This window comes from Simochromis diagramma, unplaced genomic scaffold, assembly GCF_900408965.1.
Source record: "Simochromis diagramma unplaced genomic scaffold, fSimDia1.1 OVJJ01000387.1, whole genome shotgun sequence".
Classification (NCBI taxonomy): domain Eukaryota; kingdom Metazoa; phylum Chordata; class Actinopteri; order Cichliformes; family Cichlidae; genus Simochromis; species Simochromis diagramma.
The window spans coordinates 7659902-7802719 of NW_024387152.1; the positions used below are offsets into that span (position 1 = coordinate 7659902).

General features: G+C 39.0%; 1 protein-coding gene across 1 annotated transcript; it reads right to left on the reverse strand.

Annotated features, from left to right (window-relative positions):
• Positions 1 to 3735: 3735 nt before the first annotated feature.
• On the reverse strand, positions 3736 to 57704 carry sema3b (sema domain, immunoglobulin domain (Ig), short basic domain, secreted, (semaphorin) 3B). Its single transcript, XM_040047609.1, is given in 19 exon segments — positions 3736 to 7297; positions 7514 to 7653; positions 8397 to 8452; positions 8558 to 8715; positions 9087 to 9128; positions 9520 to 9611; positions 9706 to 9925; positions 11242 to 11386; positions 11507 to 11576; positions 14019 to 14133; positions 14225 to 14367; positions 14486 to 14605; positions 14738 to 14831; positions 15165 to 15191; positions 15193 to 15285; positions 21293 to 21355; positions 22497 to 22654; positions 24693 to 25203; positions 31990 to 57704. Coding segments are annotated over 18 exon segments (2409 nt in total). The 5' UTR covers positions 24874 to 25203; positions 31990 to 57704; the 3' UTR covers positions 3736 to 6805.
• Positions 57705 to 142818: the final 85114 nt, after the last annotated feature.

Below are 142818 nucleotides of genomic sequence, written 5' to 3' on the forward strand. Positions count from 1 at the left end.
AGATGCTCTGCTGCATATCTCTGACCATTTTCATTAAAAACTGACATACTCAGATCTGACCGTCTGACCTGCCAGATTCAGCTCTGAACTTCAGCAGGTTATCTTGGACATGTTTACATAACCAGATGCGTTGAGTTGTCGCCATGTGACTGACTGACAACAACCAGCTGAACTGGTGTACCTAACAAAGTGGCTGGTGAGCATACTGTTTGTTTTTTGTTTTTGTTTACCTTACCTGTATATCCTTGAAGTTGAAGTTCTGTTTATCCTCAGATTTCCAAAGAGTTATGTTTATATTAACTCAATTTTTTTGATATTTTTTCTAAAGGTAATTTGTTTTTTTAAATTTACAAATAAAAATTTTAATGGAGGAATCTCGGCAGCACACATCCTAACAAAAAGAGATTTTATTAGTAGCACACAACTCTGTGTCTCTCTTTGGTTGTGAAAGTATGAAAGGCTTAAAGTAAAAGGTTATCCAGGTTTACAATTAATTATGTACTCAATATTCTAAACTAAGTTTGATGTTTTTTAATATAAAGATTTTAGTGATACAACATGATTTTACTGCTGCATTTAATGTAAACTATATTAAAGCCTTCAACAGAACCAGACACAGTGATCACATGATCGTAATAATGTTAATGTATTAATAAAGATTATCTTAACATTATACTTCTGAAGGGTGTAAAGTTTTGCAGCACGGTGGTGCAGTGATAAGCACTGATTCCTCACAGCAAGAAGGTTCCTAGTTCAAGTCTGCTACCAGGCTGGGGTCTTTCTCCAGATACTCTAGCTTCCACCCATAGGCTGAAGACATGCAGTTAGTGGGGTTAGGTTAATTGCTGATTTTTAATTGTCCGTGAGTGAGAGTATGAATGGCGACAGACTGGTGAACCTTCCAGAGTTTACCCTGCCTCTCGCCCTAAGACAGCTCCAGACCCTCCCCGACTAACTCTGAAATGGATAACAGAGTGGAGGATCTAAGGAAGCAAAGTTGATACACTAATAAGCTTAAAAGAAAATGTAATTTTTTGCATGGTGGGAAGTTTCTGAAATTTTGTTGATGCAAGCTATTGATTATGTCTCTGGATGTTTCTCAGTACTGGAGTGCAGTGTCTTTGTGTATGCTCTCCTCTCTCAATACAAGCTGCCATGGATATATCCATTTGCTACACTGTTGCAAGTCCAAAAACTTTCCAATATATTTAAATATTTCTCCATCAACACTACAGAGTTGTGTCTTATATCCACTGCCTTACTTTTAGATCAAAATATGGGTTTTTTTTATTGTTATTTAAAATATGTTATGAGATCACTAATGTACAGGATTCAACTCTTTTTAGTATTGGTGGGGCAAATTGAATGAAAACAGTGAATATAGGGGGCATTAGTTTGCGTGTGTAGGAGTCTCAGTGATATCATGTTTCCTGTAGGTCACTGTGTGCCAGCTTCCATTCATTCCATCATGATGCTCTCTGTATAGCTATATATGAAAATACAGTTCTGTGTGAAAGTACTGATTCACCCCTTCTTTTAGATTTTTCTGGGAAAATGGGAAACAGGTGCAGCGATTTACTGAATCATGAAAATATAAATGGAATAATAGTATATGAGTAAAAAACAGAGCTTGGATAGCTCTAACAAGCTTGAAAGTTAATATTTGATATATAGCTTTCTTGTAATTTCTTTAATTAGTCTTCAGGAATAGTTTTTCAGGCGTCTCAAAGGACATTCAAAGCTCTTCTTTGGATCTTTCCTCCTTTTGTTCTGTTCTCTGTTGAGCTGATCCCAAACTGCTTCAATAATGTTGAGGTCCAATCCATGACTGATAGTGTTCAATTGTGTGTTTTTTGCATCTAGGTATGCTTTTACTGCATTGGCAGTGCATTTGGGATCATTGCCATGATAAAATATGAAGCTGTTTCCAATCAAACAGTTTCCAGATGGTATGCACCGTGTTGCACGGTGGATCAAAATCTGACGGCACTTTTCTTCAATTTTGACAAGATCTCCAACACCACTGGCTGAACTGCGGCCCCGAACCGCAGAGCCACAGTGCCTCCACCGCATTTTACGGACGACTGTCTGGATCTGGAGTACTTAAGCAGAAATTCTGTATTTAAGTAGCACAGATACTTACATTTAAAAATACTCCAAAAGCTGAAGTACTGATTAAACTTCTTTACGCAAGTACAAGTGAAAAAGTAAAGGCTCTGAAATGTACTCAAAGTAAGAAAGTAAAGGACAATTCTACTAACCATTTTCTTCTGCACAAGTTGTGTTCATTATTATTGCACCCTACAATGGTTCCTCAGTTTAAGAAGACAGGTAACTGTGTGTATGTTTAATCCACGTTCTTATCATTAAACCCCTGTTGCTTCATTAGTGAACCAACAATTGACTTCTTTTCTTTCAAAATAACCTCACTCTTTAATCTCAACCCTGACTCAACATACGACTCAGGGAACACATAAATAGGAACAGAGTGGTAAATAGTAACCAGTAAAATCAGTATACCTCAATTATAACTCCACAGAGCACAGCAGACCCATTTTAACACTTGCAGAATAATGCAGCTCATTGAGAGCACTGGGGAACTAATGGGTTGCCAGTTTGAGTAATATGGACCAAATTTGCCTTCCTATGTGTTTATCACTGGTGACCGCATACTCCATTTGTGTGTGTAAGCGTCTGAAAACTTGAACATATGTGAATGTTTTTCATGCGTAAAGGAATGGTCGTGGTCTTGCTCATTTCTTTGTGTGCGCTGTGTTGTAAGTCCCAGTGTGCATGTGTGTTCATGTTCCCATTGCTAAGCGGCCTGCCGTGACGATTTCAGGATGAAGAATGTGGGTCCACATGTCAAAGATGTAGATGCAGTTAAACAGTTAAATAGGGGGAGCTACAAAAAGAGAGGTCAACCATCCAAAGCAGCTGTCTGCTGCTTTCTCTATTCGACATGTCTGTGCTAAATGTGTATTTGTGTTTGTTTGCACTAACACCACTGATTATCTGAACAAGTAACAATTTTCATCAGCAATAACAGGACAGTCAGTGGGCTTAATAGTAGTAAGACAACAATTAGCAGCTTGTTGTTGGTGTGTTTTTATTGAGTGCTATAGTTCACTTTTTGGCAGCTGGAAATCCAAATGATGTGTTTCTGCTTCCGATTTCTAGGAATGATTAACACTGTTAATGTTACACATCTATCAGTTTTACTATATAAAACATCACCATTCAGCCTTTCCAATGTCCAGCCCTGTATGTGGAGTCTCAGTTTTATAGCAGCGTAGTCATAGCGACTAGAACAAAAATGATCGTTCTTACACTGCCACCATGTGGTCAAAACACAGATGACACTCCAGTCCTGGTAAATTAAAAGTTGAAATAAACTAAATTTAATAAAAGATTGATCTAAATGTATCTCTCTGTAAAACATATAAAACAAGTAAGTCACTTAAAAATGTAATATTTACACTTCTTTAACCTGCAAGGAGACTAAAAATCAGTGTTTGAAATTTAGTTGTTTCCTTTTTTCTGTTCTTTAAAATTGTCATCATTGTTATTGGACCATCATTCTGAGGTACTGAGAACCTGTAGTTGAATGTTTTTGTAGTGTGAAGTGCATTTAGTTACTATTTTATGTGCAGCTAACTTCCTGTTTTTTCATATTTATGTAACTTCATGAAATCAGTTCATTCTGATAGTTGAACAGGAGAGATTACAAGCAAATCTGGAAGTAACTGCATATTTTTATTGTGTTAATGAAAAAAAACATGACAAGACATTTCACAAATAACTGGGAGTATTACAGTGCACCACGTTACTTTGGCCTTCGACCTTTGAACTTTCATCTACAGACCACTCTACACACAGCTGTTCCTTTGCCATTATATACAGAGCTTTGCTTTCCCCCCCGAGACTCACACACGGACACACACGCATAAAACAGAAGCATACAATTCACCCACCCTCACACACACACACACACACACACACAAACACACACATACAAGCTTCTCCTTGTGAGCTGTTGAACAGGGGTGCGTCACATGACATGGAATCCAACAGGACTATTTGATTGGAGGACTGTGTGCACATCAAAGACTCTAAGTGGACACTGTCTTTAAGGAAGAGCTTCTCCATTGGCTGTAATGTACAAAATTGTTGGGGATGAGTAATTTTAAGCAAAACACAAACAACACAGATGTAAATCTACATGTATAGGAAAAATAAAAATCCACCACAACATATCAGCTTATCTTTGCACATAAATACATACGAATAATAATAATAATATTCAACATTGTGCTTTCTTTCTCTCCATCTCTTTCTTGCCACCACACCTTTGTCAAATGCATTAGCCACTAACATTGGTCATGCAATTTCAAGCACAAAACAACAGCTGGGTTAAAAGGAATACTCAGGCAGTTTGACATCACTACCAGTGTAAAAAAAATGCAGTTTTGTAAGAAGGAAAACCCCTATAGAGTTAATATTAGCACAACTTAAGTAGTTCTGTGAATAAAAAGCAGGCGTTGGCACATGCAGAGACTAGCAGCATGCTCCTGCAATGAAAATCAGTTTACTTATTTTAATGCAGTAACCCCTCTCTACCTGGACGTGGTGTCAAAATGCAAAGTGTCCCTTTTACAGGCGTCAGTCGGTTCAGTTCAGTTTAACGAGTTAATTACATCTCTATAAAGAAGGTATATAAATAACAGCAACAATGAATCCAAACATCAAAAGTCAACTCACAGGTCTAGTTTATGCCATGAAACATAAACAGACCACATATTCATCATGAAAAACAGACTGAACGCAAATAAAAAGCATGTTTTATTTTACAAGGCCAGCCAGTTTCACTTTCTTTCATGTGGATAGACTATGATACATTAAAGTATGGTACCACAGGTAGGCTTCACCTAAGCCTGTACACACAATGGACACTAGGGGCAGGGCTACACACACAATGTTAGCACAGACAACCAACAAACAAAGACTTCTATACAGACAGTACACAGCGAGAGATTAGACTAAGACATGAGAAGGAAGACCTTATAGTACTAATTGTCCATTATGTAGGGATGACATCATTAAGCAGCAGAAATCAGTAATACTAATGACCGGAACACCAAACCGAGAAGTGATTACAACAGTGTATGAAGTCAGATAGAGTTGTTTTTCTTTTCTGTTGCAGTGAAAATGCGTTGTGGTTTTTATAACCGTGCTAGACGAAGAATCTGTGACTCGCTTAATTTAAATCTTTGCATAACTATTTAAAAACAAACAATATATGCAAGAACAGTGTAAAACAAAAGAAGTACCGCTTCGAATACCAAAAAAAAAAAAAAAAAAAATTAAAATTAAAATTATAGACTCACTCATAAATATCATGCTAATATATATACCGCAACGTAGCCCAGAAACACAGGTTGTCATACTTGGAGTCCACCAATATCTTTCCTTTTCCTCTTCATCCTGCTTGCCATATTAATGCTCCTCACCCAAAAAACACCCGTCATCATTTCATCTTAATGTTTACGCACAAAATGTTGAAATCAGCTAATTTTTAATCTTTGGAGTGAGGTTTTGGATTATGTCAGAGCTCTTCCTACTGTATTTCTTGTATTTTTACACATAACAGATACCAGGTTAGTTTTAGACATACTTATTTAGGTTATTATTTGCTTTCAAACTGATTTCTTTGTGCTCCATCTGTGTCTTTGTACTGTAAACATCTTTTTGTCATTTCATGGAATTCCGAGTAGATTTTCCTCTACTCTTTCTACAGTGGTTCGAGCCAGTATGTAAAACAATATATGTAATCACATCAGGCCAAATATGCCTGCTCTCTAACTATGACCACCTGCTTTGCATTGTTTAATTTAGTTTGCTGTGACATGCCTTAAATTGCCCGAGGAAACTGCAAAATATATTTTTTTAAACAGCAAAATATAACATAACCAGTTATTTGCTGTGATGATCTGCTCCACAGGATGCCAGCTCTTTCTTTTGTGACAGCTTTATGTAATATGCACAAAACCATGGAAAGGTGACATTATTATGAATGCACTTGCTGTGTACAACACCACAGGAAGTTGTTCATTTCTATGAACAAGTTTCAAATGTTACTTTTTTTTTTAACTGCCTGTGCAATTGAACTTAAATAGTAATGTGTTTCCAGTTACTTTTTTGTACGTTCCAGTTGCTCCGTTCGGTCCCATTGTGCATAAAACAAGAGTCCACACTTTTGCTACGCTGGCAGGAAATCTTCAGGGCAGAAAAGCCGTTTGGAGTTAATCCAAAACTTTTGGGCTTACATTTGTTTCTGTGGTTCAGTCCTTTAAAACAGTGTGCACACTGTGACGCACTAACTACACGCAATGTGTAATTGGATTTTTTGAGATGTGGAAATCCTTTGCTATGAACCCATGACAGGTAAGTGAGTTTATTGCTCACACATAAAGGTGTGTTTACTCCCATGTATCTGCTAGTAAACTCACTAATCTAGTGGAACTATAAAGGGATCGTGCAGAATCAGTTAGAGCAGCACATGCAGGGACTGGCCAGTGGGATGAGGACTCGGGGATTGGACTACCATATAGTGGGGGCATCCATAGATAAATATACACAATAGAGGAGGTGCTGTGTGTGTCCGTGTGTGTAAGTGTGTGCGTATGTGGGTGTATCTGTATGCGTGAACACCTCCAGGAGTTCTTGGTTTCTCAGTCTCTGTCGTTCTCCTGCTTTCTTCTTGTTTCAGTCATTCTTTTCTCCCTCCATTTCTTTCTCCACATCGTTACTCCCCTGCACTGCGTGGCGCACGCGGGTTTGGTTTCCCATCGTGGGTCCGACGGTTTCTCCCCTTCCTTATCTCCTGAAGATGCTTCCATTTCTTATTAGGTGGGCGGACAGCAGGACGCAGAGGTGCGATGTCCTTACCCACCTGGTCACCACCGGTGTTCCTGCGTGCCCAAACCTGCTCGCAAATCTGGTCAACCGTGTTTAGGTTCGGATGGTCCACCAGCTGCATGAAGTCCCGGTACCAAAGCTTTTGATTGGTCATTGTTGGTCCGCCTCCGCTGCGGGGGTCTAATCGAACAGGGGCATCGGAGGGTAGATTGGAGACAAATGAAGGTGTGGAAGGTACGAGTTCTAAGGTGATGCCTAGTAAAGTTTGGGTGAAGCCATGCTCCATTGCATGGCACTGGTAGATGCCAATATCTCTTTTCAGGACACGGCGAATCAGAAGACCTCTGTCTGTCTGGAGTATGCGATCGTCTAGACGGACCTATAAGCAAGAAAAAATCAACTTAAATCATGAAAAGAAATAAGCTCTAAAGCTGCAAAGCTGTTGTTTGCTAAATTATAAACGAAAGAATTTGATTTCTGATCTGATCTGATGATGCAAACACACACAAAACATTTTCATGACCTATAAATGCCACAGTATACTTGAATGACTTCTCGGTCATCATCTCTGGCCAGTGTCAGCCATTCCTCTCACCTCTTCTCGTCGATTCTGTGGATGTTTCTGGAAGGTCCAGGTGATTCTGGCCTGAAGGGATTTGGGGACGCACTCTAAGAAAGTGCTACTTCCCTCTACACCATACAGCTTCTTCTCTGCAATACGATGCTTATGATGATCTGCAGGGGGCAGCAGAGACAAACACAAAATGAGTCGATGTAGAGCAGCACATGTGCTCGCTAATAACAAAACATTTCCAGGTTAGAATAAGACAGAGGAACCTGGAAGGATAGGATGGTGAATCCAGAAATGTTACTAGAAAAAACAGACAGGCAGACATATCGTTTTCTAAAATGAGTGATATGACCCTAAATCTTAACCACAGCCATAAAATTGCACAAAAGTACTCAAAGACCTAAAAGTCAGCCTACATCAAGGCCAGAGGTGGGGAGAGGATTACACAGATTACTGGTGAAACAATGGTCTACAAACTGCCAAACAGACTCCTGATCAGCATTTTATGGTACTTTGGGGTAGTGCCGATCTCATCACAGACAATTACTCTGACCTTCATTAGTTTTACACAACACAGCTTGCATGCCAAATGATGTAATCGCATTACTCAGGAGCTCCTTCAGTTTGAGCGATTAGCCTGATTCAGTTTTGTGGCAGCAAGACAGCAACAAAATGCTGGTATTGTGGCCTGAGCGGACAGAGGTCACCAGGGGTGAAAGCGGGGGATATTTTAGATTATTTGGCATAAGGACTGTAAGATTTCAGATGGCAAGCTTCTCAGTGAGTCCAACAAGCATCAGACTACAGCTTGCATAGTTTAGTCTTAACAAATAGGATTAACACCAGTTTTCCTAACATGTCTACAAAAATCATTGTTGTAGATATGGAAATGATGAAAGAATTGTACCTCCTGAGCACAGAGTGTTAGGGTCTCCATTTCTTACATCCTGGCGGCGAAAACGTCTGTAACAAGTTTGACATTTTAGTTTAAGAAAAGGAATGTTTTATTGCACGACAGTATTTGCAAATTCACTTTTTTCTTTTATAGGTCATGTTAATGTCAAAGACCTCTTTGTGTTTGGCAGGTAGCGAGTACAGGAAGTTCCATCCCAGGCACAGTACGGGTCTCTGGCCAGGCAACACTCAGCGCAGGCTTTCCCGTATACACTGCAGCGGTGAAGTGGAATCTGGGCAAGGCCTGTGTCAGAGCCGACATACAGCTGTTGCTATGAAAACAAAGCAAGCAAAGAGAAGCATTTAAAACATGCTTTATTCTGAAACAGCACAACAGCTTATGTGCCAGAAATACCATCCATGTGTCCATTATGGCAATTTATGTTGGCTCTCTTTGGTTATATTGTGCATTATCCATCATCACCATTCTGATTTAGTACAGCCTCAGATACTATATTGCTCTTTCGGGGCATATAAATATATTGCTGTGCAGATAAACAGGTCGATTAATTTCTAAGTCTAGATATGTCAACCATTTCCACTGTGAAGAGGAAATAATTGACTAAAGATAATACAGTGCTGCACTGTTTGACATACTCTTAAAAACATGATTTTGGGGCTTTTAAGAATTAAACAAGCATACCCGTTTTGAGGAGATCTGCATGTTGATGATAGATGAGGCGTCCTGGGAAGGAGAAGAGATGTACCAAACTAAATAACATACTTTTTAGATTTGACCAAAATTATCGGTATGTAGTTAAATTTTATTTATATAGCACCAAATCAAAACTTCAAGGTGCTTTATATCGTAAGGTAAATATACTACAATAATACAATATACAATGGATGCATACATGCATATGTAAACAATGTTCTTTCAAACTATCCTTTGTTTTCCTCTTTAGGTCGTGTCCAGGGAGTACAGTACAGTTACTAAAAGGCATGCAAGTTTGAATGATCCATTCATTTCAACACTTCATTGAGATTTAATGCTTGTAAGAATACAACATGTCATGATGACTAAATGTACTAAATACATGTACTTTCATGTATTGTTGTTAGCACAGTTTTCTTACTTTGAAAACTTCCAACTCCTCCAGTAAAAGTTCCTCCATGTTGTTCCAGCTCTCCTTGGGGACACTGATCACCTTTAGTACTGTCCCTTTATCTGAAATTTCACACACACACAACCGATTAATAACTAATTTCATCATTTTCCTGTTTTTTAACCCTAGAGTTAGAAATGACCACTGCTCATTCACCTGTGCCAATGAACATGACATCGTACTGTCCATCAGCAGCATTGACTCTGTCCACAGCGATCTGTGTAAAGCTGTAGTCCACATTGGTCCTGATGAAGATGGGCCTTCGGCTCATAGGGTAGACCGGGTTGTACATTAGAGGGTGGTGACGCGCGAACTGAATCACATCATCTGGGAAACCCTTTGTTGACTCAAAGCTGCCGAATGTCTTGCTGGGGCACTAAAGAAGGGCAGAAAAAATCGAATTAGTATTTTGGGAACTTAAAAAGTTTACATTGAGGTTAGTGCACTTTACTGAACATCAGTGGGGATACAAATAAAAAGAGGATTTTAAAAAACTACTACTACAGTGAAACTACTGTGAGTACACATTTTCTCTCAGGACCTGAATGCGTGAACGTGCATGCATGCAGCTGCTGTAAAGCTCTGCAAAAAACAGCTGACTCTGAGTCAGTGCTCTCCTATTTACTATGTTTGGACTCGGTCATTGCACAATGACTGATATTTGATGAGTAAACTTGTTTTGTCTTTCTGGATGTAAACTGAAATTAAATGCCGAACTTCTCAGCACTTTAGCTGACCTGAAGTACACAAAGCACAGTTCAACAGAGAGGTGATTATGGTGTGATGGGTCTCAAAGACTTAAAAGAGATTTACACCAGGTCAGAGTCCAGCCACTCTCTTTAATTAAAATTCCAGTCCTGGATTTTCTAAATGCTGAAAACTCAATTTAGCATCATGCAGCATCTATTCTCATACAATTCCATGTTTTTCTTTTTACTAATTTGCACTTTATTGAGCCACACTGTTTGGTTGGTTTTTTTTTTTGTGGGTTATGCATTTTAAATCAGAATGTGCATTATGTGCACTTTTTGCATAAATGTACTTGTAAGCATGATCGCGTTCTTAAAATCTGATTTGTTCTGCTAATTTTACAATCCAGCGAGGTAATGATGGCGTGAGGGAGGGTTTCTGTAGGCCAAATACAATTAGTATTCTGCATTCATACAATAGGGATTGTTCTCCAGCAGCAGTAACAGCTGAAGCTCTGCATAACAAATCCTGCTGATGCTACACTTGTGTGCTTAGCTGAATGTAAAGGCCCATAATGAGCACATATTGATTGAAAGGAAAGGGGGGTTTGGAAGAAAACAATATTTAATATTGAATACTGCCATTTTTTTTTTTTTTTACAACTTTTTTGTTTTGTTTTGAGTTTTAGTTTGAGGCAACAAATTCAACACTGAAGACATACTAAAGAATATTCCACTGTATGTGATGGTCTAGCATTATTAATTTATTGGGTCATTATATCTATGGCAATGTGTTATATATTATAGGATGCATATATGTTTTGTACTTAAAATCAGATTTTAAGTAATAACTAAACATTAACGTAATCTAAAATATACACTTCCAAGTAAAAGTTTCTCACAATTACGCAAATATGTGTACATTTACTTGATCAGCCAACACTGCACTGCTGGAAACTCTAGATACTGTGACGCTGATGCGCTTTTATGATTACTGACATACCATTCCGGGGCGGGGATAGGGCACTTTTCCCTGGAAGGGGACCCACTGGTAGTTGGGCCCCTCTTTGTGAGCAAATGGCCCCAGGAAGGCCCTCCGGATGTCATTCATGGAGTAGAGACACACAGCTGAGCCTTTAAATACACTGCTGCTGGTGGACAGAGGGAGTTGGGTTAGATGCAACAAAAACACGCAAAATACACAAAAACGTCTCTCCTCACACACAGACATGCACAAACACACACACGTAATATGAACAGATTCTGACCTGGAAGTGGAGAAGACAGTGTAAACCAGAGGGTTCTTTCTGTCCCTCGTCTGCAGCAGGAAAACATCGCCTAAGGGTGGACAGCCATGCGCACACACACACACACACACACACACACACACTGGTCAGGTGGCAGTAGACTAACGGTCAAAGGTTGAGTGAAAGATAAACAAAACCCTTTGGCCATGTCTAAGAACCTTAACGAGACATGTTACTGATAACTGAGGGTCATGACATGGAACAAAATCCACCACAGGTTCATGCAGCTCATAAAAATCTTTTAAACAAACTGAGTTTCATTAAGTTTTTGCTTCACTTGTCAGGTTTGAGATCTCCATAATAAACAAGAGCGTATTTCTTAGTCTTGAGCCACAAAATGTGTTTCCATGTACTTTAATGAAATTCCTGCTTCTAAAGACATAACATGGTGCACATACTTTAATAGAACAAAAACTTCAGATTAACAATTATTTATTTTTACATGGATATAGTTGGAAAAAATCAAGGTCAAGACAAGAGACTGAAAGTTCATGAGGGAATGTGATGGACAGATGTGGCCAAAGGGTAATTTAGACTTTAGCCTAAACCACTTACTTTTCCTTTCACTATGTCATGAGATAAGCACAAAGACAGATCATATTATAGCCCACAGATACAGCCTAGAAAGCTCTATCGGAAACATCTTGAGAGCTGAAACTCGTGCAGCTGCTCAGCAAACCACATGACTGCAGGTTCGGGGAGACGTTGCATAACAACAAATAGCTCCTTCTTTTAAAAATATATTCCAATAATAATTTTAGTAATACATATAAGTAATTTCTCATTTTGGTAAAAGTAAATCCTGAATTCCAGATAGAGTGAAACAAACCAAAATCCACTTGTTTTTTATTTGAAAGAAATCTCTGGTCATCTCAGGTATAGTTAGCTAAATAACTGGCCTGCATGTCTTTTTATTACACCCTAACTGACTCATTATAAAGGTGAAAACCCCATAAAAAGGTTCCTAAATGCTTTATTGTTTATATTTTAAAGCACTATTGCTGATTTTAAAAATTACAACAGAAAAATTCTGAATGTCGACTGTAAATCATGTTTGAATGTCAGGTCTCTGATAAAAACTCTGACTTTGTGCTAAAGTGATACTGAGCTCTTCTGATCTTCATGACAGACTCACTGTTAGTGTCTATTCTCTGATGGAATAACTTCCACAATTAGTTTTTGCACTGTGGGTTAATGCTAAATTTATTATAAACAGGACTATTTCAGTTTATAAAAAAAAAAAAAAACAAGATGAGGAGTGCCAAACTACCAAACATCACAGCTATGTCCATTTTGTATTCACAGATAGCTTTAAAAGGCAAAAAATGTGCCTAACATTGCTCTTAGGATACTCATCAGCTTGACTTGCATTTTATAACTTCTTATGGGTATGGGTCAGTACTGGACACTGCTCTGAGGATGGGTTCAAAAAAGGGTCATTTTTTCCAGAGGAACAAACATGATTTACATTTGTCCTCTAAGTCCAAGGATCCCTCATAGAATCACACTATATTTCACCAGACATTCATTTTATTACAACTGCAAAATGTGGTTAGAAATTGGCGTCTATGCTCCAAACTCATAAATATCATCCTGGAGCCAAAGGATAGGGGTTGAAAGACCAGGCAGCAATGCAGGGTAACAGTGGCACCGTCATGTCAGAGGAAGATATGGAAGGTTTTGGAGCTTAAACAGACCAAAAAACTGGGAATGTGTGCTTGGTGTGCAAGGTGTACAGGACAGTCTTTAGAAAATGCTTTTAAAAATATACACATACATACATATATATATATAATGAAAAGTATAACTTCTCGGTGGAAATTCATATAGGTTTACAGGAAAATTGTGGTTTCTTTGTCATTTGATATGCTTTATAAATTTACTCTCACTTCTGGGTTTCATCTCCTGAAAACACATTAGAGGTTTTTGTCATATGAAGAGTTACCAGAGACGAGCCTCTAACTTTCTCTAAACCCACAACAAAAACATTGGCTTTCGATCAGGCCAGAATCTATTACCAATTAATCTGTCACTCATGCTTGCTCCAAGTCTGCAGGAATGTTAGACTGAATGGTAATCTACAATTGAGGTCAGAAATCCTTTTTTTTTTTTTTATTATGCGTTCCAGGACCTTTTCTCCATTTGCCCGCAGAATGTCCTTCTGGATAAAAATCCAAAAAGGAAAATCAGCACTTTTTTTTTTTGTTTTTCTGTTCTCTGTCTACTGAAAAGTGAGACTACCAGATTATAATGCACAATATCTTAGAAGCGGTGACAGGAAAAACAAAACGTTAGTAATGACCAAAGTCTTTTGGTGAAAGTGGCAAACAACCTAACAGGAGGAGGATGTCGAGTGAAAGCTTTGTTTACTTCATTTATGTTATATCATATTTTTACTCAGCACAATTTTCATCTTAAAATAGTTCACACAGTACATACTTGTACTTCTGACAGTTTGCACAGCTGTACTTACGCAGCTCATCGAAGTACGTGTCGCTGCCATCAGCTCCTGGTACCGAGCAGATCAGACGGGTCTTCAGAAATGTTGTCCACTTGTTCACCAGGCTTCGCTGACCGCCCATATCATTCTGATTGGAGAAAAAATAGCCAAGATAAATTTAAGAGGATATTTTATTTATATTTGTCAACAATCCAGCTGGAATTGCTGCTGGACTTTACCCTGCACAGCTGTCCGATTCTGGAGTAGGTAGATTTTCCCAACCCTTGAGCCTCAACCGCTGTCTCCCGGAAGAAGAAAAAGACCTTATCGTCATCTGGGTTCTCACTTTCAGGGACCCAAAAGGACCCAACAAACTTTGGTTCTGGTAAAGAAAATCAAAGAAAAAAATTAGTCAAAAATAGCCTTTCCTATCAACACAGTGTAATTCTTCATGTGAGTCGTCTCAACACATAATCTGATAAATAAAGACAAAAGTGCACCATTAAGCCATCTTGAATCATGCTGTTCAGTGCGGATAGAGGGGCGTTTCCCCAGGCTTCTGAAGATGGTGAAGTCCCTTCCCATTAAATCTGTGGCCACGCCTGCATACAGCTCATCACCTAGGAGACAGAATTAGTCAACGACTGTTTGGATAATATATTTGTAGTACGTCAAATCAGCCCAATTTCAAGACCCATTAAATGAACGTTCTTATTCAGTCATCTCATATTAGTTTGCATGGGTTCAATTACCGACGAGCACAGATGCAGCGTTGTGTCGAGGATCATACGGACTCTTTCCTTTCCCGTCCTCCACTTCAGAGGGGTCAATCCTGAACACGTGGTCCTGATGGACACAGGAGGGAAGGGATTTTACAGCGTGATTATATTTGCATAGTCCTTCTATAAATTGGGGGTTTAATTTTATTTTTGAGATTTGTTGTAAACTAGATGTAAATGCCAAATTCTTTATACACTTAAGACCATATTTTAAGGGTCTGTCGACAGGTACACTGAATAGAGACTAAATTGGTTGGCAGAGGACTGGAGTTTCTGTGTTTGAAACATCTTATTTTCAGCAGATGAGAACAGATAAAGACATTGTATAATATTTTTAGACTTTCTTGTTACACTGTTGCATAGTGAGTGTCGTGTAGGTTGTGTTTTGTACATTCCTCACCTCCATCCTGTGTCCCACCTCGACAAAAGGCACAGGTGGGGTGGAAAGCACCCGTTCCACAGGCGTATAAGTGGGTGCGGTTATAGTGGTGTACAATCTTCACGTAGTTCACACAGTCAGACTGAAAGACACACACACATATAGTACTTATTATTAACTTAAAGGCTGATCTTTAGGAAGCTTTAGGAAGGAAAATGTTTATGATTGGCACTCTACAAATTCTGAGACAGAGTGTTAGGTACACTACTGAAACACAATTCTTGCATGAAATACATTGCCCTTTTTTCCAAGCCTGACATAGTGGTAGTGTTTACCTTTAAATACAGTAAATAGCTGTCTGCCATTTAGTCTATGATGTCCCCAGATCCACCTCCTACTCACAGGTTTGACATCATGTGTGTCCTGGTTAATACGACTGACTAACAATCAAATGGTCAAATGAATATCCACACATAATTTAACCATGTTTCCTAAACTGCTAAAATATCACCAATCTCTATAATAACCTTGCTGTCAAGTTTCTTTGACTTATGTTTATACATTTATAGAAAAGAATGCAGAATAGTTACATAAAGAAATAAGATAAACTTATATTTCATTATCCATTTTATTTTTGCCAGATTTATATCTTTTCAAACCATTTTAATCTTTGTTCTATGTCTTCTTATTTCCATTATCCTGGCTTCTTTCTAATAACAAGCGAGCATGTTATTGATTCATAGACACATCTGTTCATCTCAGAATCAGGTTACACTGAGATGGATCTCAAGAGAGTGCTGGAAAAAAAGATTTACTGTATACTAAGATAATGGATGGTACATTTTTCTTCCTGTCTTCAAACACCACGCTTTGAGGTGATTAGCCCATAAAGAGATGATACTATATGTGGACTGCTGTGGATACTACAATTATTGCCATTATCATGAGAATCTCACACCACAGATTTATATTGAATATGAATTTTTATAAATGATTTTCTGTATTGTGATTACGAAAGTGTTCAAAACAACATGTCATCAGTACATTGTATATTTCTTATATATTCACACACTGTAGCACACATTTAAGCTTTTATCTTTCCATTTTGCGCTTGTCTACTTCTCCCCAGACAGGTCACTGTAACATCTGTCTGTCGATTGTTGTGAGTATTGGTGGATCTAAAGGTTTGGAAAGACATGAATCTCACTGTCAACAGCAGACAGTCATAATGCAAACAGCTCAGAGCCTGGATCATTTGGACAATTAAAAGACAAATTAATCATTTTTGGAGTAAATATGCAGAATATCAGTTTCTGTGTAAGCGTTCATAGAAAGTGAATTGTTTGGCCTGCTGTTTTCCAGGTCTCCTGCACGGCAACAGTTTAGTCAGCCAATCGATTGGTTAAACACCTTTATGTGTGCGTGTATACACTACAACAAGTAAACTTGTGTATTCACACAACAACTCCATCTCTAATCCCCTGGTAGGTTTTAAAGGCTGAATGGCAAGCCTTTGTTCTAAACCACTGAAGGTTATAGATATGTGTGTGTGTGTCTCAGGGGGCAGAGAAAGGTGAGGCACTCAGCAGAGCAGGAGGCTGACAGAGAAAAGTCTTTGATGTGACAAAGGAGAGAGATCAGGAGGGTAGGGAAAAGATGCATGAGCGACCCTGAAAAGATACAAAAAGAATGAGGTGAAATGATGACAGCAATCACTTTTTCTCATTGTCTGATCAGTGTGTGTGTGTGTGCATACATACAGAAGGGTTTGGGTGTGTGTGTGTGTGGGGGGGGGGGTTAACGGGTTCCCTGGACAACCTTTGACATGCCACTGACTCATTAGTTGAAACAGTGAGCAAAATGAGGGCTGTGACCTCACAGCAGCTTGAGCTCTAAGTCTTGCCTTCACGTTTTATAATGCTGCATTGTTCTGCTGTAGATGCCTTTTTCTCTGTTTCTCTTTGTTCCTTCTGTTGATGATTAACCTGATCTACAGCATTAATGTAGTATTTTAGCCACTATCTGTGCTCTGTTTATGGTATTTGGCTCCATATCGATTGCTATCATATAAACTATGCTTCTTTGAGCATTTTATGTGAAGTGTAACGTGTTCTGGTTCAGTGGCTATTTTTGTGTTTGTCAGGTGCATAAAGTTAAATCTACCATGTCCTTGAATTAAATCAGATTTTGTCATTTGTCCTCGACATCTGAAACACTTCGTGTAAGGATTACTTAAATATATATACAGGGTAGTTTGCTTTTGAAATACAAAGAAAATCCATAATATGATCAGAGAGATCAGGAAGAGTGTGGAAGTAGAGACATCACTGACTTTTCACTGAGACTGGAGTGTTGACTGTGAGACCATTTTTATGTTTTGCTTTCACTTGTTGTTTGGTTAGGCTGAGGCACCAAAGCTATTTGGCTAGCTCGTTCCACTGGCTAAGTTACCAGGGTGCCTAGATGCACTCCATCTAAGACATGACATGGTTTCTGGAGGTCACTTAACTTTAAAAAACAACTAGGCTGTTATAAAAGCTGCTGGAAGCTTGTATTTTCCGTTTGGTTAAAACCAGAACAAACTGTTTGAATGTGTGTAAAAGCAAAGATTCCAAGAGATGCAGGAAGCTTTAATAAAGTTAATGGCAGAGAGGGTTTGACTTGATGGGAATGGTGATGTTCATTAGATACACAACATATCACAGTGTAATAACATAGGAATGCCTTTGATCATCTCTGTTAAACGGGACAATGCAGTAGCAGGGGATACTGGCAGGCCACGTTTCTCCTAAAAATGGACTGATTTCTGGAATCCAACTCTCTAAATGATATACATAAGAGGGTGCCTTCTTTCCATTTGTTTCCAATTCTTTTCACCATTGTTTGTGTGTGAATTCCTGCACACTGATCGTCTACACAATGCTGGAAAAGAAAATGTTCTTTGGTGGTTTCAGACATATTTGGTGGTCACTGAGCTTCTTCTCTCAGTAGTTAAAGATTAACACAATTCAGTTTGTGTCTTCCAGAAATACTAACATGAGTATTTGGAAGAGTTCTCCTTTTTAAATGAATTCTTCCCACTGAGCTATTGGACTTCATTCATAATCTAATTCATAATGTCCCAGAACTCATTGTGCAACATGCAGCTTCTCAGATACCTTTAAAAAAATCTATTTTGATTTACAATTGTGATTAATGCATCTTCCACAGAGCATTTTACATAAGAAACTGCTTTGAATGATATACTTATGAAATAAAGAAAAGGATTTTTATTATTAATTCCTACGCATTGATTTATTAATGGGTCTTGGAAGGCACTGAAAGTTACCAAGTGGGTACTGAAATGACAGCATAAACACACAATCTATCACTTCTGCGGTTCTGAATATGACTCCGGTTTTACAGTGACGCCTCAGAGTGCTGAGTCAGACCAAGTGTCTGGGTAAACTGTCAACTGTTTACTGCCCCGCTCTAATTCTGTTTATCTGCATGTGTCTGTGTTTGTCTTAGTGTGCTGGCACATGCAAGGTGGTTTTACTGTTTGAAGGACTGGAGGGTTGTAAATAACAATATTAGATGAGGACAGGGAATATGAAGAAAGGACCAAACATGGAAAATGAGTGGAGGGAAGAGATCAAGTGGCAGGGAGAGCTTTTGACCTCTTCCTATAGAAAACACATTTCTCTGTAATTAGGGTCAATAGTGCGTGGTGGAGGTTTGGGTGAGTTTTCACACAGAAAAGGATAAAAGAGGATAAAAATAACATTTCAAAGGATAGAAATGTGAGTAAAAAACTACTTTAATGCTAAATCTGTCATTTTCTTTGAACTTTTGTCTTATCACTTTCTTTCTCCCACAATAACTCATTATCTTCTTCATTACATTAATTCTCTTCATCACTCACAGTCTCCACAGTTACTCGCACTTTCGAACAGGACATATGCATACAGAAAACTGAACACACTCATGCACAGACAGACACACACACACACAGACTCCTGGTCAGGTGAAATTAGAGCCTGGATTTTTGTATGAATGGAGCCCGTTGTCTGTCTGCTACAGCTGTATAATCACACTGATGACGGGTTTGTTTTACACACACATAAAGACACATTCACAGACATTAGACACACACACTGGAAACTTACACATACAGGGATAAATGTACACACAGACACTGTCAAACACTTGAGTATAAATACACTATAAATAGACACATTTATGGTATATCTGCATAAGCAGATGTGATGTTACTGTTTTAAACAGTTAAAGCCACGAAGTACCTACACACACACTGACCTGTACAGTTATCTAATTGTAATCTTGGGTGGTCTATAGGTTCTTGGTGGCCTCTACATGTTGGTCAGTGAAGCCAAGCCCCCCCTGCCCACACTACATCCACATGCAGAACATTACACAGAAAATCTTTTTTTGGCACTTAAATAATAAGTCAAGGGAACTTGATGGTGGCGTATCTTTTGGAAAACTCTGCTGTGAGCTCTGCGGCAGGTCATGAGTTCAGTCGTGGAGACTTTGTGCATGCAGTCATCCCAGAACGGAATCAGAATCAGATCAAATCATCCAAATAGAAACACTTTAATAATCGGGGTTTTGCTTCATTTCCTGTTAATCTGCATCTTATTGCTACTGCTGCAGGTCATGTCCAAGATGCTCTTTATTAACCTCACTCAGTCCGTCCATCCTCATATAGATAATAAACATCCAATTCAACCTAATGTAACGAGCCACATTTTTACAAGCAACGGGTCAATATTTAGATTTCTGTGACCTCACTGCATTGCATCATATCGTCAAAGCGAAGGTATGTAACTGTTATTTTCTGCTGCACATATTCTTCCAGTGAGGAAAAACCCAGTGAGTTGCTCTCATAGTGAATATATCAAAGATCTTCAGCAAGAACTGTGTTTCCAACTGAGTTTCTCTGATTCCCTAACCCAGTGCAATACAAAGTTTAATATTTAAGTGACATTTAAAAAATGAAATGTTTGCATTGATCCCAAACCTGTCTGGTTAGACAGTGTGTGTGTAAACACTGAGTGTGAGCTCTACATCAGACTGTGCGGATATCATTCAAATAGGGCTCAAAGAAACAAATTTGGAAGGAAGTAATCTCACCACATGGCAGGTCCAAAAGTAGGAGTGCTGCACCTATTATTACATGTTATCTGTTTAAATGTGGTGTTTCTGTCTTGTGATGACTCCCATGACTCGAGTGGATTAAAAGGTAGCATTGTGTTAGGCTGGGTAGGAGTGGACGCTTAAATTCTGCACTTGGAGCTCAGTAGCAATGCTTACTGAACTGTATGTAAAATGGGACATGGTTAAAGTGGATGTTATGATGCATTATGTCTCATAAAAACTCAGTTTAGCTAACAGGTTGTAGTTAAATATTCCTTGAGTAATAATAATAATAATAATAATGATAATAATAATAATAATAATAATAATAATAATAATAATAATAATAATGCAGTGTGTATTATTGCATAGGATGATGACAACACACTTCTAAAAACTTTCAGGTTCCACATCTGAACTGTATCAGCTGTAAACTTTTATAAATCAAAGCAGAGATCACAGACAAGATAAAACACAGGCGTAGCTGTGGGGTCGGTCCAATAAAGCCAACACCTGGTGTTCTTAAAAACTTTCTATCGTTCTATCTGAGGCTTCTGGATGGTGATAGCTGTGGTTGCAAAAGGACTTCAAGCCCCATTGAAGCCTATCTGGAAACAGCTCTCTGTCTTTACCTCTGTAAACAATTTCCTGCCTTGTTTATGTTCCCGGTCACTTGTTTTGTGTTATACTGAATAAAAAATTAAGTCTACCTTGCAAATCTCAGTCATTCTATGCTTCAGAATTATGGATTATCTTTGGTATGAAACTACAAGCTCATTGGTTAACTAGCTGTCAATCACAAGTCATTAGTGAATGAGCGCGTGGTTTCACAGTCAGACCCGCCCTTCCTTTTTTCAACCAAGCTGGTGACAGCAAAAACATTTATTGGAAGGCTTGAAAACAGGGCTTTACCAGGTGATATCACAGTACCCACATCAATTTTTATTTCTCTGGTAAAAATGAAAACATGAAATCACAGGGCTAAGGTGACGTGTGGTGTGATCACTTACAGTGATGTCTTTGCCAGCCCAGTTACACTCCTCCCTCCAGTCAACAGGGGCAGGCCAATAGATCTGAAACAGGCAGACAAAGATCAGTCCATCTTGTAAATTTACTCTGGATTTTTAATTTGGCTAAATTAGATTATTTAGAGTGTACCAGAGATGCATTTCCTCATAATATCAGGACTTAAACCATCAAGTGTAAGAACAGTCTGATCCATCTCTTTCTTTCTAACCTATTTTATCCTGCAGCCACTCAGCAACATTGCAAAAAACACCCACAAAAAACAAGGAGAGCTACAGTGAATCTGCACACCCAGCTCATAAATCAAACTCCCTCATCTACCTAAAACCAACAGGGGTTTCATATCTGACAGATAGAAACTTGCAATTTACTCCAAGCAGCTGTGGACAGATGTTTTTTGTGGGCTTTTTTTGTGTGTAACTCTAGTGTCTATACATTTCAGTTCTTTTGCCAGTGTGTGTACTGTATACTCAAGTCTTTTTGCAGCTCTGATTATACTCCAAAGGCAAAGGCCTCAAAAAGTGTACGTTTTTGATATGAATCATAACCTCTTTTGCATAAATGTTTTTTTTTTCTTATCTCCGTCCAGCTCTTTGATTTTCTACCTTCCTCTATGGCTACAACACTTCTCTTTTCCCCTCAGGTCAGACACTTAAGTAGACTCATATGTGCACGGATGTTATTTTCTAAAGGGTGTGTTTGTAAAAATGTTTCCACACTTCTGAATATTTCCTTCAGGAATGCAAGAATACAAACCACAGGTGACTAACTTTGTGAGTCAAAATAATAAATGATTCTTAGAAAGTAAACAATGTTGCAGTGGTTGTAAGAATGACTCACTTTCATCTGCTGCCAGTATAATCACTTAAGATAGTTAACAAAAGGTCACAAAATATTTTCATGGCAAATGTATTTGGAGTTGTTCAGATTTATGTCTTCTGGTAATGGTTTGTGTATTACCAGGGAAAATGCTGTGTTTATAAAACAGTTCCTTATTTTATGGATAACTTTTTAAAAAGCCTTGTGCACATGAGAATCTAAAATTAAATCTACTCATAACCGTTAAAACACAGAGTTGAAAATGTTGAAATCTCAGCAGCAGTAACTTGGTTTTGATCAACAGACCGCTCACACTCCCACATGTTTTACAGCTGTACAAGTTTGGTTTTGGGGTTGTTTCTGGCCAACCTTGTGTTCTTGTTTGGCGATGTTGTCCAACGACAGAGACAGCAGGAAGTTCTTGGCTCCCACAAACAGTCGACCCCTCTCTTCATCCAACAGCAGGGCGCTAAAGCAGCAGGAACGCTCCAGCTCAAACCGTCGCACTCCGTGGAACTGCTGCAACTCTGAAAATGTAGATTTACAGGGTGGACCTCAGTCAAACACTGATATGAGTCGATGATTTCCACATAACTTAAGGATAAAGATATTAAGTATGGGAGAACCCGCCTATGCATTTGTGTTAGTGTGTAGGTGCCAATGTGTTTGCCTGTATTTATGGAGAAATGTTCTTATGTGTTGACATACAGAAATGAGATAACTCGGATAACTTTGCAGGGGCTTTAGTTTTGGACCAGTCTTTTATTCTTTACTTGTCTTTTTTGTTGTATAGTGAAGTAAACTTTTTTATTAATTATGTTCTTCAGAAAGTAAGTAAAGAATCATAAAATCTTTGCGTTCAAAGCTGTCATCAGCGTCTTCAGATCCACATCAGTTAGTTGGCTACAGGGCTTCCACAAGCCACGCTGCTAAAAAAAAAAACCCTCAACATCTTATGTATTTCAGTATATTTCTGAGCTGTGTCCTAAGGCCAGTGACTTGTGAAACGAGCAGGATGAAATCCTCTGACAGTAATGACACTATATTAGTTTCAGTGGAAAAACTGAATGTCTTTACCATTTCCAAACTGGCAAGAAAAAGTTCTAGAGGAACAGTGCCCAGGAAAATTTAGCTTGTATTTGTAAATTTAAACTATAATAGTCACCCCAAGCTTAATGGAAAAAAAAGAATTAAAAACTGTGTTCTTGGCTTGAGGAAACTAAGAAATAAAGGGACTACATCCTCCCCTACGTGCTCAGCTCAAACTGGGAGCTTAAGAAAACAAGACCAAAGCCCTCCTCACTTCGGCATTAAAATGTTTTTTATTAGTCTGCCATTGTTCTAATGTGAATTTATAACTTTAATTAAGTCTTTGACGCCACCCAATAGCCGCCAGCATGACATCAGGGACTTTTATTCAGCCCCACCATACTGTGGTGGCAATAACCCTGGGCTTGAGGACATAGTGTGTTAAAAACATGCGTATGATACCTGCCTTCTGCTAAATGCAGTTACTTTTACTTTAAGATCCAAGTGTATTGGTGTTTAATATTTTACTGCTCCTTTCTTGAGCGCTGGTACAGAATATCTGTCAAGAAAATATTATTTGACAGCCCAAATCTACTTTAAGTAGTTGAGTTAAATAATGGTTACTTCATCCTTTAAACAAGTAATAATGCTTTCTACTCAATAAAAAGCAGCAGTCAAAAATGCCATTTAATGCTACATTGCTAACTAAAAACAAAAAATGTAGTATTAATTAATATACTCTCAGATAGATCAGCTGTACAGCATGTCATTGTGAAACGCTTGTTTTTAATGTTTAACATATTATGTTTATGTTAGCTAAAATCCTAACAACAGCAACATTACCAAACACACAGAAAGGCATCAGCAATTTAGCTTCATCGCTAAAGTGGCTAAAATTGTTTATAGGACTCTACTTTTATGTCAAAGTAGTATTTTAATAACCGCCTACAGCCTAATTAGGAACCAAGAAACTCTCACTTTTGACACTCATTTGTCATTTGTGTTTCAAATAAAACTAGAATAGTCTTAAGTCTTCTCATAATAAATGCTTCAAGTTACCTTCAGCCCAAATTCAGGCGGGTACATGTCTCAGCTGTGCAAACGGTCTGCAGTCAGCTTCATGGCCTTGGCCAGTTCATTCAGGCTGTAATTACCAGCTTGGTTTATGTGGCTGTGTTGGGCATTGAGCTGCCTTCTTCTAACATACAATACCCAAGATGAAACACAAAACCGTGCTACTGCGTGTTTAAGTTGTGTGTGTGTGTGTGTGTTTAAGTTGTGTGTGTGTTAGTGTGTGTGTGTCTATGGCTGTGAATCACAGCAGCCACAAATTACAGTTGGCTACTGTTCAGCTGCATATACTTTCAAAAGGATAAAGCTGAATATTACATGAAACAGAGAAAGTGGGGTGTGTGTGTGCGTGTGGTTTGTGTAGATACTTTTCTAACTATTATGGGCAGTGGAAGAGAGAAATTGCCTTTTTTTTTTTTTTTTAGAAAGAACCAGAACTTTTATCCTCAAAGCTTTTGTTCTTACCTTTATATGATAACTTCATGCGCGGTGAGGTGGATGATGAAGAGGAGGAGGAAGAAGAAGAAGCTGAAGAGGAGGTGCGGGTCACGGTGCTGGAGGATGCATGGGCAGCGGCCAGCCCCAGCAGGAACAGAGAGCTGCAGGTGACCATCGTGGCCACCACCATCATCATCATAGTCATCATCTTGGCAAACGTAAAGCAAACTCCTTTCTTTCAAAAGCAGAGTCTGTCAATTTATTTATTTAAGTTTTAATTTATTAATAGAAGCTATAGTTGTGTCCTGGTTCTGATTCAGTCTTCAGAATCTGTGTGACAGAAGCAGGGACCGGCCTTTTAAGGATTTATTGGAAGGATCCTTGAAAAAGTGTTGGCTTCTATTTTTTTTCTCTTCCAGTCTTCTTTTTAGAGTCTCAATAGTCAGCGTAACGTCGTTCTCTTGGGACTCTGAAGGATGATCAAGCTGAACTCTCACATCAAAGATGGGCCATAAACATTAAACATGGACACATAGACCTGAAAATAAAGACAGAGAAGTAACAAATTTAGAAATGTGCACTGCTAGCACACGTGTGCTTATGCCAGGGATGCCCCCATGCACAAACACACACACACACACAACACACACACACACACACACACACACACACACACACACACACACACACACACACACACACACACACTGCTGTCTGAGGTATTTTTAGTCAGACTCAGATTGATGCTCCTGCCAGGCTATGTTAATGCCAGCCTCCATTATGGCAACACTATAATCTCTTCACATTACAGCAAGACTCAGGGACAGTATCCAAAGCGCGCACGCACACACAAACACACACACACACATAATCTCTGACCTTGTGTGATGAATACTGTGTGTGCGAGATAGAGATATGCTTTGCGCACTGCCAAGCCAAGCGCAAACTCTCCATGTCTGTGGCACTGCCAGCACACACACACATATACGCATCCAGCACTCACACACTCGCTTGCTTGCTCACACTCTTCCTCGCTCCCTCCACACTGGCAGACAGTGTCACTGAATGAGATCTCTTCATTGTGAGGGACTAATGAGCCGACAGTGATGAAGATGGATGAATGGATGAGCACATCAGTTCTTACAACAGTGTCACTTGTGAGCGAATCCAGCCTCACAAAATGAGCGATTGTTGGCTTCTGGTATCAATATTGACTTACACAGTAATAGATAAATGAAATTACAAGTTATTTAGAGATTTACACTGTTGCTTTTTCCCCAATCTGGTTTAAACATGGCTTCTATAATGTGTTTTTTTTCTCGGTCTCCTGATGTATTGGATTTGCGGAAATTAATGAGACAGACTTGCTATTGTTTCAGAAAATTCCCCAATAACATCTTATGGCACTGTCAATGCCAAAGCATGAGGGAGGTCAGTGGCTTGTAGTCCTACATCTATATGAATGTTGTGCTGCAAAAAAAAAAAAAGGGAAAAAAAGTGCGCAGTGAACACACACCTCTCTTTCAGTACTTTGGACTCTGCAGGCAGCAGGAACAATAAAGCCTTTCAGTAGAAACAGTCTCCTTTATTATATTGCACCTCACAGTTGGCACTCAGTAACAGGCAGACAGTTGGCTTTTCCCCTCTTTTCATTTTCAATCTTTACTTATTTTCCTCCTTCTAACAATTACCTCTATCACTTCCCTTCATCTGTCACCCTCTATAAAAACCCCTCTTGTGTCTTGGCAATAAAATCAGCTGTTCAATAATAATCTGCTCTTTACTGCAGACTAGATCTCCCCGTCTTGACTGGGGCGATATTAGACGTAAAATAACAGTGTCTTTCTTTGCTTGGGATACTTTAAATGAGGGGTAAGGCCAAAAAAGATTTGTGGATATATTTAAACTGCAGTCTATTGCTAGCCATATGTTTTCAACTAGAGCCAAATCAGCTGACTTTGTAATGCACTATAAATGAATACAACATTTGTTTTCCACTAATAACTACAAAAGATGATCCAAGAGAGAAAAAGATATCAGTCAGAGCAACTAAGAAAAAGAAGAAGCAGTATTTCTCCCTGGAGTAATTTAGATTTGGCAGCATGGCGCTGTACACAGCCCGCACCTTTCTACGACTACAGAAACAATAAGGTGGGAAGAATAGACTAGGCATCTGCAACAACAGACATGATACTGATTGTCAGACACATATGGGTTGATTTTGGATTGTAAAGTGGCTTGCAGATGCAGGCAGAAGTTTAATATCAAAATCTGAGATTTGTCAGCCATTAGTTGTAGTGGGATGCCACTGACCTCAGTGTACGTAGAGGTGTTGTGTCTACGTTCCGCGAGGATGACTGTGTGAACAGAGTGAGGCCTGTCATCACCAACATCATCTCAGCCATATTTAAAGCATGCCAAGCTTTCAAATACTCACTTTGCTCTAAGCTGGAACAACTTTCTCATTAATTTCAAATTCCTGGTTATCACTGAAAACTAAAGAATCACTTTAAAGCACAATATACATAAGATGAGAAAACACACATACATTATACAGACATAGACCCGTCTGTGCTGTTGGCACAGAGTTTTATGAATAATGGAGCTATTGAAGCGTAGAGACAGGAGAGCTCTCATAAGCTCATGGCTCCCAGGCCACAACACAACAAGACAGAGCTTAACAGGAACATAAACTCTCACATACCCTCCAGTATCTAAACACACGCACATTTGTGAATGGACAAAAGCACACATGCAAGGCTATATCCCAGCACAGCCTGCTATCTGCTACTTTAACTCGCTGTTTTCGAATTGAAGAGGTCTTGGGTGATTTCACAGATGTTCGCTGAGTGCAAAGTTTCCCAGCTAGCATTAAAGAAGTGATCACAAGAGCACTAAACTGTGCTGAGGTCTGTGAAACAGAAAGGCCGAAGCACAAGGCTGCATGTCTATGCACGCTCAAGTTTCTGCACTGAACTGCAAAGATGCTGCAGTATTTCAAGGGGAAGGACGTCAGCACTCTCATCAGCTGCAGCTACGTGACACAAGAACAGAAGCGAGCACGCACACGCGCGCAATTCACGTCACACTCCCTGGAAGCGACAAGAGGAGCAGCGAAACCCTCACACTCCTGTTGGCTGCTATAAAAGGAACGACTGGTCCCATTGTTCCTCCGAGACACCCCGAGCTGTGTGTTGCAGTGTTTGTGTGCATCCTATAACTCTGGCTTCATGAGTTGAAGAGTCTATTATTGTTCCTCTTCATCACATCACATCACAGCCCTGTGAGCAGGCACACACACACACAAACGTTTGTATGTATTCATATACAAGGATGTAGGAGAATATATCCCCATCTAAAAAACTAGCCCTTCTCAGCACACACACACAAACACACACATGCATGCACATGCAGAGGCAAACACAAAGTCCTTGCATGTTCCATAATGGATCTTAATAATAAAAAAAAGCCATTGGGGCCGCTGACACTTGCATTCAGTTCAGCTTCAATAGACATGGAGCAGCAGCATGCCAAGAGGGAATGGATTAAAAGTAAAGAGAAAGACAGAGAGAGAGAGAGATTCTGGGTGGGGGGGTCTGGGGGGGGACCAGGCTGTCCTGTCAAAACCAGAGTAAATTGAGATGGGCAGACAAAGCGGCCCGCCTCCAGGGTGAAACAGCTTTGTCAGAGCGGGGTTAGAGTGCAACTTTACTGTATTGTATGCAGTAATGAATAAATGGATATCTGCAGTTTAACCTGTAGACCACCACTGCCACAGGTCACAGTGGAGATCAAGAGCAAGCCGAGCCAGAGGGGGAAACAATGAGGGTCAGATATATGAAGAGACAGGTAGGTGAAAGGGAAGCAAAGACAAATAAAAACATTACAGAGGGAAGAATGAAGAGATGACAAAATGATGTAGAGACAGAAGACAAGAAGTTGTTGAGAAGGCCGGTTAAGAGAGGGGAATCACAACAGGAGCAGAGCAAGGAAAACGTGTGAAAAGAGTTGAAAGATGAATTGTGGATGAAGCAGTAAGGCAATGTGAATGAAAGGGAGAGGAAAGGAGAATTAGAAGTCTAAAAGGAGGGAGAACGGGGAGGGGAGAATTGAAAAGGCAGGGAAAGACAACAAAAGAGAGAACGTGGAAAGGAGTGAACAAAACAACAGGATATAGACATTTCTGCACTTCAACCCTGCAGCCAGCCTGCATGCATGCAGTCTTACAAAAAAGGAGAATGCAGCAGAGGTAGGGAGGGAGGAATGGAGAAGAAAACAAGTGAGGCAGGAGGTGATGGAGAGAAAGGAGACAATTGTTTCTCCCCTAGGGGAAAAAAAAAGAGTTCCCTGGCCTGTGAGCAATAAGTCTAAGCCTCCCTGCAAGTGAGAAATGAAAAGCGGGAGGGATGGATGGATGATGATGAAGAATAAGTGGAGAGGGTGAGGAGGGGAGGGAGAGCTTTACAGAGCAAAATAGCTGTAACAGCAGGTAACTGGTGGCTTTTGCACCAGTTAATTTGCTAAGGGGGCGACAGATGGGACGAGCGACGGGGTGAAAGAGAATACAGTAAGATTTTTTTTAAAAAGTTCGTATGTAATTCAAAGCTCTCACTTGAATTCTCTGTCTCTTACAAAATGTGTTTTACATATGAATGAGGAATACGGCAGGAGAACAGCATAGGAGTTCCATGTATTTTTCCATAGTTCCATCTTATTTTATGATTTTTAGCTCCCCAACTCGGTCAGGTTTAAGAAAAGACTTGGCTCAGTGTGAAAGAGATGCTTGCTTATCATCAGTCTAGGGTACCACGGTGATGAGTCCTCCTCCCATCTATACTATCTAATTTGATTGGTTTTCTGTGGAGCACTGACTGCAGGAAAGCAGTCAGTGCTATGGAAAACATATGTTGGCACACAAAAGCCTTTATTAAAAGTCAGTCCAGAGAAAGATCTGCTTCTCTCCCATTATCACTGACAATGCAGCTCCTTTAATCTATGGCTATTTATAATTATGTGTACTGCTGAATTGTGAAATAGTGGAAGTAAATCAGAGGAAGGGAAGGAATGCAAGAGAGAATACAGTAGAGAAGAGTAAGGATGGACGCAAAGAGCGAGAAGAAGGTTAAGAAGAGGGCTGGTAAGGTGAACAGATAAGTCTGTTCTAAAGAAACCAAGATGTTTTTCCAGAAATACTATAAAGTCTATAGTTTTGAAATCATATGACCACATAAAAGAGTTAACTGCATTCTCATTGAAACATGTCATTTTGACATAATAAAACACATCTGAAAAGAATTGAAGCTGGAAGCACAAATGTTATGCCACCAGCTGTTTTCCTTCTGGTTATTTACTGCTGTTTTAATCAAATTCAGAAATTGTTTTGCAATAAATTTGACTCATGTATTGATGAAGTGATCATAATACGTGTCAGAACGCAAAGCACTAATAGTCTGTGTCACATTATTTTTCTCAGATTAAAAGAATAAATATTAACTAGTGACAGCTAAGTCACTAGTAAGGAAATGGTATTCAGGGTGTAAATGTGATGGTTAGAGTGAACCCATCCAGGGACCGAATCCATCTGTACAATATATAGTAGCATAGTATAGTGAGCATGTCAAATCGTGGACCTCCAATCTAAGTTACCACCTTGGCATTTAAAGAATACTTTTTAAAGCACAGTTGTGTTTTGATTCAGTTCTGACTGAAAAATTTTGGCTTGCCAGTTTTTGCCCCATTTCCAAGAATGAAAAGAAGCACGGAAGCAGAAAGTCTTAGATGTGTGAACGGGGCAGGTGATGCAGGGAGGCGTTGCTTAATGTAAATGCTGCAGACTTTAACAAACAAATTCTACAAGAGTCATGCAAAACTGTGACTTTAACCATGAATACAGCTGTGACAGCGCTTTGGTCTGAAGCATGACAGCGTTTTGCTTTTTCTGGGAAGGACAACGAGGTGCGCAGCGCTTCATTTCCCTTGATAACTATAAAAATAAACATTCATAAAGACAGACCACCTATAGTGAAAAAGCAGTAAGTTGAAATGATGGTTTTCTGCTATAATTATGATATAAATGGCCCATAAATGTAAAAAAATTACAACTAAAAGTTGAGTTGAAAAACTTTTCAAGTACATAGGAAAAAAGGGGAAAAGCCTGAGTCATATGAAGGCTACAAAAGAATTTAATAAGCATCTCAGAAGTTCATTCTTATTTGAAGTGTTTTAAGTCTTTGGGCAATGCTAGTCATAGAAGCAAAGTGAAGCTTCACACACACACACACTCAACAGAAACAAAGTAAGCCCTAGCTTTAAGCCAAAAGTGAGCACCGGTCTTTATGGGATTTAAGCTGAAACATATTGAGAAAGAAAAGCGAAACAGTCTGAAGCAGAGTCCTCGGGTCCCTTTAAAAGAGTGTAAGTGAATGAAGGAGCTGGAGATGCTGTGGCAGTCCGCTGGTCCTGAGCCATTTGGCCCAGCATCACAAATGGAAAACTTCCCAGTCTACAAACCCCATGGCTAGCATTTATTCAGTTTGACTATTCTTATTATTCAGAGTGTGAAGGGAAAAATAAATATTGAAACTGGAGTCACTAAAACTTGCTAATTGGGTGTTTGCTGTCGTCACTAATTATGCTCATGCTCATACCGGTCTCATTTGTGAGGATGGATAACTTTTCAGTCTTTCACCAGTTTTGCCTGTATCGCCGGGATGGGAAGAGGTGATTGGAGTGATACTACTGAAGAAAGAAATCTGCTTAATTACTGTGGGAAAATTGCCTTGCGGTCATGCAGCTTAAATCTCTCATCTCATGGAAGAAACTCTGAAATAAGAGATAATGAAGGAGTCACTAAGGCGAGGGCAGCCTGCTGGTCCCTGGTAGCTATCCATTTGGCTGTGTTAAGCCCTGAAGCAGCAGTAAGGCGAGACCTTACAGAGCAGCCTCTGGTCTCCTGACTGGATCTGCTCCAAACTGTTCCCAGAGGAAAGACAACTCAGTTGACTCTCTCAAATGAAACAACAGAACAGATTTCAAGTAAACACTCTGAGAGAAATCCCACATGTCATCAGCATGACTTTTAGAAAGATATTTTAGTTTGAAGTGGTGCGGGATTAGCAGTGCTGCACGTGGTCATGTCACAGGCACAGCAGGCTCAGGGAACCGGGAACTTAATGGCACAGCAGGAGTCATGATTTCATTATTACTTCATCTACAAGTTAAGTCCGTTTGTGGTTGGAAGTGTCTTCCACTAAACTGAACTAATTTTATTGACTTTACGGACTTAAATGGTGATCTTACTGGAACAGAGTCCAAATTAACTTACCTGCCTATCCGTTTCCAAGGGAACCAAATTCCACAGGAGTTCAGAACATTCCAGGTCGGGATCAGCATCCACCTGAGCCCAACATGCCTCTGGCAGCGCAGACAGTATCCATTGTTACCACACTGTTCTGTTTCATTTTACTTTCTCATAGTCTTTCCTCTACTTATATGCAGAAATCACTGAACACAAACCTTTTCAGTTTTTGTTGCATGCTTCCAAAAACCCATTCCCAAGATTTTTCATATCTAATTTAAGCAAGAAAGATAAGACAAGTTATGGAGTAATGAAAAAACAGTTACTGACCAGTCCAGAAAGTGAGAGCTGAGATCAGCTAAACAGGTGGAAATACCTGAAAAATTCTTTTATGAAATCTGATTTAAAAAATTGAAAAAAATCCTTTATTTCCAGTTATGGGAATGGTGCATGAAAAGAAAGAGAATAACAGCAGAGTTCCACTATGGTGCAAAATATGTCCAGTGAGTCTTCAAAAAGTCCAAAAAGTAAGTAAGTGAAGTTAAAAAGCAGCAAAGCGAGATCTGAGTATTCCCCCTGCCTGCAGTCAGCTCCACTGATGAACGGCTGCACTTCAGCTCTACTTACAAAAACACACAAGCCTGTACACACACATACACTCTTCTTAACACATGCATGTAAGGAGTTCACACATACACGGAGTTTTCGCAGCAGCTGAGCAGAGTAGACTTGCTCAGAGGCAGAGCGGGCTGGGATAATGGACTTAATTCAAGGGAGGGAGAGAGAGATAGAGGGAAAGCGTGAGAGAGAGAGAGAGAGGGAGGGGTTGAAAAAAAGGTGGGAGGTTAAAGGAGGGGCGTCAAAGGGGGCAGAGACACACACTGAGCTGTCCGTAGTGTGTGTGGATATGCTACTGTGTATCTGTGATGGGACCTGGCTGAAACGTTTTCTTTTTCAGAGTCCATCATTACCATTACCAACATTTTTTCCACTGTTTCAGGTTAAACTGCTTCCACTTATTCTACAGCTGTTCTAATGCAGCTGTTCTCAGTCTTTTTCTGACACGCAATGCTTCAGAAGCCAAAAGCCTCGCCACCCACCTGATAATTTACCAAAGTACCAAATAAAGGAATAGAACTGATGTTAAATTTTTTCTTAAATATAGTTGGCTAAACCAGTTTTCATACAAAAATACATACTTATTCAACTGAATTTTACCATTTTTTTTGCCTAGCCATCGACACCCAACCTGAATGGCTCTCTGCAACACCAGTGTGGCCCAGTCCACGGTTTGAGAGCTACAGGTCTAATGGTATGAGCCTTAAGAATTCATGCTACCAGCTGTTATCCCAATAAACCAGTCAGATTTTCTTCTTTTCACATTGCTTTTGCGTTGCATTGCATTTTCTGACATTCTATTAAAAACTGTTTGGTTTGGTTTGGTGTGTTCCTGGTGTTGTTACATGCACATAAACATGCAGATTATGTGAGAGCTCAGGTGAGCCTTGAAACACGGTTATATGTGCTGTGAGACGTGACTTGACACTTACAGTGAATGACTCATGGCTTGGTTTACTGATGCATTTAGATAAGAGATCAGTTAAAGTCACTATAAACACACAGAGAAATGGAGATTTCCAGATACATAAGAGTGACTCAGGCTGATGCGGAGAACACGTACGCTGAAGCTGGTAAGAGGGTAATTGGCACACATTTATAGAACATGAGGGTTTACATCATTCAGACACATATCAGAGTTGAAGCTTTGGTCAACCATTCATGATGCCCGGGCTTTTGAATACACAAATTCATAAATATGCTTCTTCTTTTCAAACAGCTTACAAGTGTTTTAGGTTTACAAATGGACCAAAAATGTATATTTTGCATAAAATCTTTAGTGACAGTCTTTGATGTGATGGGCCTTGTCTTCTCTCTCTTGCTCTCTGGGGTCAGTCTCTATATGGTAAGCTACAATGTATTCCTTTGATACATTTTCACAGGGAAAAAAGTATAAAAGCATCCATTCAACTGCAACTCCTCCAGGACGATGTTTTCGTCCGTCCATTCAAACAGAACGGTCAGTACATCCCAAATACTCCAAGGCAGGACCAGAGCGTTGTTGGAGTTTGGTCATTTCCAAAGGCTTTTTAATGTATTAAGCTAATCACAGAGCTTTCACAGCCTCCTTTCAAAAACCTGAAAGCTCACAGAGTTTCACTTCTGACAATTTGGATGTTTGATACCAATAAAAGATGTGAGTACGTAGTTAAATGTAGTTCCTGACATACAGGATTTTCAACAAGGACATACAAGACTTCAAGTTACTACTGGCTAGCTGGAAATACAGTGCACACTGACTGATTACAGTATATGACTTCTATCTGCATCAAATGTTTCCTTCAAGAAGCCACTGAAACTTCAAGTTTGGAATTCAATTCTAATTTAATTTATTTACTGCTGTTAAAGTCAATCTCAGTAAGAGTAGCTACACTTTAGAGCTGAGCTAATGGAAATTCTAATAAACAAATAAATAAATGAAAAGTTTTAACGAGAGAAGTTTTTACCAAGGCAGTCCAAACTGATGCCTTGCTAACTAGGTGGGCAGGACAGTCGCAGAGGGTGCCATTTATTTATTTAGTTATTTATTTTTTCAACTTCTAATGTAGGAGGTTTTTTGGCCCAACAGTAAGATGTTTCACTCATAAGATGTAAAGCACTCTGTAGGGCCTGTCTACTGAAAGTGTAGCACTCACAGTCACATTGTGTTGTGCATCTTCTTCTCTGTTGTCCCACTCCTTTAGTCTTCATTCCAGTCGCAGGTGGCATACTGTGCCTGGCAACCCTGACCCACACACACTCATACACTCTCTCACACACCTAGAAAACCCCTTTCACCAGGTCATGGGTCTCACATTAGGGGTTCACTGAAGTTTGTGTGTGTGTCTTGTCTCCCTGATTGCTTGCAGTTTTACAAACAATGCACACTTATCTTCAGCGCTTTAAAGACTTTCATGCACACTGCCATGAGTACAATTAAAGCTATATGTATGTTTTCAGCCCACCGCCCGCCCCCTGCTGACCCGTCTGTCATAAACTAGTCTGATGTCTCTACAGGCTGTGCAGTGAGCTCTGTGTCCCAACAAAGGCTTTTGTCCCAGCTGAAGCTTGTGAGCTATTGAAGATGAGGGCTCAGTTTCCTAATAGCGTCTTAGTGAATCTTTGTTTTATTACAAGTCACTGAACTGAAATGATTTTTAGATTGCCCAGGATCACCATCAGACAAGTGTCTCCCACGCAGGGGTCTTCATTGTGCTCTGCAGTGCTGTGAACAAGTATTTGGCCCATTTGGAGATCTACGTTTTTTTCCATATTTGTCACACTTAAACGTTCCAGATCAAAGAAGCTTTACTATTAGGCAAAGAAAACCAGATGAAATACAAAATGCAGCTTTTAAATTGTGAACAGTGGCACCAAGAGCAACATCTAAAGCACTGCAGGCCTCACTTGCCTCAGTTAGTGTAGTCTACGTGATTCAGTGATAAGAAAAAGACTGGGCTCAAAGGAGAAAAACCACTGCTGACCAAAAACAACACAAAGGTTAATGTCACATTTGCCAAAAAAAAACCTTCTTGATAATCCCCAAGACTTTTAGGAAAATATTCTGTGGGCTGACAAGACAAAAGTTGAACTTTTTAGAAGGTTTGAGTCCAGTTACATCTGGTGTAAAACACAGCATTTCATATAAACAACATCATAGCAGGGTGGTGGTAGTGTGATGGTCTGGGCTGCTTTGCTTCTTCAGGACCTCCTATAACTCGCTCTAATTGATCCAAACATGAACTCCTTACCAGTTATCTCAAATGCTCGACTGCAGTTCTGGCTTTGCAGGTTTTACACTTAATAAACGTAATCATCTAAAAAGTGTTTTGTATTTACTCAGGTTATCATTGTCTAATAGTAACATTTGTTTGATGATCTGAAACAAGTGTGACAAACTATGAAATCATAAATAATTAAAAAATGCTTCTTCATGACACGGTGCTTATTACTCGCAGTAAAATATAGATACAGGCAGTAATTTAGATTCAATAGTTTGTTACAAAAACAGGGTTTGCTGAGCTAAAGTGTGTTAACTGGATTGAGTTTCATAAGATGAGGGTGGGATTTGGTTGTGTTAGTTTCATGTTGTGTAATCAGAGAGTCTAAGACTTAATTCGGCTATTGTATGTATTTAAGACCATTTAAGCAGTGCACGTTATGTGGGCATGATTTCTAATTTGACTATAATGAAATAATTAATTATACTTTGACAGATGTTCCTTTCATACATAGTTATTCATAGAGCGACAGTTGCAGAAAAAGTCCTGATGACACATTATTTCTAATCCTCGCCCTCATGAAAGATTTCTTAATTTGATGAATCAGAAACATTTATAGTGTTTTTGAAATATGGTCAGTGCATATTTTATGACACAAAAATATTTATCTTTTTCTAAGATTACAGAAATGGATCCACAGACTCCTGGTTTCTTAGGATGATTAATTAACTTTACCATGTCTCTGTGTTATATAAAGCACCGTATTTATGATGGACGGCATGATAAACCATGACCACCAAAAGCTAACACTTTGAATTACATCAGTCCTGAGAAAATAAGAAGAAATTGCTTAAGGCTGCATATATATCACCTTTATATTGTAGAAGATTGTAGTTTGTAGATGTAGTTTCTTTATGGAAACATGTTACTCAGCTGTGAGAACAGCACTAATACTGATGTGGAACAACAGAAGCTGCCTAAAGCTCTGCTACCTACAACTTCTGGCCAGGCTAGAGTCTGGCTTCTTGTCTTCTGGCTTCTTGTCCTTAAGGCCAAACCCCAGACTAAGTCTGCAAGGTAGCCAGATTATTTAATGGCATGAGGCATCCACACTACTAATATTAATGTAGCGATGAAACATTTCTGAGGAAGGATTTCTGAAGGAAACTGTAAAGAAACCAGCCAAAAACAAAGAAAATCTGCCAGTGCTTCTACACTTCATTGAAGTTCATGACGCCATACTGACTTTAAAAGGTGCACCCATTAGCATGAGTGCTGAGGGAAGCAGTGGGTTGCTGTTGGAAGGAAATTACTTGGCCAAATATTGAACCTTGTGGTAATTTCAACAATCTTAACAATAAAATGCATACATGTTTTAATGCAGCAGTGAACTTCACTGGTCCTGGGCTTTACAGGGCATCTTATAGCTGTGTCCAGTTTGAGCAGCTTCCTGTTTCTCAAAAGAGAAGGCAAGCACTGGCAAGTAACTCATTTTAGTTCAGTCAGCTGGACATGGCTTTTGAAAAATCTTAATGCATCTGGTGAATTGTCACTAAATTGTCACACAGTTGCAATAAGGCCACGTGACCGGTTAACAGATGGTCGAGTGTTTATCTGAAATCGAGACTGGAGAATTGTTTCAGCAGAGGCTCCTTTCCTACTTATAGATGAAGATGGGTGAGGAACCCAGAATAAAACTTCCCGCACTTTTTGGCATTCACTGCGACCAGTGACCATACATCCATTCTCCTAAACAACTCTTTCAATTTATCTGGAAACTGAGACAAATATGCTCAAGTGCATTACACTGCTGCTGCACCCTGATGTGGAATGTTATGAAAATCCTTGAGGACAGATGCACGGTCCAATAGACTCTTCAAGAGTAACAGGAAACAATAGTTTCAATTGGCCTACATCCACAGTGGACCAACTGTACCCTGAAAACTGATCTGACACTAGAGTGACACCTGCTAGCAGCGTTGCATCATAAACATTTGCTCAACAGATGCATAAATATGAGGGCCGAGATGCCACGGCTGCAAAAGTAGAGCATAAAATAGCACTGATCCCAACCAAGAGCTTTGCTTTTTCTCTCTTTGTGTTTTGAAGGCTATGTGCGTGTCGCGCACTGACCCAACATAAAACAAATGCCAGGACTAAGTGCACTATTAGCATCATTACAACTGTCGAGTCCATTCTGCCAGTTGTATCGCCATACCGATCTTATCTATTTGCATGTGTGTGTTTGCGTATGTGTGAATTTATGTTTAAAAGCAGGAGTTGAACCATTTGTCTACTGTTCAGAAACACTTGTAGCCATATACAAGTGTTTCTAAACAGCAGCGAACTCCCATTCTTGCCGGGAATTATGGTTTTTACTACGACTTGAAATAAAACAAAGATGATAAAGAAAAAAAAATGAACAATAGAGCCTAGGGGAAAAAGAGATAATAAAAAAATGTAGTCATTTGGACCTGTCTTTATGTTCATGTTAGCTAACTATCTATAGAGCATTAGCTGTATTATATGTGCCCCAGTGGGTTATCCATGACACGGTCCCCTGACCTTCTGACACCGTAGGGATTACAGGGGCCCCACTGGGAAAGTGGCAGGAATGAAAGAGAGAGAGAACGAGAGCGAGAACGAGAGAGAGTTACAGTTAGAGAGATGCTAGCTTCCTTTGGGGCACAAACCTGTAATCCTCCCTTTTTTGCTTTGATGTGATCACACCCAACTGAAAGGATGAAGGAGGGCGGGAAGTGGGGTGTGTGGTGTTGGAGGACTGGTGGGTGTGGGGACTGACTGGAGTGCCAGGAGGCTCAGAGGTGGGACACACACACACACACACACATACACACACTCTCACAGGCATGCAGTCACACACCATCTGGTTCAGAGGGTCATCGGGTGGATAAGACCACCATCAAACATAAGCAAGGCTCTGGTGACACATTTTCACACACACACATTCACATAGCGAGCAGGCTCTGGAGGTCACCGAGTGGATTACAGCACCTTGCATGACCAAGGCTTTGTCTTTTTCACACAAATATAGTTTTACACACACACACAGCTTGACAGCACATCAACTACCTCTCAGTGGAATTCACATTTCTGCACTAGTTCCCACCACTATCAAATCTCAATGACTAATCGGGAGATAATGAAGGTCTAGTTCAACTAGTTTTGGACAAAAAGATAAAAAAAAAAAATATTAAAATCATTTTCAGTCAACATTGATTGTGACAGTTGCTATTCTGCACTGAGGGCACATGTCTCCGTTGATGTATTATTTTTTTAATGTAATTATAAGTTTTGGGTTGTGCGCTCTGTTATTGGATTGTCACTCTGACAGTTGAAATACTGTATTATGATGAATCAGCATACTCACTAAGACATCGGTGCACAAAATCGGACTAAAGGTACTAGTTTTTTTTATTAAATACAGACGAATGTTACAGAACAGTGTCATATTTACAGGCACAGGGTGCTTCTGAGCCAGATGTTCTACAAAGGGCCCTGTAATTCTGAGCTCCACTTTAATCAAAGTGGTGCTGTCGGTGCACTGTTAGTATTTCGGAGGAAAATTCTACAGATCACAGTGAAGATTGGATAAAAGACAAAAAATGGGGAAATCACCTACTTAAAGACAGCCTTGAAACTTCAGCCCGCACGCAGACAGTCAAACACACATTTTTTAGAAGCCCGCACATGTATCAGTGCCTGCATGCTATAAAATGATGCCACAAGTTATTTTTATTTACACAGAAGCTTTGAAATTCTGCCTTTAATATTTTGAATATATTTCTCATATCATGCCTGTCGCATGGTCCATTCATATACATCTCATACACATACCTCCTCCTTTTGTAATTCAACTCAACCTGTTCCTCGAGTCTGATGTGAATCTCTGTGATAAAAATGAGGATTCAGACTTTTTCTAGTACAGAAAATGTTGCACATTTCACATAGTGCCAAATATGTTAGTGGATGTTACATGTATATATTAGGATTAAAAGCAAATCTGTAGGCCAGCAGTTGCTCATTAAAATGAAGAATATTTTCTCTGATAACTGTAGTGATTAAATGCACCAGTGCTTGCAGCAGATCTGGAATCTGTAATATCGTCCCACAGACATGTCTTTTTATTACAAAAGTTTTCCAATTGACAAGCTGTCGTTGACACAAATTGAGACTTAGAGGGACTTGGATTGCAGAGACAGTTTTGCTGACATACAGGCTGAAGGAAATGTGGCACGCAGATACTACTGCAGTACTGCTGTGCTGCCTCGTTAGGACCTGAGCCGTGATAGCAGTGAGCAGATCCAGTGAAGTGATTCCTGATCCTGATGGGCACTGATCCACCCAGACAGGCCACTCTCAGCATCTTCGAGGATTTATCACACACTCACATAAACGCAGCCGTATGAAAAGACACACTTTCTTGAGGGGATGTGGAAACACTAGAATGTGCAGTTATTAGTGTGACAGTGTGCACATTTGCCCCGCCCCAGGGAAAATCTAACAAGCTTAGTAATGAACAGATTTAATGGCACCAGCTGACAAAGGTGCTCAATTTAATATGTATAAGTGGAACAAAGTACTGTATGAATGCCATTTTCAATGGGTGAATATAACTTGCAATAAAAAGTATTTATTCAGTCACACTACAGTGAAAATAGGACAGAAACCTGAATCACTGGACAGACAGTACTCATCCACTGATTGAATCATATTTATCTGCATTCTGCAAATTGATTCGAGTAGACGGGCAACCAGCTGGTTCCAACAGCGTCTTGGTGATCACTTTTAATCATGATTGAAGTCCCTCAGTTTGTCAGTCACAGACAAATTGTCAAAGGTCCGCAAATAACTCCATTATAAATGCAGACATATAATGCAGAGTTACTCTGCACTGATGGGCAAGACTCATCTCTGACTTAAACTGGTTTATTCTGATTATTTCTGCATAAAAGAAAGGTTGCTAAGCACCTGCATCATTTTTATGTTAAGTCTGTTTCCATCGGTGGGGAAATTTCTGGATTTTTGTTTTAAATCTATGAAGTTTTGCCTGAATTCTGAATAAAAGTGGTCTATGCAGATTTCTCTTTCTTATAGACTGCAACAGATTTGCATTTTTCTTGATTTATCACAATTATTTGCCATATTATTAGAAACAGGATTCATGTAACTGACCCTATTCAATCATAAACTGATAGCAGACTTACTCAGTCTTACTGTAGTTTTACTGCTGTCTCAATCGCAATAATTCTGGTCATCCCACAAATTTTAATAATGTGTATTAGTCCTATTTTTGCTACTGTGTGACAGTTTTGCTTTTCAGAATTTTTATTAAAGCTGTGAACAAACCCTTGACTTTCACAAAACTTGACATGCCAGACGCAGAGGGCCAGAGGGCAACATTGAAGGGCTTCAGCTTTTCATAATCAAAATTTCACTTTTCTGTAAATTAGGCAGTCAAAACAGCTGCTCACAAAACAAACAATTAGACAAAAACACGCATATACACTTATTTCTCAGGTGCACTGACAGCTGTCTGTGTCTGTAAGGGAAGAGAAGAGAAATCCCCACCATCAACCAGTAATTGAGGATAGTTAGAGGGGGAGAAAAAAAGTGTGTTGAATGAATAAAGGAGTGGGTGGGAGATGCAGGAATGGATGAGTGGAAGGTTAAATGAAATGTAATAGTTATACAATTATTATTAAGGCCACCCATAACGTATGTGGAAATATAAAGACAAATACATGATAATCATTCATCAAATTGAAAAATTAAGAAAGTATGTAAATAAAATAAAAAAGGAGAGACTTGCTGCAGACTTGTGCGCCTGTTGTGTTACATTTTAAAATGTCCACCTCTCCCGCACTGCAGGGCTTTTCACTGCTGAAGGTGGAAACATGTCATGACACACGAGTTTCCTTGGTGATATCCATCCTAGAGCGAACACAACTCTGTAGGTCGACCACTAATGCACTGACAAGGGCATGATCTTGCACCAGACCGCCACCCATTAACACAGGCAGCTGTTTGTTCAAATGCACAGCCAAGGCGCAGTTTATGCTGCAGGCAATCGAAGGATATTTCTCTGTGATGTTGAATACAAACTTTACTTGTACAGCAGAGCTCTTAATCTTCAAACCTAAAACATTTCAGTTTCAGACTATTTTATTTCATGGTAATGTAAGTAATATCATGTGAACATTTCAAAGCAGTTAATTACTGTCTTACTGCAGGTCAGAATGGTTACAGAAAAATACGCAGCAGTAATTTGAGACAGTTTTTGAGACCAAGTTCTAATTCAGGAAGACAGCAGTTAACATCTGCAAAGGAAAACATGTATCTACTAAAATAAATAACTTCAAATCCAAAAATGTACTTAGTAAACATAGCACTGCCAGAAAGCTTCCCTGGCAGCACAAGAGAAACTGCAGTTATATTGCTAACCTCATACATACATGTTATGGGTTACAATCTGACACACAAAGTATCTAGTAGTGCATTAAATATGGGCACCAAACAAACTTGCATAACACCAAGCAGGTGTTACCATGTTACCATGCTAAGAAACTTTCTTTTGAAGCGGTGAACACAACGCTCTGCCTCACAATATTTTTTAGCTGCTCTTTAATGTATGCAGATGATACAGTTCTTTTCTACTCTACAGAAATTCCATCAGCAAGTCTACAGTAAGCCAACAGGATCATGGTTTAATTCGTCCCTAAACTCCCCTCATGCTCTTTGTGCTATTTCATAAGAGAAGATCTTCAGCAAATAATTGGTACTAATAACATCTGACAGCAATAGAGTTAAAGTATTTGCAGTGATTTTTAAATCTGTGTGTCAACCTCACTTGCGCCACTTGGCATTAATGTTCCTTTAGAGTGCAGCATGTTGTCTTTGCCCAAACTGCTTTCTCATGCATGAATTTGATTTACAAATTATTATCCCTCTGCTCCCTTAAGCAGACACTTGCTCTTTTATAGTAGAAGCTTTTGGTTTTTGAATCCCACTCACTGCAGCTGCTTAAACGCCAAAGGACACTTTGTTTGTCGCCAGCATTTGGCACGCTAGGAATAGAATGGGGTGGACACACTTGATGTCTGATTGTAGAGAAATAAAGTAAAAAAAAAAAAAAAGTAAGTAACCTTTTCTTCTTTATTATGTTCAGCACACCATCTTTTTATTCTGTTGACTGGCAATGACAACTTCTCACACAACCAAGAATTTAACAAAGTCATAATGAGAACTTGCAAAAAATTTTCCACATGTTTAGGATTTGAATGCCCCTCAAATTTTAAGACCGTGTACAGATCCTGAACAGAGAACAAAAGATTTTTATCATCGTGCAGCTGAGTGGCAAGGCTGTTAAAGGAACTATTGAGTCCATATTTATTCCAGACACGAAGCAGGGCAAATAGAAGTCTGTCAACCAGTTTGACAAACACACAGACACACTGTACAGCAGTAGAGGACATAAGGTGAGATTTTGGGTTACCGGGGGAACAGGAAATCACTTCATTATTGCAGGGGTAACAGCTGTCATTAACATAAACGCTCCCCCCCCCCAAAAAAGAACCACATGATCACCCACTGATGTCTAAACACACCGAAAATCTGGAATCCATATATTCTAGAAAAAAGTGTTTACCAACTTTCATTTTCATCTTATGCCAAACTTAGATAAAGATAGAAAAACATGTTCTGCGTTGGACAAGCATATCACTTCAAGCTGTCCGGCCACAGCTGGCTAACAGGAGGCTTTACTGAAGCATCACATAGCAACTCTGAGTTCAGGAAAGTTACAAATGTGGTGCTTCTGCTCGTGTCTGTAATCTTGTCATCTTTGTGTTCCTTTGATTATAAAATAAGTCAAATATTTCCTGCCTCATTCATGTGTCCCAGCTATTTTAAGACTAAAATTTATGGAAATACCCTTGCTGTTTCTATTTCAAGCAGAACCTGCTAGTTTATTCTATTTATGGTGCTAAAGTGGGTTAAATATACAAGTATATAATGAAATTATTTCTACACCACAGCATCTGTCTGCAGGCTCCCTCCATGCCTCCTGTTTGAGGTTCCAGGTAGCCAGCCAAGTGGAGGAAGATTAGTGTGTTCTAAGTAATAGGCTGCCCTAACCAAACAAACTGTCATTTCTCTCTGTCTTGGCTGAAAATCTTCTCTTTCCTCCCCTTCTTTTTGTCCCTCCTGCCACTCCTCCCCTCTTTTCAGAGCCAACGTGTCAAGGAGAAAAAAAAACAAAGCTGTTTAAACTTGGAGCAGGGAAGGAGGAGAGGAGAAAGGTACAGAGGGAGGCAATGCTTAAATCCTATAAAAATAATATTTCTTCCAGCAAAATGGTTAATCCTCTGTAGAGTCATCTTGCTGCAAAAATAGGTAAGCATAACGTTTCGCCAATGATGTGTCCTACCTTTACACATGTCATACACATGTCATAACTTTTCATAACTAGAAGTCCTCTGGTTCAGACTACAGACTAATCCTCACTGTTTAATTCACTTTTCCTGACATCTTTTCAACACAAGAAACACATCTTAATAGTAAAGTAATGACACCAAATGACCTTTAAGAATCAATGCTAGAAATAAAGTGGATGTGGGATGATTTAGAGTTGGCATCCTGAATATAAGTGTTAGTGGCAAGAACAGCACAAACCATCTCAATTATTGCACAGAACACAGCAGTCAATCATAAGATTTAAGAGCTGTATTACTTCATAATTTTCCACAAACATGCCAGTATGGCAACATTACACCCTGCCTAATCTGCTGCACGATCTCGTTTTGACTATTTCTATTTCCCTCTTGCATTTCTCAACAAGTGAGTGAAGTCAATATAAACACGTGCATTGAACGTGAGTGTTTTTTTTAAGTCAGTCAAAATCTTGGATTTAAACGTGAATCTGTATGGCAAATATAAAAGAAATGGAAATGCAAAAATCTGCAGACCAGAGGGAAAAACATGACAGAAACCATCAAAATCTAGGTCTGGTCTCAATGTGGTGTTACGACCACACTGGGACAGGACACACTGACTCTTCAAGTCAGCAAACAGCTTTACTGTCACCGTCAGGATGGGTCACACGTAATAAACATCTGACAAACACACACACAGTCCTTTATTTTAGCTTTTAAATAGACGAATTTCACATTTCTTTTGAAATAATCAGTTCAGTCAGGTTGGAAGTAAACATAAAACTTGGAAGACACTCCCTCAGAACCTATACAGAGACTTCGTTTCATCCAGCAGCTGCAGGGTCTCTGGAGGCCATCTGTCTCTGATTTAGTGCCATCCTTTCATAGTGTCAGTATTCTATCAAAGTTGAGTTCTGTGTGCAGCTCTCGCTGAATTTTGTTGAGTGGATCATTTATGGAACACCCAGATGTTAGCAGTTTTTAAAGGTTTCAGTGAAATAATTTTATCAAAAAAAAGGATTTTTTATTTGGGAGGAAACGCAAGTAAGGACACCTGGACACGACACAAGACCTTTCAGTAGTGCCTCACATGGTACGTTATCCCCTTTTCTGTATAAATGAAACCACAAAGCCATTTTCACCAACACACTGCAGCCAACTTGGCTGAAGCGACTACTCCCGAGCACATTAAATACACAGCCTGCAACCTCCCTCCTGCGACCGCAGCACACCCACTCCCATAAAAAACATAACAGTACATCTTCGCCTCATGTGCTTTTGCTTAAATATGAGTTTCCATGTTGGCTACAATTTGTTGGCTATATCTCTCTTCCAATACGATGCACACAATCTGAATTAAACACATAAGAGATAGAGCAGATGAAGTGGATAAAGAGGAATGTGTGTCTGCGTGTATGGGAGATGGGTTGTTTTTAGTGTCAAGATCATTTTCAAACTTGTGGGGACAGCATTGGAAAGTGATGTTGAGCTTTGCTTGTAGGTTTAAGTAAAGTTAGCGGCTACATCCACACTTTTAAAATCACATGTTTGAAGAAAAATGACCTCTATCTTGCATCGCGGTTTCAGAAATAATTTTCAAACTTACAAAGAAGATCAAAGATCAATTTTAAATCATTAATCATGTATGACTGGCTGCAAACAAGAAGCAGAAGGCTGTTTACTTGGTTACAGAGTGGTGTGACCTAAGACCCAATCAGGAAGCGAAGGTTTGGTGGTCACTTCACTGAGTTCAAAAGCGTCAGTTTCTTCATGTCTACACATGAACAAAGTCAACACAGTTTCCAAATAGCTTCATGCTTCAAGCTGTTTTTCTGCAAGCTCAGTTTTCAGTTTCCTTAAAAAAGTGTCTACCTTTAAAAATAGACAAAGTTTTGTTTTTAAAAAAGTCTGATGGACATGTGGGCAGGTCTTAAGGTTACAGATGAGTGCTACGGTTCATTATTTACATTGTGGGGATAGATTTTTATCCACCTCGGACCGTTTTCATTGTTGCTACTATTTCTGGATCTCTCAGTGGAAGTCCCTTGCACTCCAGCTGTGTCATAACTGTGATGCCTGAAATCCATTTTTACTTTTACAGCATGGATGACGTTGCAGAGACACAAATGTGATGAGTGGTCCAGGAGGTGAGCAAAAATTGCATTAAATAAATAAAAAAAACCTCTGTGGCCTCTAAACCAGCTCAAAATGATATACTGGCAACGCCACAGTTCAGATCCTATCCTCCTCATGTTCTTCGTCAAACACCTCAGCAGAGCACCGTGATGACGGTCTCGATATAGGAAATCCAATGAGGATGCTCCTAGTCTCAGGCCTCATTTGACACACTTCATTTGGCTTGATAGTGTGGACCCTTTGGCAAGTTGGTTGCCAGAGGTTGAGCGTGAAGCACGCCTTGCATTCCCAAGTGCACAGGTCATCTGGTAGGAGTATAAATAATCACAGTCTGACTCAAACAGTTTGCAAATATTGCTGTCTAATTTCTGAACACAGGTTACCAAAACATTACAATCAAAATAAGTCTGCAAATCTTTCTTTTTGCATAAGGGACTCAAGACAGCTGGTTGCCCACTATACTGTATTCAGGCTATTTAGCTTTATAAGAGGAAGGTTGACGAGCAGTTGTCATTTTTGCAGTTTAATTGCCATCCTGCAGCAACTTTGTCACTTTTGTGGAGATACTTATGAATTTCTCTTTCAGTTACAAGTCTCCGGTTGGGCTCTGGCTGTACATAGTTAATTTTGATACTTACAGATTTCTAATTATCATTTATATATATAACAGATTGTATGTAATTGGCATGTTAATAGACCCCATTCAGCTGCTTCTGGCATCAGACTGACAGCAGACTGACTCAGTCTTATTGCTCCTTTAATGCTGTGTTGATGCACAAAAATTGGCAACAAACTGCAGGCAGTTGCAGACCTCTTCCTTGTCTTCAAATGCAACAAGATCTTAAGTTCAGTGCAGAACTTTTTGCTGTGCCATGTTCTCCAACAAATGGTTTCTCTAGTGTGATTGCAGCAGGAGTGGGCTGTGTGTGTCATCTCAAACATCTGTTCTTCATTAGTGGGATTCTCCCTCTGATATTTTCTCTGTCCTGCTTTCTTTCTTGCTGCACGCTCCTCTGTTTGCTTCAGTATTTTCTACACTACACTCACTTTCCCCTTTGGCATCTGTGCTTTGACCATTTATCATATTCCGAGCTTCTGTTCTCTCCAAAACCACAATCTGATGTGATGAATTTTAGGAGTGATTTAAATTAAAGTGATTAGGATAAACTTCCCCAAAGAAAATATTTAATGTAACATATAATATTCAACACAGGTTCCTAAAAGACTCTGTGCTGACAACCAGTAACTAGGGGGTTACGATCTCAAAGCCGCTTGACGTAGGTAAGCTTACAGAGGATGAAATGCGATGCACAATATGTTACATTAATTTCCCTTTTCAGATTTTTCCACATGATAGATAACTGGCACGAGCCCAGAAGTGGTAAATTTCAATTTTCCACTCAGGCTTTTAGACGATGTTATGACAGTATGTGTTCCTTCTGCGTGTGTGTGTGTTGGATGCAACCTCACATAACCCTTGCATATGCTGAGTGTTTTAGGATATTGAAAGAACATTGCCTGTGGTTTACCAAGGCTTGGTCAAAGCCCATGAAATAAAAATTGTGAATTTTCAAGATAGAAATAATGAGCCAACATATACATTCTTTCTTTTACCGCAAACTTTTTCATGTAATGCAGCGCTGTGCGATTGTGTGATTAGCTTGCTTGCTAGGGTCTGTCTCATTTGTAAATGTTTTTTAGTGGCTTTAGTCTTTATTTCTATTTTTAAAGATGTAAAACAGTTACATATAAGCGGTTTGGCTCATTGAGTATCCAATAAACAAGAAAGTTTTCAAGCATGCTAGCATGTTCATGTTTTCCCCGCCCTTTTGTGCATCTCACGAGTGTAACTTTAGCAAAACCGTCACATGGTGGGCTTATTCTAAATCTAAGACTAATTCATAAAAGGAGATGCCCCATGAGTGATGTCCCACGTGTCAAGGCCACCACAGCGAACTGATAGCGAGCACGTTGGTCAGCACAGCAATTTGCCCGCAAATTGCTTCTCCACCATTATGTTTAAGGAAAGATTGTAAAATAGGTGGTGCCTTTCAAAACTGTAAATATGTGGTCAGGACTTGTCCAATAATGGTTAGAGGAAAAAATGAAGGAGCAAAGTTGTGAATAAGTTGTACAGTGGGTAGGAAAACCACACACAGACACATGCAGAGTCTGGCAACGGTCCACTACCACAAGAGCATGATGCCATCTAGAGAAGATCAGAGTAGGTTTGACTCCCCTTTTCCTTTTTCTTGAATCTCTTACGTGTCCTCTAAAATGTCCTGAACCTCTGCGTCTTCCTCTTCTTCACAAATCATTTCATTTTTTCCCCTCCTTGTCATTCTCATTTTTTCCTTCTTCTTGCACTCCCTCTTAATCTTCCTCTGCCTGCTTCTCCTCCGCCCCGAAAGATCAACTTTCCATCGTCGGTGACTTTTTTTTATCTTCTCCCTTTCCTGTCTTTTCCACTAAAAGAGTTCGTACAATAAAATGAAATGAAATAAGTAGAAATTAAACTAACTGCAAATGCAGCCCGTATCCACTGTGGTTAATTATTTCTGCCTTTCATATTGCCACGGATTTCCCTGCGTGCAGCTTCTGGCCAGCGGATCCGCTCACTCCCTCAGATGGAGAATGCATCAGACACCATAAGATCTGCGGAAACTGACAACCACTCGGATCTGCGCTCTGTCCAAAGCCAGATAAACACACCACACCTGCAACAAAGATTTGTTAAAGATAGAAGGTTTTCAGAGCTTAGAAGTAATTTAGTTAAAATATCCATCTTGAATAACAAAAGGCTGTAGACGTGAAACACGGGCCGCACTGCTTTTATGCCCCTTCTACTTCATAAGAGACTGAACTGAATCCATATGGACAGAATTCAAGGAAAAGAGGAAGCAAGATCTTCCAGTTAACTCTGTTATTTTCTGATCTGAATGGATATAAATATCACTTTAAAAGTCAATCTGAAGTCTTACTTTATGTCAGTCTGTTGTTATCTTTGAAAAGACTACTGAGGCAAAAGTTTTAAAAAATAGTATCTTTAAATCTGAAACAACCTGTTAGTCCCCAAACTTACGGCAAACTGGTGCAATTAATCAATTCCTCGAAATGAAGGCCAGATAGCATTACATAAAGACAATCCTTATTATGAATGATTATTTCCTCTGCATGGAAACTTGTCAGAAAAACAGATTATTCCTCTTATCTGTAATTTAATTTCCCATGCCCTTTTTTGCAGTGGCTGACGGGTGATATAATGGAACTACTATCTATGCTCACCAGAGAGTATGTGTGGCTAAAGGCCACACATAGTTAATTAGGTTAGCCAAACAACACACTCTCTATAAACAGAGGTGGGCTCTGACGACAACATGCAGGAATGAGAGGAGAGGACTGGATGATAAAAACAGTAGAAAAACTTTGAGAAAGAGAAAACAGCTGGCAAGAGGAAATACGGGAGACTCCGAGGAATAACCAGGGAAAGAATAATAGTGCCGGCTCATAAATCATTTTATTTCTCCACTTTCTGCCCTCCTGACTACACATCTCACTCCTCTTCAATCGTGGCGCTCTCAGGCTGCCAAATATCAGAGTCCCACTTGGAGCACCACATAACTACATCAGTTAAGGTAACAGTCTGTGACATGTTACTGTATATTGTGAATGTCTGGATTCCTACTTTATTTCACCAGCTGCTATATAAGGTAATATAATCGATTCCCAGTTCATGCTTTCCTGCTTTACTGCTGTGTTTGAGAGTTTATTGCCTTTGTTGTTGACGAGTGAAAATCGCACAGTATCAAAAACACTTGTAGTGCACTTGTGATACATTGATAAACGACTACTGCAGTGGTCTGAAAGTGTGCTGCTGGTTTTATATGTTAAAAAGCACTTTTGCTTTCTTTTGAATGAAACGATTGGCCAGGATTGGCTGACAGATGACACCTGCGACTGAAACTCCACAGCGTGAACTCATTTTATTCTTTGTGTTAAAAATACTGCTGTACTTTGCAAACCCTTTTTTGTGTGTGTGCCCCAATGACAGTAATGCCAGTGCAGTGTTTATTCCAAACACTGAGTGCCAAGCACTGAAATAATAAACCCCAGCATAACCTGGTATGGCTGAATAATTATGTCAACCACGCCATCTTTAAACTAATGAGCTAAAAAAAAAAGACACAAAGAGGTCAGAGCAGAGCAGAGGAATTTCTCTCAGGTTTTAATATAAGTAGTTCACAAAGAGATTCACAGAGCAGAAACCTCCCTCTGATCCCCTCTACTGGACCATTAAATAGTTTTTACTGCACACTTACAAAACCTTGTGTCTCTTAATTTAATTTAATTTCAGTTTTATAATTTGATTTTGTGGGTTTATTTGTTGAAAAAGTGAAATTTTAGTCACTCTGTTCAATAACCATTACAGTTCAGATCATCTGACCGAGCAGTTTGTCGCTGCAACTATACTTTGTAGTGGTAACTGGTCTCCAACAGCAAAAAATTAAATGCAACCACCGGGCAATGACCAATTTTTCCTAGTCGTCAGAAAGTTGCTGTCTTGTTCCTACTCCAGCGCGGCTGAGTCATCCCTGATTACTGCAATCATGCATGCACAGTGACACTTAAAGGCTTCATACTTACAAACTTCAGTTCACTTCCCTGTTGCAAACATAGCAATACCCCATTTGCCGAATCTTCTTCAAATAAGCACCTACTGAAAAATTGGTGCAGGAGCTCTTGCTCTAGCTTGAAGGGAGCCATGCCTCCCTGCGTATCATTCGGTGAGCCATACAAAAACATAATTTAACTTTTAACGATCTAAATATATTTAGATCATTCTCCAACTGTCATATAATTACAATTCAGATGAAAACACAAAGATAAGCTTACAAAAAAACTACAAGTAGTGCTAATTTCCCTCAGTGAATGTGGCTCTTAAGACTCACATCTGAGCAGCAAAGCAAATATTTTGTATTATAATCTGCACATTGTACCGAGTACACACAAATCTAAAAGCTGCACATGCATACACAGAAGCCTCAGCAGTGTCTGCTTCACAGGGAGATACTTAAGAAATAAAATGTGTGATTACTCGGTCCTCACTGCTCCCCTCATTCACCCTGCCTAATTCATTAACACACTTAACAGTTTCATACATAACGAGTTCATTACGAACACTGGCACTAATTGGCCATGCCAAACTGCATGTGTCCCATGTTAATTGGCTCTTTGATTGGGGCTTCATGGAGTTAATTAGCCAATTAACCATCTCGGTCTGCCAGCTAAGCCTCGCTGTGGCTTATGCTCCTGATTTTGGGTGGATCAGACAACAGTGAGGAGAGACTCCAAAATAATTCACTTTGACTCTGGAGCAAAACATGGAACACCAGTATCACAAGTTTTACTCATTTTCTGAAAAGCGTCATGTGAGCTTAATAATATATGGGAAGGAGATGGAGAGTAAAGGAAAGGAATGGGTCAAAAGGTTAGCGGTGCAGTTTCAATTTCTGAGTTAGCAATTTAAATCCTGAGACCAGAAGGAAACCTCTGTCAGAGGAACATGAAACTGTTTCCCTTTGATTTCACATTTTCTGTAAACATGATCAAGAAGGCTAATTGAAACATGAAGGGGCAGATAGAGGCTTTTCCTTTGTTGCCCTCACTTTTAATATTCCTTTAGAAGAATATCACAGTGAGGTAGGCTAACTGAAGGTCCACCGTGCTTGTGGCCATTTTGGAGAAATGAGTCTGAAACACATTGAACACATCCACCGATTGTATCTCATCAACTGCAAATGCAACTGACTTCACACTGAATTAAAATATCCTGTTTCATATTTGACCAAGAAGTGAGAGTGAAATAAATACTGCATACTGGGCAGTATTTGTGGTGTATTCATTACTGCAGTGTCCACAGACAGTGACAACAGAGAAAATGGAGAGTATGAATTATAAAATCTTCAAAATGTTCCTTTGTAATAAATAAATAAATGAATGACTAAATAAAAGAACATAACTGCAGCCATATGTAACAATCACATTCACGTGTTGCATCCTTACCAGTATGTCAGTATTTGCACACTTTTCAAGACGTTTTATGACATTTAATTGGTTAATAAACCACAAAATATCCTCTGGCAGTGAAACCAAACAGGTGCAGCACTTGTTAAGAAGCTACTTTGAAGATGCTGTACATCCACTACTGTCAAAACACTAGCGATAAAATCCTAAAAATGTAATTGCTTTAGTAAGGATGAACAGCCTTGGATTTGAAAATGCTTAAAAGGGATGGCAGATGGGATTTGTAACAAATCCAAAGCAGCTCTGGCTCATTTCATTTCCTATAGTGACAACGTGAAGTATAGTCGTCTGCAAAGAAGCTCCAATATGTCAGACCTGACTCAGGAGGGTGAAGAATTAAAGGTTAACGGGCAGAAGAAGATTTTTTGCATTGTTGTTGTTTTTGTTTTTTTTGCTTTAACTAAAAAGTCTTTACGAGAGTAAATAAATATCAGAAAATAAAGTTTAGGAATAAATTAATTGAAGAGCTCTTGTGATTTACAGATTCGTTTCCAAAGAACCAGGAATGGTGTGGAAATTTTAGAATTGCGATTGTAAAACCAGTCAACAGTAACACATTTCAGCAATTCATCCCAACAGCTGTTCACATATCTTTTCACGGCACTCTTGGGAATATAGCCATTCCAATGATAGTTTTCTCAATATAAGCAGTAAAAAGTGAAACCTGTGAACGGCCTCTGTCACATTCCTGCTCATTATCCTCTCAGAGGTACTAGTATATAATCCGTCACTGCAAGCTGGGATTCGAGACCACTTAGAAAGATGACAGATGGGATGGGACGGAAATCCCCTTATCTTCAGCTCACTTCATTTCCATAAGTGTCAACATGTCTGAAATCTTGCAGAAAAAGAAAAAGTTACAGCAAAAGCAGATTAGATGCATGTGTTTGGTACATTAAGTCAGCCAGTGTTGCATGCTGGGGTATTCACGTGGCAGTGGAGCATTAATGGATTCCAGCAACAACACGGGGTATCTGCCGTCAGCAGTTTGAGAATATGCTGTGTAAAGATAAAGTCACCTTGGGCTTTCATTGAGAAATAATCTGAAATCACATGTTAAATTCATGCATACACGCTGTAAACACAAGCTAACATCTATAGTCGCTGAGGAATGCACGAAACACGCTGGGGGAGGAAAGCAGCAGGGAGGTAATAAGCTTCACTGTGTGCGATGGTGTCATAATGAAGTGACACACACATACGGTGGAAGGAATTGCACAGTACTGTCACTAACGCTCTCTTTCTGTCCCTTCATCCTTTTGTCAAACAGGACGAGAGGAAGAGAGGTAAAGCAAGTAGTGAAAATTAGCAACTCATTCCAAGCCCAAATTAAATGAAACACTATGAGGGAAAATGTTGTGGTGAAACTGAGCAATTTGAATTATTTATTTATATTTGCAATCTGTGTTGCTGCAATCCCAGCAGTGTCATTTGTCATTGGTATAGGAAGCGGATCAGGACCAAATATGAAAAGATATCCATGCATTTTGGAGCTGCTGTGGCTCAGGAGGTACAGCAGGTCATCCGTTAATCAGAAGAATGGTGGTTCAATCCCTGCTCCAGTCTGCATGCTAAAGTATTCCTGGGCAAGAATCCCAAATCCTGAGTTACTCCTAGTGTGTTCACCACACATGTTAGATAGAAAGTGATGATACAACGGGCAGTTTGTGCTTCTGTAACCTACAATGGCAATAAACTACATAACTTGGGCCTAACCAGGTAATGTGTTCGGCATAACCATGGTGATTTAACAAGGTTTAGAGACAACTGTGTTAGTGACATTCAAAACTTTGACTGTAACTGCAACATACGTCACTAATTCATTATTCTCACTTCGTGGTACGCCCCTCTTGCCTCTTGAGTTCCCAAACACTTACAGAGGATTGTTAAAAGAAGAAATAATACTACACAGTGACAAATGTGCCCCTGGTCAAACTTGTTAAGTCAAATTCAGCATATATTTCTGACTTCAATGTAATATGGTGCCGTTTTACTATTTTCAGTTAAATATAAGGTTTAAGGAGTTGCAGGGTAATGGATGTTGGTTTTATTCAAATTTTCCATTTTTTTTATGTATTTTGTTAATGTAAAATAGTACAGTAAAATAATATATTTAAAGAGAGTATGAAACAAGAGCATGAAAACACTGACAGAGAGTAACTATGTGAATAAGAGAGCAACAATGAGGGCCAGCATAAGGGAGGAGGAGAGAGAGATACTGCGTAGTGGTGAGTATGGGAGTTTTTCATGGGAGAAAGAATGCAGTCAGGAATTCTTTTAATTGTCCAAACTGCGCCTCAGGCCAAAGCCTACTCACCCATCCTGACACACACACACTGTAGATGCATACATAGCAATCATTCTGTCTACACAATGCTTCACTGCCAACCTCCAGTAAATCCCATATCTCAGAGTTCTTCCTGGCCAACTGTGAGAAATCAAAATGATTTCAGAAGCTCCTTTTACATGGCCTTGGAAAGGGTAGGATGTATTGATTTATCTAACCCTCCTATCATTCATGAAGAAGGCAGATATGTGGCTTTATTTTTTTGGTTTCTTGCTTGCTGCTGTTTTTTATTCATTTAGGAGTTGTTTTGACATCACCAGCCAAATGTGAATCGGCGAACTAACTTCAAATTATAAAAAAAATTGTAAAATAATTTATCTAACTGTAGAGGGTAAATTACTGACGTTAATTCTAATAAGAAGCTGGAAAAAGTGTCCACCTTTAGCACCGTTATTCATCTGTAATCAACAATCTTGAGACTATAAACAGTAGCACTTCAGTGTGGTAGCTTTTAAGTTTCTCAGTAACACTTAACCCTTCCGGTACTTCATCTTGGCCTCCTTCTCCCACTCAAAGCTGCCCTTGGGATAGGATTCACCGTGCCCAGGTGTGTGGCTCTGAGATCATGTGTGTGTTGCCTATAGAGTTACTAAGGGGCCCCAGAGTACAGCTGTCTTAGATCTGCTTAAATCCATGAAATGCAACACTGGTAGATAACTGACACTTTCTGTTGACACACTGTCATTGTGCCCTCTGCTTAATGCTGAGCAGAGCAGTTGCATTTCATCAGATACAGGTGAATCTTTGGTTGAGTTAGACACGAAACTGCTAATATGAAATCACAATCATTTGAAAGCAGACTCGACTCGACAGCATACTGGACTATTATACAAATGCACCCACAAATGTATCGTACACACACAATTAAGGACACAGGCACAGAGGCGACACGCAGAAACCTGACAGGTGATGTCACCTTGTGATGTCCCCCTCTCTCTTTTGTGTCTCTCTTCCAGTTTAAGCTGCACACACTACTCTCTGCCTCTCTCTATGGCAGGAGTTCATGTTTCAAAGAGGGAAATTACCTTTTTCACACACAAGTCACACAATACCAACAAACCATCAGGTATGCCCTTCAGTGCTGGCTTCCCTCCACTTCTCACAAACTCCTCTCTTATCCATAATTACAAGAACTCTGCTGCTGCTGCTGCTTGGCACCTCTCATCAGCAGCAGCTGAGAAGGAATGAAGAAAAATGCTTTCATTAGGTAGGGAGAGATAAGGAGGGAGGAAAAGTATCAGAGAAGTAGAATATTATAATGTGAATGAGAGGTTTGGACTTTCAGGCCAGAGATTTGCTTTTTAACCACCTACAGTATAAACAACAGGCTATAAATGTCTTTGTGCAACTCTCTTTAGCCTCTCTGGGTTTTTGTGCAGCCAGAAGTGACCACATGCAGAACAGAGAGGGGTCTACCAAATTGTCAGCCGATGCAAGCTCCATTAGTATTAACAGTATGGGTGCAATCCACCAAGTCATAATATATGTTAGGTAATTGCAATTTAAAAAAGAAAACCAAATTCAAAAGCCACCAAAGGTACAAACATGGTTTAAATGTCTACTTCAAAGAGACAAAGTAGAATAGGTAAGGTCTACGAGCTCCTGTTCTGTTGGCCCCAAGTGGCCAGTAGAGGAACTGCATTTGTCTCCATTGGCTTAATTTTCATGTAATTCTTTGGAAAACTAATGTCAGTTTCAAAGGGTTGTTTGTTAACTGGTCGAGAAGCATACTATCCCTGTGATCCTCTCTCTTCTTCTCCACTATTTGCCAACATTGCAGTTTTTCCACGTCATTATGATGTCCCTCGTGACCTGTGCTGCTGATATGCTGATATGATGTGGACATATGTCCATACTACATTTACTGTTCATTTTCAAGAGCTGCATTTTACGTATTTTGAACACTTATTTCTAATGGTGCACATGACAAATGCTTTAAATGGATGCAGGATATGAAAGGCAGCCATGATGATTATGCAACTGCATTTAAAAGTAACATCTCCAGCCTTCTCTCACTTTTTTCTTCTCATCTCTATTTTCTATTCTTGCCTCTCCGTGTCTCTTCTTCGTGTATTTCTTTGCCTTTTCCGTCATCCGTACTTGTTCTTGGCGCTTTTATTATTTAGCACCTGTCAACAACAGAACAGAAAACCATGTCATGCAAGCTGTCTGACGTAGAAACACACAAGTGCTAAAGCTGTAGTCTTGACAGAACCACGCTTTGAATGCTGACGCACACAGACCTGCATATACAGGGTTCCAAATACTGTATACACGAACACACACCACACACCTACACCCTTCTGACTTATCTGATGCACATTAGCTAATGTGGAAAGACGGCTGGGCTGAATTACCACTACATCTAATGACTATTTCATGTCAGGATGGAAAGGAGAGCAGAGAGGAGGACAAAAGGCCAGAAACTAAATACGGGCTTGGCTTCAGCAGATCTCTGTACTTTCTTTTTTTCTGATCCATTTATTTTTGTCTGTTATCATAAAAAACTTATCTTGTCGGCTCTGGTTGTGTTTTCTTCAACATCAGATAGCAGGCTTGACTACTGCTGCTCATTGATTTTGCCATAAGATCCAAACTAACAAGATTCAAGTTGTTAGTTCATCAGTCTTCAGATGAAATCACACTCCGATTAGGGGGAAAACCCATTAATGGGATCATCCCTCATTTGAATTAGCGCAAACAAGATACTCCACATACTTGGCTTCCTATCATTTTACTTGAAGTTGATCGGCTGAATGGTTGTCAAAAAAACACCCCTGTCAAAACACAAATAACTTGGACTTGTGCACACCCACTTGCCCGGACGTGCGCACACACACACACACACACACACACATGCATATGCTGTTCTCAAACTACACTGTAAAAAAAAAAAAATTTAATATAAAAGTAGTTTACTGTGTATTTTACAGTTTTGTACTGTTCTTCTAGAATATCATTAAATTCACATAAATAGACTGTGATTTTACATGTCAAATGTAAATTAACGTAAAATCACTGTAAATGTAATAAAACTTAATTTCCTTGTTTTTTAAATGTATTTGTCTGTACATATGCATATTTAGATTGTTAGAATACATTCACAAATGCATCATAATTTCACAAATATTTGTCCGTTATTTGAAAGATTGAACTGTTAAATTCAAATGTAATGCTATGGAAAAATATATAAAATGATTCTTATAAACTTTGTTTACATCAAATAATTATTATTATTAATGTTATTTAGGGCGATCGTGGATCAAGAGTTGGCAGTTCGCCTTGTAATCAGAAGGTTGCCGGTTCGAGCCCCGGCTCGGATACTCTCGGTCGTTGTGTCCTTGGGCAAGACACTTCACCTACCACCTACTGGTGATGGCCAGAGGGGAATTATAAAGTAGAACTGAAAAGTGCTTTGAGGGTCTCAAAAAGCGCTATATGAATGCAATCCATTATTATTTAAATTAACTGTATATTTCTGTACATTTAAGTATTATTATTCATATTGCCACATTCATTGACCTTGTTTATAGGTAATTTCATTGTTTAATCACATTAAATTGTTCCTAATTTAATGTTTAAAAGCACTTGAAAAAGGCAAAATCCCATGTAAAATTAGGGCAACAAACTGTATTGTCATTACTGAAAATAACCATATTTTCATGAGAAAGTTATTTTCTGTTATTTTCTGGTATTATTTTGGCGCCCCAGCTGCCGAAATATCACTGTTTTTTTAGGATTTTTTTTTTTTTTACAGTGTATGTTATCAATCTTGTGGGACTGCTGTGTGGAAGTGAATGTTTAGCGGCAGAGTTTGAGTATATGCTCTTGGAAAACCAATAGACCATTGGTTGTAAAAGAAAAACCATGTCCATCCAATACTGGGTGCTATGATTTCACATGAATGTACAGTCACTTGAAAAAGGTTTTCACAGGATTCCATGGAGTTGTGTGAAAAACTAGGTAAACCTTTGCTGCTTCCACGGGAATTAAAACACTAATTAGCAGTTAAAGTTCATGCAGCACATTGAAGTTCAGGACAGCACAATGCCAAAAAGACTATGAGTTGTTTTAAAAGGTTGTCAGGAAAAAGGGTCACATCTCTAAAAAGCTCACACTGACTGTCAAGCAAAATGTTGAGAAGTGATGATTAGAAGTTGTATTGTAGCCGCAGTACCTGGGCACCTTGAAGTTACTGAGTCAACCATGAGCTCCTCAGTATTAGTAAAGTATTATAGAGTCAAAGAGGTCGCCTGTCTGACAGCTAAAGCTTGGCAAAAATTGGGTCATTCAACAGAATAATGATCCCAAGCACAGCAGCAAATCCGCAGCAGAATGGCTGAAAAAAAGATCAAGGTGTTGCAATGACCCAGCCAATGTCCAAACCTCCATCCACAGTACAAGTGAAAAACCAACATTCCTTTGCAATAATGTGAGAGATGGTTAAAATTGGTTAAAATCATATTTCAAGTTACTGCTGCTAAATTGTCATTTTTCCAACATAAGTAAGAAGATCAATGATCCCTGCAAGTTGTACAACAACTGCTCTGAATTGGGAAAACAAAATTGTGGTAGCTAAGTGGTCAGTGTTTTTCAGGAGTTTGCTAGCAATAATTGAAACTTTTAACAAGGGACCAATGTTTTAGCGTTGTCTGTAAAGTAACCACACTGCATATATTACATTATGCATTATATTACACATGTTAATAACAGGTACGGTGTCTGTGAGTGAGTGAGTGCGGGCGTGCATGTGTGCAACCACTATTTTATTATTATTATATTACAATCATGACAAAAACAGAAAAAAGTTCTGCTCAAAAGCAATGCTGGTTATCTTAGTTATGTTATCTTTACACGTGAGTTAAACAAAGATTTTGAACTTCTTAATAAAAAGCACACACATGTTGACTGTACACGTTAAGCACGGGGTTCTCACACTCTGAGATGTTTTTCTACTTTAAACACAAATAGATTCATAAGAGTCCATTGAAAGTACTTGTCTGCAGCATGAATGTGTGTCCAGGTATGTAGGTGAAACCAACATGTCACTGCTTGCTCTCCCCCACAAACCCCTTCCAATTATATTTTCTGCACACAGACTAAGCCCCCTGTAGGACGACAGTCACTACATAAGTCCCTGGCTTTTTGTCAAAACCACACGCAAAGGAATTTACAAGAACTCACAATTAGTTAGACTTTTTTAACTGGAGTAAAAATGAAACTAAATTTTCTAACATACATTCACCATATGAACTACACTTTTGCATTCACTGAAAGGCAAATAAGTGATATAAATGAGAAAGAAAGATAAAAAGAGAGTTAAAGAGGATGGACAGGGTGTGTTTATGTTGCCCTCAGGCAGGTATCACTTTTATGACCTCTTACTCTGACCCTATCAGCAAACACTTGCCCCAGTTTTTACCCGCCTCATTACCCTCCTTACATCATTCATCAGTCTTTCCCTTCTTTCCCATTCCATTTCTTTTTGGGATACAAAGACTGAAACTGAAACAGTAAGAGAAGAGATAAAAATCATGAGAGGGTAGATGAGAAAAGGCAAGGAATTAAGAAAATACAAAGTGAGGAAAAGGTCTTTTCAGTAAAGAAGAGAAGAAAAACTTTCCTGACTTTCATGGAGAAGAAGCACCAATAAGGTTCTGTCCTAAACAAGGAATTTTGCTTGAGAATAATGTGGTTTATCATCTTTACGTCAAGCAGCAGACAACCTGCTGCAGCAAGTTTCACACTAATCTGTCACTGTTCTATCCTCGCTCGTACTCACATCTTCCACCTCATTTTCTCCTCTTTCTCTTTTCTTTTCTCAAGAAAAGGTTGAGAGCCTTTTTATGTAACAGGACTTCTGTCCTGAATAGACTATGTGGTTCGACCTTAACCTTCACAATTTTAGACAAGTGCAATCTGACTAAAGTAACTACTGTCACTAATCACACATACACACACACACACACACACACACACAGTGAAGGCCATAAACCTATCAACTTATTATAATACCTTACACAATTTCTGTCAAACATGGTGGTAGAGGCATCATACTTTGGAGCTGCTTTACCACCTCGGGGACAACACCTTGTAATCAGTGGAGAATGTCAGGGGCAGCAGTCCATCACTTAAAGCCTAGGAGAGGCTGCTAATATAAGACAATTACCCAAAGTATACCCAAAGAATAACAGAAATTGTGAAACAGAAGACATGTAGATTTTTTTTTCCAACAGTTAGGTCTTAGTGCTACACAATCTTCACTCTTAAGATTAGGCTTAAAACGTTCCTTTCTGATAAAGCCAGGGCTGGATCAGGTGACCCTGAACCCTCCCTTAGTAAAGCTGCAATAGGTCTAGGCTGCTGAAGGCTTCCTATGATGCACCAAGTGTTTCTTCTTCACTCACTTTATTTCACTCATTATGTGTTTATAGACCTCTCTGCATTTAATCATTAGTTATTATTCATCTCTGGCTCTCTTCCACAGTTTGTCTTTTGTGTTGTCTTTTTCCTCTCACCCCCAACCAGTCATGGCAGATGGCTGAGCCTAGCTCTGATTGAGGGTTCTTCCTGTTAAAAGGGAGTTTTTCCTTCTCACTGTCACTAAGTGCTTGCTCATAGGGGCCTGTAATCCATACACCACAGATATGAAATATACTGTTTATGTAATACTAGTTTTGCCAGACTGTGTTTGTCTATATTTGTGATTCAAAGGAAGCTTAAACCAAAAATCAATTAAAAAAAAAAAAAAAAAAAATATATATATATATATATATATATATATATATATATATATATATATATATATAAATTTAATTAAGAAAAATATGATCATAGGGAAACTTTTTCCTGTAAGTTCCAGTAATTAGTAAAACACTGTGCTATATCACAAAAACATGCATTGAAGATGCATTTGGGTAAGTTTATTTGGGCAATTTAATGCATATATGCAATAAGAGAATCTTCCTCTTTTATCAACATGAAAATTCATATAGATGCTCATTAAAGATGCGCACACACACACAGAGACACACACAGACACACACACACAGAGACACACACACACACTAGATCATTGCTAATGAGGGATGCAGAGAGCAGTATATAAACATATGGGATTTGAAGCATGAAAGGCTTTCCTGTTTGAAGCTGCCTCACCCACACATAAAGCACTGGCCAACTCTCTTCCATTTTATAGTTAGTGGTCACATTAATGACTGTCCAGACTGTGAATTTCTATCTCATTTAAATGTACATTTATTCATTATTCATGTGGGGTGTTTAATGACACATCGCAGCGACAGAAGTTATGTGAGTATAGAAAAGGACAAAAGCTTTACTGAGACACACAACGAGCGCCCATCTCAGCATATCTGTATATGCTTTTTTCTGGCAAACGACCCAGCTGTTATAGGTTGTATCATTTTGTTGGTGCAAAGTTATTTTAAACCATATTAGCTATAAATTAAGTTAAGTCAGTAAAGGGGTTATGGAAGTCCTATTGGGATATAAAATACTGTGTTACAGGGCTGCCTGGGGCTCTCCCTCAAGCTGGACTTACCAAGAATCCCTTTACAAGTCCTTGCTAAAGTACCTTAATTGTCCTTTCTAAGCGAGAAAAAAAGCTGTCCTCCTGCAAGCTCCACCAGATGTCCAACCTCCTTATCAGTGTCCCTGAAGGCAATGGTATTTTCCTACAGAAAGGATATTGGATTGTCCAATGGGATGAGAAAGCTACTCCCCCACACCTTTCCTATATTCTAACTTGGGGCTAATTCTGACAGTTTCCTGAAACTTTCCGGAGATGTTCACACCCGTTTCACACGATGATTTGCCAGGTGTCTAGAGGTCAAGTAATTCTTCAGAGCAGCCGTAAACATTTTTTTCCTTCTAGCATGAGCAGGTGATAATGCTTTACTAGTTCTTTAAAGCATACCCACATGTCAAGGGATGTCGTAAACCCTGATACTATCAGCGTGTTTTCATTATTCTTACATAACCAAACCAATCAACATCTGCCTAGTAATAATGTGAGATGATTATATAGGAGAAAACAGAGTAAATAAACCAACTAGGAAGTAAAATAATGATAGTTTTTGTTACAAACATTTCTTCTGGAAATATCTCAGGTTCTGCACTTTCATGCAGTAAAAGAGAAACTGCTTCCTTATTTCATGGTATTTTATATCTTTATTGCATGGCTTTGCACGAGCACATTCGAATTGTTGTTTTGTTACTGTGAATACAGACTGGCTGAATTTGAGGTTTCTGGGGAACACTAGCACACTATACCCTTGCAGTCCAGAAGTGCATTCTTAATTAGGGCTGTCAAAATACCAGAAATGTAGTTCTCAAACCCCCAATTTGATACCAAAACAAAATTGTCACGCCATCATCATTCTGTATGCACTTCAGGATAAAATAAGAAGGATAATACTTTGGATGATGTTACTGTGAATTAAACTTATTCAGCTTGAATTATTTGAACAGACTTGGATGTCAGACTTACATGTGCTTCGCTAAATTGAAGTATTTTTTCCCTTGGTCTGTAAAACACGATAGTTGTTTGCTATCACAACAACTGCACTAGCTGCCATCTTACATGTGGGCTTTTTATATTCCATTTGTAGGGTTTTCCTATGTTTGTGGCCTTTATTCTTCTTCTTTTCTATATAAGGATCGACTAGAACACTTGTAGCTGTATGCTGCCCCCTTCAGTTCTGTAAGAATAGTTGTCTTTGTACAATACCAAAGTAAAATAAGATAAAGATTTTGGTTGGCTACCTCTTATTGCTTTGCACTGCTCGGGTTCACATTTGGTTTTTCAAGCAACTTAAAGAAGTCCAGACGCTTTTCTTTCCAAGCTCCTTAGACAGCAACATCGTAGTGACATAGATTCTACTATGTATGTGCGCACCATTAGGTTTTATGGATCTATGTACCAGTTGTCACGAGTAGATGACCTTTAAAAATTCTAGTGAACTCTTTGTTTGGTCATTAGTGACACAAACTACCACTTCCCACTACATATAAGTTCACAACTTACCTGAAACAGGGCGAAATTACTGAAAAAAACAACAACTGTTAAATGGTTCCCACTTTCTTTTTACTATAGTTGTCAAGCCATAAAGATAATAAAATACTTGTTATGACATAATAAGTATTTCACAACAAAAGCTTCGGCCCATTCTGCTTCTGGGGTGAAGGAGAATGGCAGAACATCGTTCTGCTTCAGCCCATTACAGCTCCTGAATGTGCACTATGTTTGTCTGGTGTTCATTATTTGTATGTTATAGTAAATATGTCGAGGAAAAATGAAAAATATGCCTCTCATGCAACTTTAGGTGTAGAGAAAAAAGCATAGCAGGAAAAAAGTACAAAAGTATTAGCCCATCCAAGTCTCCCTTGTTATTTGGGAGCAGGAATGCATTTTCCACTCTTCTGAAAATATGTAGAGCAGGCATAAACTCTTTCCACATATTGCACTGTAGGTAATAATTCTCTTCTTGTCAAATGTCCTTTCCACAGCACAAGCTGACTCCAAGCATCCAGCTAAAGTACCTGAAAGAAAATTTATGTACATCTGAAAACACCATTTCACTGACAGCTACAGCTCTTACTCTAAACCAAACAGGTCACATAGCACTTCTGCTACGTGCAATGAGTATGCACACACAACAAAAGCATGAGCTTTGGATGCACAACCAATGCACTGTATGATAAATAACGCGACATTTAATATGTTGCTATGTTCTCTAATGTAGAAATCGAAGACGTTTTTATTATTTCTACAGATTTCGGAAATCAGAAAGCATCTTTGTTCTCCATCAGTCTGTATGTTAGCCGGGTAAAGCTTGGTTTGTAGGCACACATGTGCATGCACACGCTCACACACTGAAACACGCCCATCAAAGTCCCCAGGTGCGGTTTGTGAAGATGGAGGCTCTCTGAAGGTGAACCCCATGGTGAGCAAAGGCGGGGTGCTGTGTTCTATGAGTGTGTGTGTGTGTGTGTGTGTGTGTGTGTGTGTGTGTGTGTGTGTGTGTGTGTGTGTCTCGATCTGCCCTTTTATGTATTCAGTTGTCTATAATATCTGTATTTTAGGCTGTTAGTGATCAGACAGCTAACTAAAAGAAAAATGAATGAAACAAAAAAAGAATATACGGTATATATATTTTTATTTTGTTTCATTTTTTGTCTTTCAGTTAAACTAACATAACTTGAAAAAGATAAATACATACAAAAATTTAGAGATAAAGGGAATTGAAGAGAAGAGATAAGGTACACTGATAGAGACTGAGGGCTTTAAGCGAGGGGGGTTTAGAAGAATGGATGTATGCAGCTTTTATCTGGAGGAGGGGAAGCCAAATTAGAAATGTGGCATGATCCCCCCCCTCCTGGGAGTGAGTCAATTAGCCTGCCTGGAGGAGCTGCCAAGAGGCTTGGGCTGGGGGGATGGTGCTGGTAAAGAGGGTGGTGATGGTAGACATGGGGGCGTTGGTCGTTGACGAGTTGAGACAGGACAAGGCATCGGTAGAAAGGAGGGTTTCCATGGAATATGAAGTGGGTACGAAGCTAGAACAAACAGAATAGATCAGCGTGCGTCTTGCTGCGCACTGAGAAAACTGTGAGAACCTGAGAAAGCTGAGACTATGAGAGGTGAACGGTGATATATTTTGATGTCTGTAGAGCACGTGCAAGACCTTCCCACCGAGCCTACAGTATATGTAATTGCAGTTGTTCAATGAAAGACTGGGCACTAAATCCCAACAGAGACAAGGGTGGGGTGGGAGTGGGGGGGTTGTACATGTCTACCAAACACAGAAATATATCCTGCTTTTGAATATTATCCAAAAAAAATGTTAATTACATAGCAAATATATTCCGTGTCTAGTTCAGGTAGAGCAGATTTTCCACTAATCTCAGTACCAGCAGTTCAATTAGAGTCCCTGCTGTATACATGTCTAAGTGTCCATGGGGAACATACTGAATCCTAAATTGCTCCCAATGGTCAGCCCAGTATCTTTCATAGTCACTCACTGTCCCCAGTGTGTAAGTAGATGAATGAGCCGAGTGACAGAATAGATGCACTCCATCTACCCTTCACTGCAAGCCTCCCAGCTGTTTCATATCTTCGTAGTTTTTATTAAAAAGTGTAAAAACAATAAGTCAAGAATAGACTGATCCAAGACAGACTGATCTGTAGTAAAACCAATATCCTTAATCTTTTCAAGTTCTATTCAAGATAACAAAAATAACTATTTCTTGATTAATCCTGCAGTTATAATCCTCATAAAACATAACAACCTTCCTCTCATTGTTGGGTCGGAGACCGAGAACTGAGGATTTTGGGGAAAATCCAAGAACGGAGTGATGAAGAATAAAAAGAAATATAGGGATGATAATGTAACAGTGACAGTGCGCAAATTTCTTGCCATCCATGGAGTGGATTAATGTACCAACATCACCACTGGCAACTAGCCTCTCCCAAAACAGTGGTATAAACAGATCCTTGCAACGGATATACAAACTTGGTATGTCTTTATGACACTGTATTTGCAATCCCAAGCAGCTGCAGAATAGCGTTAAGCAGGATTACAGGTGGTGAGAAGAAGGGGGGCTGAGAGAAAGGGTAAAGAAGGAAGGGTAGATATAGGAGAAAAGGTAAAATAAGCCTGAAACAGTATGGGTGTATGAGAGAATGCATGGAAGAGCAGAGCGAGTACAAAGGAGCAAGAGGGTGATGATGAAATAATCATTGGAATGACAAAGAGATTAAAAAAAAGCCAAAAATAGTCATTTGAAAATTAAATGTCTGTCTTTTATCATCAAGTATGGTCATTAGGGTTGTTTACAATGTTAAAATATAGGTGTGGTTATATGTCAGTCTGGTGATTGCTGTGCAGTCATTCCCCAAAACCAAATCAGCCAATCAGACACAGATAAAATAGGGAACTCAGGAGAATCCCCTCCAATGTGTGTGTGTGTGTGTGTGTGTGTGTGTGTGTGTGTGTGTGTGTGTGTGTGTGTGTGTGTGTGTGTTCTTCATGAGTTTACTAAATGAGATGCCAGATGGTTCCTGCGTGTGGTATCATCACCAGTGGCAGCAGAGTGTGGCAGGTAGTTGAGTGACAGGTTAAAGAGGAAAGGGGAAGGAGAGAAGAGGCTGTACTGCTCACGCTCAGTCTTGTGTCACAAGGCACGCCTGCATCTCCTTCCCTTATCTGACAGGCACACTGCAGAACAGCAAAATCCTCTGCATAAGCCCCTCGAGCACTCCGCTGGGACACTCCAACGTGTGTGTGTGTGTGTATGTATGGAGAGAGAAAGAGTTCCTCAAACTGTAAGGGTGTTTGTGTGTGTGTGTGTGTGTGTGTGTGTGTGTGTGTGTGTGTGTGTGTGTGTGTGTGTGTGTGTGTGTGTGTGTGTGTGTGTGTGATAATGCATGTGTGACAGGGACGGTGAGAAACTCGTTATTTTCCTGTCTTCCTGTGTAAAGCTGACTAATTCCACCTCACCTTCCAAATTGCATGACTGCTCAAGGTGACAGGACAGGACAGGACTGGAGTCCAGACCCACACGGTCTCTCACATGCATGCGTACACACAGCTACACAAATCAAGAGAGCAATTACAGGTTAGTCTGGCAAACAAGAGGCTCTTCTGCAACACCGATAGATGGGCTGGAGCATGTGGTGAAAAAGAAGAAATTAGGAGGGACGGCAAGTATTTGTGTGTGTGTGTATTTTTGTGTACAAGAAGGGGAATCAGAGGATAAGGCCATAAAAGAAGGAAAGGTAACTCTGGAAGAAGGTTTAGAGGGAATGATGTTGGGTTTTAGAATACATTACAAGCTTATATTGTTCAGTTAAAATGTTGTATATTCAGTGTTTGAGGCAGACTGGATCAGATGGTGTTCGACTAATGCAGGTTTTCTCCTGCGCTCATTGACAAAATGGTGCAATGACTGATACTCAACTATTTGACTAGTATAAAATGTAATTCTGTAATTCGGAGTCCATTACTCTGCAGAACTAAGTGCAACAATCTGACAGAGGAAAGCAGTACAGCATATTAAACCATTAACCCAGTGGAATCTAAATGAAAAATATGTTACTCAATCAACCTACGGACACATTTTTAACAAATCGATTGCACCGAAGAGCTTTAATTCTTTGATTTTCAACTTCTTAGTCCTTATAACTGTCAATAGAAAAACATATGGCTGGATCATACATCATTTTGTCTTCAGCCGTCTACTGATTGTGAGTTGACCGTGCTGCCCCCAGTCTAACCTTCACTTTAGGCCATCGGGGTGTATAAGTGAGCTCCTTTTATCTGATGACATAGAGCCACGGCCCCATTAACCACCCTGTATCTGCAACATCTGTGCACACAAGCAAACCTAATTAACTCCACTCTGATCTTAATTAACCTTATTTAGACTTACTTTACTTTTCTAAGTCGATCCTTTCATATTGGCGCCACCGTTTTTTTTTTTCTCCTTTAGCTTATAGTTGTTAAACAAATGCTGTGTGTTGAGTGTTTGTGCACAATGTCTTATCTTTTAGGATCACTCCACCTTGAAAGGTTGAGCTTCATTCAAGAAAATCAGGTACCTACATGCTTTATCTACCTTTTTAACAAAGTGATGAATTAGGGAAACTATCCTCGCTGACCTCAAGCTCAACCCATTTGTTATCCAGCCATCCGTTAAGGTCTAGGCTAGCCACACATATCAAATGACACCCTTAAAACACGAGTTTGATCATTTTCCACAATTTCCATATTTTTTTGCAAATCTCTTGTCTATGTGTTATAACGCACATATTTCATTTGACGCACATATGACTGGGTAAACTGTGATATTAAACTTTAACGACATTTGCAGCCGACAATAAGTCGTGTACATAGGCATTCATACTCTCATAATTGTAGCACTAATCCATTTCTAAAGCACACTATGTAATATTATATGGTTTACCATATACTTGAAGGACTCTAACTAACTTGCAGCATACTACAATGGCTGTTTCCGTTAAAGGAGATTTTCAGCTCTTTCCTCAGCAGTGTTGTAAGTCGCAGACTAAATGTTTGCTGATGTAGAAGAAAAGAGCAATTTTCAGACGTGTGAGAAGATCAGGAGACAGAGTAACACTTAGAATCAATTTTTGTAATATGCTCATTTTCACAAATGCATCACAGACACACATTGATATGCACACAAAAAAGGACACACAAATTTCCACATATTGTACATGTCCATATTTGCTAACAGCAAATTGAATTAAGAGCTAAACACAGACTTTCTCTTTCCCACTTTCTCACACACATGCACAGATTACACCCTTCATTAGCTGCTGCATTCAGATTAAGGGCTGGTATCATGTTTAATTAGAAGGTTTGAAAAGGAAAACATAAAATAAATAATAAAAGGAAAAGCTGATAAAAGTTTGATGCTAACAGCCTTTTGCTTTTTATTTGAATGGGACAACAACCTCTTCTCCTGCCTGTCCCCTCTGGCTATATGGGAAAAAAGTCAATATTTCAAGAGAGCAGAGGCACTCATTGAATATTTCAAACAAAGACATCGCTGCCTGGCCTCTCTGTCTTTCTCACACACCTAGACTCATCAGGTCTGTCCAGTTTTCTTCTTACTTCATACACATTAAGAGAACACGTGATAGAATAACAGGATCTATGAAAGCAATGGCCTACACAGACATATCCTATAGGTATTGTAACTTATCTTAATCCTTATATTTTTGCTTTATACATTTATTACCTACTTTCCGCTGACCTGGTAGATATTTCCAGCTTAGCACAAGGTTAAGAGCAAGGTTAATGTGTTTTTCTGTTCAGCAAGGGTTGAGATAGGGGTTAATGGGTTTTAAGGTGTGGCAATTGATCAGTGTATAACCACCTTAACCATCAGTTACCTTGGTGGTCGATTCATCAGCAGACAATCAGCAAACCCACCTTGAACTCTAGGTTAAATACATTCTGTGCACTCAGATGTTAAATCATTATTAGTTTATTATTATGATTATTATTAACAAGTTTTTTCCCATAAGATTTTCCAAGCTTTTATCTCTATTAGTATATCTGTTTTTAATCTGTAAGTTTTCTGTATACAGTTTACAGTCAGCCTAAGTGAAAGTCTAAATTGCACAGATTTAAATCTACTCTGTGCAAACAGAGAGGACGTTTGCAAACTACATTTTCCAGCAGGACATTTAGTTTGTGAGCAGAGATGGCGTTTCAGAGGTTCTTCACTGAGTCTGCCTCTGTCTGTCTTAGTCAGACAAATGTTTCATCAGATTCAGCTAACAGCTTAATAACCAATCACAGTCTTTAACAAATTCAATACAGAACCAGTTTCCTTTGTTTTGAATGGAAAGCTCTTTTGTCCAACACTTTATTAAGATTTTGTCAACTATGGAAATGTTTCTGCTCAATATCAAGACAAGCCACCAAAGCAAAGCGTAACTGCCTTTGGACTTCAACAAGCTATTTTTGCACTCCAATAATGTCTTTGAACACACAATGGATACTGTGGAAGCAGATCCATGATTTTCTAAGCTGAATTGGACTTCGCTGTTCATTGTGATGACTCAAACACTCCTTTTCTTCTTTTTTTTTCTTTTGGTTGACATGATGTTTGAATAAGAAGACAAGCAGCATGCATGTACTTAGTTTTTCAAGCTTTTATATTCAGTCTGGTTGGATCTTTACTGTTTAAAACATTTCTTTTCTAACAGGAGAACACACAATATTTAAGCATATCTGACACTGGATGATCACTTAAACACCCCTGTAGGCATGCACAGTGTACTTACTTACTTAATTCACCACAACACTGGACCTATATTACACACTGGTAAACCACAAACACTAGACTGCTGTATGTTCCTTAAAGTGAAAGGCCTAGTCACAAAAGTATCACTCCATATCTGCTTTCACCATAGTATATGTTATCACACTGATAAACAAATAGCTGAGTGCAAATCAGAGATATATGATTAATGCATTGAGTGACTGGTTTTCAACCACTGCCCAAATGGACAGTTTTTGTCCATCATAAACATAAATATTTCAGTACTTCGGCAAATTCTTCTCCCATGCCTGAATTACCAACAATGCAACCTGATCAGTTTATTTAGAGAGTTTAGTATATTAAGAAAGGGATACCTCAGGCAGAGACGAGAAGGAGGCTTGAAATGTCTGGGACCCTCGCTTCCCTCACACAACACATCCCGAAACAATTCACTGTTGTACCTATCATCCTCAACCACAATGAACACTTAGTTGTGACCTCGATTTGCAGTCCCCAGTGGGCATTTGTGGTATTGCGACAAAAAGTTTCTGTAAAGCATTTTCCCTTTAGACTACCAGTATGCAGAAGACATATGCAAAACTTTACCCCAGCTGCAAACAACATAATTTATTTAAATCCATAGAGGTTTCATATTTTCACACCTTCCCAGAGTCGATCATGTGAACAACATTGGCGGCTCAGCACACCAACATTAACGCGCACCAAACTGCATAATGCACACATGCAAGCAAACATGGAAGTGATAAAACGTTTTTTTTGGCTCACGCATTAGGCAAGCGCTTTTACGTAAGCGAGTGGGTGCTATCTTTGAGTTCAATGTCCACTTCCCATAAGAGAGAAAAGGGGGCTTTATACTCTTTTCCTTCATGGAAGCAAAGACAGCTAAACAGGTTCTCTGTCATAAAACATCTTTTTTACTCAACCTGCATCAACTCGAGGCCTCTGTTTAAACAAGACGCACTTGTTGGCTAAGCTATAACTAAACTACTGCTTATCGACTTAGACATCACAAAAACACAAGAACAATGTGTGTACAAGTTCAAAAATGATCACTTAGCTCTTAGTTGGACGAAGACTGAAAAGGTAAATTAAGGTGTAATGTGTAGACTTAATGGTATGGTAATGAAAGGGTTAGTATGCAGGTAAAAGATGAGGGGGGGGAGGGCTTATAAAGACCCGTGACACCACGGATTATAGGACTGAATAGGTAAAATGACAGACAAAATGCACACCTGTGAGCTTGAAAACACGTATACACCCGCTCACACGCAAACTACCAAGGATACTGAGTGAGAAAGAATACTAAAAAGTAGGCCTCTGAGGTTACATAAAACAAGCTTTATGGAGGCAGATGAATACACTGTAAAAACAAATTGTAATATAAAAGTAGTTTACTGTGTATTTTACAGTTTTGTACTGAGAATGTCATTAAGTTCACATGAATAGACTGTGATTTTACATGTCAAATGTAAATTAACGTAAAATCACTGTAAATGTAATAAAACATAATTTCCTTGTTTTTTAAATGTATTTGTCTGTACATATGCATATTTAGATTGTTAGAATACATTCACAAATGCATCATAATTTCACAAATATTTGTCCATTATTTGAAAGATTGAACTGTTAAATTCAAATGTAATGCTATGGAAAAATATATAAAATGATTCTTATAAACTTTGTTTACATCAAATAATTATTATTATTAATGTTATTTAGGGCGATCGTGGATCAAGAGTTGGCAGTTTGCCTTGTAATCAGAAGGTTTTCGGTTCGAGCCCCGGCTCGGACACTCTCGGTCGTTGTGTCCTTGGGCAAGACACTTCACCTACTGGTGATGGCCAGAGGGGAATTATAAAGTGGAATTGTAAAGCGCTTTGAAGGTCTCAAAAAGAGCTATATGAATGCAATCCATTATTATTTAAACCAACTGTTAACTGTATATTTCTGTACATTTAAGTATTATTATTCATATTGCCGCATTCATTGACCTTGTTTATAGGTAATTTCATTGCTTAATCACATTAAATTGTTCCTAATTTAATGTTTAAAAGCACTTGAAAAAGGCAAAATCCCATGTAAAATTAGGGCAACAAATTGTATTGTCATTACTGAAAATAACCGTATTTTCATGAGAAAGTTATTTTCTGTTATTTTCTGGTATTATTTTGGCGCCCCAGCTGCCGGAATATCACTGTTTTTTTTAGGATTGTTTTTGTTACGGTGTAGTTAAAAAGACAAAGATAAAGAAAGAAGAGAGAGGTGGAAGAAAGGATGAGAGTGAATTGGCCTGTTATTTGCAGGATTTGAGTAGAAAACTGCAAAAAACCTAAAAAAGGTAGAAGTCAATGAGATTAGAGGACAAAAGCAGAAGAGTATGGTGGGATGAAGGTCAGAGGGGACAGCAGGTGTAAAAGCACCAATGGCAGCAGTGATTTCCAGTCACTATTATTCCACCACAAAGCTTTAAACTTTGCACAAAGGCCTTACCAAACCTTATCATGTTCTCAATTTGAAACAGAAACTTCAATGTTACTGATAAGTGCTGCCAGATTTCCTGCAAAAGCAATAATGATTCAGTCGAAATCCCCCACTTCCACTGATGGACCGTCAGGAAATAAAACATCCAAAACAACACAGACAGTCCCACATGCGTGAAAACTCTTTTCCTCTCCTGATTCCTGCTCAGATGAATCGCCCACTGATCAAATCCAATTAAAGACATGCCCAAAAAAACCTTCTCACTTCCTCTGAAAACAATATGTCCAAACATACACACGCACACGCACGCACGCACCATCAAGCAGCATTATTGTGTTACTCATGGAACTCACCCTAATGATTAACACAGATATGAAATCACAAATACAGCAGAGTGGCCACGCATTCAGATCTGTTCCAGTACAAACACCTACACAGGGCATTCCCCAGCTTCAGTACTTAACAGTAGTTTAAAGTATCTTTTAGCTATTACTTATTAATTCATTTTTAAAAATGAATAAAAAATAGCAGTACAATAAAAACAATAATCCCACCTATATCAGATTATCATTAAATCAGAGTCTCTAGAGTAAATACTTTACTTGTAGTCATATAAACAGTGACTCTGTCTAAAGGACAAAGGGAGATGCTTCAGTTTCAGGGATTGTGCCATTTCATGAAAACCTCACCTTCATCAGCAGCTTCCTCTGGCTGTGTCCCGTTTCAGTCCTCAGTCCCTCCGAGCCACGTTCCCCTTGGCAGGTGCCATCATGGTCAGATAGTCCACAGGAAATAGCTAATTTTTAATTTTTGTTGCTGTCAGCCTTTCCTTTTTTCCTCCCTTTCTCAGTCTTGTTTCGATTTGTATCACCTCGAGAAAAGCAGCACGTGTGTGTGATAGTGTGTGTGTGTGAGCTCACAACTCCAAAGGTCCTGGAATTCCTGAGTCCTGCGCTATAGAGCGAGCGTGGCTGAGCTCCCTCTCCGTCTTTCTCTCCCTGCACTCTTTTTCTTTTTTCCTTTTCCCCGTCCGGGCAGAGAGGAGGGGAAGACAGTCAGGGGGTGGGACAGAAGACAGAAGCTGCTTTCAGCCAACTCTTTCTCTGTCTGTTCCCCTATCCCCTGCTTTCCCTTCCTCTGTTGTGTGTCTCTTTTATTTCGCCTAACTTTTGCACTCTGTCTTTTGGCGTGTTCTCTGTGACAGATACTCTTTCATTGCTCAGCAAGGCGTGAAAGCAAAGCTCTCCCTGTCACACTCACACCCTCCTCTTTCTTTTAATGCCACTCCCTCTGCCACAGTCCAGAGGTAAAGTCGCCCTTGCTCTGTCAACGAGCCACAGTGTCTTTTTCTCACCGTTGTTATCCTGCACACCTTATCCTCAAAGGTTGAGCTGGATCTTTGTGTTTGTGCGTCTAAGTGATCCTGCAAAGTTTTTGCTTGATGTAGTAGTGATAAGGATGAGGGCGAGAGGAGATACGGGTGCACTTAAAACTTGGATTTCATTTCGGTTTGAAGTTCCCTCGCGGGGGTCACACAATCTTAAACATCTCACCCATGAGTGCACTGCTCTTTTGCGAATTTGTTGCTCTTGGTCAAAGCTTTTCAATTCAACAGTGACACCTTAATAATCAAATCCTCAATCCTTGTTATGTTGTGGCTCATGTCATGATTTCAGATGATGAGATTAAGTTAAAATAAACCCAAATATGCTCTCTCAGAAGGCTTTTAAAAATATTTGGTGAAATTCTGGTAATAACGAGCCCAGGCTCATTTTAAATCTCAACACGATTGTGCAAATCAGCCACCGCCATCACTTAAACCCTTGGGAATTTTTCGTTATCTCCAGTCCTCGCTGTCTAACACTTATGGAGGATGCACAAGTCGGTGTTGTCTAATCGCTAAATTGTTAGTGGAAAGAATCTCAGGGGCACAATGATAAATATAGAAGAGGAAGAGAAACTAAATAATACTCTTTTTTTGTTAACCATTGAGTCTACACTTAAAGTTAATGATTTACTTATACAACAACCACACTCCTCACTAAAGCCCTGTTTTAATATTTATATCAAGGTAAAAACCAGAGAGGAAAGAGACAGGGAAAACATCCTGAGTGGAAACCTACATCTCATGGGACATACTGACAAAAAAACATGGACTAATTCACTGTATTTATAATCAGGCTCCAGACAGTTGGATGCAGCATGGTATCAGTGTGTGTGTGTGTGTGTGTGTGTCTACGTCTGTATTAGTTATGTAGACACTGGCAATATGGGCATTCCCACTTACACCTGGAGACACAAGCCCACACATAAAGTATGCACACAAACACACACTCTCATTAACACACACACACAAACACCTGCTGATGGCACATTCATCTACGCACAACTGCATGCAAACACCCTCACACAACACACACACAAACACGCTGTGCAGTCTGTCTGGCGTCTAGCTGGCACCATTCGGACAGCCATCTCTAGAGGCTGCTTACATAGCCAATCACAACTGCCAGTCAGCAGCTTTCATTATCACACACATGTAATACACACATGGCAGGTCCTTAGAGAGTCCACACTGGGGGGACAAGTGTGTATACACATGTTTTTGTGGGTACTCAAATGCAAATCTGCAAATCGGTTTGTCGAATAAAACGAAACAAATTAGACAACAAAACACAACCGAGTGTGATGTGATAATGAGCCAATGCAATCACAGAAAACTGACAAATGCTAAAGATTATAATGATGTGGTATCAACAGATGTGCCCCCGTTTAGCTGATGCTGATTTTGTCTTTCTACTGTAATCAGTTTTAATGCAGCTGCGCTGAGTTTAACTAAGTGTTTCTACTTTTTAGACAGAAACCAGCAGCCTGGACAACAGTTCATTTTATACATCAAATCTTAAACACCAGCCAGCATTTCATCATTACCTTTATAGGATTAATTGGCAGCAAAGACTTGTTTGTTTTCAGGTAAGCACGTCGCTTGAACACCATTAACAGATTCAGTTCGTCACATTTAATAAAAACATTTACTTGGACTACAGGATGAACTAATTAACCCTGTAAAGCCTGACCCATTAAATAATTTATAGAAATTCTTTTGGTGTTTGTCGCATTGTATATTTATAATTTGCATTTACGATTTTGAATTTGTTTCATATAATTTTGTCGTTGCTACATCCTGTATTTTTTTTTTGTTTGTTTTTTTTAGTTTATTGCGTAGAAATGGATTGTACAATTTATTTCGGGTTTTCAGAGAAAAACAAATCACAGTGATGATGCAGAAGTCTCAAAAACTCACATAAACTCCTGTATCAAATATGATACATTTGGCATTATAGGGTTAAAACCTGCTAGTCAAAGATCACTGTTGCCTCATAATTCAATCAGTCATAATCTAATGACAAAATCTTGTAAAAAAAAAAATAAAAAAAATAGTAAATTAGATCAAATGAAGAAAATTTAGATAAGCGAAGATATTTTGCTGAGGGTTTCATGAGGGTTGAAGGTCAGTGTCACTGTGGGGCAAATGTTGACCTCATTTCTTTGAAAGTACACAATATTAAACTCCTTTAAAATGTTTACAACATGTGCTTTATGAGGCCAGAAAGATATGGATGTAAAGATTTGGGCAGGAATTTTTGTTAACCATGTTTCACTTCAAGTTTTTGTTTGTTTGTTTGTTTCTTGTCTTTTCATCCTTGTTAGTTTGCAGTTTCCCTTGAAAACGGATCATACAAAACTCAAGTGAAATTTTGATTTAAAGAACAATTATAACTGTGCCATTTATAATTTTGTGTAGATATTTCAAAACATGTTTGCTATTGTGCAATGAACTAATAGCATGTACAAAACTGTAACTGTTTCTCCTCATGCACACCCGAGGTTTGAGTCCACTTGGTTCTGCAATAAAATAATCTTGTTTATGTCATTCGGTAAGACAGCAGATGGCCTGTACTGTCAACAAAGGATGAAACCTGCCCTGGTAATTGTTCCTTTCTATATCAAAACTATAAAAAATATCTCACAATTAATGGTGTTTAACAAATAAATGCACCCATAAGATAGATGACTGAAAATATAGTGCAAATACACCGTAACAATTCTCCCTGCTAAGTTACAGTAAAGATCTGGTAGCGTTTTACTGTGATTTTACAGTGTGCCTACTGTAAACTACAGTAGCATTATCTTCATGTGTAAACAGCACAGTACAATATATTGTGCCGTTTATGAATAAAAGCTGTACAAAATAATGCTGTCAGCTGTTTAGTGGGATGATAGTCATGCTGTTATTTGATTGTTACTACAATAATCTGCGTCTCCTCACCTATGGAGCATGAATTCAGTGTCTGACCCTGAAGATGAACACTAGCCAGACTTAACTAATCACTACAGGAGTCTCAGTCATGTTGGACTGTTCCTAGCTAAAGCTTTGCACTGTTTGGGATCTGACTGGAAATCACATCACACTGACAGAACAACCAAGGTTTAAGCACATCAAACAGTTTAATATTTACATAACCATAAAAATGTACATTTGCCAGAGAAATGATACAGTATTGCACCAAAGACATTAGCTTTTACAGCAACTTACTGTTTTCAATAACAATTAATTAGCAGCATTTTCTTGCTGGCATTTTTAACCTCTTTTTGGATTTCTTTAATTCCCTGCTTCCTTTCCTTTCTTTTGATCATACCAGCAGCTGCATGTTTTTGAGTTCTACATTAATTGATATAGGATGTCAGACATCATCAATACCACCACAACAGAGTCCCCCATTTTTTTTTTTCCACTGCAACAAAAGATACACAAACAGACACACACACACTGAAGATCAGCCCTCCCGCTCATCTTTTCCCTCTTCTAGCTCAAATCATTTGTTTGCTTGGATCATTAGTTTTTGCCGGTGCCTTTTGAAATTTGTGGCTTATAATTTATTTATCAGTTATTGATTCCTTCTACAGCAGCCCACTCTCGCACACATATCAGCTTCAGCCCCTTTCTCCCCCGCCAAGCCTTTTCTTTCATACAGAAACAGATGTGCAAAGTAAAGTGAATTCTCCTGTGTCTTTGTGTTTCTGTCTCTTACTCTTTCATTCTCTCGTTCTCAGACTCACACACAGACTCGTGCTTGACCCTTTCCTTGGTCACAGCTAACGTTTACTCAGAGAAGATTGTGGTTTTTCTTTAGGTTTCTCCTGCCTTTATCTAAAATTGCTTTCTCCATTCCAATCTTCTCACCTTTGGCTCTCATTCACCCCACCCTTTTTTGCCCTCCTTCTTCCCCCTTATTTAACCATTTACGTTCATATTTTGACTTCACCTGCCTCCTCTCTAGCTCCCCTTCTCCCACTGCTTCCCACTACCTCCCTAATCCCCCCCTCTGCCTCCACTTGTTTGGTTCATTTACTCCTCTATCAATCTATCCTCAGTCCTATTTTTCACTGCTACACACCTCCAAGCCAATATTTACTCTTTACAGAATTTTCCAAAATGCTGAAAATTCACGTTTCCCTCATTTGCACCGTTCCCTCCCTTTTCTACCCTCCCTTTCTCTTACCCCCCCACCAAAGGTTGCCCTTGCACCATTCCCTCCCTCCCTTCCTCTATCCCTCAGTCTCTATTCTCTGTCTGTTCAAGGCCTGTTTTAACGAAGTCAGTCTCCTCCCAGGTCAGCCTTTTGTCAATACTGACGTCTGGCCTGCAGAACAGAGACAAACATGCACACTGAGACTCATGTGTGCTCAAACACACAGACGCATGCATTTATAAACATGCGCCGGAAAGTACACATGGCTCTCTATAAAGGTCTCAGCCTCCTGTGTCTTTTGTCATGTCCTCTAATCGCTGGGTTTAGTTTTTAATACTCGCTTTCAATTAGACTGGAGGGAGGGGAGCAGCATTGACAATTGAAATTCACCAAAGAAATGTACATTTAGAGAAGCATCTCAAGATTAACTGCAATTCAATATGAATACATACTCTTCATTGTTATTAAAACCAGCCCATATAACTGTGTCTTGAATCTGAAGTTTATATTTGATTTTATTGAAAGGTACTGATATTGCCTGTGTGATGCACTGTCAGCCGGTGCAGGCTGTAGCGTGTTTCTAGCCCAGTCACAGATCAGATAGTCCACAGCCTCCTGTGACCCTGAATTGTACGTGTATCTATGGATAGATGATATTGTGAATCGATCATCTTTGTGACACGTTATTCAAACAAATAAAAAATAAAATTGACAAAAGCAAAAAAAGTGCTTTTTAATTCTTCAAATTAAAATTAAAAGAAACTGGAATGTAAAAAAAAACAAATACAGTGACTTCATGACAACGATTGAAAAAAGGAAATAGATTCTAATCCTAAAACCAATTAAAGTTGAAGGTTTAAGTCTGAGACTACTGAAGAGTGAAAAAAATCTTCCAATGTGAATAATTAGAATTCATTCTTAGGGAAATACAGGAAATACAGAAAGCTGGTCTAACAAATAAGTGAATTCCAGTGTAATTTTATATTCTTAAAACCTGTCACAATGTTTAAAATAATTCTGGCAATGAGAAAGAATATAGCACATACGTAACAGAACATGAACAAACTGTTTTAATGCAATTCATTAATGGATCTTTGCTTATTTGTTTAAGTTTGTCTCTCTTTTCTCTTCTTTTTCTGCCCCGTTCTCCCAAAGCAGCACTCTTGCCCAAATAAATATTTCACATCCAAAAGTTAAAAAGGCCTGTTACTTTACACTTCAAAGACCCCAATGTATGTATCCCTCCTACACACACACACACACACATACACACACTAAATACTGACCAGGCAGAGGTGAAGGCAGATACACTCACCCCATTAATGATTCATGTCATGAGGATGAGAAGAGCTGATAGATTCTGCTTTCCAAAAGACTCCTGTAGCTCCATACTTAGCCAAAAGATATCTCAGAGGGTCTCATATATATATTTATGTATATCTAACATGAGACCGTGCATCATCAAAATATTAACCATCACATCTAATGGCTGGATTACATTTGATAGGCGAGGAGCATAAAATTTTAATTTCTTTAACCAAATTTAAAAATAGATCATAGAAGGCTTTTACAGTAGTTGAATCAACATGTCCAAATGGAAATAGATTTTTTAGATTATTAAGAAAAATAAAGTAACTGACTATATTTAGGACTGAGGAAAATAGAAGTTATATTATAAAAGTTCAGGATGTACTTCTTTTTTACACGGTATACTTATATAAAACTCATCTTGACACCAGCAGACACTAAGATTGACCATATTTATAACTTCAGTGATTCTTTTCTTAGGGTGAGGTGAGGTGTTGTGTGGTATACACACACACACACACACACACACACACACAATTAGCTATTAATGTGAGCCAAACAACAGCTAAATGATAACATTAGCACGCTAACTTGCTTAAAATGCAAAATCAATACCATAACGTTACTGCTGTTCCCCATCTGAGTTTGCATGTTAGCACCAGTGATGGGAATAACGGCCTTACTAATGGTGTTACTTTTTTCAGTAACGAGTAATCTAACTAATTACTATTCCTATCGTTACAACGCCGTTACAGTTACTAACAAGAAAACGCGGTCCGTTACTATTTTGCTACAAACAGACGGTTGAAGCTGTGTTCAGCTTATATCAGTTGCACGGAAGTAGCTGTCAGTAATCTGGACGCTACAGTTTTAAGCAGCTGGACGCGCTCCCACGGACGGTAATCACGATCACTTTCTAGCACAACACCTGGGCAAAACAATCGCATGAGTGCTGCTGTTTGACTGAGGAAGAATAAAGTAGTCGTGGTAAGCCAGTCACATGACCACTTAAAGAAAAAGCAACAAGGTGATATATACCAGTTTTTAAATTGTGTTGATAGGCCACGTAAAACCAGAGTCATGATAAACAATATCTAGTTTTGTCATGTTTACTGTCTAAGGACAGCGCTAGCAAGCACTCTCTGCTTATGAGCAAAAAACCAAAAAAAAATGGGTTTTAGGTTTTAAAAGTTTTTTAGGTCTCCAGGTAGAAAAAGGAGTGATACACCTGCTGCTGTCAGACCTGCAGGTATCAGGCTGTGATGTTCTCCTTTATAGTGGACAGAAATTCTTTTTTTTGGAGTGGCACAAATAATTTGTGTGGCATCTTATTTAATGCAGAACAGCTGATTGTTCTGTAAATAGTTTGAAATGGTTATTTAAAAAATCAAGGTAAAAGGTAAATGGATGCAAATAACTTTGTTGTTTGCAAAACTTGTGCATTTTAAAATTGACAATTTATATTTGCATTTAAAGTTATGAAATGTGATTCATTAAACATGTTTGTGGTTGTTACAGTAAAAAATATAACTTTTTCTACTCTGATTCAATGTTTTTTGTCTGATTTTAGATCAATTGTGTTAATAAATACAATGTATAGTAACTCCCTTTTCCCTGTAATTATAAAACCAAGTAGAATAACAATTGATACAGCTACATTGATAGATAATATATTCACAAATAAAATTGACCATGAAATAGTAGGTGGACTTCTTATAACTGATATAAGCAATCATCTTCCTGTTTTTGCAATTTTTCAAAATTATTTTGGGATTAAAACTAAACAAAAGAATCAAATATTTGATATGATACGACATAGAACAACAAGAGCCATTGCTGCCCTCCAGGTGGACTTAAAGGAACACAATTGGAATGAGGTTTTTGCAAATGAAGATTCAAATAGTGCGTATGATGCATTCTTATCAACAGTAATTTCACTATATGAAAAACATTGTCCTTTAATGAAGATCACTAGAAAGCATCACAGATCAAATAAGCCATGGATCACAAAGGGGATAGAAGATGCATGTAAAAAGAAAAATAATCTATATAAGAGATTCATAAAACAGAGGACAAAAGATGCTGAAATAAAGTACAAGTTATATAAAAATAGATTAGTAAATATTATAAGAACAAGTAAGAAAGAATATTACCACAAATTATTGGAGCAAAGTAGAAGTAACACACAAGAAACATGGAGGATATTAAACAGTATAATCAAAAGGGCTCAAAAAATAAGAATTATCCAGATTATTTTAAAAAATAAAAGATATTGTGCTTGATAAAACTAAAGACATTGCAAATGAATTTAATGATTTCTTTGTAAATGTTGGCTTTAATTTAGCAAAAGAAATTCCAGAGTCAAGAAATAATAACGACCTAAATAAACATATTACTCAGAATGTGTCCTCCATGTTTATTGGTGCTGCAACTCATAGAGAAATAATTAACATTGTGAAGACATTTAAAAATAAAAAGTCCACTGACTGTTTTGGTATCGACATGATATTAGTTAAAAGTATTATAGAATATATAGTGCAACCTTTCGCATACATTTGTAATCTGTCCTTTCAAACTGGTTGAAAATGAAAATAGCAAAAGTTATTCCAATCCATAAAAACGGAGAGAGATGTCAGTTTACCAATTATAGGCCAATATCACTACTCCCACAGTTCTCAAAAATCTTAGAGAAGTTATTTGTTAATAGACTTGATAAATATATTGAGAAGCATAATCTCCTAAGTGATAACCAATATGGCTTTAGAGTGAAAAGGTCCACTTCGATGGCAGTGATGGAACTTGTTGAAGGGATATCTAATGCAATAGATAATAAGGAATATACTGTTGGTGTTTTTATAGACTTAAAAAAGGCGTTTGATACAATTGATCATTCTATATTAATGAATAAACTCGAGAGATATGGCATAAGAGGGATAGCATACAAGTGGATGAAAAGTTACCTGGATGAAAGATATCAATATGTTGAATTCAATAATGTAAAATCTAAGCAGTTGAAGGTAACTTGTGGTGTTCCTCAGGGCTCTGTGCTGGGCCCTAAATTATTTATATTATATATAAATGACATATGTAGTGTTTCCAAACTGTTAAAATGTGTATTGTTTGCTGATGATACCACTCTGTACTGCTCAGGTAAAAACTTAGAACAGCTTCTGACTACAGCGGAAAAGGAGTTAAATATATTAAAAAACTGGTTTGATGTAAATAAGTTATCATTAAATATAAAGAAAACAAAATTGATTATTTTTGGCACTAGACAAATGAAAAATGTATCTAAAATCAGGGTTAATGGAATTGAAATTGAAAGAGTGTACGAAAATAAATTTCTTGGAGTGATAATTGATGATAAGCTGAGCTGGAAGTCTCATATAAACCATGTGAAAACAAAAATGTCAAAAACCATTGCTATTCTCTATAAAACAAAGCATGTCCTGAACAAAAAATCATTATACACACTTTATTGTTCTCTGTTGCTTCCATATATGACTTACTGTCTGGAGATATGGGGTAATGCATATAAAACGAACACTCTTCCTACTTTCAAGTTACAAAAAAGAGCTATAAGAATTATAAACCAATCAAACTATATAGAACCGACTAACATTTTGTTTATTAATCTGAATACCCTGAAATTTTATGATTTAGTTGAATATAAAATGGCACAGATAATGTATAAAGCACAAAATAACTTGCTTTTCCCCAGTACTCAGAAGCTGTTCAAAGTCAGAGAGAGTCAATATGACTTAAGGGGAACAGATTTCTTTAAAAAAAAACAAGATGAGGACAAATATAAAGCAGAGATGTGTTTCTGTTAGAGGAGTTAACCTGTGGAATAGTTATGACAGTGATTTAGAAAGGTGTAGTTCATTTTCCTTGTTTAAAAATATGTTTAAAAATAGAGTTTTAGAAAAATATATATATCAAGAATGAAAAGAGCAAAAAAAAAAAAAACACAAAAAAAAAAACAACCTCTTGATTCTTTTGCTTTGATGTAGTTACTTATCTAAGGTGGAAAGTTTTTTTTTTTTTTCTTGTTTGTTTGTTTGTTTGTTTGGTTTTTGCTTTGTTTTATTATTTGCTTCGAGCTGCATGCAAAAAGATATTTTGTGAAAAGGGTTGGCGTAATAAGCAAATGCTTCAGCCAATACCTTTTGATTAGCCTTGTCTCATGCTTTCTTGCTTTGTGGTAGATCTTTGTTCTGTTTTCACTGAGATATTTGAATGCTAATCAATAAAAATCAAAAAATAAAAAATACAGTATGTCAAAATGAAAACATAACTGTAAATTCAGACACGTGAGGTTGTGCTGAAAAGAATGACACCAAACAAGGCAAAATCGTTTTTAAAGGTAAAATGTGGAGGGAAAATCAAAAGTAGTTAAAAATGGCCAATTATACCCTGGACCCCAGAGAGTTAAACGTTTTTTTAACGTAACGCAATAGTTACTTTTGAAGTAATTAATTACTTTTAGAATACTGTAACTCAGTTACTAACTCAGTTACTTTGAAAAAGTAACTAGTAACTATAATTAATTACTTTTTCAAAGTAACTTGTCCACCACTGGTTATAACCAGGGTGATGTCACATGTTTGGTATGTTTCATGAAGCAAAGCACTGAACAAACTGAAATAAATAAATTCATAACTTGATGAGGATCTACATGGACCATTATAGTATCACCAGGTTCATGAGTAACAATCAGTTAAAGAGTTAGTAACATATCTAGATGATGACAAGCGATATAGAAGTATGAATCGATCATATCAGCAGAGTAAAAAGAAAATATTCAGACGCAGTGTCATGTTAATTTTATCTGACAGTAAACTGGCCTTCAGTTTCTTACGGAAGAGTTGTTTTCTTGCCATTGAAGACTTGAACAATCAGTCATTTCAGCAACAGCTGCAATTGTTTTCATATGGTGGCTTTTAAACCTCTCTAACCGTTTATTTTCAGAGGATTTGTGGCCTTTTTTTTATGTCTTCTCTGAAGAGGCCAGGGTGTTTTTAAAGAACGCAAGGAAAAAACACTGAGAACACTGAGGTATTCTCCTGTAATCTGTAAGTGTACATTATAAAATAGCTCTTGACGAGTGTGTGTGTGTGTGTGTCTGTGTGTGCGTTCTCACACATATCAAGCAGGTGCATCTGCAGTGCTTAACAACAGTCGACCAGCCGTCTGTCAGAGCCTTTGTAGGCAGATAGAATGAACCAGAACGCACTGGTGTGTTAGACCCATCAAAGTCTGCTAACAGTGGACCTAAAAATCATTTTACTGCTCTGGAGAGCACACAGCAGCTTTGATGGGAAAACCACCTGACCGCTGCACTGCATGTGTGTGTGTGAGTATTGCAGGCCTCCGTATGAGTGACAGGTGGCCAACAGGAAAGTATGCGCATGGTTAGACATATGGAAATTGTATTTTTTTTGGGGGGGGGGGGTAGACTGCATGCTTGTATGATGTTGATGTAAACCTTCGTGTATGTGTGTGTGTTGCTGTGTGTGGTACTGTTGTCCTGCAGTCTGTGTAATTGCTTGGCTGGGAAACCCTTGACTTTTTGACATTTGAGCCCACAGATTTCTCTCTCTCTCTCTCTCTGAGCTCTGAAAGAGGGAATCGTGAAAGAGAAATGTACAGAACAAAGAGACAGAAGAAGAAGCTGGGAAAAATTAAAATGGGAGGATGATAAGAAGAAAAAGAGAGGACAAAGTGTTCCCTGTGCTCCCTTATGAATTCCAGAGTTCTGGGCGATTCTCCCAGGATTGGGGGTCAACCAAGTTACCAGAACCGAGAGCCAGGACAGGACTGAATGACAATGAAGCTTAGGGGAAAATACACACTGCCAGAGCACATTAGGTCCAAAGCGCCAGAGCTGAGACAATATTTAGAGGTGAATGGCTTTGGAATGCGGTGGCACAGTCCCATGAACGGAGGAGCTCCCATAAACAGGAGGAGCAGACAGGTGAAAGATATATGGAAAAAGGAGAAGGGAAAAAAAAAAACAAATGCTTGTGAGATTCATCAATTTCAGAAAAATGCATTACTGCTGCACAAAATCAGAAAAAAGATTCACATCAAATGTGCCAGCCTCATTTTATTTCTAACCCTCTCATTGTGCCTTTGTCCAGACCTTTAAGTAATGACAGGAATTCAGAATTGTCCAAAGGTAAACACACTTGACTGATCATCCTTCATTCCTGCCATAGTTCACTGCACAGGGCCCCTTTAATTAGATAAACTGCCTGTCCAAGCAGTGAAATTGGTAGCTACTGTATCTAAACGTCACCCTCCCCCCCAGTCACCAGCTCCTCTCCTCTTGCTTTCTCATTTTTCTTTATTGGTACTCTGTCAAGTTTTCTGTGCAGTGTGTAGTCTAACACCTCATTTCTTACACGTTACCCTCTTCAGGAAAGTCTCTCAGGGATCAACAGAGTTTAAGTTTAGCTTAAATCATGCAATAATTACAGTGGCAAAGAAAAAAAGACAGGTAATGGCAGAGGTGGGACCAAGTCATTGTTTTGCAAGTCTCAAGTAAGTCTCAAGTCTTTATCCTCAAGTCTCAAGTCAAGTCTCAAGTAATGTCAGGCAAGTCAGAGTCGAGTCTCAAGTCACTGGTGTAAAAGTCCGAGTCAAGTCACAAGTCTGAAACTTTGAATTTCAAGTCCTTTCGAGTCTTTAAAAAAAAAACGAAAAAGAATGTTGCAGTTATATGCTAAATGTAAATATTAGACCATGTAATTTTTTAATCTGTGTTTTTCTCAACACATGACAAAATAGTGAACGTAGAAAATATACACAAATTGTGAAATTCCACCTCTTTAAAATGCAGCTCAATTAAACCTAGCTCCAAGAATAATTTTCACCAACAGTTCTGAGATAAGCTGCATGTTATTTTTGGATGCGCTTGTAGGACAAATCGCATGACAAAAATATCATACACATTAAAAAAAAACTGCATCACCAACGTAGCCTGGACAACATTTGCTAGTTAGATGAAGTCAGCTATCTCATCGTAGCATATTTATATGCATATTTATAATTATATGGTTCTTGGAGTGAGTGCATACACTCGTGAAGTTTAGTAACTTCCGGTCACTGCAACAAGCCCAGGTACAGTTTACCGACGGATGGGTGCAGGACCTTGAAATGCACCGTGTAGAAAGTAAAGACCATCGTACATATCATAAGTTTACCAGTCTCACAAATTGTCTTCATAAATACACATTCGTTAACCGTTTATTAATAGGACCTTTGAGCTCAATGGTAATTAATTAGCAGTGGAAATAATTTCTGGTTCATCACAGAAATGTAGCAGTGACAATAATACTGTATGTTGTAATCGTACTGGACAATTAGTGATACAAAACAACTGTTTTATCCTGTGAATAAAAGTACATGTTTTTGTCAATGCACCATAATAACAGAAGCGAAACGCAATATTGTGTCAGGACAATTCACTATTTATGCACAATAAACAAAGGAGCATAGCGCGACAATTTCTGTTCAGCGCCAGACTTGCTTGTAACCTATATCACCAATTATGTTAAGAAAAATGACGTATTAACTACTACAAAACTCTGACCTTTGTGGGAATGCTTGGAGCAGACTAACCTGTGAGCTGGAGTGTTCTGGGACGTTACATTTGGTCTTTGAATGGCTGCAATCCAGTCGCCTCTTTGTTACTTCGGAAACATGGCGAACAATTTCTCTTCAACGACGTAATCCGATAACAACCGATCTCTTTACCCGTCGGCTTCCTGTGGCTGTCATGCGACCGGCTATTGCAGTTATTAATACAACAGCTTCTTGACATTTTTGTGTTTCTTTTTATCGCTGTATAACTGATTTCAATTGAAAGCCTGCGTGCGCTAGTACCTCTTGCCACGAGTTCCCAGAATCCTTTGCGGTTCTACCCGTGAATGACGTCACATTTTCAATCTCTATATAATATGCATGTTCAATTTTATATTTGGGGTAAAATATCAAGTCTTTTCAAGTAAACCGGTTCAAGTCCAATTCAAGTCCCAGGTCATTGGTGTAAAAGTCCAAGTCAAGTCACAAGTCTTAGAACATTTTTTCAAGTCAAGTCTAAAGTCATAAAATTAATGACTCGAGTCTGACTCGAGTCCACACCTCTGGGTAATGGTATTATACGTAGAATTACACAGGGAGGAGGTCACGGTTGATGGATGGTTGAACATAAGAATAAACTCCAACACAGGACATCACTGTTCATTTTCTGTTTACTGGAATCATTTACCACAATCATTGTCCAATTGTAACACTATATGTACTGTTTTTTTTTGTTTTTTTAAATGTACCAACTATAACTGACCCACACATATAATCACTCCTCTCTTAGCGAGTTCTGCTTTGGTTATCTGACTTTTCCAGCTCTGTTAAACTGGTTGGCTCTTTCCATCACGGTACACCTCTTTATCTCTACCACTCCTATCCATCCATCACTGGCGCCATCTTTTTCCTTCCACTACTGACTACTTGCCTTCCTTAGACCAAAGTGTTTTCCAAAGTCCTTATTAGTGCATTTTGACTTCAAATCGAATAACGTTCTAATAATTTCAGAAGAAAATTTGCTTCTATTTTTCTTTAAATATTTCTTCTTTGAACTTTTTTTTTCCCAGATCCATTGTCTTAAGTCTTTCATTAATTATACATGTATTTTACAGGCTCAAAGTTCTTTTCATTTGAACGCTGTTTTTATTTTTAACTATAAATAAGTAAAAGATGCGGAATGTGTTTTACAGACACATGATGTCCATACTCGGCAAGGAGCTTTTTCTTTTTTTTTTAATTTACGTGGTTTGTGCTACTCTGACCCTTTTTTTAATCAAATGAGACATCTGTGAGTAAAACTCTTCATTTTGTCACTTTGCACATGGATAATTGTACTTGTCTTGTAGAGACAAATACTACACGGCAGTATTTGCAGCCCTCTTTTGCACACCTTAATTTTGTGCTGTTTTTTTGACATTTAACTTCCTTCTTTCCTTCTACCTCCAAGTAGGACACTGACTTTACTGGCAGTGCAACATGATCTTAAGGTAGTCTTTCCTAAGGCCTTTTTTCTTTCCTCTCTTCTTGTAGCCTTGAGTTGCTTTCCTCTCCTGATCTCTTTGATTTGCTCAGACATCGTGAGTGAGATAGAAATCAACAAAACTCAATATTAAGTGAGAGTCAGAGGGACGAAGAGCATACGAGCATATCATCCAAACTTTCTTTTGATGCTCGGGGTTTACAGCTCTCTATGCAGCTATGACCTTTTCAGTAACACAGTTACCAGTATTCAAACTGTAAGTAACCTTCTTTCATTGTAATGACAAATCAAGGTGAGGCCCACAGCCATGTACAACATTTCTACACCTACATGTATTAAAAAAACAAGATAAAACAAGATAATTTAGCTATTTGGGTGTGAAAAGTCTGTTTTGTATGCAAGAGTCATACCTTTTCTATCAAACTGAACCCATGGTTGCGTGTCGCTTGGCCACCGGATTGGTCCCAAATTTAAGCAAAGACACATCTGCATCTATAAAAATGCTTCAGCACTTCTTTCAATGAAAATTGATACCATGTGGCACCAATTTCCAAATGTGTAGAGGGTTAACGGTTAAAAAAAAAACCTCATTCATGAAATCCCTGCACATAAATTTCTGTGAAAATTGGTCACAATCACCATTAAAGCTGCAAGCGGCGATGAATGGGTCTTTGTAAGGTGGAGCATGCCACTGCGCACCACGCTTCCATGGAGCAGCAATTATAAGACCTGAACTCTTATGGGAAGGTGGACTAATGAGTTACATACCACTACTTGCATCTACAATATGTTAAATGCTCAGTATGTGATGTTGCTATATACCATGTGAACCCCATGTAAATCATATGATGTGAATGTGAAGATGCATGAGAAATCAAAAGCACATTGGACACTATGCATTTAAGTTATAACACCTTCCTGTTTTATGGTAAAAGACAGTTTTTATACAGCAACAGATTTCAATAAAACTGATGGTGAAAGTGAAAGTCTGAAGTTTGGAAATCACACAGTTGTAGACAGTACTTGTAAACCAGCACATGTGGAAGACCTATAACCTATAATTCTTCATCACTTCTGACAAAAACATTTCTTGACCTCTGAAATGCACAAACAGTAAAACTGTATGTGTGTGTACGTTTCCAGATCTTGTTGAGGAGTGCTGCTATTAGTTTCCATATCACTGCTTCCTGTGTAAGGTCTCTTTGACCTTTTCAGAGGCCAAGTGCCCAAGTCTTTCTTTATGTGTGTGTGTGTGTGTGTGTGTGTGTGTGTGTGTGTGTGTGTGTGTGTGTGTGTGTGTGTGTGCGTGTGCGTGCGTGCGTGCGTGCGTGTGCGTGTGTGTGCTGTACCCACAGTGTCACAGCATACCTCTGTTAGGACAGGACAAAGAGATAAGTCTGGCGCTCACAGACTAAATACACTCGTCTACTCCGTGGGAAACAAGTGTGTGTGTGTGTGTGTGTGTGTGTGTTTGATTTTATGCCAATGTTGTTTTGTTTTTTTCAACAAAGTGTATTTATGGGTTTGGTCATTGAATGTCCTCACACACATACTTGTCATCTCTACTTTCTTTGTGTGTCACATTCTTTAAGAGCGATTGTCTGGATGTGTGTTAATATGTGTATGTTCTTCAGTTTAACTCAAGGACGCTTAAATGCTGATAAGTTGCATGGCACAACAGACGCACATGTAGGAACCATGGGAACAGTCAGTCAAGATGTCTCACACGCTAACAGATAAACATACCTATATATACACATACACTCGCACACACACACAGAAACTGACTCCTATTATTGTTATAAAATAGGCCGCTACTGGAAACTGAAGACAAATGAACATGATATGGAAGATGAGGTGCAACAGCAATAAACAGTAGAAAGCAGTTAATGTCTGAATACACACCACAAACACACACATTAGGTGACATTCTCCTTTTCCCTTCCCTCTCTGTTAATTCACTCTCCTCTCTGTCTCTGTCCTGTCCTTGTCTGTTTCCCTCTGTTCTGTCTTCTCTCATACCACTTTCTCCTTCACTTTCTCTCTCACTCTCCTGTCCTTGGCTCTCATCCCTTGATCCCTGTTCTGTCTGCTCCTATTATCATCCGTAGCTTTTTTTCCTTTTTTTTGTATCTGTGTGCCTTTCCTGCTTTATCTCCAGATACAACTGCCATCCTCTAAGAGGCTTCACCGCACTGTGTGCTGATTTATTACAGGAACAAAGGTTTGTGTAGATGTATGCGTGACTGTGGAAAAATCTTTGGGTTTCATTCATTTAATAAAATAAATAAATACCGAGAAATAGGTGTTAGAGGAGAAAACACAAGGCACACAGCAGAAATGAGACAGAACAGTTTCATTAAACTGAAAGACTTCACTAAAAGATTAAAGGAAAAATCTTTGTTATCAGGAAGGTTAAGATCTTGAGTACACACCCCAAAAATCTAAAATGTTTTTGTATTTTATGTTCAGTGTATTAATATTCACAACTGGATGTATAATTTTTTCTCTTCATTTTCTCTGACTGCCACGCCCATCCTTACAGTTACACGAGCTTAACTAAACCTAACTAAATTAACAAGATTGGGGCTCACTTAAGTTTGACTTGTTAAATGTTCTGCATATCTGTTAAAGCTTTTAAAGCTTTAAAAACTGAATTACATTGTTCACAAAATAACAAAAAACATTTAATTTAATTTAATTTAAATTGAATTAAATTAAATGGTTTAAGCTCGAACAGTCAGGTAGATGTACATTAGGTGTCTATTCTTCACATGCAGGATTTCCTTCTATCTAAATTTTCTAATCTGACTGTTTTTTTGTTTTGTTTTTTAAAGTAACATTTTTTCAGCTTCTCCCTTATTCACAGACTTCACCACACAGGTGGCATGTTTTACTTGGCAGGTTTTTTTTATTTTGGACATGACCACAGTTTTTTTAAAACTATGTTAAGTAAATAAATCAATCATTTGTAGTTAGCACGTCACCAGAAATAGCAGATCAAATTTGGAAAAATGGAAAAGTACTTAGTTCCACCCTCTCAGCTGTGAAGGTTTTTTGCTTTTCTTTATTTTAGCAACAAACTAACATTTTACTTTTTTTTTGGTCCTTTTGTTTCTTTCATTGAATATTTTGTTTGTCATTTTCCTCAGTAATGAAAACAATATTTAATGCTTGGCTTTGAAATTGAAGGACAGACAAGTTAAAGTGATTTGTTGAACAATTTTGACAGAAGACATATGGAAGACAGTGAAAGACAGGAAAACAAAATATGGAAAATCGAGGGAATATCCTTTAATAGGATACATACAAAGGCTACATACATGCCAAGCTATAAATAAATAAAGAATAGACACGGATTCACACAATCCTTAAAACAAATGAACTAAAAACAACAACAGAAAGGCAGCTGGATGAAGGGATTGAAAGGGAGCGCTGGGGGGAAAGGAAGAAGGTACAGTAAATGCTGGGTGGGAGTGTAAGGAGATAGCGGCAAGGGTAGGCTGAATGGGTTTTAGGGAGGATGGGAGAATATGAATGTGTGCAAAGGGGATAAGAAAGTGACCCAAAGGGGAAGAATGGATGCCAGATGGATCAGCTGAGCGATTGGGACAGAAAGCGATAGAGAACAGGGAGACGATAGAGGAGAGACAAATAGATGCAAAGGTACCGGGGATGGGTATCGACACTGGTGAAGACTGTGAACTTGTGCCAGACATGATTAAAGTCTCGGCCAAAAACCCTTAAGCATGGGTAAAACTCTTTGCTGAAGTCTGTGCGCTAAAGGGATGAGTGGGTGGGTTAGCAGGATAAAGAGTAAAAAGAGAAGACGAGCAAGAAGGTGAGAATCCTCTCGGGGGGCAAAATAGGCTTATGTAAGGCCGAGAGACATACGAGAGTCATCACTATTTACTTCTGTTTAAATGCACACACGTACACACATGCAGACCCACTGACACACCGGCCAACGTCCCAGACATTTCCCCTAAGTATATGAACACAATGACACACTCAGACAAAGGCCAGGGTCTGAGGAACGCACTCTTTGTGAACAGAAATGCTGATACAGAGAGACAGACAAGAACTAGAATATAAATCCACAGCAAGATAATAAGAGGGATAATGCGATAATAACAAGGGAACAAGAAGTCCATGGAGATTAACATTAAAATGCAGCCTTTGGTCAGGAATTTGGTGCTCCGTCAGATAACTGGCTGAAGATAAAGATATTCAAAGGCCAGAAAATGTTGAATAATACATGTGAAGGTTAACAACTCAGTCATGTAGAAGAAGAAGGAGTACCACTGTTGTTAGGAGGGAACATAAAGTCTTTTTAAAGAATTTCTGCAACACCGCTGATATCACTCCACAAAGTGGTCAGCCAAAAACCAGAGCATATTGGTATTATATGCCCTGGGTATTAGTTATATACTAGTTATTTATTTTTGACTAGGATTTGAAGTAAAAAAAAAATGGCTTCCTTGTTTAAATTCTTACTAATGGTCCTACCTGATTTCCTCACAGGCACAGCAGATTTGACGGGGGAAACAGAGCTGTTGTTAAATCGTTAATCCCGTCGTAAACTGGCACACCTGCAGAAGCCTTAGCGAGAGAGAAAGAAAAGAGCCAGAGAAAGGGAAAAAGAGAAAAAAAAAATGCGGGTGTAGCTGTTAAGACCAGGTCTTAATGATGGGCTTTGAATCCTGCAAAATCCCACAAAAATTCACCAGATTGCAGCAACTAAATCTCTAGCACAGTCCTCATCTGCGCCATAGATTTAGTTATGCCTGCAGTAAAGTTTCGGCGACGGTTCAAAAGCACAACTTTTGTTTGACAGTTTTTAAGGAACACATTTTTGATTTAACTGAATTTGACTGAAACTGTTTATTTAGTTAAAAGGCAGCTATACAACAAAATATACAAGCCAGCGAGCACTGCGACGTTCCAACAGAACATTTCCATCAGAGACAAACAAACACCGACATCTTTTAAACATCAAATTTCAAACACAAACACGCTGCCATCTGAACAGCAGACCCTCACAGAGCCTAAAATTAGCCACAACAGGAGTGAATGATGTCACTCCTCGTACATCAGGGAACGCTGTTCATTAGTTACTGAGCCCATGTGGAGCACTGTGAAAAACATGAAAGAGAAGCTAGATGATGATTATCAGAAATGGCCATCACATCCATTCACTCACTTTCTTCATATATATATATATATATATATTCTTTTTCTCTGTCACGCACTCACGGACTATATTTATCTTATCCAAAGGCTGGTAGATGGAAAGATAGCAAAGAGCAAATGCATGAAATTATAACAGAAAGAGGTTGTTGTGATGAATAGCAGTGAGCTCACCCATTTACTTTTGTCAACAGTGAAGTCACCGGTGAAACACAACTGTCAGCGGATGACAAAATAACCACATGTCTCGTGGCGAATGACAAAGTAACACCCAAGATGAATTAAAGGTGTGAGCCTGTGAGGAAGGAAGTAATTATTCTGAACTGGTAATTTTGGACAATACAGTCTCTTGCTCTTGTAAACATGATGACTTACTAAAGCTACCAAACAATTTCAGTTTGATTACGAGGGAAGCCGGAGATAAGGGTCCTACGAATTTCTCATATAAATTCCCATCTCCCACATTATCCCACATTTCAGAGTGATCTGGGCCGCGTATTAACCAGAGCCGCCCACTTCATTTGTGACCCATGAGACCATCATTTCTGCCATATGACCTCAGCAAATGGAGAAAAGAATGATTCATTTCAAGACATCCAAAGGGTCTTTCTGTCTTCTTCTATAATTCTCTCAAAGTCGCTCTTTTGCTGGTTGCATCCTGTCACGGAGAGAGAAGAGTGTGCGTCCTTGTGCATATGTGTCATATTACGCTCACCACATAAAGGTGAAAGCAGCTTTCAATTCTAAAATTGAATTCCAGATGAGAGATTTGTAACAGCTTAACAAGACCTCATAACAGCCATTTCCTTTCGGAGTTTGATGGGCCAGAAAATTTGATCCAGACCCAACCAAACACCAACACCTCCTGTATGAACCTATGTGGCAGCATACCGCTTTTAATGAGCCCTATCCAAAGGAATAATTTCCAATTAGTGTCATAATAATACTTTTTTATTATCTCAGCATGGCAAGATCATCACGTTAGCTCGATAGCCTGACTGCAGTGTCTTTTAGCAGCAATGGCAGAAAGAAAGAAAGTAAGAAATAAAGCAGTTAAACAGCTTTTGTGCAACAAAGAATTGGGTTCTCACTAATTGGCATTGCATGATATTAAACTCTGACACAAAGCCTCAGAGATAACAAACAGTGGGGGGTACCTAAAAAGTGAGAGTTCCTTTAAAGCTTAACTTCAACAATTATGTCATCGAAACCGCTTAATTAGAAGGAAAAAGCATGAATAAACCACAAATGCCGTTATAACTATTCCCTGACGAAAAATTGTGTGAGGACTCCACTGTATAAGGCGTGATCTAAAACTTATGAGACTCTAGTCATAAAAATACTACAGCTTATTTAAGTATAGACGATCTCCTCTTCAATCCTGTCTTTTAGAGCACCTCTGGGACACTTGGGTGTCCCAGACACAGTCGAGCAGCAGAGGGTTTCTGCTGTGGTGGCCTCCAGCTTGCACTGAGGTAGGTCGCAACTGAATGTAAAGTGGCAGGAAGGAGAGTTAGCACCTCCAGTTCTGATTCCGGTTCTCAGCTGGAAAAGGGTGGAGGTCCCATTCTGGATATATGATGAGTTGGTCTTCCAAGTGGAGGAGTTTAAATATGTCAGAGTCTTGTTCCCAAGTGAAGAGAGAGTGGAACAGGAGACTGACAGAGGGATTGATGCACTGCTAGCTGCTATGCACATGCTGTAGTGATCTGTTATGGCATACGAGAAAGATGCAAAGCTGTTGATTTACCAGCCGATCTATGCTCCAACCCTCATCTATGGTCACAAGCTCTCAGAGGTTGGAAAGCTGTGGAAATGAGCTTCCTCCAAACGGTGTTTATATTCTCCCTTAGAAACAGAGTGGAGAGCTCAGTCACTTGGGAGGGACTGATACTGGAGCTGCTACTTCTCTACATGAAAAGGAGCCAGGAGGCATCCTGGTCAGATGCCTGAACCACCTCAACTGGCTACTGACGTAGTTCAACAGCCAGTTCAGGCATCAGACCGGGATAGTTCCTGGATGCCTCCTAAATGAGGTGTTTTGACGATGTCCTTCCAGTAGGAGGCCCCAGGGCAGACTCAAGGCCAGCTTGTGTATCCCTGTGTCTCCATGTTATATTGTCTGCTATCATACCAGTATAAATTTTCATGTGATATAAAAAAGACATATCGGAGTTTCATTGCTTTGGTTCTTAAGTGATGATATCCCAACCCTGCTTCTGGGTCCAAGGTACTACTGGGTTCATTGAGGCAGTTGTCTTTTTAATGCGTTGTAATTCTTTGTATTGTGTTTTATTGATTATAAACAAGCCTCTAAAATTACTCAGTGGTTATTGTCTGCCTCTCTGGCTTTTTATTAGCACTATTCCCGTCCAACACTACTTCAAACCTCATTTTTCAAAAGCTTAAGGTGTACCTACGGCACATCAGTTCACAGTTTACCAAACATCAAATATCTGAACACTGCAGGAAATAATCACTCTGAGGCTCACTAGGATTTCAATTGAGAGATGAAGCTCAGGATTACAGATTTTTCATACGCAGCAGCATACTAAAGACTCATAATGAATAGTTTGATCTGTTTTCACCGTCCTCTTCCTGCCATATGATTGAATTTTCTCTGCCGACTGGGGAACCTCAAATTAACTTTTATTGAGGGGAAAAAATAACACTTCATCTTCACTGTGCTAATGCTTCACTGTATATTACCACAGCTATAGCTCAGTCGGTAGCCACCAGGTAATTCTGATATGTCAGCTGGCCCAACTTCAGTAATTCTACAGATACTGCTGGTGTTTGTTTTACACCCTTATTAATGTCGAACGTGATAGCAAAGCTGTATATTTTAGCGTTTTAGAAATATTTTAGTCAGAATACAGCACATCATCTTTAGATGGAAACTAGCGAGCTAACCTCTAAGTCAGTTAAACCTTGTAAATCCTGTTTTTCAAAGATTCTTGGATGTTAAACTTTATTGAAACACCTGTGAGAACAGCCACACTGATCCTGTAATTGGAGACTAAAAAGACCGTTTTTGACTCTCAGTGATGCCACAGTGTTTGTTTGATTTTGGAAAGTGAAGGGGCGTTTGGACCCGGAAATGGCTAATGATGTCAAAATTAAGAAGCAGATAGAGACACCATGCATTTACATTCCCTAGTTCACTAAACAACCAGATAAGCCCAGACACATGCGAGAGCAGGAGCAACGTGTTAGCCACCGATGAGGATTTAGCATCTATAGTGAAAAGTAAGCTAGTTAAACAACCTGCAATAAAGCACCGTACTTTGAAAAATCTGAAATAAATCTGAAAAAGGCTGTTATCACTAAAAATAGAAACAAGCATATTTCAACACTTAGGGTAAAAAAAAAAAATAGATGAGTGCAGTCAAGCTACGAAGAACGAGTTGCTAGCAGCTGCCAATATGTGTCGTAAGACAGAAAGAGCAATCAGTGGATGGAAATTACAGCACTGTAATACTATTGCTGGCACCTTGTTTCCGTAGATTAACACTTTGTAAAGAAGGATGAAAAAAAACCTCATTTATTTACCCTCATAAATGCAGTTATTGTCATTACAGCAAAATGTCTTGAAATATTGTGATATAATATCGAAAGTATACCAACAGTGCGTGGTCATAATGGGACTTCCACAGAGCGACCTGAACACAGCACCACAGTCCTGGAAGTGGTCAAAAGGTGCAGAAAGATTGTTTTTCTTTTTAATTGGTGAAACTTTTGAATCGCACTTCTTCAGACTTGATGATCAAAATGTAACATTTAAGTAGGTTTAAGGAATGGATGTTTAGAACAGAGATAACAAGTTATGTGTCTTACGTGCACGTTGGTTTTCTCACATCAAACATTTTAGCTAGAGTTACAATTAAGCTGAGATTTTTTTTTAATTCCCATTTTCTCTTATCAGCCCGTCTTCTCCCACCATGTGTCCTAAGAATAGCCTCTCTGTCCTCATCTCCCCCTGTCATTTCAAATTGTTGCAACTTTCTTTTGTTCTCTTTAACTTCTCGCCTTGCTTTCTCGCTTGCACCTTTTAAAAAAAAGGGTGCAAGCGTGCCTTTCCTTCCCTGCTGGTTTCATTCTTTCTTTGATTACCCTGCATGGCAAGTTGGTTTTTTCTCCTTCTTTTATTTTCTTTGATCTTTACCTGCTAATCTCTTCCAGAGGGGATATGCTGGCTGTTTTTTCACAGTTTGAGATCTGGATTTTGGATTAAATTCTCCTAGCCTAGTGTGATTCAGCAGGTAGAGAGAGCATCAACATTGGCCAGCGCCTGCTCTTCATGCCGTGTGGCTGAAATTTGAAACACGGGCTGAGCATTCGTCCAAAAGCTATAATAAAAGCAGATGGAATTGGTTATGTCTGAGTAATTATTGCCTGTGGTGGTTTAAAGTCCAGCTGGAGAAATCACGCAGTAATGTGAAGTTCTTAGAGAAAGATACAATAACTTGCTAAGTAATTTACTATTTTTGTACTTCAGGTTAACACATAAAAGCAAATAATTAAAGCATCAAGGCAATACAAGTGATGATTTTCCTCATTTATATAACTCAAACATATAAATATCAAAGGTCAGAGGTCAAATGATCTGTTTTTAGCCAAATCTCCATCTGAACATTTTCCTGATCATAGCTTCAGTGCAGCGTGCTTGTGCCTCCAGTGTTTTAGGTTCTGTATTTGATCTGCTGCTTTGCTCCACCTGTTCTTCTTGATCTCAGCTGTTAACTTCAAAACTTGTCTGTTCTTTTATAGTCTGGTTTTTCCCAGTAGGGCTGTTCTTTGGATGCTTGTGTTTGGTTTAATTCTGCTCAGTTTTGTTAGTCTTATTTACTGAAAATATTCTGTGGTAAAACAAAGGTTGCTCTTTATGATCTTGGATTGTTTCCTCAGCATAGACAGCCTATAAATTACGAAATGCTTACAGCTCCTTTCCAAGGACAAATCATTTGGATCTTCTTTTTTGGTAAATGGTAAATGGACTGCTTCTTATAGAGCTCCTTTCTATTCTTACTGAGCCCTCACGCACTTTTGGCCACCTGCACTGTTTTACCTGAAAAACCAAACATTAAAAAAATGCTTCAATGCAAACCAAAATAAATATCAATTTAAGTTTGAAGGTCCTCATCTATGCGTGCTTTGCCAGCTTGTTCCATACTGTTAGCTGCTATGTTTAGCTGATCCTGTTCTGGAGAAATTTCACAGTCAGCAACCTTTCACTAACCTTTCTCCTCCCTGTTTCATCCGACCGGCTCTTTTCCTGGTATCTTCCCATCAGGGAAGCCACTTTGTCTTTGCCAGTATTTTCCGTGATGTGAGCAGTGCTGCTCTCCTCTGGAAACTACTCACTCAGCATCCTCTGCCTCACCCTTCTTTCACCCCGTCTCACCGAGCGGTGGAAACGAAATAATTAAAGCAACTGTAGTCGGGGATATTTTTGGCATTTTGGACTTTTTGGTCAATTTTAACTGCGTGTGGAATATCTCAAATTTAGCGTGACAACAGTGTAAATTACTATAAATGTTGGGTCTGTGTTTCCACAAGCCCCGCTAGTTTAGAGACTTATTCATCATGAAGAAAACAAGACATAACAGAACATCTTCAACCCGCTAGCGAGGAAAGTCTTTGGTCAAGAACCAGCTCTTGGAGCTCACGCTCCTAACCTGTCTCCAGCCCAAAGTCCTTCAAAGAGCAGCTCGCTGGCAGCTATTTATTGACAACTGTTACAATACACAATACAACACAAGCACCTCCCACCGTAAAACCCCCCAATGGTTCTAAGACAAGGCCCTATGTGTGTGTATGTGTAAGCATCTGTATGCATGTGCAAGAACGTGTGTGTGTGTTTGAGTGAGTGTGTGAGAATGTGTGTCTCTCTGTGTGCGTGACTTCCAACTGTTTCTAACAACATCCTTAGTCATAAAATGGTAATCTCCCCCACACCCAATATATGGTTCAATTTCTGTATTGGTTCACCAATACAGAAATTGCACAACTGCACAACACAGTCAAGCCATACAAAGGGCAGGAAGCTTACCAAACATCAAACAGAATCTTCACAAGGGATGTGTCTACAATAATCCTCCCCCAGCACAGAGTGGCTGGAGAGGTGGTCAGAGATGAAGGAATGTCTTGATCCTATAGATTGAACTAAGAGGTTACAAATTTAAGAAGCACAATGACAACATTCAACAATTAGACTTAACAATAAACTACAAGTTTGCGGATGTTACAGCTCAGAGCTAATGAGGATTACAAGAGACAGTTTAATGTGTGAAAGCCTCTAACAGGGGTAGGCAACTCCAGGCCTCGAGTGCCGGTGTCCTGGAGGTTTTAGATGTGTCCATGATCCATCACAGCTGATTTAAAGGGCTAAATGACTCCTCAGCATTTCTTGAAGTTCTCCAGAGGCCTGGTAATGAACTAATCATTTGATTCAGGTGTGTTAACCCAGGGTGCGATCTAAAACCTGCAGGACACCAGCACTCGAGGCCTGGAGTTGCCTACCCCTGGCCTATAACGAAGTAGTTCTCTTGTGGAACTTTAGATGAATCATTCATGGATTACTGGGTGTAGCTTACTATAAATCTCCACTTATAAGGAAATCATCCAACTGTAACTACCTGTCTCCAACTGACAAATGCGCAGTAAATGTACATGACATTGTAAGATGACCTTAACCCTCACCCTAATCTGTTGTAGTACAGTGGTATTTCACACTCCAGTAACTGGAGATCCAGAACTTGTCCAGTCAGCAGCTTCAACAAAACCTGTTTTTTTAAAAGAATATATGAATGTTTCCCTACTTTCTCCTGAAAGTGTGTGTAATCATACGTACATTTGTGCACGTATACACAAAAGTCTTTGTCCTGTGTCCCCTCCATCACTTACAGATTCTCTTCTCCAGTGAGCTGAGCCCAGCCCAGCCCTACCAGGGAGTTCACCCCCCACCCCTCACTCTTTCCTGTGCAAAGTGTCTCTCTGTTCTGCATATTTAACTTTGCAGATGTTTTGGCCGAAGTCGGGTATTCCATCATTATGCTTTTCTTGGATCTTTATTTTCAACCTGTTAAGCTCGTTCCTTGTTTTTTTTTTTCTTCTGTCATTTTTTCCATTTCTTTCTCCTCTTTTCTTCCATCAGGCTAAAGCTACACTGAACATAGTGAGAGCTTCGGGTGCCACTTGCCACACTTGGCCTCAAACTGCTGTTTAGGCTCACAAATCAAAGTGATTGGTTTAAAAGTTGCGTCCTCGTGTTGTTTTAAACATGACAGATCATGAGTGATTTATAATAGCCACATGCTTTTGCCTGTGTCTGACCCCCTGTGATTCTGGCATCAAATCCTGCTTTTTCTTTTTGAAGTAGCACAGCATAACACGAACAAAGTACCGTGGTGAAGAAACTGTAATGACAATTTCCCGAGAATACCATGAAGGGTTCACAATTTATCCCGAAGTATGAATCAGCCTTTCCTGTCCTTTATTTTTTTCGTCTCTCTGGTTTCTTTTGCTCTCTCCTTCTTTGGTCAACCTTCCAGAGTTCATGTTTTTCTGTTTATTTTTCTCGCTTTAACTCGATGCATCACTGTTATCATTCTTAACCTGTTAAAACAGAGATAGACAAATACAGACATGACCTCAGTCTTCTTTCTCTTCTCTCTTCTCTGTTTGTTCCTTTTTCCAACATCCTGGTTCCCATTAATCTGACTTAACTTTATGATAACACTTTTTTCCCCCAACCTATCACTTAAAATTAACACATATGCCATCCTTGGTTCTTACAGGGTGTCGGTTTGAGTGTTGCCAGTTGTTTGATGGTGTTTTTTTTAATTTGCTCTCACCTTATAAACATTGTTTCCAAATTCTTATAATTTTCAAGCACGTCTCTGTTAAACCTGCATTTACTGGCATAGCACATCCACCACCCCCCATGACTAAAGCGTGTTCCACCCATTAACAACAATGGTCTTATTTCCCCTTTCTGTGAATTTCCCCAAATTCTTTTTCTTCCATTTCTGTCATATTTTCCTTTGTTCACCCCAGATACATCTATTTGAGTTTGACCAGTGACCATGTGTTGACTATTACAGGAGTGAGTCATGTCCATTTGGTTCCATAGTAAAAAACTCATTTTTAAATGGGTGAATTATGAGTCCTAAAGTTACAGGGATATAGTCAGTTTAAACTTCGGGGCTCTCTTGAGTATGAAAAATTCAGTGCTGAAATCAGGCCCTTGGATGGATGGATGAATGGATGGACTAAAAGACATAAAATGTAACTGAAACTATGAGATTTAAAAAGGAAAAACAAACAGACTCGTGAAAAACCCCAATATTAGATGCTATTCACTTGTGACACGCTTGGTTTTGACTATATCACAGCAGTTTGTGATGCAGTTGTGACCCGTTGATTTGCATTACTGGACAGCATTTTCTCGTGGATTTTTTTTGTTCTTCAAATTTCCCAAATGCAATTTTTCACCAGGCCGCTCCTACATGTTCTTATCAAACAGCATGAAAAAGTCTGCATTTGGAGGCGTGGTGGGGCAGTAAGTCCTGTTAACTTTTATGCCTTCGAGTTAACCTATTAAGCCCCAACGCCTAACCGATCTCCTGCCTTTTGCCCCCGTATCTGTGGGCGTTGGGGCTTAAGAGGTTGAATTGAATTAATTTGTGTTCAGTTTTAACAATGAACAGATAATGAGGAAGACAACGACGGCCAGTGCCCAACACCTGCTTCAGGCTCAGCAAGGAGGGAAGACAGAACTCTGGGTTTGTTAAACCAAAACATCTGTTTCAGTTAACTCTCTAATAAAGAGTTTTTCTCATCTCAGGGTTTAGAGGTTTGACTAAACACCACACCTCTTGTTAAAAAGCGTGCTACAGCGTGGATGTAATAATAAGCATGAGGCTTTAAAAAGCACATGCTTGCTGCCTGATTTGAAAGCTTGCACACAGACCTGAGTGCGCACACACATGCAGACACACTCATGTATGTGATAACTGAATATTTTATGCCGAGAGAATTCTTTCCTGCAAAAATCCACGTGTGTATTTACAACTGAACAACGACCCCTGACATTCAACAAACAATCTTACAAATAAATAATTCCATCTTGACTTCAGAGAGAGTGAGCATGTGTGTGTGTGTGTGTGTGTGTGTGTGTGTGTGTGTGTGTTGGCTCTGTAGCAATTTTAATCCTGTTTCCTTTCCCTTCGATAAGGGTGACTTCCTTGCTGTATTGCCCTCAGCCCAGTTTCACATTTTCCCCGTTTTCAGCTCTGAAATCACTTGTTCATTGCACCTCTAACCCCACTCTTACTTCCACGAGCCCCATTTGACTCTTTCAGCTGTACAGGTTTGAAAAACTTCTTTTTACTTCTACTTTCCATTCCATCATTCAGCCTGTAACCTGCTACCCTTTCAATGATGTATACTCCTGTATCTCTACCACTTCCACATTCAAGGCCAAGGCTATATTTGTGCTGCATGTAGAGCAGACATAAATTAATTATTAAATCACATTAATACACGGGAATGGTGGATACATGTTTGACTGCCCACGTCTCATTTGATAAATTCATCTTTTTTAAGGCTCTCTTTTCCGTGAGGCTTTAAAGTTGGACTGCCACTCACTTTGCAACTACATGATTAGCAATGACTAGCAGAAGAGGAAACCTCGAGTAAACTCTGACTGGAAATCAGAAACAAAAAGAAGGCGCTGGTTTGCTTTAAGTTTTTTGTAACGGTGTAGTGAAGACAACCTCCGTCTGCCTCTGTTGCTACAAAACGTTTCACATAATTGACCTTGAATAGAGACACTGCTGCAGTGAGAGCGCTAACACAGACATATGTATAAGCAGGTGTCCACAATGCATGCGTGCTCAGTAATGTTCATTCAGTGTTAACTGCCCATCGCAAAAAGAGAATGAATGACCTGTGCAGGTGTAGAGATTCAGACCACACACGATGTATTTGGGAAGATGAAGTACTAAATTGTGTGTTTTCTTAAAATAGAAGACTAGAAGAGGATTTACTGCAACATTAATGTCAATAATCAAAGGACTCAATGTGTAGTTTTCAGATGTAATTATTTTTTTAACCATTAGCACACAAAACAGGTCGCAGTGACCTGCTAGAAAGAAATATTTTAGATGGAAAGTTACATATTACAGAGAGAAGGAAACAAAGTCAGCACTTAAAGTAGGCTGAACAACACAAAGAAAACTTTACATTTAGATCCAAATGTAAAGTCCGAAAGTCTAGTTCATAACAAAGGATTAAATGTGATTAATCAGATCCGAATTCTTACAGGCAACAGGCAAAACTGTTGCAGGCACAGAGCTAAATACATAGATACCAAGAACGAGACTAAAGGGAAGGACAGCACCATCTATGCACACAAGTAATCGGGAATTGGGAACAGAAGGGAAATGACACAGCTAAACTGAATCAAGACAATCACAGGGGAGGAAGTACAACTCAGAACAAGACACAAGAGACAGCGAACTATCAAAGTTAAACCTTAAATAACCCAGAAGATAACCTGTAAACACAGAGACAAGGAACTCACAGTAAAACATAATACCGAGGAATATGTGGGAGGCAGGAAACATAATTAAATAAAGGAAAAAAAACTGTGAAGTATTACCAGAACCAAAATAAAACCAACAAAAGAATCAAACCCTCAAACCCCATAAGAGTGTGAACTATAAATATTAGAATAAAGACAAACAGCAAGCCAGACTCAGATATTTTAGCTGAGGACACAAACTGAAAAAAAGACCAATCCCATCACATGTGCATAATGCTCACACAGGAGGAGGAGGTCCACCAAAATCTCCCTGAACCTGTCTAGTACAAGCTCAAGCACCAATGGCAGCAGCAGTAATCATATCTATAGTAATACAGATTAATCAATTACATTAATGTGTAATATTTTAATATAGTAATCTAGCAACTGGTGTCAATACAATTAGCCATTGTGTATCAAAATATACAAAAATGCTGTGTTTGTTTTATTTGAATTTATTTATTTGTTTTTAAATTTTCCCTTGTATTCAGTATGACGCTCCGGTTGAGACTGACCGGTTAAAAACGGTGAGTATTAACTGCTGTAGGGAAATCAGACAAAAGAGAAAATACTCTAAGTAATTTTCTATTCAAGGCTGTGTTGTTAAATCTCCTTCATCCAGACAAGCTGCACTGTATTTGTTTCAGCAGTTTCTTTGTTAGAGAAGAAAGAAAGAAGTCAATGGAGGTTTTTATTTAGAGTGAAGCCAAGCAGGCACTTGTGACCTAATGTGCCCTCCACTGTAGGCTAAATGGTACTGAAGGAGTCTTTGAATTATTCTCCTACTCAGGCAGCCTCAGAAGTAAAAATACCGCATACCAGGAGTGCCAAATAGCCAACCAGCTCATCCATTTTTGAAACTGGAAGCAATTTCAAGGATGCGATTTGTCAGGATCTACGTGTGGTCGATAACCATCTGCTTGCCCTGTGCTCCTGTTGTGTAGCATTCGGGGGAGGTCTGACCCTGAGCTCCTGCTCTCACCCTTTAAACACACATCTCTGATTCTCCTTTATCACACGCTGTTTTCCTCTCCTGTCGTCGCTTTCGCCTCTCCACTCTCTCTTTTCTGTTTTGCTATTCAGTCTGCAGTTCTGCTCGGCTAAGTTTCCTTTCCAAACAAACAGCGTTCATTTCTGCAAAGAACCTTCGCCTATTCAAGGTGTGTGTGCACCCTGCTGTGTGTATGTCTGAGAGAGGAAGAGAGCAGTGAACCGCAAATGGCTCACAATATGTCCAATTAGTAAAAGCTACACCTGCGTGCATTCATGCTTTCATTGTTACTGTTTTTGTGATTATTTTGCAGCAAAACAGCATTTCTGATCCTTTTAGGATGCCAACCTCTACTGTTTATAGAGTGAAGTCTTAAACACAGATGCTTTAAAGGAGCCGGTGAAGATTCAGAACTCAGATTCACTGGAAGTGATTGCATTACACCACACACTGAATTCCTGGGTAACAGATGGAGAAGCTCAAACCTGAAGTTGAGCTAAACTCTTGTGAAGTTCTGACCGATCCTTCAGTGAGGTCCAGTGAGAAGAAACGGCCCGTTCTCATTTAAAAAGCATCTATTGGTGGGCAATATAGTGGCATCAAAATGATATCGCAATACTACACCAAAAAAATTAATAAATACTGAACCACCGATAGAACATACCGTAGTATTATCACAGACGACATGATACAGCTACTATGATGCTTTTTAAGGGAAAGTCACGGCGCACTGGTGAGCTAAACCACTGCCATATGGACACTGAAGGACCCTATGTCCTCAACACATTGCTTAAACATCATTTTTCTTTCAACATGCAAAGTATGGCTCTGCAGGTTTGACCTGCAATAAATGTAACCAACTGTATTTAAGTATCAAAGGCTTACCAAGCAGCAAAAAGAAAGAGATGGTAAAAAAACAAAAGAAAATAGAGCAGACTGCCACCCTCCTAATACCTGCTGTATTGGCTACAACATCACAAGAAATTCCAGAGCACTCTTTTCTTTTTCTTTTTTTAATAACATTTAAAATGCCTTTGTTCTCACGGCACAGTCACCTGGAAGAAGTCCAACACATTTTGATGTACAAGCTTCCATCAGGGAGTTAAACAGATTTCATTAAAGCACTGGAAACCTTCTAGTGGCGTTCTATTAATACCACCTAGAGTTAAAGTGGAATATTCCACCAGTGATGCTCCCTAGTAAGAATCTTCAAAACCATATGGAAAGAGGGCTCTGGTCAATTCCAAAAGCTAGGTAGTGTCTATTTCAACTGGTGGAACATCACTGGAAAAGAACCATTGTTTCATGATGAAAGCTTGCACGACAAAACACTCTGAAGGTTTTTAGCTTAAACATGAACATGCCATTAGAATAAAGGTGCCTCCTTAAATCTCACTAATAATGTTAATTAGGATCAGATCTGATTAAAGGATCCTCAAGAGGTGGATGGGCAGGATGAGGCACCACAGGCAGGTTTGTGTTATGTACCACAGTGAAAAGATAACAGAGCAATGGCCAACTAATAAATAGGCTCCCTCTTCAGGTTCTTGGGGGCTATCTTTTTGTGATGATTATGTTCTGAACCATCATTTTAAACTGATCTAAGTTCACTAAGGAGAGATCACTTGGAAGAATTTGAACCTGATTTATTGAGATAAAGAAATTAATGTATGACCCATGATGGCAGAACAGAATCCCAGCGGTGATAGGATTTAGGACAGAATCCCCTGGAGTCTAAACACTGTTGGTGGTGAAGATGAAGACTGAGGAGGTGTCTGTGAGGTGGAGATGGGTAGAAGGTGGGTTGCAAAAACAAGAGTCTGAAAGGGAGAATGACAGAGAGCACAGATTTAAACCATGGAAAGTGGAGGCTGATTGGCCCAAAGAAGGCGAACAGCAAGATGATTGGACAAGAGTAATGATGACAGTATTGAGATTGACAGCGTGGGAAAGAGGTAGGGATGTAGAGAACAGAAAAGCAGCCTAACGCCCAGGAAAGCTGGCGGATGAGTCATTACAGATCTTCTTTATTGATCTTACACATAAATGGAAAACTGTATCAAGCTAGAAAACATCTTCTGAATACAAAGAAATGCTTATCTTCCCTCCACATTCCAGCTGTGTGCCACACATCTTTTGTTGTCAGGGAAAGAAACACACCCAAAGGATTCACCTGTGCATCTTTAATTACAGCTCCTCTAGTCAGCCTTCTCTCTCCGCTGACCCCCAGATATATGTTTAGGAACTGATACATCCTTTAACATGGGGTACTGAGGTTTATTACTGAGGAGTACGCACTGGACGCAAATTGTAAAGCTCAGAAAAGCCCAGAAGCCCACTCTTTCTGTCACAGAACCTTTTTCTCAGAGCATTTTCTTCTCACAAAATCTGTATGACTACCAGTTCCCAATGAAGCGTTGTACTCTGTCTCCTTTGATATTTAAGGTCAATATTTGTGAAGATGGGAGATTGCTGAACGCTATCATTAGTACCGCATCAAAAAATACAGCCTCCCTTGCATTTGCATTGCAGTGGTCTAAAATTTCAAGTACAATAAGTATGTGAGCGCAAAGAGGAAAGAGTTGGAAAGAATCTGACAATCTGAATGTTATACGTTTAAATGATATCCTGATTTCCTAAGCAAGAAACCGCACACTCACTGGTAAGTCTGGTTTGGTTTGGCATCACTCCTTATGACTTTAAATATAGGTCAGGCACTTCTAGCAGAGTCAGCACTGAGTTCGCTCTATCCCACTCTCCCACACACACACACACACACGCACACAGATTTCTGGACCTAATGGCGATGGAGTGGACAGGCCCTCCTGTGTAAACATGTGTCACGAAGCACTTTACATCAAGATTCATGTCAGGTTATTTTTCCTCCTATACTTTTCTCCCACTGCGACAGCTCGCTGTACACAAAGAGTCCTGCTGGCCTGGCAGGATTAAGCACCGAGGGATTTGAGTAAGCTTAGTTATTTCTATAAGAACTCCAGAAAAGTTGTGTGATTACCTGATTGGAAACGACTTTTTAGGCCAAACAAAAACAGCCAAAATGTCATTTTCCAGGTGTGCATGTGATGGTTCTGGCAACAGTCTATGAATCAAAATGTCACTCTCTCTAACATGGGTGTGTTTCTCTTGTGTGAGCATTCATCCAAGCTGACTATGACCTCTAATGCAAACTCTTCTGTAGGCTCGGCTCTGATTAACACTGACTATTCTGAACTGTCTACTTTGACTAGGAAGTTGTTTTCACTTTTTTATTGCAACTCATAATTAACCCAATCCTTTTCTCTCACATATGATGGCTCAGTCACACTGTAGTAAAAATAGGAACTAGGAAAAATGGGTGGTTGCACATTGCACCTGTTGGGAAACAGCCTCCAACTGTTGTAGTCTGACTCATATTGACAGCAGTTACTCTCAGGTTTGCAAATAACTGCAAATAATATACATTATAATAATTTGCAAGCAATCGCTGTCTAATTTATAAATGCAGGTAACATCCCAACACGTTGCAATTAAACTGCCCCGGGCTGCACTGATGCACCTGTGATGTGTCTCTTTGCAACAGTGGACTTTACTCAGCTGGTTGTATTCAGGTTATACTCCTATATAAAAGCAAGGTTACCAAGTGCCTTTGTCATTTTGCAGCAACAACATTACTCTTTGTGGAGGAATTTAACAATTGCTGTCTCAAATCTGGTTCTGGCTGAATTTCAGTTCAATGTTATGATTTGTTATCATTTTATAACAATATTAGCATGTTTACACACACCTTCAGCTGTCTGTGTGCAGCAACGAATGATTTTTAATTCTAAAAGTGTCAAAGTTCAACTTTCCTCAACCATCAAGAGTCCCCTGTCTGAACTTTGAAACTAAAACTATAGTTTTACTTTTCCTGCTCTCATTTCCTCTCCCTCTGCTTCCACCGCTTTCCTTTATTTTCTTTCTTTTCCCTTACTATAAACCCCAAGGTCAGTCGGCCCAGCCTTTCAAAAATGACAGACGGAAACAAAACGGAGTAAGGGAAAAAAATGAAAAAGAAGGAGGCACAGAACGTCAGATGACTACAGGAGCATTTTGGGGTATAGCCTGGATTAAAGAATAAGAATCAATATAGAATTAATAGGGAGACACATACACTCACTCTAAGGAAAGCAAATATATACATATCCATCCATCCATCCATCCATCCATCCATCCATCCATACATACATACACTTCCGCTTATTCTTATCAGGATCATGGGGGTGTTAAGCCCTAACCCCTATCCTTGTTATCTTCGAGCGAGACGCAGGTACACGGTGGACAGATGATATATACAAATATATTTCAATAAAATATTTGAAGTAATTAAGCAATATGTCATTTCAGTTATCACATCATTCATACCAGTTCTGTGCAGAAAGACTTCTACATGTGTAACCAAACATGCTGCAACATGTATGTGCGTGTGTGTGTGAGAGAGTGTGTGTGTGTGTGTGTGTGTGTGTGTGTGTGTGTGTGTGTGTGTGCGGGCATGGCTATACGTTTTAGCATTTGTACAGTATGTGAGCATGTGTTTAGGCAACTTTGTGTTTATGAGAACGAGCATATCTTTGCCTGTGTATACATGCATAAGACAGGGCCCCTCCTATTTTTAGATGACCCTGTTCAGATACACCCTCTTACTCATCCAACTTCTTTTGCTGTGGAATGAACCGGGCAGAGTCATGAGGCTCCATAAACCTGTCATCACTGACAGTACTATAAATCCCACTGCAGTATTGGGTGGGGGGGGGGGGTTGATTGATAGCAGTGATGTAGTTCTTACTCAAGTACATTAAGTTAAAATCTGCATGTGTAATCACAGCCAAGATGTGTCAGGCAACAAACCAATGAGCAGATTGTTTTGGAAATAAAAGATGTAGCTGAAACTGTAGTAAGACAGAGAGAAGCATATCATGTTTTGAGATGAAGTAAATCACCTCTGTTACTTTCAGATTGTGGTTTTACTTTTAGTTTAAAAGATGAATTGGAAGTACGTTAAGAGTTCATCCTGATGCTTATGTGAAGGCACATGTATGGCACAAGCAGATATGACTACTGGTTTAGGGTTGTTTCTAAAGAAAAGACACAAAAGTCCTAAAAATGCAGTCACCTCTTAGATACACTGAGTTAACACAGCTATTTCTTTTTTTTCTGCCTATAATTCTGTAAGAAACTAACACATACACATAATTAAATAATTGATTTCTATTTCTAGAAATCTCTCAGGCTATGATGGACTTAAAAAAAAAAACACTTGACTGGGTGCAAAACACATTAAAATAGTAAACATGTGATGTCAGACTCCTGTTTTCATGTTTTCAGATGCTGCTGGCTATAATTTCCAAGTTATGTACAAGGTGTCTTTTGGCATCCATGTCTTGAATCACGAGCCACGACAATGTTGTAGGCTGCAGGTTAATGATCCTCTTTTAAAAAGCACCAAAGTCTGACTGAACAGCCTCCGGGGGTGTCGGTGATTTTTTCAGAATCTGTTGCCAAACAGAGTGCAGCTCCTCACCTGTTTGGGAACTTTGTGTCCTGAATGTTCAGCTTTGCTCAGTGGTAAAGCAAATCCAATGAGAATCCAGACAGAACCTCGTAGATTTAAAAGAGAAACTGAGAATGCAACCCAGGGACTTTTCTGGAAAATGGCAAAGACACTTGCAGTATTGTTCATTCGAATGCCCTATTGCAAAAAGTTCATTGTGCAAGAGTGACTCAGACTGACTGATGGCAATAATTTGCAAACCATCACCAATCTGTCTGACAGTGACTTTTTGTATACAGGTCGCCTCCCACAAGTCAACCTGCTCAATCAACTTACAATCAAAAGTGGTCACCCAGAGGATGAGGGTGTGAACAGTTGGTCACTGTAAGTATTTGCTATTAGTCTCCAACAGAAAAGACTTTCAATGTCATTACTGCACAAAAACTAGTTTGTCATTGTCATAGCAACCTGTTTTTATTCTTGTGTGAGTTGGACAAAAGTCCAGGACATCAGAGATTTGCATAAAAGGACGTATTGAGTCCAATGTGGAAGCACTAGCATATTTGACACAAGGGCAGAATTTTGGGTACGCAGATGTTTACTGATAAGGTTCAGCCTTTCAGCAGACACACATGTGCATTGAAATATTGTCCCTCTTTGGGTAAATAATAGCTCACTGTACTAATTAGTCAGTAAACATCTAGAGGAACTTGTAGATGGTCAACTGTTGAGACAAATCCTGGAACTATTCATTCCCGGTGCAATCATCTAGAAAGATGGTTGTTAGAATATTAGCATACTTATTTCATAAACAGCATTATCGTGTGCATGATTTTCCTCCCAGGCTTTGGGTTTTTTTGCTTTATTTCTTAACTTAATTTCTTAACACTGCCATTAAAACAAAGCGCACAACCGGAACACAGGAAATACATTTTTTTATTACCTCAATCAGTCAAAGATGTTACTGATACTCCTCTGAATGAAGTTTGAGCTCATGTGAAACAGCAACCAAGAGTGGAACCAGTGAAAGCAACAAAAAAGATTTATAACACTTTTTAGTTGCAGACATGGGTTATTAAGGTAGAGTGGGGATACATTTACACATAATTTACGTCACACATCAGTTGGCAAACATATATCTAATTGCACCGTTACAGCCATTGTGAAGCAAAAGATCTAGAAACAAGATCTTGAGCACAGCTAGAAAATAGATTTGGAAACATAACCCCAGGCTTTTTTTAACAAATAATTAAATAGGGAAAATATCAGGTTAGAATCTTGGAAAACTTTAATAGGAGGTTATACAAATTGCTCCTCAGACTCAAAAGCAGATCAGAGGAAATTGGCCACTGTTCTTGAATTGCAGTAACTTTATGTGAACAGTTGCTGACTACAGTCTAAAAGCAGCATAACCAAGGATAAAACGGTAATTACACTGAATGCTCACCTTTACGAAAACGAAACAAATCAAAACTCAAGTGCAAATGAATATTCTTATTTTTAATTATTATCAGAAGGTTCAACGAACACTCCATATTCAAACAAATGTAATTTTCTTATTTCAGGATTCAGGCTTTAAAGGGTTCTTCTTGCCTCTATTTTCTGACATTACCAGCAAGGGAAATTAACGATCTTAAAGATCACCCACGTGAAACATTACATTACTAAGTATACAGATGAAATACTTCAAGCCAAGACCATATGCAAGAAGCTCTACGAGGATTTAAAAGTATTGTGTAGGTGCAGAAATGATGGGGCTCTTGGCTCACCTGGACAGGTAGAAACCTGTTTTTCTAACAGGAAGGAAAGAAGGAGAAAGAAAGGAAGGGGTCTTAGGTAACCCATGACCTCATCTTGCCTTAGGCAACGTGGTCACAACTCATTTCACATGAACCAGGGGCTGTGTAGAAAAGATGATGGGATGAGGGACAGTGTAGAAGAACTGGGAAGAAAAAAGTTTCAGGTCGCACTCGACATTTGATCCATGTTGTGTCAACATTGCAGTCGATGCTCATGTTGCTCAAATGCGGGCTGAACGCTATCCAGATTTTGTGATGTGAAAAAATAAATTGAGATCAGTGGTTTTGTTTGAATGTGTGATCATAATTCATCTAAAGCACAGAATGTCCCGAAATGGGAACAAATTTCTTTCTCATGTTTGCCAAGATGCTTAAAATATTCTGTCTTGGCATTCACTCTGTAGTCCCTGAGGTTAACCCACTGTGTGGCTGTCAGCGCATATATTGTGAGGGGATAAAAGGTCAAAGGTTGAAGGTCAGGGGCCAGAGGGATGAGCAGTGCTGTAAAGAGAGATCTGCCCAAGCCTGTCGCTACACCCCAAGGGCATGATATCATGTTTATCCTTAAAACACAGCATCTGGAGCACAGACAGAGTACACACTGCACAACCCAGTGCCCAGACGCACACAATACAAATGGGTATAAACAAAAAAGGGAAAGTGCAAACACATAAGCCGCATATTCATACAGCCACATGACCTCTAACACAACTCCATGACCTACATCACACTTGCTATAGTGTTACTTGGAGGAATTCAGCCCTTGTCTAAGAATCTGAAACACCTGTGGCTCTGTTTTCTTTAGTCTCTACTTCTCATTTCAACTTTACTCACTCTACACGTGGCGCTTTGCGCACAACCAAAATGCTGGTTCATTTTATGTCCCACATGGTGGGACATTTTATAAATGTATATAAATTATCTATATAAATTATAAATAAAGACGAAGAGAAACCTCCACAGTGTCTTTTTCCTGATCCAGAAAGGCTTCCGATCTCCAGTAGGTAAGGTCATAATAGGAAATAGCAAAAACAAAAATAGACTTTTTAAAATAATTTTTCCATGGAACAGCTTTCTTGCATTCAGTGAATGGGAAGCATAGGATTCTCATTAATATTCTACTGAATATTGTCTTTCTATTCTTTTATTTTGTGTATTGCTAGTGGTTGGAAACAACAGCATGACCAAAGCTATTACGATTGTGTGCAGTAAACTTGTGTCTGGGTCTCAGTGAAATTTTTTGCTTCTTTAAAAGTAACTTTGGTGCATCAAGACAGCGATATCAACTACGGTAACACTTTATAACCATAACACTGTTGTTGGTCTGTGACTGAATGGGGTCAAGTTGGCAGTTGCATGCAATGTGTTTTTATCAATTTAATTTCACATCATCTGATTACGTCCAGATTACAGGCACAAATTTGAAACAGAAATTCAGACATTGATCCACAAATAGTGACGTAATTGCTGCAGGGTGGCAATTTAACTGCAGAATGACATATGTGCTGAGCAACTTTGCTTTTAAATAGGAATATAACCAAGATACAACCAGTTGGCACCCAGTTTAGTCAATTCCAGACAGATCTCAACTGTGTGTAGACAGGTGGCTGCCCAGAGCTTGATGATGTTGCACACGGCTACTTGCAATCTGATAACCGGTTTTCCCAATTGCATCTAGTGTGAATGAGCCATAAGCTTCATAATAATATATAAATGTATATAAATGATCTATATAAATTATAAATAAAGACGAAGAGAAACCTCCACAGTGTCTCCGCCCTTGCAGAGTGAGTGTTGTTGTTGGAGCCTGTCAGTAAATCAGCAGTCAGAACAGACCTTCTATACATGGAACAGACATACCCATACTGTATATGCACAGACATCCACCCATACATTATAAAAACCCACACAGTATCAACAATCTCGCTCATAAAACTGACAAGTTGACGTGTGTAGCATTAACCGCAAGAAGGTCTTGTAGCTACAAATGTGAGAACAAGCCAAGAGTGCCAAGAAAAACCTTACACATTTCATTTGACATAGATGTACAAGACACACCACTCAAAACAGATGTTTAAAAGTATTCTTATAGTTAACCGAGGCAGACTTTACAAGTTTTCTTTCTTTTTTTTAATGATTACATAAATAAAGTTCTACATAAACATAAAAAAGTTACTAATCTGCCCAAAGACACAACAAATAGATACCAGAAACATGTAAAAACTTCATTTGTTTTGCTTTAAAACATCTAGGATGCAAAATGTCAAAGGTCACCGTCTCTAGGAGACCATAAGGGGGCTGTAAACACTTAGTCTGATCCCCATGACTGAGAAAACAGCAGTGACTGACGGGACAGCAGCGCCCTAACTGAGTCAACTGACAGGCGTAGACACCATCACCACAGTAACTGCCACGTGGTGATAGACAGGCTATAAGGAAATGTGAGTGAGTGAGCCGCTCCATGCTGAGATCCAGAGAGGGATTAAGCGCACAATGAGGCTAGGATTAGTAATCAATCCACGATATCCCTCCTGCTTGATGTGTGATTATGCAGTGCTTCGCTTCAGTGTATACTCTGAGTTGTTCAGTGTGTTTATACATCGCTCAGGTTGATGACTCATGTGGCTTCAGACAAGAAGAGAGGAAGATGGTGGGGATTATAAAAAGCTTTTCAAAAGTCAGTTTATAAGCTGCCAATCACATTTTACCATCACCTCCGTTTTGTCTCAACAATGGCTGAATTATTAACTATAGCATCTGCATCCATGTCCTTTTTCTCTATACTTAAACGATGACAGGAATAAAATATCTCTAAGAACAACATTTGGCTCAGATCCACTTTTTAAAATCTAATAACCTCCTACACACTGTACTTTTAATTTTATTGGCTGTTATGGTGATATTTGCTAAATACTACCCAATTACCACTTGTTAGAAAAGCATGTAATGTTGTGAACTAAGAGCTACAATAACACATGGTTTAGGAGCTCCTAAATGTGCTAACTGTGCTAATTTAGAGAGATACAGGGTGGCAGCCAAACTGTTTGAACCGCCCAACATAGAATTAAGATTAAGTGTGAGGCGAGTGATGGGTTAAGGCACGTACTGGTTAGGACTTATAGTTTCGGTTCGAATATACAAACATTAGTCACTGTGTGTGTTTGTGTGTTGGTGAGGAAGAGTGAGTGCAGTATTTATCATAAGGCGCAGCGAGCTGCATGAGGCTTCGCCCTTAGAGCACACAGACCACAAGCTGGCTCATCTCCACATGTAGCAATCTCTTCCAGTGCTTCCACGCAAACACAGCTGTCAACCCGCAAAAACACACACAAAGGCCAAGTAACCTAGCAGAACAGACACACCTGAGAGTGATGATACAGGCCAAGTAAACTAAAATCTGACACGCACACACTGCAAACATGTTGGCTGACTGAAGCGAGAAGGTAACGTCAGGTTTAACACAGGGTTTTAATGTTTGTAAGGTCAATTGTTAATGGGCCTGTTGTTCATGCAGCATACCTGAACTACTAAAGAAAAGGTGATGTCTGAGATAAAGGATCAACAAAACACGAGCCCATAGAGCTCAATGGGGAGATTGTAGTGTTCACCAGCAAAGCCCTGGTTTACCCTGACCATGTATCCATGCCATATCTTCAAACCTTGTACTTGAAAGACACTTGAAGATTAATCTACAGGCCTCTGTATACCAATATAATCCTAAACAGGCAGATAAAAGTAGTAAAGCACTATTTGTTCACTGCTGAAGTTCAAACCAAGCATGAGAATGGGGAAGAAAAGTGACTTTACAAAATGCAGTGATGTCGAGTGGCACGGGTTTGTTGGTGCCAGATCAGCTGAGCCTTTGAAACTGTGGATCTACTGGAATTTTCCCACACAGCCGTCTCTATGGTTTACAGACACTGGTCTGTAAAAGAAAAAATAACCAGTGAGTGACAGTGGGCAAAAATGCCTTGTTGATGCCAGGGGTCAGAGAAAAATGGCCAGATTGCTTCAAGTTGATAGGAAGGCAACAGTAACTGAAAAAACACTCCTTACAACCAAAGTATATGAAGAAAATCTCTGAATGCACAGCAGATTGAACCCTGAAGCACATGGACTATATCAGCAGACAACACCAGTGTTTAGACATGGACCACACTGAGGCTACATTTCACATGAGATCACCAACATCAGACAACAGAAGATGAGTCTGAATTTCTGCTGGAGATGGTAAGAATTTAAACATGGAAGCATGGACCCATCATGTCTTGTATCAGTGGTTCAGGCTGATAGTAGTGGTGTAATGTTGTAGGGAATATTTTCTTGGGACACTTTGGGCACCTGACTGAGCATTGCTTAAACACCAGAGCCTTCCTGAGTACTGCAGCTAATCATGTCCCTCCCTTTGGGACCACAGTGTACACATCTTCTGATGGCTCCTTCCAGCACCATGTCACAAAACTCAAATCATCTCAAACTGTTTTTTTGAACATGTCAGTGTTCACCATATTTCAGTCCAGTAGAGCACCTTTGGAATGTGGTACAATGGGAAAAACCACATCATGGATGTCCAGCCAACAAATCTGCAGTGTGATGCTACTAGCACCGTGTTGAATGTATGCCATAAAGAATTGAGGCATTTCTGATGCTTTGTTTAGAAACACGTTTTTTGTTTGTTTGTTTTTTTATAGTATACTGCACATATTTTATCTAGCCTGTGCACCCTACATTTCACTGTGCTCTAAGGTTCAAATTTTAAATTAAATGCCTCTGTTTTATTTACTTCTCTCCTCCCCTCCCTATCCTCCACTGTCCTTCATTCTCTGTCCAGCCTCTTTTTTCTTTCCTTCCTTCCTGTCAAAAGGGAAAAGGATCATGCCACACAGAAAAGGATTATTGGCTGGTTAAAAATCCTTCATGTCTCAACTAATCCCAAGTGTTTAAATTCTACTAAGCTCTATGAAAAACGGAGGAATGACAAGAGTGAGTTAGTGTGAGTGTGTGTGAGTGAGTGAGAGAGAGAGAGAGAGAGAGAGAGAGTGAAATACTTGTTACTTTGATCCGAGTCCTAATGAAGCTCAGCTGGTGGTTTCATACCTTGCGTCCCAAAACTGACCAATAGCACACAAGGTCACCGTCCAGCCAGACGGTGGGCTGATCCAATCAGAGGAAAGTACAGCATGGGAGCTATGTGGTGGCCAGAGGACACGAGGAGAACGAGGAGGAGGAGGAGGTGAAATTGCTCCCAGAAAACCTCCACAAACTCTTACGATGGAGCATAATCGGATTCTGAGAAGCTTAGTGAGAATTTGCCCAAAGAAACTGTCTTTATGTTATTATGACTTCTTTGTTTAACGGGTGCCCTTATCTCCATGCTGAATTAGACAGATAATTCCTTTATTCCAGCTTCCATCCAGTAATACTGGGAAAGCACTTTCTTGGTAATTAGGTTATTAAGAGCGCTTGACTAGTTTGCTACATTACTACATTACTATTACCACCACAGCACTGTAATGTACCTATCGATGGGTTACCACATTTTGGGAGCTCAAGAAAGAAGACACTTGAAACATTTTGAATTCTTCTATAGTAGGAAGGTTTTGTACTGTGGGAAAAGTCTCTTCACTGTTTCCCTAACGGACAGCATTCATTCATAAAACACACAAATTACTTTCAAGCACAAACATAAAGTCAAAAGTTAAAAAAAAAAAGCATAAAAATTTCTTTTTAAGTTTGTAATCCCTTCAAAAGTTCAAAAAAATCTTATGTAGCCTATGGCTATATGCTGGAATAAGTGGAGTTCAGCAGATTTATTCATGAGTTTGAACACAAGCATCAAGTACTAAATCTCTTCAAAGTGCATGTTTGTTCATGTAATTCATATTTGATGCCAACACCGCCTCTGTTTTTATGTTTTTTATACAGTGCAGGTGCACTTATCATCCCATCTGTTTGACTGCTGTTTTCATTTATCAGTAAAGAATCTAAAAACAACAGGTCATTCTTTTTGCATTGTACAGACAATATCAAAATATTTCATAATTGGCCTTGTAATAATTATTTTAATGTAATACACAAAATCTCTGCCTGTCTGCCTGTCTGTTTGTTTGTTTGTTTGTTTGGCCGCCAACTCGTCCTATATGGTCAAGAATTAAGCCGCCAAACTTGGCACACAGTATATCTTAGGCCCTTGAAGGTTCTTATCTATGTAAAATAAAATGATGTTATCAGGTTGCCCAACAACTACCTATCAATGGGTTAAAATTCCCTCTTTTTAGTGTTATGCACATTTAACATGTTGTGCAATCATCCTATCTTTTTAATATCAAGGAAATAAAATCAAATTTATAGCCACAAAAGCTGAATACACAATTGTTGTCATATTGCCTAGCAACCACCTAGCAATCAGCAACAATTATCTATTTTTGCTGATTGTATCCTATTATTTTTATTTCAGTCAGCAGCATGAACAGAACAAATAATTGTGTAGCATTAGCATGTACTAGATTTAATTATAACATTAATTCACCATACATCATTCATTTTTATATTCAACTGCTGTAAATTTGATGCCTAGTTAAGGCTCCTGAATAGTACGTGCATGACCCCATGGTCTACCTTTCATGCTTTACTCTCATACTTATCCTCAGCTTTAACATCATGGTTCTGACACAGTTGTGGAACAAGGCTGCTTTCTCTCTCCACCAGGACAGCATCACGTTAGTCTGAGTAGACAAGTTCCTAAATCCTCATTTTCTTCACTGGGTAGGTAGACTGACCAGCAGCCAGTGCTGGTTAAGGTTGAGCTGCACGCTGGTAAAGAGAATTCTGTCAAAGCCTCTGCATAAGCCCAAAAAAAGATGTTGATTTTATTCAGTCAAACTGAACTTCAACAGTTAGGCTCAATTAGTATATTGAATACTGGAAATCGATATATTCCAATACTTTTCAAATTGAATTAGACAACGGTTATGCAGCCATAATTGTGCGAGTTTGTGTATTGTTTCACATTACATGCAGCTTCCTTGCAAAGACTGATGCTTGATCTGGGAAAAGGAAGTGAAATTACAGTAAAGGTTTCAAAGATTTATGAAACTGAAAGAATATGCTTTTATAATATATCTATCTATCCATATAACTTATTACAACACAAATTTATTTAATTAATTATGTATAAACAGTACAAATTTATGTCAATATAGAGTTGAAATGTGTGCAACAGTGTAGTATGGCTTTAATTTTCAATTCTCAATTCTTTATTTATTTGTCACATGTAGTTATAACTAGTACAACACACAGTGAAATGTTTTTTCCGGCTAAAAAGTACTCCCCCCCCGACTGTGCATCTTACTAAAAAAATATCTGTATAAAAGTATAAAAATGTATAATATCGTGCAAAATATTACGCTGTAATAGTTAAGAGCTATAGTGTACGTATTTACATAAATACAGATGTAAATGATAAAATACAAATAAAAATAAGGATAAAACTCAAAGGAAAATTATATACTGTGTATGGAATTGTCCATCAATTTAAGATGTTTTCCTGAGTGTAAAATTAATGTAGCAAGAAAGCAGGAGAGAGAAAAATGGAAAGAAACTGGTTTTCCTGCGATAATACCAGCCATCAAATGTTTCATCTCATCTCTCATTGTCTCTGAATCCCAAGGACAAACTGTGGCAGGCTGGTCACAGTCTGTTAACTAAAGCCTTGTTCCTCCACTAATGTCTTTAGGTTTGACATCCATCTCTAAACACACCAACAGGATCACACAAACACAACTCCCTGCCTTCCCATCTGTAACAGCAAGAGTATGAATGCTTGTGTGCACGCAAACACGTGATGACACCCTTCGCCTGACTAAATATGACCATCAGTCTCCAGGTGTTTTTCTGTCTACCTGTCCTTGTGCTCCACCAGCCCCGACACAAAGATGCAGCAACAACTGTTTTCCTTCCTCCTTTCATTATCCCACTGCCTCTTTCAACAATCTCAATGTGTCTGCTTAACTGAAAAGTCATCAGTTTGATTGCCACAGCAGATTTTTAAGTTGGAAAGCAACATTTTAACAACAAGATTTTAAACCTTTGTTGTCAGTGACTGCATGTTGTTCATGAAATTCATTTTAGGTTTAAATTCATTATTTTTAAACATCTCTCTCATTTTTAGTCCTCTTTTAGACGTATCTCTACATTTTTTACATCCTTCTTGTGTTTGACCTTCTACTGATTTCCTTCACTGACTGCTAACCCATCCAATTCTTTGCCACACTCGCTGTGGTGCTTCAAGGATCCCAGTGATGGTGGGTTAGAGTAACATGTTTCAAAGTTGAATAAACTTTCCTTGATAATACTGCGGTCACCCCACATTTGAGGTTGTTATTGTTGGAGGATGCCCATTGTCATGTAATAATAGGATATTCAGTAAATGTTAACATCTTATTATCTTTGTGTGCTATAACCTTTTGTGAAGCACTGTGGGATGCATAGCAAGATCAACACAGACAGCCTATTATTTTGTAGCCAAGGCAAAGTAAATGAAACCAAATTTACTGAAGCAGTGCTGTTCCCAGAGAGAGAAGTTGTGGTAGATCTGGTTTCACTGCTGAAAGTTCATCATGTGCATGCTTGTATTCCTGAAGCTAAATAATTCTACTCTCTGATCTTGAGTGTTTTTATTTTTAAAATGATGAAAAAATGACAGATGATTGGCTGATTGGCTGATGATTTAGATATTAGACTGCGCTGCATAAAGATCAATGCCCAACAACTAGAATTTGCCACATTTTTTAAGTACGTGTGAGCAAAAACGTTAGACAAAGGCTCTAAACATGAAGTTCTGGCACATATAGCAAAAGCAACATCAGCTACGGACAGACTGAAACCCATCCGGACTGATAAGAAGATGACTCTCAAAATCGAGATCAGACTAATGCTGTCGCTTGTAATCTCCACTCTGCTTTATGCCTTCGGAAAGCTGGGCATTAACTGCTGAAATGGAATAAAGGATCCAAGCTTTTAAAAAAAGGTTTCTTCATCCAATTTTAGTCATCTGATGAAGAAACTAAAAAAAGGGAGCCAAAAGAGAGACAATCTCGCCACAGATCCAGGAAATGCATTGAGTGAGTGCTGAAAATCAGACAAACATTAAAATGGGAACTGAAGCCATGCCACCTGCCCATTAGAGCTTGCTATGGCCATCTTGTTAGGCTCTGTATCTGGAGACAAAAGAAGAGGTGGGTGGACATTATCACTCGGTGGAGTGGAATCAAACTAAGCAAGATGCTACGAAGAGCCAAGGATCAGGAGGGATGGAGAGCACTGTTTCCAAATCTCCCAGGTCAACATGACAGTCTCTAACAAGACGGCAGTACTGATGATGATGATGATGATGATGATGATAATACACTGTAAGCTTCGATAGATTGTCTTGATTTGCACTTTTAAAGTCACCAAAGGGAATGTTTTTTTAGTGTTTAATCAAGAACTTTAACAAGATTTAAACAGGGAATTTTCATATATAATGCACAGGGAAGCTAACGTGGATCATTATGTTTATGTGCTTCTTTTAGAGTTTCCACAGTCAGTGTGGCTAAGTGCCTTCACGAGAGCAGTGACACAACTGCTTCTTGTAAACATGATCGCTTTAGTCTTTTTTTTGTTGTTTGTGTAAGGTTCATGTAAAGTTTAATGAAAAACATGAAACCTGATAACATAATTCTGTTACACACTTCCCACCCACCAAATGCGCACATGGTACGTCTAAGTGCCCACACATGAAGTCAGCCGCAACACAAACAAGGTGTGTGATATGCTACAAATGGAGAAGATAAAGTGGAGCTGAGTGACAGTAGAAAAGCTCCTTTCCTGACTTGGCAGGTGTTCCGTCTCAGCACAAAGAGCATCTGTCAGTAACGTAGAAAATAACTGGGGAAACTCTATACAAAATTACTGTATGGAGTCAAGTTACAGAGCTCACACGCAGGTGGGTATCAGAACCTGGAAAACACGGAGATCGAAGTCGGCAGACATAAAATTACACAGAAACGCGCATTTGGAGATACAGATTTCACGTGGTCATAAATAGAAATGAACGCACACATCTTTAATCAAGCCTTGTGCATCAATGATGTGAGCACAGAAGAGTGGGGCCCTATGTGTGTGTCTGTATATGTGTGTGTGACAGCAAACAAGACCAAACACACCCCTTCATCCATCACATCTAGTGCACAAAAGAAGTGGAATTGTATTTTAAATAAAGGGAACGTGTACTTTGGAAGTCTATTATGAGTCATGTGTGCACAGATGCCAGCAAGTTATTTCCAATTTCCCCTAAAAAATACCAAAAACATACTTTAGATCCAGTCAGGAAAGCACTGCTCGTCCTTAACCACATGAGCACATAGATGAATGGAGGAAACGAGCACAATGTGTCTGTTGGCACGACGTCAGATGCAGGCGGAGATGGTGCAGACAGGCTTTGATGTGGAAATGAAAGCAGTGGTGAGAAGCTACAAACAGAGAAAATACATTAAGCTGTCATGGTAGTGTATATTTAAGGTTGAATCTGTCAAAGTATAAGTGTAAATAAAAAATGAATGGCTAATTGATCAGGCATCAGTCAAGCTCAGATGTGTACCCGAGGATCAAGGTTAAGTGGGCATGCTTTGAATTTCAGTAGGCTGTCGAGGAATTTCATCAAATAATGAATGTAATGAGCAAAATCAGCAAATCAAAGCAAATATTCAAAAGTCGATACATTTTCACGCGCGGAGCCAGCAAAGCGAAATAGTGTATGAAAAAAAGAGCAGGTAGTTGTGCACAAGTGGACAGGTTGTGCAGTGGTTGCACGAACAGTGTTGTAATCAGCACTATGTGGGTCAGCATCCTGTTTACAGCCAAAGTGCTGCATTCCACTTCTGCTACAGGCATCTGTGATTAGCATGAGGGTGAGCCTGCAGGGTGTGGTTGTGTGCGTGAGTTTGTATGCATGCACCTGCCTGTAAGCCTCACTGTATACACTATACTAACCTTTCATTTCTATATGATAGTGACAAAGTATGTTGATCGTTTTCCTGAGGCCCTTATCTTTCGCTGCATTTTATTGAATACATATCTTTAGCGATTGGTTGGTGATTTCAGTGAACACTGTACAGCTGCGCTTTTATGGACGAACTGGTGTTGGGTTTTATTCCCGTTACAACCACTTTTCTTGGCCTTCATGTTATTCAATTATGCAGCACTTTGCGGTGTTTGTGTCTTTCAGGTGGTTAAATAAGTCAGTTGTGCGGCCTTGCCCTGTGTGTGATTTTTATTCTTTTTATTAACATCAATGGCAAGTATGCAGCACAGTGGTGCAGTGGTTAGCATGGCTGCCTCACAGCAAGAAGGGTCCTGGGTTTTGGTCTTTCTGTGTGAAGTTTGCATGTTCTCCCCGTGTCTACGTGGGAGGTACTCCAGTTTCCTCCCATAGTTCAAAGACATGGAGTTAGTGGGGTTAGGTTAACTGGTCATTCTAAAATTTCCCATAGGTGTGAGTGTGAATAGTTTTCTGTCTCTCTGTGTTAGCCCTGCAACAGACTGGCGACCTGTCCAAGGTGTACCCTATCTCTCGGCCTGTGATAGCTGGGATGGGCTCCAGACCCTGACAAGCATAAGTGGAAGAGGATGGATGAAGCAAAGTATTTCCAAAAATGAGCTGATGATCTGTTTCGATGGTTTTGATGGATGCTCTTCACTTCCTGCTGTGCCAGATATTTAAGTTTTGTTGCACATCTGTCTTTTAACATAGTTTTACTCATCTGGACAAGTCCAGCAAATTTCAAGCTTCTCTGCAGTACAAGGAGCATCTGTGCAATTTAAATGCCACCCAGTCATGCTCATTTAATTGTGGTAAGTCAAAATCACGATCAAGACTGGAATTCGATTAACAATATACTTCCCATATTTGAACAAATAAACTTCTGTAACAAATAAAAATGAACTGACGAAATTTAAAAAAAAAAAAAAAAATCAACTCTATAAAATAAATGACTAAACTGTACTGGAAGCAAAAGTTGCAGATGAAACAAAAATGAAATGTAATACACAAAACCTTTGGCTGCTCTTGGTCTCTGGCATTTACAGTGTGGGAATACAGAAATTACTTTACAGCTACAATATAACTTTCATCATTAACCTTGCATTAATAATATAACCCACAGCATTGATATTGCATTAAGATGTTTATTAAAGTTGCTGGCTTCAGATTAACCTTTCTCTTACAGGTACAACTATAATCATTGTATACACACATTGCATTTGGGCTTATTAAGAAGTGTATTCTGCTCAGTCAATAAAAGGTCTCAAGCTTTGTGGAGCGCGATGTTTTCACAAACTATTGTAGGTGACTTGGAGCAATAGAAGGTTAAGCAGCATTCACGCTTACAGACATATATGGTTTAAACATAGGCCAGGCCGAAGGCCTGAAATTTCTTTAGCTTCTAACTGCATTTGAGTTTGCTTAGTAACAGATGACAGAAGACGAGTCAAGAAGAGGACAAGCCCCCAAGGACCATCTGGGCTTGAAACTAATTGCCATGTATGGAGAATGTGATAGAAAGAGGAACTTCTTTGTCTGTTTTTAGCTCTTTTAAATTGATTATTTACTGTAACTGATGTATGTGATGTTCATTTGATGCATGGGAAAACTATTAAAAATACAATTTCTACTTGATAGGAAATGGCAGTCTCTAAAACCCATCCATATCTGTTTGAGGGTCCAAATATCCACATCAAAGCTAGCAGCAGGACTTTGCTGTTCAATAACTATTACACTTATTAGAACTTTTTTTTTGACATGTTGATTGGCAGCTTCTAAAAAGTATATCTCATTGTTAATATATCTAAGGATGGAAATGCACTGGAAAGGTCCACTCAGGCTCTTTTATACAAGGTTTAAGTAGCTTTGTAGAAAGCACCTTGGTTAGAAACTACAGGTGGGAATCACCAGACCCGCTTTTTGTGATACGCTGAGTACTGCACTAACATATGTTGCAATTTATTGCCTTTTTTGAATCGCAAACTACATCCACAAAGTTCAACTTTGTCATCTGTTTTTTCCAATAAGATGAAGTAGACCTCATTCCTAAAATTCAATTGCAGACTGATAGCGTTATAGAGTGATTCTGTCTTATGGGAACAAGCTAGCAGTTACATGCAATATGTTTCTGCTAAAAAAAGCAATTACCAGTGATAAATTGTTAAAAATCATGTTTGTTGTTGTCTACATAGACAGAAATTAGGAGGTAGTTTTGTCAAGCTAACTGTGTCTAATGTGAGTCATTATCTCTGGATGGTGGTGCATGAAATGGGCTCTCTTGTAGTATTTCCAGCATATTTAAATGTATTTAATAAAATATGGATATTTGGTATCCCTGCATCAATACAATATTGACACACAACATGTTGTGATACTATTTTGTATCAGTCTTTTTCCCCTACCCTGTTAGAAAGAGTTAGTATGGTTGCCAGTAGGCATTCAGCTACACAGCTTTCTGGTCAAGAAAAGTGTGACAACAACTGCAAGAATTATGGCAAACAGTGTCTGAAGCATCAGTTCAATGTCTCTAGAAGATCTGTTGTGTATGACAATCAGCTTCAGTTAAGGTAAAGCTTTGTGTTCTGTGCATCTGAGGATTACCTGTATGGCCCTGACCTGATTCCTATCACCTGCACCAATTCTCAGACACTCTACGTAATCTGTATCACTGGCAAGATGAAAGATACTACATCTGGTGCACTTTAGCAAATTATCTGCATACCACAGGGCCACCTAAAGGCACTGTTAGAAAAAAAAAGAGGGGGGGGGGGGGGGTCTGAAGCCCATAAATTTAAAAGATGGGCATCGTAAATATGACAGGTCTAAAAAAAAATGTATCACATCATTTGGAAATTAATCACGAGAGTCTACTGACTCAGGTTGCTTTCTGACTTTTAAAATCACATATTTATAAAGTCTTTAATTTACTGGATGTTATGACTTTACAATTAAACTGCCCCTGGCAGGGTTTTGGACTCCCAGCCTTAAGCTTATCTTCTGGGAAAGATCATTGGGAGTAAGCAGGAGTTCACTGAAGGGACAGCGTGCAAAGGAGCAGTAGCATCAGCTGAATTAAACTAAGAAAGAAAGGGCATCATGAAAGCAAGCGACAAGCAGGTTGAGGTCTCTCATAAATCTAAAGCCTTTTAGATAATAAGCTGAGTCAAAAAAAAAAAAAGAAGAGTGTTGAGTTTTTACTTAACCTCACAGTTAATCTGTCCTCATACAGGATGGCTGCCCTTCCATCATTCAGTCTCATCTCTTATTTTGGATTATTACAACCATATTGGACAAGACTGTGGGATGAAATAGAAAAAATAGAAAGAAAGTGAAGTTGGGGAGAAAGTTACCAGAAAAAGAGGAAAGAATCTGAACATCTCAACACCTGTTGAGAAAACAAAACAGCAGAGCGACCACAGCAACAACCAACATATGCAACATATAACAATGGCAATGTTACTGAACAGCACACAGTACTAATAATACAAGATTTTTTTAGAGGCAGTAGCAGCCCAAGACAGTGTGTGTCTGTGAGTACTTGTGTGCACACCTGTGTGCGTGAGCGTGCTTGTGTTCACAATTAGACACCATGTAAGTGTCTAATAGTAGGTGCCACAGCCCCAACACCCAGGACCTGAAGAAGGCAGGGGCGGTGGGACTTGTCTCTTAATATATCCATTCATATAAGACAACTTCTTACCTCCACCTCTGTCAGCCATCCACTGGGTAGTGGTTTAATTCATTAATTCATCTGTCACTCTGATAAACTGATCTCTGTGTCTGTTCTCTCAGGTGTTAAAAACAAGTGCATCCATAAAAACATCCATGGATGCAACATTCATGAAAAATAGAATTTACCAAGTTCAATTCTGAGCAACTAAAGTATTTTGTAACTTCAACTACAAACAGAAAATGCAATATCACTGTCAACTTGAAAGTTAGTAAAGCTGGGCTAGTTAACATACAATCATCCTTTTTGATCAGCATAAACTCATTAACATACAGGATTGAGCGTTAAACTGCTCTCAGTAACCAGAACATCACAATCACAGTTCACAAGATATAGTATTGTGTGGAGCACTGAAAGAAAGTGGTATGCTTTCTTATCATCTAATGAGAATTAAAAATCCACTGATAAGTCAAGGCTCCCATCTAGTCTTATTATAACGGTGAAAGGAAGGCCCCAACCATGCCTTCAGGACCACTGCCCACATGATCATGACCAGTATGATCACGATCATCACAATAAACAATATTTCCAGATATCACATCAGTTCATTACAGTTGTGTATAAGTTTATATCTATCTAACAGACTCCTTGTTCATTTATTTTCTTTCCAAAGTGTTCTTCACACACTAAGGTTAATTTAGGTTTCCATGCTAGGACCAAATTATTTACATTATACATGCTTCCCTTTAGCCAGGGGTGTCCTGCAGGTTTTAGATGTGTCCTTGATCCAACACAGGACACATCTAACATTTAAATAGCTAAATTACCTCCTCGACATGTCTTGAAGTTCTCCAGAGGCCTAGTAATGAACTAATCATTTGATTTGGGTGTGTTGACCCAGGGTGAGATCTAAAACCTGCAGGACACTGGCGCTTGAAGCCTGGAGTTGGACACCCCTGCTTTAGGCAGTATCATTAAAAGGCTTAGCATACATTTTCATTCCTATGCAGATGACACCCAGTTTTATCTATTCATGAAGCCAGACAACACACAATTAGTTAAACTACAAAAATGTCTTTAAGATATAAACACCTGGATTACCTCTAATTTGCTGGTTCTAAATTGAGATAAAACTGAGGTTATTGTAGTTTACCTTAAAAATCTTAGAAACATGGTGTTTAACCATAGTCTAGCCTAGAAATGGATGGCAGTACTCTGGCTTCAAGTAACGCCGTCAGGAATCGTGGAATCATTTTTGACCAGGATATGTCCTTGATGTGCACATTAAACAAATATGTAGGACTGCTTGCAGGTGTGAGTGCATTTGCGCAAAATTAAAAATTGATCCTCTCAGAGTGAAACTGGATAACTTTGTTATGCATTCTGCATATTTGGGCTGGTCTGCTGTAATTCATTATTATCAGGCTGCCCTAAAAACTCCCTGAATACCCTTCAGTTGAAAAACTGCTGCAGCAAGAGTACTGACAGGGACTAGAAAGAGAGATAACTCTTTCCCCCGCTTGTTTTCATTGGCTCCCAGGTAAATCCAGGACAGAATTACTTTCTACTTCTTTTCACCCCCAACCGGTCCTCATAGATAGCTGCCCGTCTCTGAGCCTGGTTGTTTCATCTTTTTAAAAGGAGTTTTTCCTTCCCACTGTTCGCAGGACAATGTCTGATTGTTGGGGTTTTTGCAGTGCACTAAGCCTACAAAACAGGGTACCCCTGTAATCTAAGGGTTATGAAGAAAACCATGAGTCTTGCCAGGGACTTGTTGTCTTGTCTCGCTCCCTCTTGTTTCTTGGCATCCTGTAATTCATGGGTGTCAAACTCAATCGCACAGGGGGCCAAAACTCAAGGCACATTTTAGGTCGCCGGCCAAACAAGATAAACATTTATTGAACACACTAAAACCATGTTTTTTAAACATAAATATGAATAAAACAGACAGGAATATTATTCCAGATTAAATAAATTTAAAAAAAAATAAACTTTAACTTTAAATATTTTGCTCTTCATAAAACTATATCCTGTCAAAATTATGCAAGTTAGAAATATGAACATGCTGCCAAAACCCCCAGAAAAAATAAATGAAAGCATATACAAGGTTCGAGCCGCTGGGGCATTGCTTCAGGAATGGAACTAATAAACTGTGCAGGCCATTCAGTGTCGTACTTTCCCTTGAGTGTATCATTACACTGCAGCTCCATCTTTATCTGCACAGGTGCAGTTCAGCAAAGTCCGCTGACTTGGTTCAGCATTACTTGGCAACAGGGAAAGTGAGGCAGGTTGTTCTGGGAATCCATCCTACCTCAAAAAACATCCTACCCAATGTTTCTGCGCAGACGCAGCGCATGTGCACAACACCAAAGCCGAATTAACTTCTTTTTCTCTCACCCATCCGGAATAATTCTTAAGGTTATGGTTATGGTTAGGGTTATGGTTAGGGGTAGGGGTAGGGGTAGGGTTAGGTTTAGTCACAAGTCACCGTAAAATTATAATACGGGTAGGACGATTTGTCAGAGTAGGATGGTTTCTCAGAACGCCGGGCCATGCATAACAATAATAATACATCTATATAAAATGATCTCCCGATATAAATGTACGCCGGGCTGGATGTGGCCCGCGGGCCTTGACTTTGACACATGTGCTGTAATTTCTCAAAAGAAATACTTTGGAAAGAAAATAAATCGAATAGCCCCTTGTTTCGGGTAAGTATTAGCTAAGCATTATGAAATGTGTGTTTATAGTATTTATCAAAAGAAAAATCCAAACATAAAGGAACATGCAGTAGATCATGTAACTCATCAGAACACACAAAAAATATAGAAAACACTCACACAGCTGTTCTTCTTCTTCTGTCATGAAAAACAAGTATTTAGAAAATGTTTTGTGTTACCCTGTGTGAAGCACTTCTGAGTAATATCTGTCAATTCTCTTGCAGCTCTGAGTGGATAAACACCCATGTGCACGTCATTCCTTTAGGGTTTCACTGCAGAGGGGATAAATTCTACTTATTGTCAGCTGAAGTATAATTTGTCTTCTCATCAGTGAATTTTGCAGTTACACACCAGTCCTGTTTCCACACACCTGGTGTCATAAGTCACAGGGCCAGATTTACTGATAATATAGGTGCACTTGGTTTTAAAGGTGTTGTTTTCTGAACACAGGTGCAGTCATTTCAATATTATGTCCAACAAATAAAACATGCTTTTTGTTTTCCTGTGTTAAATATTTGTGCAATTTGCAGTAAATTGCATGCCACAAACATTAGTAAATCAGTTTGTGCACTCGATTCAAATATTGTCCTCTCTTTATGTTGTACCTTGAAAGAGAAACTCCCAGAAATTCATATATAACACGGTCAGTCGTAGAAATGGCAAAAAATCATCGCAGTTTTATCACTGCACTCTCTTTGTAACTGCTAAGAGTAATTTTTTACCCCAAAATCCAGTTTGTGCTGGTGGTACATGTTAATGAATTGGGCCCATAAGGTCATAAAATCAAAATGTCATAAAGAATATTTTCATATTTATTTTTCAAGCTGCCAAGTTTTTCCATAGAAGGCTGCAAGTGAAAATGAGCAAATTCTAAAATCATTAAAAAAGAGGAAGAAAAACTGAATTAAACATTACAATTTTAAATAAAATAAATGTATTTCAATCTAGATTGTGCTCCACGATAGACGTCTGTTAATCCTGCTCTGCTGGGGCAGGTTGTTCCAAAGCCTCTGGGCCAAAAACTACAAGAAAACTCTGCCCTTCCATTTCTAGCTGACAGGTGAAAAACACGCCTGAGGAATTAACACTAGCCTACATACCGACAAGTTTCTAAAAATGATCAGTATAAAAACTTAAAAATACTTTTGTTCATAGGGGCCATGGAAGGTTGGAACAGGTGATGTGGGATCATATCATCCAGGTTTAAAGAGGTCAGCAGGTCACAGACTGACTTTGTGTGGTCCTGTTGGTTGTACAGGAGAAAGAGCAGAGTAGTTGTAGATAAAGTAGCAAAAAAGAAAAAAAATAGTACAAATTCGGCTATAAGTGTGTTTGTGTGACCGCTCCGTATCCAGCTGAAGCACTAAGAATTTTGTTTCTCTCTCTTTTCTCTTTTTCTTGTACCCCAGTATACTTAAGAAGTGGAGTCATAAGAAGCTGAAACAATTTAAACTTTAAACAAAAACATCTCTGCCACAGTTTGCACTGCCATACAGAAAAACTGCATCTGTTTGCTTATTCTAATATTTTGTCCTGTCATGCTGTCGATAAAATCTGCACAGCATTTGTTCCAGACACACTTTCACATTAGTAACGTGTAACAGACCTTTCTTCTGCAATAAAAAAAAGTGAACTATTGTAATGACAAACAGAATGCTCAGGAGACTGTCCTCTTTATTGCTTACTGCACTATTAAGACATATTTATTGAACCCATGCTGACTACTCATGAACAACTTCTTCTGTGGCCAAACTGTGCCGCTTACATTTCAGTTTATTTGTTAGAAATGTGAGAGGTTTCCAGTTGTAGGCACCATTAAAGAAAACATTAGCAGTGCCATAAAGTTTCCTTTCAAGGCATATCACATTTTTAATGCTGTTTATAACTCTTAATTGTTCTTAAAATCCCGACTGAAAGGTATCTGGCAGGTAGTCGTGTGGATGGGCATGGTTGTGCTGTGAACCTTGTTCGTGCTTGTAGGTAGTAAGTCCTTTCACTGCTTGCTAACCTGACAGAGGAAGGAGACATGATGGATGGAGCCAATAATGGAGGAAAAGATGGAAGGATATGAGCGTGGAGGAGAAGGTCACCCCACCTCTGAAAAGAAACAGCTGACCCGGGGGCAAACGGTAGAAGCAGGATACTTTATTTGTGGTGAATATGTAAAAGTTGGATATGCAACTTGTAAATATCCAAAGACCTCATAGAAAAAATATAGTAATAAAAATTTGCAGTGGAAAAATGTAGATCACATTAAGTGACACGTGGCAGCGTGGAATAGTTACTGGTTTGGCGTGTTTGGAGTCTGTTGTTGCTTTCCAAAATCACTTTAGAGAAAACTCTTATTCAAAATATTTACATAAAAAACATCTGCATACAGTGAACAGTGGACTCAAAGCAAGAAAAAAATGCAGAGTTCAGCAATCAGCCTCTGTTTTTGATTGTGAAATACTAAAACGTTGGCTGTAGACAGAAAACGTACTAGTTAGATCCTAAAAGGTTCCCTGAAATTTTGCTGGAATAGGGGAAAATTTAAGTGTTGTTTTCAAAGAACGTTTCACCGTCTCACGCAGGACAAATGTAAGACCTGCACCACACTCAAAATAAAAAGGTATTATTATCATATTTTATTTTATATATCATTTTGGGGGGGTTGTACAAAAATATAAAAATATGAAGGTAGACGTGATGATTGAAATTCATAATTTACCCTCAAAGTAAACCCTATAATCCATTGTTTGCTTGTGGCCTCTAACATAACACCTAAATAATCAAATAATAATCCAACAAATGTCTAATCAGCCAATCACATGGCAGGAACTCAGATGACCTGTTGAAGTTCCAACATGAGTGCCAGAATGTGAAAGAAAGATGATTTTGTAATTTCGAGCATGGCACCGTTGTTGGTTTCAGGACGAGTGTCGTGGCCGAGGCGGTCCATTATTTTTTGTTTTCTTTGTTTTCTTCGTCGCCAAGTAAGACTGTAAATAACTACTTGCTGCAACACAGTTGTGCAAAGCATTCATCCCAGAATGAATATTTCCAGCATCTTGTTGAATCTGAACCATGAAGAATTAAGGCAGTTCTGAAGGCAACAAGGGATCCAACCCAGTACTAGCAAGGTGTATCTAATAAAATGGCCAGTATATGTGTCCACATTATGATTTGATTAGATTTAAGCAAATGGGCAACTCATTTGGTTTGGGCAATGATTATGTTTCAGGTTTACTTATTTAAGGTTCACAGATGATCGGGGTCACACTGCAGTAAAAATTTTGTCACGCTCAAATAACAACATCTCACTTCTTCCCCTGCTCCCCTCGTAATACAATCTACAGCCAAGAGAAGGCTTTGTTAATTGAATGTAAAGCTGATTTTGGACACTTGCTGAGAACAATTGCGGTGGTGTTTTCTGTGGGAAAAAAAAAAACATGTTTGCAATAACCGGCTCTCAAGCCTTCGGTGGAGGAGAATTATAAATCAAGCTTTAATAAGGCTTCACAAACCTTAATTGTATCCGTAATAATGTGCAGATTCAACCTTTCAAAGCAGATGAAAAGCACACCACGACAATGAAAGTGACACAAAGATTTGTAAGGCCGAAGCATGTGACAGAAACACAACATCTGTTTTTTCCTCTGAAACATGCATCAGTCTGCTGGAATTATTTTAAACAAGCTGCAGAAGAGGACGCTTCAGGCGCTATTATCTCTTATTACGTGGACTTGTTTATCTCGCGTTCTCTCTTTTTTCTTTTTTGAAGCACAAACACAGAGAGGGACGCGTTCATCAACAGAAAACAGAAGGCTTGCAGGACAGAGTCTGTGCTGCAGCAGGGCACAGATTTCGCTCTGGGCCTGATGATGGCTGAGAAACATGGGCCAGTGCTCCAGAAGAATGTGCCAGCAATACCATCATCCCCAACTGCCCTGAAGTACAGGAGACATGTTTGTTCAACTTTATGACTCAGGACTGTTTCAGGACAAAAATATTCCTTGATGTGTTTGTTTCTGTTATGCGTCTACTCCACATATGGTTTTTGCCCTGCAATACATAGAGATTTCCATCTTTTTACATGATATCAGCTTAATCTATTTGCTTTTGAGGAAACAAACACACAAAAAATATATATATCTGTTGAAATCACAAGTGTAAACTATTAGACCAGCCGATATAACAGTTTAAATGGGGCAAACAGGACACCGAAAAGGACAATAAACTTGAGCAGATTGACAATTCCCACATTAAACTCTCTAACAACACAATACCGCATTAATCCATCCTCTATCAATATTTATTTCTCATTACAGCTGGACACCATGAGCAGCGTGACCAGTCGAAACAGGGAAGCATCTTGCTGGAGAAATGAGACATCTGTGTCACAAATGAGGCTCAAACCCGAACCATATGTTCTCAGGAAGGATTATTTATTAACCGTTTGGCACTCTTACCATGCATCGCGTTCACTGGCAATTCATATTCACATGCCACAGCTGCTGTTTTCTGCTGGAGCAGGTCGGTGTTTAGCCCGGTTGATTGATTACTTTGTGAGGAAAGTTGGAGCGCCCTTCACAAATATTAGTATCAGCATACAAGTACTGCAACGTATTAAGTGTGCATGTGTTTGTGTGTGCCTGTGGAAAAGGAAAGAGGGAATGTTTTGGTGCTGAGCTTTGTGTTTGCCAAGCATGACGGGCACCTTTACTGAATGCCCAGACAGATGAAACTCACACCAATATTCTGATGGCACAGGGTCTCCCATGCCAGCTGGCAGGGGCCCACCGCGCCCTGAACACAAGCTATCACAAACCCGTTGCCTGCTTCAGCTAACACATGCACAAACAGTTAGCCCATGCAAATAAAATCCTGTGCAAACATGAAAGACCAAAACCCACACTGATAAAAATGCATGTAAAGACATGAGATACCACATAAGATTAAATTTTAGCGTGCGCTGTGGTGAACACACCCTCGGGTGTTTGGCAAGGAGAAATCAGTTATAATACCACTTTGGTTACTCAGGGGACTAGCAGGCATGTAGGATAAAAATAGACTCTCAACAGACACAAGGCCTGCATTTGCATAGCGCTTTACTCAGTCACTAAGGACCCCAAAGCGCTTTACACTACATTCAGTCATTCACCCATTCACACACACATTCACACACTGGCAATGGCAAGCTACATTGTAGCCACAGCTGCCCTGGGGCGCACTGACAGGACGTCAGTAGACGTCTAATATTGTGTGGAATGGAAAACACACATCATGGATGTGCAGCCGATGAATCTGCAGCAGCTGTGCGATGCTATCATTTCAATATGGACCAAAATCTCAGGAATGTTTCCAGCATCTGGTTGAATCTGTGCTATGAAGAATTAAGGCAGCTTTAAAGGCAAAAGGCCCAACCTCTGACAAAGTGTATCTGTTAAAGTGGCCAGTGAGTGTACATAGAAGCAGTATATATACTGAGAATATATACAAGCAATGCATTTAGATAACTAACTTTTAACTGACACACTAGATACCTGGGAAAATGATGGTATAGCACGGCCCCCAAATACACACTGAACAAAACTGGATAAACTTCTTAATATTTTTATTTTCAGCTCTTTCTGCACTAATACAAATGACAGTAATATATTATGCTCCTTAAGGGAAAGATAGCGTCCAACAATTGTTACAAAAGATGTACTGTAGAAAGTTATTAACTTAGTAGTCACACTATAGTAGCTTGGAAACAGGTCCTTTAAAAATAAAGAATAAATGTTGTCTCTGTTTCTACTTTCTAAGTCCAGTTCAGTTCAACTGAAAGCACTGATTAAATATAGAATCTGGACTTATCCATATTTAAAAGAAACTCAGCAGTTCTAGATGCATCATGAAGCTGTTTGATTGGAGATCGATATTTATGCATATGGCTTGGTTGTGTGTGTGTGTGTGTGTGTGTGTGTGTGTGTGTGTGTGTGTGTGTGTGTGTGTGTGTGTGTGTGTGTGTGTGTGTCTACAACGAGTTTATTTGTGCTGTTCTGGTGTGTCCACGTTCAGTGTCTGTGTTCAGCAGAATGTTTGTGTGTGTCTTTAGCTTTTAGCTTCTTTTTTTTTTTCTTGCTTTTTTTTGTTGACTCAGCTATCTGAGTGATCCGGAGATCAAAGTGTGCAGAGTTTGTCGAACGCTGCAAAGAAGTTTGAGGAGTTGATGAATAAACATGAGGTGGGAGATTTATGCAAAATGCACATGCGCGCATCCCTTCAAGTACAGCAGTAAGTCTTAAAAAGAAAGCAATGCTGCTGCACACACGCCGCCTGCTGCATCTTAATATAAATGCAGAGGGACGATTAGACACACACACACACACACACACACACACTGGGTACTGAGCAAGGTTGACATTTAGACCACATTCGGAGTCACTGCACTTTAAAAAATAAATAAATGAAAGGTCAAACAAAGCCAAAAACGTGTGTAGTTTACCCACCGTGGCTATCTGTGTGTGGCTGTTTGTGTGTTTCAGAAAGTGGGACTTGGCTTCTTCATGTGTAAAGGTGGGGAGGAGATGGAGGAGAGGTAATCCAGCATTTATGAAACACAAACACACACACACCCTCGCTGTCTGAAATCCCTACTGGATAAACCAAAAGGCTCCAGCCAAAATTAAAACACCCCCACACTCGCACCCTAACTTAATGTGCATGTGAATGTACACAACTGAGCAAATGCAAATCCAAACAGTCTTGCCTCATTTCTCGGCTTCTCCATCTGCACCTCATAAGGAGCAGAGACTTCTAACCAACACCCCTGACTCAGGAAGTATAAAAGTAAAATGTTTGTCTGCAGCTATCGGACAGCTACCTAACTAGCATCACTACATCCCAGGAAATATATGCATTATTTTTCTTTTCTTTTTTTTACACCTATCCAATTCAGTCATTTGGGTCATGTGTCCTAGGAAATATAATGAAAATTTCTCTGAGACTCTGAAAGACTCTGAGATCACCATTGATGCATCACTGATGGTCTATCATACTCCAAAACACATAACAAGTGATGGGACATAACATTTAGAATCACATATTCAGATTAGATGTAACATTTAAAATAAAAATGCATAAAAAATTTAACAGAATGCACAAAAATGTTTTCAAATTCATTAAAAAATATTGTACATTTATTACATCAAAAGGCAGTTCTGTTTACATTATCATTTTAGATAAAACATAAGCCTGGTTTACAAATACTCTCTGACATAAATCTAATAAAAAACTATAGTGGCATCACTATACAGTAATTGTAGATAAAAAAAAATAGCTACACTACAATTTTAAACAGCAAATACTAAAATTATATAAATCAAGTACACACATATATACATACACACGCCCACAAACACACAGAATATGAATCAGTGAGCAGTGTAATGACAGGTGGTAGCCGCATCCCATTTGACTAATGAAAGAACATCCCATCACTTGTCAATGAATTATGCATTACACGTGATACAAAACGCTTCACTGCATAGATCATTAATACAAACACACACTGTGCATACATGCAGGCAAACACGCACACATGCTGAGACAAACGCAGGAAAGAAAGAAAGCTGCTGACGTGAGCAAAACAGTTTTTTGAATAAAAACTGCACAAGCAACAAAGTGCTCAAAAACAGTTCTGAATGGGGGGTTTAATATACACTACATTCAGATCTTTGTTGTTAATGTTGCAGTTTTGGGGCCTGGTAGATCTGGCATGGATGAGCTTAGATTAGTATAAGTGATGCTCTGGGGTGTAATTGACTCTTTTAAGACTTTAATAAAACTTCTGCACAAATTGTACAGTAAACAGTTTGTCCTGTACTGAATAGTTTATGCAACCAAGTCAGTCACATAAGTCAAAGGCAGCAAGGTTTACTGAGCAAAATCTAACCGGGTACTTACAAGGTAATAAGCAGCAAAAACTATTGATCCAGAATATGGTTTCAGTAGCTCTCTTCAAAAAAAACATAAAGAGCTGAGGCCTCCTCTCCTAGTTTCTGTTTATATAAAATGCCTGTGTTTCTTAGCTTGGAGAATCATATCTTTGAATGCAGAATACACTATCAGCTCTCTGATCTGACAAAGAAGAAAATCAAAATATTGTCAGACCCAGGTTTTAGTAATTCATGTTTAGTTTATATGCCCTTGGTAGGAATTAATGCAGACTTGATGGTGGGGATCAAAAACCTATCAGACTTTGTGATGGGGCAAGAGGCCTGCCTGGGGAGTTATCTATAGAAGCATGTGTGTCTGTATTTAAATCTCCATTTAAAACCTGCTTTGATAAAAGAAGCTTTTTATGAGGTGATCCTTACTACGGGCTTTTACTCTGTTTCGTTTAATGTGATGTTTTTAGATAATTCTGCAATCTGTCACCTATAAAAGAGAAACAGATATGTCACTAGGATAGTGTGTGGCTTCATCTGCACATGTGCATTAATGGATTTTAAATGGTGCTTGGAAAAAGGTTTATTAGTTTTCGGTGGCTTTAGCAGTTGCCCAAAAGGGAGTTGAGTTTGGGAAAGGTGCTTTTTTAGTGAGAAGAGCAGTTCTGCTAGCAGAGAAAATATTAAGATTTATAAGTTATGAACATAAAGTAAATGTTTTTTATTAGTGAAGAGTCAAAAAAAGGTATTAATGCCAGGAAATGTTATGAACACCACAAGGCCAGACCCAAAATATTTATATATGTTTTTAGTGTTTAGACAAAGTGAAAGTTTCCTGCGCACTGGCAGAACATCTGACAGCAAAATCAGGTGGTTTGAATCAGCTCTGAGTTCAGAGAGTTAGATGGTCAGGAGAGCTTAAAGGGTGAAAACATGTTCTTCTGCAGTTAAAATGGTTATAGTAATCTGCCAGGGTCATGCTAGCTTTGCCACGGATGAGTCTGGTGTGAGTTTAAGAGTAAATGAACACTTGAATAATGAGGATTGGCTAAAAAGAAAAAAATGTAAAAAGTTACAAGCAACAAAAACTTGTCAGAAAACAAACAAGTTATTGCATAATTATATTTTTTTTATTCTTAGGCAACAGTAAAGTGAGGAGCTTGTGTAATGCAAAAATTTCTCAGAACATTTATTGGGAGCACATAAAAAAATGAATAAAATAAAGTCCATTCATCCTTCCTGTTATTCGTTATCAAATTTAGGCTGGCTTCTCAATGTAAGTAGTTAATATGAATTTCTGTGTATGTAGATGGCAACAGATTTGCAATTTTTACCAATTTATCACAGTCACTTTGTGTTATCACCAACAGATTATGTATAACCACCATTTTGATGCTATTAAACAAAAAACGTATATAATAAGGTTAATAATAATGATAATAATATATTATAATTAACTTTATTTCTGGAATTTTGGTCATGCCATGGGCCCAAACCACTGTTTTTTCCAGTGTGACTCTAGCACGAGTTTAGGTTCAGACTATTTGAGAAAAAAATAAAGAAAGTATAACTTCACTGCAGGAGTTCCTGCTACCTGCACAGAGGCGGAGCCAGACATTTGAAACACCCGGGGCTTAGCCCTAAAGGGTAGTATGCATGTGGGATTTTTTTTTTTTTTTTTTTTTTTTGGGGGGGGGGGGGGGGGGGGGGGTGTAGAAATGACTGAAAGATTAATAATCTCTGTTTTGACTTTTGTTCAAAAAAGAATGACTTCATATAGGGAAAAATATATATCACATGTGCAGGACACCTTAAACTAGTTTTTTAATTAAGCAGCAAGGCAGAACAAAATCAGGGCTGTATCAAGACACGAGGACTAAACCCCAATTCAACCAGACCCAGAACTGATCCTGAATTAAAACAGGACTACAACAGTTCAAAATCAGGACTACTTGGGACTTAACCAAGACAGAACCAGAATCAGAACTAGATGATAGTAGCACTAAAAATCATCATAGACCTGCACTACACTTATTTTTTAATTCTACCAAAGTCCACTATTTAGATTGAGAAAAGTTTATATAATTATTTAGCCTTGTTGTGCAAACAAGCCTGCATAACTTAATAAATATAGAATTTGAAAAATAACAAACCTAAAAAGAAACACTAGGTACGAGATACATGAGGACCTATGATACGGTGATACTTTTGGTAAACAACCATTTGACTAACATGTGTGTCTCACCTGCTCTTGTTCATCTCTGTTCTGTCCTCATTCTCCTCTCTCTCCCTCTCTGTTCCTCTCTGTTCCTCTCTCTCCCTCTTTGTGCTGACAATCATCAAATATACAGTTGAAACCAGATATTTACACACTCTTCAGATCAAAACACAAACACTTTTTTAATTGTAACATCAAATCAGACTAAATGTTTATTTTTTTAGATTGATAAATATAAAAAACATATTTGTTAACTTTAAGAGTAAAGAGAGAAACTATCTGTATTTCTTAATTGCAAATGGCACCAAATTGTATTCAAAATTGAGCCACACTTATGGAGCTCCACAGTTCTTTTCCTGGTGTTTTGGTTGACATCTCTTGATGTTCCCATGTCACAGAAACAGGTTCTGTGTTTTGCCTTATATGCATCCACAGCTGTGCCACCAGTTTACTCACATGGACTCTACTAACCTATCAGAAGCTTCTTCAGCTCAGAATGGAATCGTCTGGAGTTTTCTTATTAATTAACAATAAACTTAGTGTATGTACTCCTAAATTTAATGAAAGTGATAAAAACAGAAAGCGCTGTCTCTCTTTATTCTGACATTTAACTAATTCAAAAGATATTTCAATATTTATCTAAAACAAAAGTTTACTCTAAATTGATGTTGTACAGTAAAAATGTTTTATGTTTTCTCCCTAAAGTGTAAATATCTGGTTACAAATGTGAATATCCTGCTGTGTACTGAAATCCCTCTTGTTTTGCATAGAAATATACTGAACAACATACAAAGCATAATATATAAAATAACATTTACCTGAGTTTTTTCTTTGAAAGAAGCTCGTTATGTCCATTCTTATATTTCAGTGCATTACTGAAACCGATTTAGTCGGGGAGGGTAAGAACTGAAAATATGAAATAAACACACGTAAGCTAAGACTCTCTAAAAAAAAATAGCATTTGTTCGGCTTTTCATTTCGCCATTTGTTGATTCACTTGAACAGCAAGTAACGTAATATTGGTCAAGTGATCAGTTTGACATCAATCTTTCGTGATGCACCCCTAATATTTACATTATTTGTACGGTACGAATGATTTGCTTTGGTACCTGGTCGAACTTAAGCTCTCCTAGTATGGCTGGCTCTGTTTCTCCAACAGCGCCCTCACAGGCAGCAGCTGCCCCGCCCCCTCGCTCAGTCGCTTAGTGCCTGAGCTCGGATCATACCAATATCAGGGGGGATTCACGCACAGTCGTAAATTCCCACAGTGTGCACTATGTGCTTCGAATATTGTGTGTACTTTTTGTTTTATACAGTTGTCAGCCAGACATCTAACTATGAAAAAATTACACTCCAAAAGACCCCGGGCTTCTGACAAAACAACCCGGGCTTAAGCCCAGTAAGCCACCCCCACGCTCCGCCCCTGTACCTGCATCATAGCTAAACTCCATAATGTGTCATTGTCTTGTCTTCCTCCCTTCATACCCAACCCGTTATTGCAGATGGCCATCCTTCCCTGAGCCTGGTTCTCCTGGAGATTTCTTCCTGTTAAAAGGGAGTTTTTCCTTCCCACTGTCACCAAAGTGCTGTCTCATAAGTGGTCATCTGCCTGTTGGGGTTTTTTACCTCGAGGCAACTGTTGTAATTTGGCGCTATATAAATAATACTGAAATGAATTGAATTATATTACCAAATGTGTCCATTCATCTGCATTCACACTTAATATTCCTTTCTTAATCTATTGGATTTAATATAGTATTGGTTCACCCTTTGCAGGAATAACAGCTTCAACTCTTCTGGGAAGGCTTCCCACAAGGTTTACGAGTGTTTATGGGAATTTTTGACTATTCTTCCAGGTCAGACATGTGATGTTGGATGAGAAGGCCTGACTTACAGTCTCCGCTCTAATTCATCTCAAAGGTTTTCTGTCAGGTTGAGGTCAGGACTCTGTGCAGGCCAGTCAAATTCTCCCATACCAAACTCGCTCACCATGTCTTTACTGACCTTGCTTTGTGCACTGGTGCATAGTCATGCTGTAACAGCAAGGGGGCATCCCCAAACTGTTCCCACAAAGTTGGGATCATGACAT